The sequence below is a fragment of the Saimiri boliviensis genome, chromosome 16 (genome assembly GCF_048565385.1).
Source record: "Saimiri boliviensis isolate mSaiBol1 chromosome 16, mSaiBol1.pri, whole genome shotgun sequence".
In the NCBI taxonomy this organism is placed as follows: Eukaryota; Metazoa; Chordata; class Mammalia; order Primates; family Cebidae; genus Saimiri; species Saimiri boliviensis.
Window position 1 is genome coordinate 68,253,679 of NC_133464.1, and position 121,896 is coordinate 68,375,574.

A 121,896-nucleotide genomic window follows, 5' to 3' on the forward strand; every position below is an offset into this window, starting at 1 on the left:
ATTTTTCCCATGAGAGACTTTGCAGGGCAATTTCAAGGCATAGCAAGGAAATATATTTTTGGGTTAAATATTTGTTTCATGTTTCATAAAGTTGTGCCAGAGTCAGGTTGAAAAGTAAGTCATGATACATAGGGCCAATAAAACCTATCTGATGAGAATTTATGGTTTGTAGGGCATGACTCCCTAGACCCCTTAGGTAGGAATTTGGGCAAGATAAAAAAAAATCAGAGCTTAGTCCTCAGGTGGAAGAACTAGAAGTGGGGCTTCCAACTTACAGACATATTCAAATATTTTTCGGATTGGCAATTGGTTGAAAGAGTTATTATCTAAGGACCCAGAATCAATAGAAAGGAATGTCTGGGTTATGTTAAGAGGTTGTTGGAGCCAAGGTTTTATCATGCAGATGATGCCTCCAGGTAGCAGGCTTCAAAGAGAGAACATTGTAAATGTTTCTTAGAAGACTTAAAGAGTTGGCTGGGCACAGTGGCTCACACCTTCAATGCCAGCATTTTGGGAGGCTGAGGCAGGTGGATCACCTGAGGTCAGGAGTTCAAGACCAGCCTGGCCAACATGCTGAAACCCCATCTCTACTAAAAACATTAAAAATCACCTGGGCATGGTGGCGGGTGCCTATAATTCCAGCTACTCAGGAGGCTGAGGCAAGAGAATTGCTTGAAGCTGGGAGGCAGAAGTTGCAGTGAGCTGAGATCGTGCCATTGCACTTCAACCTGGGCAACAAGAACAAAACTTCATCTCAAAAAAAAAAAAAAAAAAAGAAAAGAAAAGACTTAAAGAGTCTGTTCTATCAGTAATTCCAACAAGGAGGAGGAGAAGGAAGGCATAACAAGGCATCTCCCCCTTCCCATCATGGCCGGAAACTAGTCTTTCAGGCTAACTTTGGAATGCCCTTGGCAGAGAGGAGGGGTTCATTCAGATGGCTGGAAGGCCTTAGAATTTTATTTTTTATTACAGGGACTAAGAGTGAATGCAGCTATATTGCCTTTTGGTAAAGATGGCTCACTAGTTCTTCATCTATGTTCTTATCCTATCAAATGAGAATGGACTGAGGGGAGGCACTTGCTAGACTTGCCTGCAATCTAGACCAGTGCAGTGGCCGATTCTAAAGTCCCTTGCAAAGGTGGAAAAGTTTGGGTATTAGTGGAGAGAAGAAGGAATAGTGAGGCAGGGTCTGGAGGCATGGAACATAAGGCCAATTCACAATTCAGCTGTTAACAGGAAATATCCTCTCCACAGGGCGTAGGCCAAAAATGACTTTGTAACTTTATTTCATCTTCTCCATTTACATGGGGCATGCTCCAAGTAACCAATGGAATCCTCTAGTGGGTATTTAAACTCACAAAAACTCTGTTATAGGGCCTTTGAGCCCCTGTGCTCAGGCCTGCTCCCACACTATGAAATGTACTTTCATTTTCAATAAAACCCTTCATTCCCTCCTTGCTTTGTTTGTGCAATTTGTCCAATTCTTTGTTCAAGATGCCAAGAACCTGGACACTCCCCACTGATGGTTAAAGGAATGAATAAATGGGTTATACATTGAGGGGTAATGTTACATTAACATCTTGAAAGAGGCTTGGAGCATCTCAGGAACCTGACAAGACGGAATGGAAGTTTGCAGACCTGAGTGGCCTCACTGTGACAGACATTCACAAATATAATGAACTGGACTAGTTATTAATAATTAAATGGGATTCTAGTAATAGAGCAGTATCTTTTGAGTTGTATATCCTTTTGACGTAAGAGACTTGTGAGTGGACTGTAGTACTGTGAAATACATATTTGGTCTTTGACCCAGTTTCCTATCATATGACTCCTAAAATCCTTAGAATCTCCAAAGTGATATCTGTTGTATGCTAATGAGTTGACTGATGGCTGGCAGCCCCTAAGTAACTTTAACTTTAGGATGAGAGCTGGTCACCAGAAAGACCAAGGTAGGTTTAGGGTTGGGACTTTCAGCCCCACTCCCTAACATTCAGGGAAGGGAGAGGGGCTGAAGGCTAATTTGGTCACCAATGGCCAAAGCTTAAATCAGTCATGCCTATGTAATGAAGCCTCCCTTTTGGAGGTTTGGAGAGCTTTTGAAGAGCTGAGCATGTGGAGGTTTCTGGAGGGTGATGCTTCAGGAGAGGGCATAAAAGCTTCATGCCCCTTCCCCATACCTTGCCCTATGCATCATTTGTATATTCTTTGTAATATCCTTTATAATAAACTGGTGTTGTAACCACCTGATGGGTTCTTCCTGCCTGCCGTCCAAAAAAGACTATGCCATTGCAGTAAAGAAAGACTTTGGCAGGTCATGGTGACTCATGCCTGTAATCCCAGCACTTTCGGAGGCCGAGGTCAGCAGATAATTTGAGCTCAGCAGTTCAAGACCAGTCTGGGCAACATGGTGGAAACACCATCTCTACTAAAATACCAAAAAAAAAAAAAAAAAAAAAAAAAAAAAAGCTGGGCATGGTGGCATACACCTGTAACCCCAACTACTCAGGAGGCTGAGGTGGGAGAACAGCTTGAGCCTGGGGGCAGAGACTGCAGTGAGCCAAGACTGCACCACTGTACTCCAGTCTGGTGACAGAGAGAAGGAGATCCTGTCATGAAAAAAAAAAAAAAAAAGAGTTTAATTGATGTGGGGCCAGCCACACCACATGGAAGACAGAGTTATTACTCAAATCAATCTCATTAAAGGCTCATAGGTTAAGGGTTTTCCAAAGTTAGGTAGAGGGAAGGGGTGGGAGTGGTTATGCTGCAGATTGGTTGGGGCAGAGATGAAATCATAAGGAGTTGAAGCTGTCCTCTTGCACTGAGTAGCTTCTGGGTGGGTCCAGGTAGGGCCATAGGTGTCAGACATGCAAAAAACCTCAAAAGAGGCCAAGCGTGGTGGCTCACACCTGTAATCCCAGCACTTTGGGAGGCCAAGACAGGCAGATCACAAGATCAGGAGTTCAATGCCAGCCTGATCAAGCTGGTGAAACCCCATCTCTACTAAAAATATAAAAATCAGCTGTGGCTGGGCACGGTGGCTCATGCCTGTAATCCCAGCACTTTGGGAGCCCCAGGTGGGCAGATCACAAGGTCAAGAGATAGAGAACATCCTGGCCAAAATGGTAAAACCCTGTCTCTTACTAAAAATACAAAAATTAGCTGGGCATAGTGGTGCACACCTGTGGTCCCAACTACTCGGGAAGCTGAGGCAGGAGAATCTCTTGAACACAGGAGTACAGAGGTTGCAGTGAGCCGTGATCGTGCCACTGCACTCCAGCCTGGATGACACAGCGAGACTCCGTCTCAAAAAAAAAAAAAAAAAAATTAACTGGGTTTGGTGGCAGGTACCTGTAATCCCAGCTACTCAAGAGGCTGAGGCAGGAGAATCACTTAAACCCAGGAGGTAGAGGTTGCAGTGAGCAGAGACCACACCATTGTACTCCAACCTGGGCAACAAAGGGAGACTCTATCTCAAAAAACAAAACAAAACAAAACCTGAAAAGATATCTCAAAAGGCCAATAGGTTCTACAATAGTGATGTTGTCTTCAGGACCTTTGGAATAATGGCTGGCAATCATTTGTCTACACCTTAACAGAATTCAGGCTCCTTTCCACCCCCTTGCCTGGTGGTCTCTCATTGCTTTACAAAAGCAGCTGAGTTTGGGGAAAGTTTCATTATCATTGAAACTATAAACTAAATGTCTTCCAAAGCTAGCTTGGCAGCTTGAAAGTTAAAGGCAAGAGAGGGGTTGGCTAGATCAGATCGCCTCCACTGTCATGATTTTCTCACTGTTATAACTTTTGGAAACGTGATTTCAGTCAGTATAAAAAGAAAAGAACTAAACTAAAATAGACGACAGCTGGAATGATATTAGCTTTCCTCACCATTGAGCCCCCAGCACTTAGCAGAGTGCTTGGCACATGGTAGTATTTAATAAGAACTGATTTGGCCAGGTGTGGTGCTCACACCTCTAATCCCAGCACTTTGGGAGGCCAAGGCAGGCAGATCACTTGAGGTCAAGAGTTCAAGATCAGCCTGGCCAACATGCGGAAACCCCCATCTCTACCAAAAATACAAAAATCAGCCAGGCGTGCTGGCGCGTGCCTGTAATCCCAGCTACTTGGGAGGCTGAGGCGCAAGAATCGCTTGAACCCAGGAGGTGGAGGTTGCATTGAGCTGAGATCAAGGCCACTGTACTCCAGCCTGGGCGACAGAATATAACACCTTCTTAAAAAAAAAAAAGAACTGATTTGATGAAAAGAATTTTAGTGATTTACAATCTAGGTAGAGGATTAGTGTCAAGAAAAATTATTAAAGACTTTGAAACGGGTGAATTATGAGGTGTCCTGTCATGTAAACTGCCTTTAAGCCATTTTACAACTCCTATAAGTTGTGGAAAACTGATAATAATGCAAATGATTCTTGTCCATAGAAATGCAAATTGTGTACAATGGAGGGGCAAGTGATTATGGTCTTGAAGTTGTTCATCTTTTAACCCTTTTCCCATTTAGGAAAAAACAAAGTGCCAATAACGCTCATTTAATTTGACATAAATACACTCTGAGCCTGAAGCAAATCTAACTGATTTTCTTTCTTTTTTTTTTTTTTTTTTTTTTTGAGACTGAGCCTTGCTCTGTTGCCAGGCTTAATCTTGGCTCACTGAAACCTCTGCCTCCCGTGTTCAAGCAATTCTCCTGCCTCAGCCTCCTGGGTAGGTGGGACTACAGGCGCATGCCACCATGCCCAGCTAATTTTTTGTATTTTTAGTAGAGACAGGGTTTCACCATGTTGGCTAGGATGGTCTCGATCTCTTGACCTTGTGATCTGCCCGCCTTGGCTTCACGAAGTGCTGGGATTACTGGCGTGAGCCACCACACCCAGCCTAATCTGACTGATTTTTGATGGGAAAATAAAACACAAAAACTGTTCTTAGGCTAGGTGCAGTGGCTCACACCTGCAATGCCAGCACTTTGGGAGGCCAAGGTGGGTGGATCACCTGAGGTCAGAAGATTGAGAACAGCCTGGACAACACGGTGAAACCCTGTCTATACTAAAAATACAAAAATTAGCTGAGCATTGTGGCGCGCAGCTGTAATCCCAGCTACTCGGGAGTCTGAGGTAGGAGGATCGTTTGAACCCAGGAGGCAGAGGTTGTAGTGAGCCGAAATTGCGCCATTGCACTCAGCCTGGCAACAGAGCAAAAACTCCGTCTCAAAAAAAAAAGTGTTCTTGGAGTTATTTCTAAACAGAACTAACATTAGAATTGTCTGAATCATCAGAATCAACTAATTTGGAAAAACATGATTCGTCAAATGAATCTTTGGCAACAACTGTTCCAGAACGAAGTTAACATCATGCATAGGAATGTTATGTTTTCTAGGATCTGACATTTTCAGCAATCAAGAATTACTATATTTTGTAAATGGAAGTACCACTACTAAAAACAGAATGCTATAACAAAATGATGTCTTGTTTCCAAAGTTGGTATACTAGAGTGGCACGAAAATAATAATAGGCCGGACATGGAGGCTCATGCCTGTAATCCCAGCACTTTGGGAGGCCAAGGCAGGCAGATCACTTGAGGTCAGGAGCTCCAGATGACTCGGACCAACATGGTGAAACCCTGTCCCTACTAATAATAGAAAAATTAGTCAGGCACAGTGGTGCACACCTGTTACCCCAGCTACTTGGGAGGCTGAGGCACAAGAATCACTTGAAAACGGGCAACGGTGTTAAACTGTGTCTCAAAAAATAATAATAGTAGTAATAATAAAATCAAGATATTTTGTGGCAAAGCTATCTCTGGGTAAACAAACATTGCAGCCACAAGCACCCTCAGCAAATATTCTCAGGGGAAACAGGAAAGGGTTTCAACAAATTTGTTTCAGAATTCCTTATGGTGTGCTTACTTGTCTCAGCATTTTCTTTAACTGGTAATAACATCTACTGGTTTCCTGATTTATTAATAAATTAATCATTTTGGCATGTTCAGCTTTATATTTGTACAAGGGTTGCAACTTTATCTTTTAAAAACATGCTTTAGCAGTATGAACAAAAAAAATAGGTTTGAAAGTATGTTTTCAGGAAATAGACCATCCTCTTGAGCTGAAACATGAGGATCTTGGAGGATGTCATCAAAGTCGCTTCACAGTGTTAACAATTCGGGACAGAAATATAGTTATAATTAACCATTAATCCAGCAGCACTTTGGCCTACTTCCTTGTAAGCAAAAGTCACATAGCACCAGATATTGCACATTTGTTTGTATCCCCATTGCTCCTGTGAATGTAAAATAAATCTTGGGGCCCCAAAATCACTAAGCTAAAGGGCAACGTCAAGCTGGGAACTGCTTAGAGGAAATCTACCTCCCACCCAGTCTGTTGAAAATTACCCCACTGCTTACTGAGATAAATGTATATCTGATTGCCTTCTTCGGAGAGGCTAATCAGAAACTCAAAAGAATGCAACCTTTGTCTCTTACCTACCTATGACCTGAAAACGCCCCCCTCGCCTCCAGTTGGCCCACCTTTGCTTCAAGTTGTCCCACTTTACCAGACCAGACCAATGTTTATCTTACGTGTGTTGATTGATGTCTCATGGCTCCCTAAAATGTGTAAAACCACATCATGCTCTGACCACCTTGGGCACTTGTCCAGACCTCCTGAGGCTGTGTTACAGGCATGCATACTCAACCTTGGCAAAAGAAACTTTTAAATTAACTGAGACCTGTCTCAGATATTTGGGGTTCACATTTTGGTAACCACGGAGGGATTCTGAGTGAAGATGCCTCTGATATTTGACAAATTTCCTGTTCGTGCTTGGTACCAGCATAAGCTAATTTTATTGGCTCAAATCAACAGGACAATTTGCTGATGTCTGGAAGCATCCCCACCAGAAAATTCCTGTCTCCCCAAATTTGGTCAAGATCTAAAGTTTATTTTGCTGTACAATTATCCCCCGCCTTTTTTTGTTCGTTTGTTTTATTTTTTGTTTTTGGCATTTTGCTTGCTTCCTACAAGGAAGGCAAAATTTTCTGCTTCCATGACAATGAAAGGTAAGTAAATCCTTTACGTAGTTTGAGCTTGAACCCAGCAGGGAAGATGAGTTGGAGTGTTTTTCTTGCTTCTAGGATGGTAGAAGGTAGTCTTTAGCCTGAGACCCATCCCTGGGAATTGGGATTTTGTCTTGACTGAAGTTTAACAATAAGCTGGTCTTGATTCCTTCTTACCATTAGAGTGCCCCGTGATCATATTGTGTGTTTGTTGTTGTTGTTTTTGCTTGTTCCCGTCTTTCTCCCACCAGATTTGACCAGCTCTACCTGACGTGGTCAAATCTGAGTAAGAATTCTAAGTAATGGGCAACAAAGCCTCTCTGATTTGGCTAAAATTCCTCACAGCTGCAAAAGAGGAAAAACAAAAACCAAAAAATCATCCACTCGGTTTCTGTGTTTGCTTCCTATCTTCACGAAACAAATGTTCTTTCATTTACCTCCTTCCCCCATTGCTATCTGCAGTACCAAAAAATCTAAAGAAGGCTTCTAATGACTTGAACTTCTTTAAATAATTCAGAACAAAGGCACCACTCACCCTTTTTGGGGATGTTCTGTGTTCTTTGTGGAGTTTCAAGAGTCACGAGGAGATTGTTCTTAGATCTAAAAGCTCTCTTTTTCTGTATTACATGACTGATGTCTTTGGCTTTGGAGGTACCAGAGATTACCTCGTACTGTGAGAGGATTTGACCTTGGCATACGTAATGGCAGATAAGCGCTACAAACTTTGGGGTGGCTGAGCATAGTTTACATGAAGTGGGTTTTATTTTTGTTCTCTCATAGGAAGTTGTTGTTTAAGGATCCAGATTCTAGTTCAGAGCTGTATTCTAAAGGATCTTCTCTATTGCTTTCTCTCCCCTAGTTGATCTCCATTCAGCTTGTTTATGAGCATTCGCATGAGGAAATGAACAGTTGTTTTCATAGGTTAATGGGAGATTGAGTTTTCTCAGTTCCAAAGAGAAAGGGCATTTGCTCCTTCCAATAGAAGGACACCCCTGGGTGACCAGGGGCCTCGTGGAAGTGTGGGGGGGGGGTCACCCCAGACACTTTTTAGAGATTTTGAGTTTTGAATTGCAAATAAGATTTTTCAGAGCTTTTGGGATTTCAGAATTGCAGATCATTGTAATGTCAACTTCATCTCCCTGAGGAGTTTGGGGCTGGGGTTTTTAAGGGTTTTGGAATGGGCCGAAGTTTGAGCAGGTGTGGTGGCTTATGCCTGTAAACCCAGCACTTTGGGAGGCTGAGGCAGGTTAATCACTCAAGCCCAGGAGTTCAAGACTAGCCTGGGCAACATGGTGAAATCCCTTCTCTACAAAATTAAAAATAAAATTATTTTAAGACTAAAATAAAAATTGGAAATCTTAGAAATTGTTTCAGAAAGCAAGCTTTTAAATTTAATTTTTTTTTTTTTTTTTTTTTTTTTTTTTTTTTTTTTTTTTTTTGCAACAGTGTCTCACTCTTATCACCCAGGCTGGAATGCAGTGCAGTAGTGTGATATCACAGCTCACTATGGCCTTGACCTCCCCGGCTGAAGTGATCTTCCCATCTCTGCCTCCCAAGTAGCTGGGGGGTCACAGGCATGCATAACCACATGAGTCTAATTTTTTTATCTGTAGGGATAAAGTCTTGTCGTGTCGCCCAGGCTGATCTCAACTCCTGAGTTCAAGCAGTCTTCCTGCCTTGGCTCCCTAAAGTGCTGGGATTACAGGTGTGAGCCACAGTGTCTGGCTTCTGATCACCTTTATGCTTTAGCAAAGTTCTCATTTTTCCTTTTAAAAATAACAAAGCAAAGTCAATATAATAGCTGATAAGCAAAGTTTCTCTTTATAGAGGTTCTAACTAATCAATGAAGAAGGAGTAATAAAATTTCACCATTTTGCCACACCTAGTGAAAAAAATGGATCTAGGCAATTAAAAGCTTCTAATATCTTAAAAGACACTACTTTTAAGAGACTCCCATAAGCAAAGTCCACATAACTACAGAGCATAACCACAGCTATGAAGTAGTTTGCCAAAAACAATTTAAACCTGAATCTGATCAAGTTTCTAGACCAGTTTACAGGAGATACAGGGAACAAAGGACACATGATATACTGCAAGTCTAGAAAAATCCTAACTCTGTAAAACTCCTCAGAGCTAAGGATCCAGTTTCATCAACAAACACATTTCAAGGCAAAAAAAGAAGGGAAGGAGAATCTAAAGATTAAAATAAACCAACAGTATAACAACCAATTGCAATGTATGTACTTTATTTGAATCCTGATATGAACAAGCAAAATGTCACAAAAAAGAGAAAAAAATCTGACACACGGAAATTTGAACACTGACCAGATATTAGATAATATTAAAAAGCTTTTCTTTTCTTAAGAGACAAGGTCCCACTATCTTTTTTCTGTTTTGTTTTGTTTTGGTTTTGGTTTTGATTTTCTCTGTCACCCAGGCTGGAGTGCAGTGGCGTGAGAGCTCACTGCAGCCTCCACTTCCCAGGTTCAAATGATCCTTGTATCTCAGCCTCCTGAGTAGCTGGGATTACAGGCACGCGCCACCACGCTCGGCTAATTTTTGTATTTTTAGCAAAGATGGAGTTTCACCATGTTGACTAGGCTGGTTTCAAACTCCTGGCTTCAAGCAATCCACATGCCTCGGCCTCCCAAAGTGCTGGGATTACTGGTGTTAACCACCATGCCCAGCCCTTGAAATTTTTGTAATAAATGAAAAAAGAAAAAGATATACATCTAGATTCACACACATATACACAAAATACAGATTTCATTGTATTTCTCAATGTAGACTTTAAATTGGAAAACAGTTTAATGCTTATAAAGGGTATTTGAAGGTCAAGCACAGTGGCTCACACCTATAATCCCAACACTTTGGAAAGCCAAGGTGGGCAGCTCACTTGAGGTCCGCAGTTTGAGACCAGCCTGGCTAACAGGGTGAAACCCCATCGCTACTAAAAATACAAAAATTAGCCGGGCGTGGTGGTGGACACCTGTAATCCCAGCTACTGGGGAGGCTGAGGCAGGAGAACACGGGAGGCAGAGGTTGCTGTGAGTTGGGTTTGTGCCACCATACTCCAGCCTGGACAACAGAGTGAAAGCCTGTCTTAAAAAAAAGAAAGAAAGAAAGAAAGAAAGAAAGAAAGAAAGAAAGAAAGAAAGAAAGAAAGAAAGAAAGAAAGAAAAAGAGAGAGTCTTTTCTTTCAGTAATTCCAAAAAGGAGGAATTGCACTCCTGCCTGGGCAACAGAGTAAGACCACTATCTTTAAAAAAAAAGATATTGGTTTCTGTGACATGGGTCCATGGAAGAAAAAAAAAAGATATTGGAAGACCACTGCAAAGGAAAAATGATATCTTGAAATGTGAAAGAATTTACATTTCAAAAAAAGAATTTCTTGAAATGTAAATTTGAGAATGTACAACTGAAAACATATAAAGGATTTAAAAACATATTTATTTAGAATGATATCTGGAGATAAAATTACTAAGAAGTTGTAGGAGACAACATTAAATGACCTTGTTAAAATAGAGCTGACTTCAACCTAGCCTAATACTAGTTTAGGGGAAAAAAGAGAGTCTTCAGGATTAATTAGTTTTTGCCCTGCTTTTGTTTTTCTTTTTCCTTTTTTTTTTAACTACCAAAATTGTTTTATTTTGTCATTGACAAGGACAACACTGCAATTGTATCATTATTTTGTTTAGTTTCTTAAATAGTACTTAAGTATGCATTAAAAATATCTGTTTACATTTTTAAAATGTGACGCATTGAAGAAGACCTCTGTAAACATGATCCCTTCTCAATAGATTTTCCTGCTTTGTCTCATATGTAAACATCTTAATCTACAAAGTCATAAATGATACTATATCAACTCTTATGGCCTGGAAGTATATACAAATTTTGGAGTTTGACAAAAGTGTTCTTCATGATTTTGTAAATAACACATAGTATTTGTAGTGTTTATCATCAATCCAATGACTTTTCACAAATTCTTACTGTCTCTTCAACCTGTTCTACCAGTGAAAGACCTTCCAGTTCACTTGGTAAAGATGGCAGGCATTTAAAAAGTCAAAATGATACAACTCTAGATTTAAACTAAATAGCAGAGAAGGTTTCTATTTAAATATTACTAAATCTTATTAAAACCACTTCAGCTTGTCTGAAAAACAAAAAATGCTACTAGAGTGAATGCTTGCACAATCATTTAAATGTTACCTTAAAAAAAATCTAAAATTTAAGAAATCATAAAATCAGATTAAATCCATATTAGTTTTGCAAAAAAAACTGCACGGAGATTCTGTTATAGGAAGAGAATCAATACTATTCTGCATTTTCTAAAATTTATTTTTGAATATTTACTTGGATGAGTTAAAATTTTAAGGGCAAAAATAATGACACATAAAATAATTCTGAAAAGCCATATTTATAATCCTTGATATCAAGATGTTAAGAAGGTCAAAAGAAAAAGCGCCATACTTATGATTCCTAATATAGAACATTTGACTGTTAAGTTTTGTTTAATGACTAGAAATCCTTATTTCTTCAAAAAATAGCAAATATCTTTTGAAACACATCACCCATCTAATAATGTATTACCCATTCCAGATTTATTAGGTAAGCACTCAAATTACTTTTATGTGATAAAAATAACAGGAATTTTGCATATTTGCTATGTTTCATGTCACACACTATTTTTTTAAGCCTCCATTTATAGTATAAAATTTTAAGAAAACATTCTCGACTACATTCTCATTAGATATAAATGATTCAAATTACAAATAATACTAACCTAAGCATTGTCATTACTTTTTAAATCCAAGTTTCTAAAAGTTTAATTTTTTACTCAATACAAAAATGACCTGGTTCACACCACTAGCTGCCCAACAAACTGTTTAAAAAACTATTCTTTGTTAAAGAGCAGATTACAAGAAATGTTTTTCATGCTCTTATTTTAAAAAAACAAGATTCTGAAACACATAATTAATCTAAATCAAAATTCCCAAATAGTGGCTGAAATCCTGTCAACTTTCAGCCAAATACAATATAAATCCAGCTATAATACATAAACAATTCAAAATTAAAGTTATAATGGAAATGTCAACAAAGTCATAACTACTATGCATTACTACCGATGGGTTCCCCTATACTTCAACCAGGCACAGCAGATGTGCACATCTGATAGACTGCTGAGAAAATTAAAGCTATCAGAGTTATGAATAAGGAATACATAAATATGAGCATAGCAATGCCAAAGCATTAGAACCACGGGTAAGATGTGATAGAAACACATCTGATAGTTCTCTCTGCAAGCCACTTCCCATTGATTTATAAAGCTATGGCTTTATCATTCTTTCAAAAAGGAAATTTTTCTACACTGCTGCATGCAGTAATTTCACTGTACATTCTAGACTGCAATGCAATCTTCAAATCCTCTTGCAGAGCTTGACATATCTCATCAGAATTTCTCCAGAAAGTCAGCTTGTCGTATTTTCAGCAGCCTTAATTCAAATGCAATTTTTCTTGTCCCATTCCATTTTCATATTAATTTTGGAAGTCCTCCTCCAATATACAGTGAAACACGTATTTTCACCTTTAGTGCTTCAGTTGCCTTGTGAAGCTCCTTAATAACCAATGATAAAGCTTAATTCCTTGTTCACAAAGCTGTACACAAATAGAGTTTCCATATCTAAGCTAGTATTCAAAATTCTTGAAATCTCAAGCAGAGCGTGTGGCACAGATTGAACACGCCTAATCCCAAAATCTGAAGAGTGAAATGCTCCAAAATCCGAAACTTTTTAAGCACCCACATGACATCACAGTGGAAAATTCCACACCTCATATGCTGGATCAAAGTCAAAATGCAGGTGCAAAACACAGTTTATTCAGCATCCCGTCCATGGTCTCCCGAACTGCGTTCAGACTCCTGCCCCTGCTACTCACCATGGCTGAGGCTGAGGGAGGCCTGTTTTTCTTTTAAAGTAGAAAAAGATAGATTGACTTTTCAAGGCCTCTTAGAAGTCCCTGACTCTGAAAATTATTTGAGAAGAATCTATTTTAAATAGTGCCAGAAGGTGGCGTATTTCCCAGCATTTGTTTCAAGCTGAGAAAAATCAGAGCCAGTGATGAATATATGAAAATAAGAAATGGCTACCTTTTATTTCTCTCTTTCCCTTTCTTTCTTTCTCTTTCCTTCCTTCCTTCCTTCTTTCCTTCCTTCCCTCCTTCCTTCCCTCCCTCACTTCCTCCCTCCTTCCTTCCTTCCTTCCTTTCTTCCCTCCCTCACTTCCTCCCTCCTTCCTTCCTTCCTTCTCTCTCTCTTTCTTTCTTTTTTGAGACAGGGTCTCACTCTGTCACCCAGGCTGGAGTGCAGAGGTACGATCATGGCTAACTGCAGCCTAGAGCTCCCAGGCTCAAGTGATCCTCCCACCTCAGCCTCCCGAATAGCTGGGACTACAGGCACATGCCACCATACCTGGCCAATTTTTGTATTTTTTGAAGAGACAGGGTCCTGGACTCAAGTGATAGGCCCACCTCAGCTTCCCAAAGTGCTGGAATTACAACTGCTACAGTGCCCAGCCTGCCTTTTCTTGTTTCTAAGAATACAAGTAGAAAAATCTTTGTCATTTCCTTTTCTCCTCAGCGGGAGTTTGAATTTTATATTAAATAGCTAAAGGATTCCTAATTTTACTTTTTTTATAGTAAAATTTGTCTGATTAAAATTCCAACCCATTGCCAATCTTCACATCATGGGATGTCTCAAGAGCTGTGGTCAAGCATCTAAACCCCAGGGGACCAGAAAGCCACGTGCATCTTCATAGTGTGCTACCAGTCATAGGATGTCATGGCTTGTGTGCTTGGATTTTATGTTGCTTCAGTGCTTCTCAAAATTTCCCAGATGGGACCAGAGATTTCAACTTAGCCCGGAACCAGTATCTACAGCCACCCTGTCTGGCTCCCCAGAGAATGTCCGGGGTTGTGAAAGACCTGGTTCTCTGCTTCTCTGCACGTGGTTTTCTGGTCCCCTGGGGTTTAGGTGCTTTCTGGTCCCCTGGGGATTAGATGCTTGACCACAGCTCTTGAGACATCCCATGATGTGAAGACTGGCAATGGGTTGGAATTTTAATCAGATATATTTTACTATGAAAAAAGTAAAATTAGGAATTCTTTGGCTCTTTAACACAAAATTCAAACTCTCACTAAGGAGAAAAAGAAATGACAAAGATTTGTATGGAATTTGCATATTCTCCCCATATCTGCGTGGATTTTCTCCAGGTACTCCAGTTTCCTCCCACATTCCAAAAATGTGTATGTGAGCTGAACTGGCATGTCCACATGGTCCCAGTGTGAGTGAGCGTGGGTTGTGAGTGTGAGTGCGCCCTGACATGGATGGTGGCCTGTCCAGGGTGGGTTCGTGCCTTGTGTCCTGAGCTGCCAGGGGAGGCTCCTACCACTCACTACACTGAACTGGAATAATTGGGGAATTAATTATCTTACTCGTTGTTATTGGTCTTTCTTAAATGTGTGTGTGGCTTACATTTATTTCAGAGTTTAGTATTAGAAGTGTTTGATCTTTATTTAATAGTTTGGTGATATTTTTGTGACCAGAAATATGCCATAGGAACTTAACTCTTGTTCATTTCAATTAGCCTATGGTAAAGTTAGTTTACTTATACATCCTTTTGCTTAAAGTGGCAGTTTCCAAGAATCTGTTGACGACATTAAGTGAAGACTTACTATCTCAATAAATTTCAACATATGTGTCTTAGTCAGCTTGGGCTGCCATAACAATAAAACACAGACTGGGTCAGGCATGGTAGCTCACATCTGTAATCCCAGGATTTTAGGAGGCTGGGAGTTTGAGACCAGCCTAGTCAACATAGTGAGACCCCATCTTCATAAAAAAAAAAAAAAAAAAAAAGGACTGGGTGGCCTAAACAACAGAAATTTGTTTCTCAGCCTCTTGGGAGGCCGGGAAGTCTGAGATCAAGGCGGCAACAAGGTAGGTTTCAGTCAGATATCTCTACTCTTGGCTTGTAGGTGGCCACTATCTCACAATGTACTCACATAACCTCTTCTTTATTTGAGCAGGGAGAGTGAGCAAGATCTCTGGTATCGCTTTTTAGGAAGGCGGTAATCCTATTCTGTCAGAGCTCTACCCTTATGACTTCATGTAATCTTAACCATGTTAAAGGCCCTGTGTCTGATAGAGTCCCATGTATTGGAGGGGTTAAGGCTTTGATATATGAATTTTTAAAATAAATATTAGTAATATGAACATGATTATGAATATAAACAATTCAGTCCATAGCCCTAAGACTAATTTTTTAAGGAGAATAAAGCTATGTATATATATTTTACTTAAGTTATATAACTCAATACACAAATCAAAATAAAGAATTAAAGAACATTTTAGATAATTTAGGAGAATGACTTAATGTAGATCCTTTGGAACTTTTCCCTTACTGGAACATAAGTTCCATGTGGGCAAAGGTTTTTGTCTTTTCTATTCATTGCTAAATTCTCATTCCTAGAACAGTGAATAGCTCATAACTGATGTTCAGTATTTATTGAATACATGATTGAATGTTGTCTCTCCTTTTTTGGAGCAAGGAGGCCCTGTATCAGCGCTTAGGAGCCACAGATCATTAAGACAGATTGCCTTAATTGAACCTTGGCTCTATCACTTACTGTTTTTTACCTTGAACAAGTTACTTTAGCTCTCTGTGCCCTAATTTTCTCCTCCACAAAATGAACATTTTAAGGTTGCACGAATTAAATGAATTAATAGAGTAAAACCATTTAGAACAGTATTTAATACTTAGTACACAGAAGTAGGTACCTCGAAGTTGGTTATAAATGTTAGATATTATTTTGCATGTATAGCTAATTCTCCTTTCTATGTATGTGATTATAATCCAAGAAACTATTCTGTAAAGTCAGTAATATGGGACACTTTTTGCCTTTTCTTTCAGGAAAAAAAATTGAGGCATGGAGATAGAAAGACTGTAAATGTGATAGCCAACTGCTGGGTCCCACTGGATTAGTCAAAGTAGGACAATATGCTTGCATTTTCCTGCAATTGTTTACTAACTGGAGTTTTCATTCTTCACTTAATCAGTCGTTCGTAAGCTATGAATCTAGATTGAGCCCCTACATTCCCTATGTGCAAGCAACATAAAAATCTCTAACGTGCAAATGTAAAATCACCTAATTTTTGGATCCTGTTATTATTATTATTTTGAGACGGAGTTTCCCCCTTGTTGCCCAGGCAGGAGTGCAATGGCGCCATCACCACTCACTGCAACCTCCGCCTCCCGGGTTCAAGCGATTCTCCTACCTCAGCCTCCCTAATAGCTAGGATTACGGGCGCCTGCCACCATGCCCAGCTAATTTTTACTAGAGAGGGTTTTCTCCATGTTGGTCAGGTTGGTCTCAAACTTCTGACCTCAGGTGATCCACCTGCCTTGGCCTCCCAAGCTGGGTTTACAGGTTTGAGCCACCGCGCCCGGCCCTGTTACTACTTTTAAAATACAAATTTGGCCGGGCACGGTGGCTCACGCCTGTAAACCCAGCACTTTGGGAGGCCAAGGCGAGTGGATCACGAGGTCAAGAGATCGAAACCATCCTCGGCAACATGGTGAAACCCTGGTCTCTTCTAAAAATACAAAAATTAGCTGGGCGTGGTGGCACATACCTGTAGTTCCAGCTACTCCGGAGGCTGAAGCAGGAGAATTGCTTGAACCCGGGCAGTGAGCTGAGATCGTACTACTGCACCACAGCTGGCAACAGAGCAAGACTCTGTCTCAAAAAAAAAAAAAAAAAAAAAATTATACTCTCCTTTAGTCATTAGGTATTTTCTGAAGCAATAGAAGCTGAAAATATAGAAACTACACCCAGAATCGTCTAAATTTTTGGATGATGAAAAAAAGAGTTTTTTTTTTTAAATCAGACAACAGTGCTTTAGGGGCTTCTAATATATATTTTAATTGTAATTTCACATGCAATATGTTGTAAATCTTGATCGCTTAATCAGAATCGTAGAGAATCTCTCTTCTAGGTTTGCAGTTAACTGTGAAAACCAAAAGCTTCACCTTTGGCTGGGTAGTGGGTGTAGGGGTTGGAGGCTGCCGCAAGGTAAACTACGACTCCCAGGAGTCTTTGGTGGTCGCTCCTGAAAGCTGTAGTTTATTCCTACCTAGGCCCCTCCCTCCTTCCCTCCCACCATCTGCACCCACGCTCTGGGCTCGCGATTTGGATACGTATGGCGCGAGGGCGGTAGTCTCATGACAATTTCATGCTCGCTTTTTTCGTTTTTCTCATTTAGTTCAGTTATGTCTTTTTAGTCCACTGTTACGCATGCTCGAGGACTACTCCTCCGGAGAGCGGTAGTGGCGGGGGAGGAGCTGGGAGCATGTGTTAACCCGGAAGAAGTGAACCAGGAAGTGAACCTGCTCTCGGCTTTGGCGGGCTGAAATGTGGTGGGTCTCGGAAGACTCCGGCCTCAGTAAAGAAAGCTAACTTCCATTCTTCTTTTTCTTAGGTACTTTTTTCCTGATCTTCCCCGCCGCCTCCCGTATTGCCTCTTTATGGAATCACTCCATATACTGAGTTACACAGCATGGTTTGCCGGTGCTGCTGCCCCGCGGGCTGTCACTTCTGACCTGCCGACGCTCAGAACACTCCCTAAAGCATCAGAGTAATACTGTTACTGTGATCGGTACTGGCGGAGCCGTGCTGTTCTCAGGTGTAGTTAATCTTGGAGAGTAAACATCTTGGGCTTTTTTTTTCTTTAATGTTAAGATTCATGACCTTGAAAGTTATTCATTCTACTATTGTTCCTAAAATGGAAATTTTAGCAATAAGTATTCGTAGAGACATGTATTTATTAGTCTTTATTCTGCCTGTTAGCAAGTGGACACACTTTCTCTAATAAGCTTGAAACATCGAGGCGATGGAGTGTAATGTTTGTGACAGCTGGCCATTGGTGCTTTCTTCCACATTTCTTTTAATAATGTGATGCAGTATCCTAAAATCTATCAGTAGAACCCTGGAAACTTTGAATATTTTAAAGACCATTCTGAATATTTTATTTCCTAGGTGATAATGCTAAGTTAACATACTTACAGTGATCAAATGACCTAATGTATCTATGCACCTCCTAGCATAGTAGGATCACTGGAGACAGTAAAGGTTGATTTTGATAAATTTTGACCCTTCTTTTTTGCTCAGGCTGGCCTTGAACTCCTGGGCTCAAGGGATCCTCCTGCCTCAGTCTCCTGGGTAGCTGGGACAATAGGTGCATGCTACTCTTCGTGGCTTGGCCCTTATTTCAACTTTGAACCTCGAGGTTTTAGGGGCAAAGTGTTTTTCTTGGAACACTATATTTTCTCTTTCTTAGTAAGACCATTGTGTACTTTTGTTAGCTCTTGATTATCTCTGTTGGAAGGGAGGAGAACAGAAAATTATTATACACAGCCAATTTCACATAACGTGTAATTTTTTTTTTTTTTTTTTTTTTTTTTGAGACAGAGTTTCACTCTTGTTACCCAGGCTGGAGTGCAATGGCGTGATCTCGGCTCACCGCAACCTCCGCCTCCTGGGTTCAGGCAATTCTCCTGCCTCAGCCTCCTGAGTAGCTGGGATTACAGGCACGCGCCACCATGCCCAGCTAATTTTTTGTATTTTTAGTAGAGATGGGGTTTCACCATGTTGACCGGGATGGTCTCGATCTCTTGACCTCGTGATCCACCCGCCTCGGCCCCCAAAGTGCTGGGATTACAACATGTAATTTTTTAAACTAATCTTTTTTTTTTCTGATTATGAATGTAATCAATGCTATATGTGCAGGAGACTTGGAAAACACCTAAAAGTAGAAAAAATCGCAAGCAAAATGTATTCATAATCTCACAACTAGAAATCATTTTATTAACATTTTGGTATGTTTCCTTTATTATTATTATTATTTTTTTTCAAATTTCAAAGGAAGGGCTAATTTTAATCATGTTAATAACTAACTCAAAAATACAATCTTTTTTATTAAGGAATCCTAATGACTGAGGTAGATGATGCTGTTATCAGTTATTGAAGTAATTTGGTTTAAGATACGAAAATGATGAAACCGAGGGAAAGAAAGCACTGTTTTGAAATTATCTTCTTTTAAATTTAGATGGATAATTAAGAATGCTTCCAATTTAAGGTTCTAAGCACAAAATCCAGATATGTCATGTTATAGACTTGCTTCCTGAAGATGAAATCAGCAGTCGATGGAAAGAATCCACACACTTAAACAGCAAATCACAAATGGTGGTCTCCATGAAGCCAGTAGCTTTGCATTTGATATTTCTACCTAGGCTCATTTCCAATTGTTCAGGATTTGGATTCCTGAAGGCTTCTTCAGCATTTAAGTAATTCTTTGTTGGCTGAAGGGGCTGGGACTGTTTCTCCACACACAAACTGATCTTTGTCATAAATCACTTTTATAATGAGAGAGCAGCTAGGACACGTTGCCACGTCTTCCCCATTCTCCAAATCTTCCCTGGTGATAGAGAAGTTATCTCCACATGGGCAGGGTTAGAAATACGTCTCCGAGTCCTCGTCATATTGGAAGTCCTTGATTTCGACCTCGTCGTGAAATACTGCCATGGTCAGCGGAGATCGGCAAGGGGTGATGCTCCGGCAGTCCGAAAGCAGCTTCGAGGGTGAACTTCGCCGGAGCCGCCCAGGGCTAGGCATCATCACCTATTATTATTTTTTTTAAAGATGGGGTTTCACCATGTTGGCCAGGCTGATCTGGAACTCCTGATCTCAAGTGATCCACCCACCTCTGCCTCCCAAAGTGTTAGGATTACAGGCGTGAGCCACTGCGCCCAGCAGTATGTTTCTTTTCTTTCTTCTTCTTTTTTTTATTTTTGAGATGGAGTCTTGCTTTGTCACCTATGCTGGAGTGCAGTGGTGTGATTTTGGCTCACTGCAACCTCCACCTCCCAGGTTCAAGCAATTCTCCGGCCTTAGCTTCCCAAGTAGGTGGGACTACAGGCATGTGCCACTACAGGCACGTGCCATCAAGCCTGGCTAATTTTTTTCAGTATTTTTATTAGACAGGATTTTCCCATGTTGCCAGGATGGTCTTGAACTCCTGACCTCAGATGATCCACTTGCCTTGGACTCCTAAAGTGCTAGGATTACAGGTGTGAGCCACTGTGCCCGGCACATTTTAGTATGTTTCTTATTTAACTTTCTTTATAAAAAATACTTTATGTGCTTTTTTTGTAACATGTATTCCACATTTTGTAGAATAGTTTTTTTTTTTTTTTTTTTTTTTTTGAGACGGAGTTTCGCTCTTGTTACCCAGGCTGGAGTGCAATGGCGCGATCTCGGCTCACCGCAACCTCCGCCTCCTGGGCTCAGGCAATTCTCCTGTCTCAGCCTCCTAAATCGCTGGGATTACAGGCACGCGCCACCACGCCCAGCTAGTTTTTATTTTTAGTGGAGACGGGGTTTCACCATGTTGACCAGGATGGTCTCGATCTCTCGACCTCGTGATCCACCCGCCTCAGCCTCCCAAAGTGCTGGGATTACAGGCTTGAGCCACCGCGCCCGGCCTGTAGAATAGTTTTTAAATGTAATTGAGATTCTACTTTGTCCCTTGCTTTTTTCACTTAATATAATTGTCACCACTGTCTGCTTTTCACCAGCCCTACTTTCTTAGTCTGTTAATACTTGAACTGTTCTTCCTTTAGGATCTCAAATGAAAGGGAAGCACTTTTGAAAAGTGCTGAGTCCTGAAAAGACAGCTTATATTCTAATACCAGCTCTGTCTATGCAGCCAACTAAATAGATTAAGTTACTTGACTTCCTTGGACATCTAGATCCTTAAAATTAAAGAATTATACAAGATAATAATAATATTTTCTTCAAACTTTAGAAAGTGACTCTTTGAACCACCTTAAGGTTGTATGTTTTCACTGCTGTCAAGAGCTTGTTTATACACTCAATTCTAGATTCTGGATACTTTCTAGAAACTAACAGATTTAACTCATTCGGTTGATGTATTTGTTAGTTGTACTCCTACTCATATGCTTTAGTTAATTACATATGTTGAGCAGGTAGGAAGCAGTGCTGTTTTTATTTTTATTTATTTTTATTTATTTATTTATTTATTTTTGAGACAGAGTTTCACTGTGTCGCCAGGCTGGAGTGCAATCTCAGCTCACTGCAATCTCCGCCTCCCAGGTTCAAGTGATTCTTCTGCCTCAGCCTCCCTAGTAGCTGGGATTACAGGCATGTGCCACGACACTCAGCTAATTTTTGTATTTTGAGCAGAGACAGGGTTTCATCATGTTGGCCAGGATGTGTTTTTATTTATTTTAATACATTATTCATACATTTGAAGAATTATTTTCTTTTTGTAGGCAGTTGGATTTTAAGACTGGAGCTGGCTGAGACAGTAAATGAAACAAGATTTCATGATTTTCCTTCCAGCTTTATTATGCATGTATTTTTACAGCTGACTTTTTAAAAGTCTGTGTTTATCGTATTTCAGATGCTGAGATGAATCGACACCTGTGTGTTTGGCTTTTTAGACATCCATCTCTTAATGGTTACCTCCAATGTCACATCCAGCTCCATTCTCATCAATTTGGACAGATACATCTTGATACAAGGAGGCAGGTTTTTAGACAAAACGGGAATTGCATTCATCATCATCTGCTAAGTAGGAATTGGTCCAGGAGATATTGTCATCAATACACCAAGATGCTCTGGAAGCATAAAGCACTACAGAAATATATGGAGCACCTGAACAAGGAGTACCAAACACTTGAGCAAAGTCTGCAGCATATCTCTGTGAATGAAGAGAACCGAAGGTCCTTGAACAGAAGGCGTGCTGAGTTGGCACCTCTTGCAGCCATTTACCAAGAAATTCAGGAGGCTAAACAAGCCATTGAAGAATTAGAATCAATGTGTAAAAGTAAGTAAAAGATACATATGTGTCCTACGGAAGAGCTATGAGAAAAAACCACATACTTATATATGTGCGTGTAAGTACAGGTTTGATTTTCTAAGTTCAAGCTTTATTGAACTTAGTCTTTGTTTTGTTTTGTTTTCCACTGAAACAGGGTCTCGCTTGTTGCCCAGGCAGGAGTACGGTGACTCATTCGTAGCTCACTGTAACCTCTAAGTCCTGGCCTCCCATCTCAGCCTCCTGAGTAGCTAGGACTGCTGTGCCAGGGCCTTCCAAGGCCACGTGATTATAGCCACTGAGCCACTGAGGCTGCCCTGAACTCAGTCTTTCATAAAACCTACAGGTAATAAGCTCAACACTTGGAAAGAACAGGACTCTGTACATACTTTATCTACTAAAGACCAACTATTCTACGTAACTGGGCTCCTCGTGGTACTTGCCATGGTCTTAGGGTCTGCAAGACAAAATGTTGGCCTTTTCAGAAACTTTATTTTATTGAGCAGACCTTTATTGAACACTGTAGCTACATGCTACAGCTACACATACAGTTCCTACCCCATCAACGGGCTCCTATGATCTAGTGTGAGAAATTTATTTAAGTGTTGTTTATAATGTGAGACCTGCTGTACCAGAGGAAGGCACAGGGTTTCATGGGAGCAAAGAGGAAAGCTTCCTGGAGGAGACTGCGCGTTAGTGGAGCCATGAAGGAAGGAAGCTTTATATTTCTTTTTTCTTTTTCTTTTCTTTTCTTTTTTTTTTTTTATAGGCAGAGTCTCACTCTCTCACCCAAGCTGAGTGCAGTGGTACAATCTTGGCTCACTGCAACCTCTGCCTCCCGGGGTCAAGTGATTCTCCTACCTCAGCTTCCCCAGTAGCTGGGACTATAGAAGCACGCCACCACGCCCAGCTAATTTTTGTATTTTTAGTAGAGATGGGGTTTCACCATGTTGGCCACACTGGTCTCAAACTCCTGACCTCAGGTGATCTGCCCAGCTTGGCCTCCCAAAGTGCTGGGATTACAGGCATGAGCACCACACCCAGCCTAAGAAGCTTTATATTTCATGTTGTAAATTTTGAATTTATTCTTTAATGTTTACTCCAATTGTAGTTTTAGATTACTTGGAATTTGTATGTTTAATGGCTGGAAATATTTGCCAGGACAAACAGCTAACAGATTTCTTAGAACCCTAGAATTATTTGTAGTTATTATCATCAAATAATAAGCCTAAGTGTCTTTATTATTACTTTAAGCACCAAACAAAGCATCTCCACACAGACAAGACCCCCATTCTCCAGAAGGTTATACACTACCAACCAGGTGTTGAAAACAATCAGTTCTACCTATTTTTCAAATCTAGAACCTTCTAAAATTGAATATGTTTATACATGGGTTGCCATGCTAGGATTTCAAGGTGGAAATATCCAAATACTGTTTCTAGATTTCTTGTAGTAGTTTAATTAAAGTGATTTTTTTTTTCTAGGAATCTGGTAAGGTTAACTCAGTTATTAATTTAGTCATTTATTCAGCTAGCATCTGCTGGAGGCTTACTAAGAGCCAGGCATTGTTGTAGGAAGCAAAGAGTAAGCCCTGAGGAGCTTACCAATCCTATGGGTGTGAAGTGCTATCTTATTGTGGTTTTGATTTGCATTTTCCTGAAGATTAATGATGTTGAGCATCTTTTCTGGTGCTTTTTGGCCATTTGTATATCATGTTGGCGGAAATGACTGTTCAGTTCCTTTGTCAGTTTTTAAATTGAATTGTCTTTTTATTATTGAGCTGTAAGTAGTCTTTATATTCTAGATAAAAGTCCATAATCAGATACATGATTTGCAAAACTTTCCCATTCTGTGGTTTTTCCCTTTGTCTTTGATAAAGGGAAGCATGATATTTTTAAATTTTGATGATGTACAATTTATCTTTTTTTCTCGTTGCTTGAGTTTTGGGAGTCATATCTAAGAAAATCGCCTAATCTAAGGTCACAAAGATTTACATCTGTGTTTTCTTTTTTACTTTTTTTTTTTCTTTTTTTTGAGACGGAGTTTCGCTCTTGTTACCCAGGCTGGAGTGCAATGGCGTGATCTCGGCTCACTGCAACCTCCGCCTCCTGGGTTCAGGCAATTCTCCTGCCTCAGCCTCCTGAGTAGCTGGGATTACAGGCACGAGCCACCATGCCCAGCTAATTTTTTGTGTTTTTAGTAGAGACTGGGTTTCACCATGTTGACCAGGATGGTCTCGATCTCTCGACCTCGTGATCGACCCGCCTCGGCCTCCCAAAGTGCTGGGATTACAGGCTTGAGCCACCACGCCCGGCTTACCTCTGTGTTTTCTTAAAAGAGTTACGTATTTTTAATTTTTACCCCATGCATTTAGGTCTTTGATCTATTTGAGTTATATTTTTATATGGCATGTTTATTTTTTATCTTTTTTTTTTTTTAAGGGATGGGGCCTCACCATGTTGCCCAAGTTGGACTCAAACTCCGGGGCTCAAACAATCCTTCAGCCTCAGCCTCCTGAGTAGCTGGGACTACGAGCTATGCTTCATCTTAGTTTTTTATTTTAGTATTTTTATTTTGAGACAGAGTCTCACCCTGTTGCCCACACTGGAGTGCAATGGTGTGATCTTGGCTCACTGCAAACTCTGCCTCTTGGGTTCAAGGGATTCTCCTGCCTCAGCTTCCCGAGTAGCCAGGACTACAGGCATGCTCCACCACACCCAGCCGATTTTTCTAATTTTAGTGCACATGGGGTTTCACCCCATGTTGGTCAGGCTGGTCTCAAACTCCTGACCTCATGATCCACCCACCTCAGCCTCCCAAAGTGCTGGGATTACAGGCAGGAGCCGCCGCGCCCGGCTTTAGTATTTCTTAATACTGCTATTGCCTCGACATTTTTTCTTTTATGAAAAATTTCCAAAATTTTTACACAGAAGTTGAGAGAAAAATTCATTGAACTAACCTGTGATTCAACATTTATCCAGATTTGCTATTAACTTTTAGTTTCTAGATTTTCTCCTGTCCCTCATCTTGTCTCATTAAGCCTTAGAGGTAATATGTGATGTACAGGCCAGTCACTGTTGTACCTATAAAGTCCTGAATGTTTAAAGCCTTATAGTTTTCTACCTTCTACTGATGGTACCACAGTCTTTTACATAGGTTTAATGCCACACAAATTTGTAATTAATTAGCTTTGAGAAGATTGCTTGTACATAGTAAGAGTTTACTAAATGCATTCTAATTAAATTGGCATAACTTCTTTCAGCCTTGGTGGTATCATGAATAACAGTAGATTGGATTACATCATTTCTTTTTTTTTTTTTTTTTGAGACGGAGTTTCGCTCTTGTTACCCAGGCTGGAGTGCAATGGCGCGATCTCGGCTCACCGCAACCTCCGCCTCCTGGGTTCAGGCAATTCTCCTGCCTCAGCCTCCTGAGTAGCTGGGATTACAGGCACGCACCACCATGCCCAGCTAGTTTTTTGTATTTTTAGTAGAGACGGGGTTTCGCCATGTTGACCAGGATGGTCTTGATCTCTCGACCTCGTGATCCACCCACCTCGGCCTCCCAAAGTGCTGGGATTACAGGCTTGAGCCACCGCGCCCGGCCGGATTACATCATTTCTAAAGGCTCTACTAGCTCTACAATTCTTCTATAATAATAATGCTACATTTACAAAGTCCTCTTATGTGCTAGGCACTAAGCTCAGTGCTTTACAAATATCTCATTTGAATGCTCAGGTAACCTTATGAGTAGTATATATTATTATTCCCCCTCCCCCTTTTCTTTGTTTTGTTGTTGTTGTTGTTGTTTTGATTTTGTTTTGAGACAGAGTCTCACTCTGTTGCCCAGAATGGAGTGCAGTGGTGTGATCTTGGCTCACTGCAACCTTTGCCTCCTGGGTTCAATTGATTCTCCTGCCTCAGCCTCCCGAGCAGCTGGGACTACAGGTGCACGCCACCATGTCCAGCTAATTTTTGTACTTTTAATAGAGATGGGGTTTCAGCATATTGGCCAGGCTGGTCTCAAACTCCTGACCTCATGATCCACCCACCTCAGCCTCCTGAAGTGCTGGGATCAGGTGTGAGCTACTGCGTCTGGCCTCTTTGTTTTTATTTTATTTTTTTAGAGACAGAGTCTTGCTCTGTGGCCCAGGCTGGAATGCAGTAGCATAATCATAGTTCAATTTAACCTCAAACTCCTGGAATCCAGCAATCCTCCAACCTCAGCTTCCTAAGCAGCTAGGACTACATGTGTGTGCAACCATTCCCAGGTATTTTTTTTATTTTCAGTAGAGACGAGGTCTCACTATGTTGTCCAGCCTGTATTTTCCCTCATTTTATAGATTTCATAGATGAGGAGACTGAAAGGTTCAATTTGCAAAAGTCACACAGCCAATGAGGGCAGGAGCAAGGATTTAAACCTAAGCAATGAGATTCCAAAGCCTCTGCTCTTATCTCTGCTCAGTGGATGATTCAAAGTCCAGTAAGGTCTGCCTCTGTGATGTCTCTTGCATGAGTCCCCTTCTTTCCTTCCACTGATTTATATCTACATTACATCTCAGACTTAGCTGATTGCAGTCAATTCCTAACTTGTAGTCTGACCTCTAGGCTTTCCCAGTCTAAGTGCAATCTTGTTCATGTTATTCACCTGTCCCATTGCCTATAAGTAGAGGTTTCTTGATTTGGCATTTGAAAGCCCCTGCAGAGAGACCCCGGCCTCTCAGTGTACTGTGTTAATTCGCTTTTCATATTCTGCCTTCTAACCAAAATAGACAACTTGCCATTCTCTGGATATTTTGATGCTGTCCCATGTCTGTATCTTTGCTCACATTGTTAACATACCCATTTCACCTTGTTAAAAGTCAGTCCTCTTACAAAGTTTGGCTTGGATGTCATACTTCGACTTCAGTACCCTTTGCAAAACAAGTATGATTGCCTTTCTCTGTTTTGTATATGATCCTTTATGTAATTGTCTTAGCCTAAGCCCCTAACCCCATTGTCTCTTCCTCAAGGTCAGGTCCTGTGTCTTACTCATTTTTAAATCTCAGCACCAAACATGGGGTATAATAGGTTCTCAAATCTTTGTTGATATAATGAAATTGAATTAGACAGGATTCTACAGGTTTACGGCAAATAATAAGAGACCACAAAAATAATTTTATATGATTGCAAATCAGAAGATTTTTCTGATACCTTTGAACCAGCAGGTATCTGTAATGTCAGCCTGGTTTCCATTTGTGACATATATGCACAATGTGGTACCAGTGGTGGCATTAAAATTCTACAACAGATGATCCATAATTAGAATTAGTTCAGACGATGCCTTAGCCAGGAAGCCCTCCTTAAGTGCTGAAGTCTGGTTTAGTCCCCTTCATTTATGCCCCCATGGCACACAGGCACTGTCCTTTCACATATTGTAATCATGTATATGTGTTTGCCACCAGACTGGGCCACTTGAGGCCTGAAGCCATGTTTTTTTCTTCCTTGTCTCCCCAGCAACTAGCAGTATCTAGCAAAATGTTAAATGTTGAAAGCTTGAATGAAGCACAGAATCCCACTAGACCCTAATGACTTTCATGATTAGAGAATAAAAGAGTCTTCTCTTTGTAATTATGATTCTTCATTTCTATTTTCTTTATAATTATTGTTAAGAGTCAGAATTTTTTACCTCGATTTGCAGCAATGGCCACTGACGAAGTTTCCAGGCCTCTACAGCAGTGGAGTCAAAGGTCATGAGATCTATCATCCTTGGTCAATAACTAGATCATTGTTATCTTGTTTTGCTAGAGTTCCATGATTTAACTTTCTGCTTTGGAAATAATAGAAAAAGGCCCATTTTTCCCACAAAGGACAGGTTACAAAAGTGTATGTTTTGTCTGACACACATGATATGTATTTTATTTTGTTTTTTGAGACAGAGTCTTTCTCTGTCACCCAGGCTGGAGTGCAGTGGTGCAATATTGGCTCACTGCAACCTCTGCCTCCCAGGTTCAAGCAATTCTCCTGCCTCAGCCTCCTGAGTAGCTGGGAGTACAGGGGTGTACCACCAAGCCTGTATAATTTTTATATTTTTAGTAGAGATGGGGTTTCACCACATTGGCCAGGCTGGTCTTAAACTTCTGACCTCAAGTGATCCCCCTGCCTTGGCCTCCCAAAGTGCTGGGATTATAGGCATGAGCCACCGTACCTGGCCATGCTCTGTGTTTTAAAATACTGTGCTAAGCTAGGCACAGTGGCACGTGCCTGTAATCTCAGTTACTTGGGAAGCTGGAGCAGGAAGATCGCTTGAGTCCAGGAGTTTGAGGCTGTAGTGCGCCATGATCACATCTGTATAGCTACTGCACATCAGCCTGCACAACATAGTGCGTCCTTATCTCTCTTTAAAAAAAAAAAAGGTGAACTGAGTATGTACAAGAGATTTTAAGAATTCTTATTTCTGACTACTCTTGGATAATACGGAAGTTCTAGCTGTGCTGGACCATGTCACAGTGTGCTGAGTTACAGCTGCCACCTTTAGACAAGAAGTGCTCACTCCAGTTTGCTCCAAAACTTACCTTATTTGGGTGTATATTTAATTAGCTATCCCTTTCTATACCTGTTTGATTAATCACCAATTTACATAATTATAGACATTCAAATAATGAGCCTTGTAAATATGGGTTTTGGCATTAAGCATATTTTTGTCACTACTATTAATAGATTTGGGTTTATATTTAATTAGCTAGTCCTTTTTTAAACCTATTTGATTAGTCACTGATTTATATAGCCATTCAAATAATGAGCTTTGTAAATGTGGGTTTCTATATTAAGCATATTTTTTGCCACTTCTCTTAATAGATTGATTTGTTTGGATATTAAATCCTTTAAGCTATTTTACCTTTTAAATAAACACAAGCTTTTGGAGGGCATGATTATACTGCTTTTCACATTAAGTTTTTTGGAAATGCTTAGCAAATACTTGTTAATTGACATTCTCCAGCTATTATAAATGTTCCTTTGTATATAATCCCTTGCCTTTAAAACTGAAATAAAACTTAGTAGCCAAAGAGGAACATGCTACCTGGGAGTTTCTCTGTAAGGATTTAAAAACGTTAACATTATTTCTGTTGCTGGTTTTTAGGCCTAAATAGACAAGATGAAAAGCAGTTACAAGAACTTGCACTGGAAGAAAGGCAAACCATTGATCAAAAAATCAACGTGTTGTACAGTGAGGTAGGTTTTTAGAGGGAGGCTAATTTCAGTACTGTTACATAAAGGAGTACTGTTTTTGTTAGACTCTGCTTTGGTGCTCAAGGTGCTCTCCAAACACTTTTAAGTGTTCTTTTGTGATACGGGATCAAGCTGGTCTTCTATAATTTACTGCAGAATTAGAATGAAGAAATTATGATATCAAATTAAAAAACAGAGACTCCCAGGGTAAAAAAAAAAAAAAAAAAAATTTCAGAGTTGAGTCTATTAACTTGTTAGGTAAGAGAATACATGCTGGTAAAGAAATTTAGTTCACCACAGGGAAGAGTCAGAGGGTTTTAAGTGTGAGAAGAGGAAGAGTTCATGGTGACTGTTAATTAAGGATTGGAAATCTGCACTCTGGATGGAATGGAATGAATCCAAAGGTGTAGAGATAGTTGGTTAACACACATCTTTAGTTAGGTCTAGCAGGGGTGTGACATACCGGAGCCTCTCAGGGTTCATGATACTGTATCAGCACCGGCTGATATCTCCTAGACATGGAAAGGGAAGATTTCCCTTCAATAGTGGTCTGTTTTCCTTCTTGCTCAATGGATGGTTTGTCTACAAAGACAATGAAGAACTCACTACTGTATACTGTGTCTCCCTCTGTCATATTTGCCATCCTCCTACCTTCAGTCTGTCTTGCTTTGGGAATCCAAGAGAGGGACTTTTTGAAAAGTTAAGGGGGAGGTTAGTGGGCTATCAGTTATTTTTATTACGAATTGAACCAGTTAAGCAAGGGCAGAAGATGTTTGACTCTTAGTCTGATATTATCTCCCACAGACTGTCATTTCTAGCAGAGATGGAGTATTTCAGAAATTGGCAGTAGGGAGAGTCATGACATGTGGGTACTTTTAGTTTGATTTGAAAAACCTTTTAGCAATAATGAAATTACTTCCCTTTTCTTCCTAAGAGGAAAGTTGCTGACTTTCTTTATTAGGAAGCCCCTTTTTTTTTCTGGTCACAGCTGAGAATCTCAATTTGAGCCTTATCTTGGGAGTCTTCGACATAGTCTTTAATTAGAGTGACTCTGCTGAGAAGGCACAGCATGGCATGGTGTCTGCCGTCAATTATGGCAGGAGATAATATGAAATCATTTCTCAAAGTGAATACTTTCAAAGCCTTGCTTCATTCATTAGATGAAAGAAGCTACTGTTCAGAACTAATTAGAAAAGCCAAAATCTGAAGAAAATTGAATGGAACACCCTGGACTTTGATCTGAACTTCTGCATTCTAGAAAATTAAGATAATCTGATAACAGTGTAGAAAACAGACTGACAAGTAACTCCATTGTTAACATGAATTGATCATCTATTTTAGGCCTAATTAGTTCTACTTATTATAACATTTTTGGAATACCCACATTGGGATACTATATGATTTTGCCAATTACTGAATTTTTTCAATGTTTTGGGGGCCTTTATTTAAATTCAAGTAATAATAGTATACCAGGGAAAATATACACACAAATGCTGATTTTTATTCCAGCTTTTCCAGAGCCTTGTGCCAAAGGAGAAATATGACAAAAATGATGTAATTTTAGAGGTGACATCTGGAAGAACTACTGGAGGTCAGTAAATTTATTATTTAAATGATCTAAAAAGTCCTTTAATTTTACATTTATTTGATAATACTGACTTTAAAAGTCCATTTAATGTATTTAAATTTGGAAATAGTGATTCTTTATTTCCTAAAGGACTTAGTCTTAAGGATGGGTTTCAGAAATTTGTTCTGACTAAATATTTTTTCTTTTTTTTTTTTGAGACGGAGTTTCGCTCTTGTTACCCAGGCTGGAGTGCAATGGCGCGATCTCGGCTCACCGCAACCTCCGCCTCCTGGGTTCAGGCAATTCTCCTGCCTCAGCCTCCTGAGTAGCTGGGATTACAGGCACGTGCCACCATGCCCAGCTAATTTTTTGTATTTTTTTAGTAGAGACGGGGTTTCACCATGTTGACCAGGATGGTCTCGATCTCTCGACCTTGTGATCCACCCGCCTCGGCCTCCCAAAGTGCTGGGATTACAAGCTTGAGCCACCGCGCCCGGCCTCTGACTAAATATTTTTTGTATTTTCTTTTAGGTGACATCTGCCAACAATTTACCCGCGAAATATTTGACATGTACCAGAATTATTCGTGCTATAAACACTGGCAATTTGAACTTCTGAATTATACACCAGCAGATTATGGTAGGCATATTGAGGATTTTGTCCATAGGAAATACTAAAAATTATTTTACCTCTGGTCTTGATTAGAGCCATATTGTCTCATTTTTTGAAACTTTTGGTGTGTATCTACTAAACACTGTGACATAGGCTTACTATTATATTAGAGTTGTTAGCTGGAAGAAGAGAGTGGGAAGGAAGGAAGCATTTGCCTAGGAAGAAATATGTGAATTAGAGAAAATTCCCCTGAGGAATTTAGATACCTGTCTTGCCTCAAAATCATTTTTCTCTGTTATTGAAAGCAAAGGTATATTCAGGTTTTTACTTTTAAGTAACTTTATTATTTATAAAATATAATAAGAAAGTATTACTAATTAGATTAAGTGGCTAATGTATTTGATTTTATGAGAATGCAGAAAAAGTTAATCATTTGTCTTTATTTTCAAGAAACTTCTATTTGGGCCAATAAAAATTTATACAACGGCTGGGCACGATTGCTCATGCCTCCCCACTTATGGGAGGCTGAGGTGGGTGGATCATCTGAAGTCAGGAGTTCAAGACCAGTCTGGCCAACATGGCGAAACCCTGTCTCTACTAAAAACATAAAAATTAACCAGGTGTGGTGGCACATACTTGTAGTCCCAACTACTCAGGAGGCTGAATCAGGAAAATCACTTGAACCCGGGAGGCAAAGCTTGTAGTGCGCCTAGATCACGCCCCTGCACTCCAGTCTGGGCAACAGTTTGAGACTGTCTCAAAAAAAAAATGTATAAAACATAGACATCTTTACCTTTAAATACTCAAGCATATTGATTCAAAACGTGATAATAATTCTTTCATTTTCCCTTTCTTTTAATCCACCTGAAAGTTTTCCTCTGCTTGGTTACACAGTGATACATCATAGTAGACAGAGGCGTCATCAGTAATAAACCACAAACTATCAAAGTCGGAAGAGAGGAATAATGTAAGTTGAGCAGTAGAGGGAAATGAGAACCAGCATACGGCATAAGGAAGTTGTACTTGGTACAGATTTCAGATACAACCCATGATCAGGAAAGGGGATTATCAGTGAGGGCAGAGGGCAGGAACAAGCTGAGCAGCAGCATGGTGGTGGGAGAGGTCTTGGTGTGTGGGGAGGCCAGTTTACCCATAGCTTTTCAGGGAAGTAATCTCTGAAGTAGGTTTGAATGGGTAGATTTTGAAAAGCTTTGATTGATGGGCCATAGGAAGCTGTTGAAAATTGTATTGATAAGAATATGATTTAATAAAATATGTATTTTAAGGAGATTATTTTGACAACAGTGTGATGGATGGAAAAGGCTAGATTTAGTACAAACTGCGAAGAGGTTATTAGATTAATCCAGATATGACTAAGAGTTAGAATTTGGAGGAGGATTGTATTTCAGAGACCTTCACAGGATGAATAGGCATAATTTGCTAAGTAAGTAGATGTGAGGGGGCTGTTGCTTATCCAGTATGTCTTGTGTGCACAACTTCACACCCTTGTGAGACAGGTATTACTAAGCTCATTTTACAGATGAGGATCTAGGCTCAGAGAGTAAGTAACTAATCCAAGATCACACAATAAGTAATGGCAATCATAGGATTAAATTTTAGTCTGTCTGATCCAGAGCTGCACTACATCCCATTAGTCTATTCTGACACAAAGGAGATGAGCCACAGGGATGCTAATCTTTCTAGCTGAGAAGACTGTGATACTCATTCATGCCATTAAATGGAATTGAAGTTGGAAAGCAGAAGTCATTTGGGAAGAATAATGAGGAATGGTTTTTGAATTACTAAGTTTGAGGTTATAGTGAGCATCCACTTAGAAATATTCAGTAAATAAGCCGGGTGCAATGGCTCATGCCTGTAATCCCAGCACTTTAGAAAACCAAGGCAAGTGGATCACCTGAGGTCAGGAGTTTGTGACCAGCCTGGCCAACGTGGTGAAACCGTCTCTACTAAAAATACAAAAATTATTTGGGCGTGGGGGCGCACATCTGTAATCCCAGCCAAATATTTTGGTATGTTTCCTATTGTTGCATCACTAGCTCCTATAATTAATTAATTAAATGTTAATAAGTTTCCTTTTATATTTTAATACATTTACATTGGGAAACTGTAGTTTTGTGCATACTTTATGTTTTCCCTTCTTCTTCAGAGGTCCTTGTTCTCCCATGCTTTATGTTCTCCAGGCTCTGTGCTCATATGTAGGCCTTAGATTAAGGTCATTTGGGATCCTGATCTGTTTCAAAGGAGAATTCATTAATATTTCTGGATTGTTGTCCCCCTAGGTGGACTACATCATGCAGCTGCCCGAATTTCTGGTGACAGCGTCTATAAGCATTTGAAGTATGAGGGTGGGATTCACCGAGTTCAGCGCATCCCTGAAGTGGGCCTGTCCTCAAGGATGCAGCGTATTCACACAGGAACGATGTCGGTTATTATCCTTCCTCAACCAGATGAGGTAACCTCAGCAGAGGCATGGGAAACTCACTCCATATCAACGGGTATTGTGCTGGGAAGCCTCAGCTTCCAGGAAAATCTGTTTTTTGTTTGTTTATTTGTTTGAGATGGAGTCTTGCTGTATAGCCCAGGCTGGAGTATAGTGGCACGATCTCGGCTCACTGCAACCTCCACCTCCCTGGTTCAAGCAATTCTCCTGCCTCAGCCTCCTGAGTAGCTGGGATTATAGGCGCACACCACAATGCCTGGCTAATTTTTTTTGTATTTTTAGTAGAGACAGAGTATCACTATGTTGGCCAGACTGGTCTCGAACTCCTGACCTCAGGCAATCTACCCACCTCAGCCTCCCAAAGTGCTGAGATTACAGGTGTGAGCCATCCCACCCGGCCGAAAATCTGTTCTTTTCATGGCTGGATTGGACTTTATAGTCTCTAATGGGAAATCTTTAACTCTCCCCCAGGCAAAGTTGCCCCTCTTATCTTGATCAAGCTGTTTTGTTTGCTTTTAAATAGAAGTCACTTCTTTTCAAAAAATGCTCATTTAATGTTGTTGCCTATGTTTTATCTTAAGAAAAAAAATGAATTCCACAGATAATATTTCAAGGTCAATGGTATAATATCAGTATGGGGACCATAAATCTTTTTAGTTGAATACAACCATCTGCTCTGTATTTTTCTTTTCCCTTTTTTTTTTAAACATACAGAAAATTGAAAGAATATCACAATGCAAATTCTATAAGCTTCACTTGAGGTTGGTTGTTTACATTTTCTCACATTTGCTTGATTCCCGTATATATGTGTGTATATATCTCTTTAAATGAACTATAAAGGATACAGCAGACACCATGAGACTTTACCTTCCAAATCTCTCACATACATCTCCTGAGGCACTCTCTGATATAAGCACATTACCATTACCTATGAAAACTAACCATAATTGTGTAATATTATCTAATCTCTAGTACATTTAAGAGTTTCCCTAATCAGCCCAAAAGTATTTTTATAGCTATTTATTTACCTATTTTTGGAGGCAGGGTCTTGCTATGTTACTCAGGCTGAACTTAAACTCCTGGCTCAAGGTGATCCTACTGCCTTAACCTCCTGAGTAGCTAGGACTACAGGCATGCCACTGTACCTGGGCATTGTGATTTTTTTTTTTTAACCAAGATCCTGTCAAGTTTCACACATTGCAATTAGTTGCTATATTTCTTTAAGTTTGGAACAGTCTCCTAACTTTTTTTTTTTTTTTAATTACATTGACTTTTTGAAAAGTCTAGACTACTGGTCTTGAAGAATGTCCCACATTTTGGATTCCTCTGATGGTTCTTCATGGTACTCTTTAACTTGTTCCTTTATCCTCTGTATGTTGAAAGTTATATCTACATGTTCCATTCCATGCAGGTTACACATTTTGAGTGAGAATACTTTATAGGTGCAGTTATAGTCATGTTGCATCTTATCAGGAGGCATATAATGCTAGCTTGTCCCACTTTTAGTGTGCCTTAGTTTTAGTAGTTACTGAACATGTGACCACAGAAATATTTCCATTGTAAAAGTATATTTCTCCCTTTGCAATTACTAAGTAATTTCTAGGGTACATATATCCTGTTCCCAATTACCTTTCATCCATGGTTTTAACATCCATTGGTGATCCTTGCCTGAATCAGTTCTTTACTTTGGGGTTGCAAGATGGTGATTTTCTAATTCTGTCATTCCTTCCACGTTTACAAACTGGCATTCTTCTGTGGAGAACTTTCCTCCCTACTACCTTCTCACCTCCTAGCCCACACTTTCTTGTGTTCTTTCTCTAGTATATGATTTCATTATACTTATATCAAGTTTCACCTATTAACCTCATTATAGACTCATGGATTGATGTTTTAATTCACTTATTTATAGTTCCTAGTCTTCTTTATGTTCAAATAGTCCCAGATTTGGTCTATAGTAGCCTTTTTAGGGCATCCCTTTTGTCCTTTTGAAATGATACCATCGTTCTTTGAGTGCATCTGTGCTTTCTGATATAGTTAGATACCCAGGCCCATCTTGTACTATCCTGCCTCAGACTTAGAATCAGCCTGGTTCATTTTAGAGGGGAGTGTATCCAGAAATCAAGATCTAGATAGTAGGTATGTTTATTATTGTTAGTGCTGTTACTTTTAGACTCTTTGAGTGGATATAGCCAGGAAATACATGTTTTGAAATCATAGCTTCATATTGTTACTACCAATTCAAATTTAACATTTCAGAAATTTTTTTCACCTCTCAACTTACTGCATTTTATATTTACATCTCTCCAATATAAAACTTATTTTCTAATCACTTTAATATGTTTACTTGGTTTATTATATACTATATATAAAATAGTTCCAAAATTATAATATTAACATTACTAATAAACTACTGAGTAATGTTTACGATTTTTGTCTTTAGAATATATTCTACCAAGAATGCATAGTCAGGCTGGGTGCAGTAGCTCATGCCTGTAATCCTAGCACTTTGGGATGCCGAGGCAGACAGGATCATTTGAGGTCAGGAGTTCGAGACCAGCCTGGCCAACACAATGAAACCCTGTCTCTACTAAAAATACAAAAAATTAGCCAAGGGTGGTGCCACATGCCTGTAGTCCCCCCTACTTGGGAGGCTGAGGCAGGAGAATTGCTTAAGCCCGGGAGGCAGAGGTTGCAGTGAGCCGAGATCACACCATTGCACTCCAGCCTGGTAACAGAGTAGATTCTGTTTCAAAAAAAGGAATGCATAGTCAGAGCACTATGCTCAAAGACCATCTGAAATAATCTTTTTCTGTATAGTTACGTTATCATTATGATAACTATTTTGGTTCATTTATTTCTGTTTTTATCTCATTTTAGGATTTGATTTTTCTTTTCTCTCTCCCCTCTTTTTTTTTTTAAGATGGAGTCATGCTCTGTTGCCCAGGTTGGAATGCAGTGGTGGGATCTCGGCTCACTGCAGCCTCCACCTCCTGGGTTCAAGTGATTCTCCTGCCTCAGCCTCCTGAGTAGCTGGGATTGCAGATGTGTGCCACCATGCCCAGCTTATTTTTGAATTTTTAGTAGAGATGGGGTTTCACCATGTTTCACCATGTCACTGGCCCACGCCTGTAATTCCAGCACTTTGGGAGGCTGAGGCAGGCAGATCACTTGAGCTCAGGAGTTCAAGACTGGCCTAAGCAACATGGCAAAACCTCCTTTCTATAAAAAATACAAAAATTAGTTGGGCATTGTGGCACACAGCTATAGTCTCAGCTACTCAAAAGGCTGAGGTGGGAAAACTGCTTGAGCCTAGGAGGCAGAGATTGCAGTGAGCCGAGATCAGGCCACTGCACTCTAGCCTGGGTGACAGAGTAAGACTCCGTCTCCAAAAAAAAAAAAAAAAAGGAAACAAAAACAGGGTAAGTGGGAGGAGCGGGGTAGAAGAAATAAGGTTGGAAGCAAGATAACTCCATGGTTTTGACTTTTGAGCCATGTGAATATTTACATATGAAAATAAAATTAAGTAAAAGAGAAAAGAAAGGCTGAGCATGATATGGCTCACGCCCATAATCCCAGCAATTTGGTAGGCTGGGTGGGTGGATCATGAGGTCAGGAGTTCAAGACCAGCCTGACCAAAATGGTGAAACTACTAAAAATGGTGTATCTCTACTAAAGATACAAACAATTATCTGGGCGTGGTGGCAGATGCCTGAAATCCCAGCTACTCAGGAGGCTGTGGCAAGAGAATCGCTTGAAATCAGGAGGTAGAGCTTGTAGTGAGCCGACATCGCATCCCTGCACTCCAGCCTGGGCGACAGGGTGAGACTCCATCTCAAAAAACAAAACAAAATAAAATAAAATAAAATAAAATACTTCATCTGCCCTAAGTCACATCTGTACCCAGAGTTCCCCAAAAGTCATTAGATCATTTCTGTAACATTTGGCAGAATTATCAAGTATGATATCCACACATTTTCTACGTAACTACTTAATATACTGTAGCTACATAAAATGGTAGGTTACTCTTACCTCTTCAGTATTTATTTAAGTCTTAAGGTAGCCGACTCATATATTTTAACAAAAGCCATATAATCTTTTTCTTCACTATGTAGCAGTCATTTGAGAGGAAACATACAAAAAAAAAACCAGTCAGCTAAACAGTATGGTAGATTCCAACCTTGACCCTGTCACTACTTTTCAAAGAGAAAAGTCACACTTGCTTTCTGTCATTCATACTAATCAATGATGAATGTGGAATAAAATGTTAGCTCTCCCCATAAAAATAGCATATTTGTTGTAGGCTGGGCACAGGGGTCCATGCCTGTCATCCCAGTACTTTGGGAGGCCGAGGTGGGTGGATCACTTGAGGTCAGGAGTTCCAGACCAGCCTGGCTAACAAAGTGAAACTCCATCTTTACTAAAAATACAAAAATTAGCTGGGCGTGGTGGCATAGGCCTGTAATCCCACCTACTCGGGAGGCTGAGGCAGGAGAATTGCTTGAACATGGGAGGCAGAGGTTACGGTGAATTCTGAGATCATGCCACTGCATTCCAGCCTGGGCAACAAAGCAAGACTCTGTCTCAAAAAAAAAAAAAAGCATATTTGTTAACTATGTGTGTGTGTGTGTGTGTGTGTGTGTGTGTGTGTGTAATATATGTAAGTTTCCACAGGCTGCTGTAACAAATTACCGCAAACTTAGTGGCTTTATATAGCAGTAACTTATTCTTTCACTGTTCTAGCAGCCAGAAGTCTAAAATCAAGGTGTCAGCAGGGTTGTGCCTCTCTGAAGGCTGTGGGGAGAATCCTCCCTTGTATCTTCCAGCTTCTGGTTGCTCCAGGTACTGCTCGGCTTGAAACTATACCACTCTCCAAATTCACGTCGTCTTCTTTACTGTCTTCTCTAATTAGTTTCTTATAAGAACACTTGTCATTGGATTTAGGGCCTATTCTGATAATCCAGGACAATCCCATCTTAATTACATATGCAAAGACCCTTTTTCCAAATACGGTTCCATGAGTTAGAACATGAATATATCTTTTTGGGAGCCACCTTTCAATCCACTAATAAACATACACATACATGAATAAAGTTGATTTTCATTATTCCTAATAGTTATGTTCTGTAAAGTTACAGCAAACACTGATTTATAGATAGTGAACCACTTGGGAGTAATGGTTCAGTATTTGCTAAATCAGTGTTAGGAACAGCTGGGTGTGGTGGCACACGCCTGTTGTCCAAGCTACTCAGGAGGTTGAAGCAGGAAAACTGCTTAAGCCCAGGAGTTCAAGGTAGCAGTGAGCTATGATTGTACCATTGCACTCCAGCTTGGGCAACAGTGAGACCCTGTCTCAAAAAAAAAAAAAAAAAAAAAAAAAAAAAAAAAATTAGCTAAGTCCATACACACATGCACATACACACAAACACATACTGAGCTCATTATTATAATCTTATATTCTAAAAATAACCCATCCTGGTAGATTCTCTCAACTTTACAATAGAGAAAACAAGGCTCATGAGTGTCAAGTGACTTGCCTGGTGCAGCTCCACTAACAGGTGCTAGAGTTCAGATTCAAACCCGGTCCAACTGGCCCCAGAGCCAGAGCACTGCTCTGCTCTGCCCCATACACCTCCGTTCTCTGGTCGTCTCTGTGGGAAAGCTGCAATAAGAAGGCAGAGTGTCACCTTGTCCTACTTCAGCTGGTAGTAGGCAAGTGTGAAGCAGTTCATATTTTTCACTGCTCTATGCCTGTCTGCAAATGACTGTGGATGTGCTTTGGGTATTGATTTGAGAATACAAACAAATTTTAGTGAGTAGGCAAATTTGCAAATAGACATTCTGACAATAGTGAGAATCAATATATAGTGTGTATTTTATATATTTTTGGTTTTTTTTTTCTTTTTTCTTTTTTTTTAATATGGGGTTTCACCATGTTGGTCGGGCCAGTCTTGAACTCCCGACCTCAGTTGATCCGCCCGCCTTGGCCTCCAAAGTGCTTGGATTACAGACGTGAGCCACCACACCCAGCTGGGTTTTTTTTTTTTTTTAACATTTACTTTCGGATGATGAATAATGAAGCTTTTGAAAGACTGCAAACTCAGTGATCTCATAACATCCTAAATCAGTGCTTAAAAATGGCATCCCAGGGCCAGGCAGGGTGGCTTCTATCTGTAATCTCAGCATTCAGGAAGTCCAAGGTGGGAGAATCACTTGAGACTAGGAGTTCAGGACCAGCGTGGGAAACATAGCAAGACCCCATCAGTACAAGAAATTTTTAAAATTAACCTGGCATGGTGGTTTGCACCTATAGTCCTAGCTACTCAGAAGGCTGAGATAGGAGGATCACTTGAGCCCAGGAGTTTGAGGTTACGGTGAGCTATGATTGTGCTACTACACTCCAGCCTAGGCAACAGAGGGAGACCCTGTCTCAAACAAACAAAATAGCATCCTATTGGAATGGGGAGTTTATTGCCCTATAGTTGTTATTAGTTGCTTCTCTTAGTCTAACAGCTATGACTTATCTTAAAACAGTACAGTTTGTTCAAAAAATCTCAGAATCAATTTTGTATTAAGGAATTCCTGGAGTGCAGAATTATGCCATGCCTTCTATTCTAGGTAGATGTGAAATTGGACCCCAAGGATTTGCGAATAGATACATTTCGAGCCAGAGGAGCAGGAGGGCAGCATGTTAATACAACTGATAGTGCCGTCAGACTTGTCCACATCCCCACAGGTGAGCAAGTTCTTTGGCTTTGTACTTTTAACCATTTTTCCTATCTTACTCAGCATTTGGAAGGAAATCGTCCTATGTGAGTATCTGGTTCCCTGCACAGCTCTTTAAAAATGTCACTGGAGTTGTGGATCAGAATGTCTATTGTGTTCACATTCCCCTTCTGTTTGGAAAGATTTCCTTTCTGAAAAGATGCAGACGGTGAGCAGACCTATTCAGGGAAGCTCGCAGGTATGCTGGACAGGAGTGAGCAACCAGAGGTGCCTCTGCCTGAATACAAATGAAACACAGAAGTAGCCTTGGATGGGCCACTGCCGTGGATCTTCTGCCACCTGTAGCTTGATGGCTAACTCCATTAGGCTTTGCTGCACTAATGCTTTTATTTTGAATATTGGTAATTCTGGCATACTCAGGTAGTTTTGTGGTTTGTAATGTGATTTTAAATATTCCTACCGTTTTTCAGATTAAACACTTTTTTAACTTCTGAATTTTTCTTTTTAAAATTAATTTTTACATTTCATGTATATTATTTTAAAAGTCTAATGGCAAAATCCAATAACAAAAAAATGAGCAGCCCTCTAGACTTGTTCCCACCTTCCTCCTACTTCCTCTACCCTCAATTCCCATTTCCTAGAGATAACCACTTTAAATTCTTATAGCTCACTTCTCCAGCTACAAAAAAAACAAACAAACCTCTTTTAGTTATTTCTCCTGGTAATTGCCTCAGTATTTCTAAATAATAGGCAAATAGTGCTCTTCTGACCAACTATAAAGATTACATATTTACGTCTTAATGTGGTAGATGAGAATTTTACCCCTCTTATATCCCCTTTCCTCTTTCAAATATTTATCTTTTGGCAAAATTAATCTTCACTGTTTTCATATAATGAACAGATAGTGTTTGATGCTTGAGCCCATTAGTATACAGTCCTGTGATTTCATTTCCTAGAGTTAATAATTACCTCACTGATTTTCCATTTTCTTTGACTCTTGAGTGTGCCTACCTCTTCCAAAAGCTGTGTAAAATCAAGTCACTCCGGTGCTTTCTGGAGACTCTCTGACAGAGCCCTCTATCATCTTGCTGCAGTGTAGACCAGCTGCTCTCCGGGGCACTGGACAGGGGTTGTCCTGGTCACCAGCAGTTGGGAAGTTCCCTTCATCTCTGTTCTGTGTTGGATCCTCCCGTTTCTTGGGTTCAGTATCATCTTTTCTCTTTGTTACGCTGTCATTTTAACAAAGCTCATCTTTAAGTGGCTTCCTGAGAAAAGATTTGTGACATGTAAATATTACAAGGCTTTGTAGATCTGAAAACAGCATTTCCCCTCCCCACCAGAAACTACTTCAAGGAAAAAAATAGCTTAACTCTAACTTCACACTTCATTGATCATTTGTTGGAAATCATTTCCCCTTAGAATAGTGAAAATCCTTTTCATTTCTCATATTTGTTGCTTTCGGTTTAGAGACTCATGCCTTTCAGCTCTGAAATACTTTCCTAGTAATTTCTTACATAATATTTTCTTTGTTCTTCCTTGGATTTCTATTAGTTAGATGTTAGACCTCTGAATTTATCATTTTTTTTTTCTCATGCTGTCTGTCACTTTGTTTTTTAGTTCTTTCTCCTACCCTTTTTCTGATTTAAAAAAAAATTATTTTTTTTTAACTTTGAGTGCCCTTTCTTGTTCTCAAACGAATTTTTTCATAGCATTTTTTCTTATTTTTTGATACTGATTTCTCTTTTTTATTGCTCAAGGATATTAATTTTCATTTCCCTGAAGTGCTCTTCTGCTTTCTGCAGTGTCTCTGTTTCCTCTGAGTTTATTTTTGTTTCATTCTTACTTTTCTTCTTTTTTCTTTTTGAGACAAGATCTCAGTCTGTTGCCCAGGCTGGAGTACAGTGGTGTGATCACAGCTCACTGCAGCTGTGACTTTCCCAGGCTCAGGTGATCCTCCTACCTCAGCACCACTCCCCGCCCCGCTTCCTATTAGCTGGAACTATAGGCGCTTGCCACTACGCCTAGCTAATTTTTGGATTTTTTTCTTGGTAGGTACCAAGTTTCTCCACATTGCCCAAGCTGGTCTCCAGTTCCTGGGCTCAAGCGATCTGCCTGCCTCAGCATCTCAAATGTTGGGATTACAGACATGAGCCACTGCACTCAGCCCATTCTTACTTTCATGCTAGAAATGTCTAGGAATTCTTGGCTGTCTATACATATTTAAGAGTCAGGTTCTAAAAGCTTGGAGTGTACTTAACCACATACCCACTACTGAGTTCCACTGTAGGGTAGTTAGAGGATTAATCAGCTTTTTATTAGGATCCCCCAGATGTCTATGTCTGTAGATCTTTTCTCTTGTGAGTTTGTTTTCTCCTGAGAAGGATCTTCCAGGATACAGCTGAGAGTAAGGTCAAGATCTCACCATTCAATAGTAGCCTTTTACTTAATCCTCTTGTCTTCAGGCCCATGCTCCACACTTGCCCTCCCTTATACCTAGTCCCAAGTCTAGAACTTTCCTGATTTAATTATCCAGAAATATACCTCCTGCCTTCTGCAGATTGAGGGAGGAGACTTGAGGATCTATTTGTTATTACAGACTTTCTGTATTTAGCCCCAGCTTCTCAAGCCTGACTTCTAAATACCTGGTGTCTCTATTTCTGAGCCTTTCTGGCACTTAGCAGGGCAAATTGGCCAGTTTCTGGTCAGCATCTCCCTCTACAGGGAAGTAAGTCTCATATTCCTTACATCTGCTAAGTCATTTACCATTCTTCCATCCACTTTCTGTCTTTATAGATGATGTTTGGGCATATATACATGACCTAGTTTTATTTCAGATGGAGTTTGTGTTACTGTTCCTTGTTCTTGTTGTAGTATGATTTTAAAAAGGTGGGGGCAGCCACAGTGGCTCACACCTGTAATCCTAGCACTTTGGGAGGTCAAGGCAGGCGGATCCCCTGAGGTTAGGACTTTGAGATTAGCCTGGCCAAAATGGTGAAACCCACCTCTACTAAAAATACAAAAAAATTAGCCAGGTGTTGTGGTGCATGCCTGTAGTCCCAACTACTCAGGAGGCTGAGGCAGGAGCATCACTTGAACTCAGGAGGCGGAGTTGCACTCCAGCCTGGGCAAAAAGAGTGAAACTCCTCAAAAAAAAAGAAAAGAAACCATCTTGAAGTCAGACATCATTTTTAAATTTTAAATTCATTTTCAGCTTATTATGATTGCTTATGTTGTGTATTATATGAAAAGCTGAAACAACCTAAATATCCAAAAAGAAGATAATTTCATGTTTTCTCTTAAGTTTTCTTTGATTTTTATTCCATTGGAAACTGTAAAAAAAAAAAAAAAAGAATATATGCATGAGCAAAACAAAATAAAACATCCATAATAATAACCCAGAACCATTGTTGGCATGTATCTTTGGTATACATCCTTTCAAATTCTTTTCTATACATATAAAAATACGTCATTTTTTTCCCTCAAAATTAGGTTATGCTTTTTTTTTTCTTAGATGGAGTCTAGCTCTGTCACCCAGGCTGGCGTGCAGTGGTGCACCCTCTGCCTTCCGTGTTCAAGCGATTCTGCATCAGCCTCACAAGCAGCTGGGACTACAGGCATGTGCTACCATAGCCAGCTAATTTTTGTCTTTTTAGTGGAGACTGGGTTTTACCGTGTTGGCCAGGCTGGTCTCAAACTTCTGACCTTAAGTGATACACCCACCTCAGCCTCCCATAGTGCTGGAATTATAGGCATGAGCCACCGTGCCCAACCTGAGGTTACGCTTTTTGTAACTTGCCATAGTTTACTTCAATAATCCTTAAATTGTTGGATACTTAATGTGTTTCACCTAAACCCTGTACTGTTGGATATCATTCTATATTATATGCAGTCCAGAACATTAATACGTGGCTTAAGATGAATTAAAAATTAAAATGAGTAAAAAATAGGTTAAAAGGTACTCAAAATTCTGACAAAATAAACCAGAATGCTCTAAAACATATTAAAGGGTTGTAAAACCACCCTGTGTAGCCATAAATTGCTGACTTTACAAAAAGTGGCTTACAGAGAGTAGAACTATGGTTATTAGAGGCTAGGAAGGGCAAGGGGGAGGGGAGGATAGAGATAGGTTGGGTACAGGATACAGAATTACAGCTGGATAGGAAGCATTCGTTCTGGTGTTCTGCAGCACTATAGCACCAATATGGTTAATTGTAGGGAGTCCTTGAGCCCCACACATTGGGTGCCAGAACATAGGGATCCATGAGCCGCATGTTGGGCACCAGAATGTAGGGAACCAGCCCTACATCACCCATGGGTACCCTGAGTTCGGTGGCAACAGAGGAATGAGAAAAAGATTAAGAGAGGCAGTGGGACCAGGGGGCCATCACTTATTACTGGAGGCAGTGAAGGCCCTGAGCTCTGATCATCCACGCTGTTTACTGATTACTGACAACAGGTCAGCTGACAAGAAGAGGAATGTGGAGGAAAGTTGATGAAAGCCCAGCCATCTTAAAATGGAAATGTTCATATTCTTTTGGGTAGTACAAAAAGGATACAAGATTCAAGGAAACTCCAGAAAAATACCTGCAAGATAGGGGCCAGTCAGTGCCCCCAGCCCAGCCAGATGGCTGCAGTAAAATAGTCAAGAAGTGAGTTTAAACTAGCAGAGGTGAAACCTCAGTGCCCTACTAAAAGTATTAGCAGGTAGAGACTATAGCTTATTTAGACAGGGAGAAAACATAGTTCAGAGAATAGAATGTTACAGAAATTTCTTTAAATCTCCAGCAAAATATTTACCACTGTATTGGTGCAGATTGGCTATATTAATGGGGTTTTTGGTTTTTAGTTTTTGTGATGCAATCCCTTTCTCCTCTAATTTACTGAGGAGCGGGATTAGACACGGACCTTCTGAGTGATAGCTGCAAAGTTAAGAACAACACAGCCTCAAGAAGTGATCAGTTTAGAGCTGGATTTGGGCCAGGAACTGGACTACACAGTGGGCCAAACCCATCCAAATGCAGAAGCTGGCCAGCCAAATCTTGTGTGTGGTTAGATGTGTTGATTAGCTGCACCCCTGCTTACTTAGACTATGCAGAACAACTTAGATATTTAGAACTCAGACAACTCAGAAACATCCCCTGTAAACTCTTCTTTTTAAAAGCTCTGAGTAGCATCCTTCCATTGGCTTCTTTCTCTAAAGGTATTTTTAAAACCTCAGCTCTGATATATTTGTGATTGAAAGGGGAAAAGGCGAGTTCTTCTTGAATTGGACAGAGAATAGAGCAGTGCAACGTAGGGAGTAGCACTAATTTGCTGTTTGTTGAGCTGCAGAAATGCTTGGATGAGCTAGGAGGAAGAGGCCAGGCTCGGGGACTGAAAGACAGGTAACCATCTGCAGATGCTGCCACTTTCTGGGTGCTCATACGGAGCATCTCATTTACACATCAGAATCCAAAGAGCCAGCTACAGCTATCATCATGACCCAGCTAGTTTCTGAAGTGTGCTAAACCTAAAATGTTTTTATCTTTTGTGATCTTTTCCTGATTAACCTGTTAGATTTAAACTGTTCCTTAGTTCTATCTTAATTTGGTCTGTGGAACCTACAGTTTACCTTCTGATCCCTGTTATTTTTCAGGACTAGTAGTAGAATGCCAACAAGAAAGATCACAGATAAGAAATAAACAAATAGCTTTGAGTGTGCTGAGAGCTAGACTCTACCAGCAGATCATCGAGAAAAACAAGCGTCAGCAACACAGCACTAGAAAACTGCAGGTAAGATGTACTTGGTGTAATAATTTAATGACTATTTTTTCAAAAAGTCATCATTTTCTTTAGAGAATGCAGTATTTGTTCTTGCTTAAATGGGAACATTTTGGAGCATAGAGAAATGTGCTCCTTCGTCAGTAAGCAGTAACTCAATGCAAATGGACTGATGGATTATGACTAAACCTGGGCATACCAGTTTGCAGATTAGAAAATGTAAGATGTCGAAAATTATTTCCTAGCTGTTTCCCTCTTGATGTTTGTATCATTACTGTCTTAAGAGGAAAATGGTTTAAAAGACACAATAATTATTTGAGAGTTAAGAACATTTTAAATTTTTAAAATTAAAAACCATGCTCGTATTGTAATTATGTGAGATCAAATACAAATGATACTGCAAAAAACTGGGAACAGTGATTGCTACTGAAGGAAATTAAGGACAAGGGGTAGAAAGGACATTTATGTTTCTTTATATATCATTTGGTACTTTTTGAATTTTGTACAAGATACATGATATAGTGTTACTTATTCAAATAGATAAATAGATGAATTCTAAGCAAACTGAATAAATGTCATTATTTTAAGTAAACAAAATATATAATTTACTTTTTTTAAAAAAAGAAAAACAAAACAGAGTCTCATTCTGTCACCAGGCTGGAGTGCAGTGGCACTTTCCCTGCTCACTGCAACCTCCGCCTCCCAAGTTCAAGCGATTCTCCTGCCTCAGCCTCCTGAGTAGCTGGGACTACAGACGTGACCCATCATGCCCAGCTAATTTTTGTATTTTCAGTAGAGACAAGGTTTCACCATGTTGGCCAGGATGGTCTCGATCTCTTGACCTTGTGATCTGCCCACCTCTGCCTCCCAAAATGCTGGGATTACAGGCGTGAGTCACCGCTCCTGGCCAAATTCTTTTTTTTTTTTTTTTTTTAAGATGGAGTCTCATTCGGTCACTCAGGCTATAGTGCAGTGGCATGATCTTGGCTCACTGCAGCCTCTGCCTCCCAGGTTCAAGCAGTTCTTCTGCCTCAGCCTCACAAGTAGCTGGGACTACAGGCACTTGCCATCACACCAGGCTAACTTTTTTTTTTGAGATGAAGTCTCACTTTGTCACCCAGGCTGGTGTGCAGTGGCACAATCTCAGCTCACTGCAACCTCTGCCTCCTGGGTTCAAGCGATTCTTGTGCCTCAGCCTCCCAAGTAGCTGGGATTACAGGTGTGTGCCACCACACCTGGCTATGCTACAGTAATTTAAAGTTGGAAGATTTTGTGGCCTTTTAGGATAATGAATTATTTAAACCTAAGCATTACGTATACTTTTCATCTAGATGTGTCCTAGCTTTTTCACACTTTTGTGTTTCTAGCCTTCTTTACCTATGTGCTAACTTGCAGGTAGTAAAAGTGACAGGATAGATAATATTAACACTATTAGTGGTAATCCCAGATTATAGGGCATCATCAGTGTATTCACTTGCAGATAGGAATGCTCATTTATAAACCAAAACTTATTTTTGTTTTTAACAAGCAAACAGTATACCCTGAGTACACATCATTACTTCATGGCAAATAAGTGATAACATAAATACTATGAACTCTGCCACATTTGAATTTTAAAAAGACATTTGGATTTATTTGCTTTTTAACATTTTGGCCCTAGAGGTTCCACAAAGTAATAATTTTATTTTTATTTTTTGAGACAGATTCTTGCTCTGTCACCCAGGCTAGAGTAGGTTGGCATGATCTTGGCTCACTGCAGTCTCTGCCTCCCGGGTTCAAGTGATTCTTGTGCCTCAGCCTCCTGAGTGGCTGGGATTACAGACATGTACCCCCATGCCTGGCTCATTTTTGTATTTTCAGTAGAGATGGGATTTTGCCATGTTGGCCAGGCTGGCGTCGAATTCCTGGCCTCATGTGATCTGCTTACCTCAAACTCCTAAAGTGCTGGGATTTACAGGCATTAGCCACTGCACCCAGCCCACAAAGTAATTTTTAAAATAGGTATTCAGGATTGGCTTTATGCAAATTGTTCATGTGTGTCTTCTTTGGTAGTCTGATTGACCAGCCAAAAAGACATCACTGCCTGCCGAATAACTTATCCACCTACCTGAAATTTTAATAGGGATTTGTAAGGCTTAGAAGTTTTTTTGTTTTGTTTTGTTTTTTCTTTTTTTTTTTTTTTTGAGACGGAGTTTCGCTCTTGTTACCCAGGCTGGAGTCCAATGGCGCAATCTTGGCTCACTGCAACCTCCGCCTCCTGGGTTCAGGCAATTCTTCTGCCTCAGCCTCCTGAGTAGCTGGGATTACAGGCATGCGCCACCATGCCCAGCTAATTTTTTTGTATTTTTAGTAGAGACGGGGTTTCACCATGTTGACCAGGATGGTCTCGATCTCTTGACCTCGTGATCCACCCGCCTCAGCCTCCCAAAGTGCTGGGATTACAGGCTTGAGCCACCGCGCCCAGCAGAAGTTTTTTCTTCAACCAATAGTTACACTTGGCTTTTATACAGAAGGCATTATGCCAGATTCTCAACCCTGGCTCCACTGATCACCTAATGAGTTTTTGCAGATGCCCAGGCCCCACCCCAGAAATTCTGATGTAACTGATCTGGAGTGAGGTCTTGGCCATGAATATGATGGTTTGGGATAGTGGTTTCCAAGCCTGACTGATTGTCAGAAGAGATGATCTGGGATTTTCAAAATACATAATTCTAATCTATTATATCTGAGGTTGGGCTTAGAAATCCATAATTTTAAAAAATTCTTCTAGTGGTCAGGAGTTTAGTTTCATATCACTTGCCTTAGGGTTTAAGATGGTAAGTTACAGAAATGTCTTTTTTTTCGAGATGGAGTCTTGCTCTGTCTCCCAGGCTGGAGTGCAGTGGCATGATATTGGCTCACGGCAACCTCCACCTCCCAGGTTCAAGCAATTCTCCTGCCTCAGCCTCCCAAGTAGCTGGGACTACAGGTGCATGCCACCACGCCTGGCTAATTTTTTGTATTTTGAGTAGAGACGAGGTTTCACTGTGTTAGCCAGCATGGTCTCTATCTACTGACCTCATAATCTGCACTCCTCAGCCTCCCAAAGTGCTGGGATGACAGGTGTGAGCAACCAGCAGACATGTCTTCTTTTATTTTAATAAATGAAAGCAATTGAGGCAGAGTGTTGGGTATATCAGGGATTAGGGAGGTGGAGGAGATGAGCAGACTAAGAAGAATGCGAATAACTGTAGCATGATACAAACTGTGGTGCACCATGAAGAAGATTCTAAGTTCAACAGGTTTCAGAGGAAGAAGAAAACATATTTCAATTGCTGGGTCCAGAAAGGCAGAGATGGTAGGAGAGTGTTAGGGAAGGGCATCTCTTGAGATGATGTTTTATAGCAGAGATAACAGACACACGCATGATATAGTCTTACTAATGGCATTATAGAGATTTCACATAATTTTCAGAAATAACATTTGGAAGATTTGCCACATTACAAAGTACCTTGAATGCTGAGTTGAGTTGTGTCTGCTCAGTAGACAAGAAGGAACCAAAGAAAATTCATCAGAAAACTATACTGTAGGAAGACTAAGTAAGTAGGGCAGCACAATGTGAGCAGAAAACTGGGAGATTAATCAAGAGGTTTTTGCAAAATTGCAGGTGAAAGTAATGAGTCCATGAGTGATAGTAGAAATGGAAAGGGCAGGATATAATAAGAGACCCATGAAACCAATTGGAAATGGGCAGTTAGAGAATAGGATGAATTGAAGATGGTTTCTCCCCCTGCATGCATCTGTATCAAAGCCTGGCATAGTAAACTCAAACCCACAAAATGTTTGACAAATTGCAGAATGTCAGAATTTTCTACTTGGATAAAAGGGAATACACGGTGCTGTCATTTGTGGAAACCAGGAGGAAGAACTTATTGGAGTGGAAAGATGATTAATGTGATTTTAAATATTTGGAATTTGAAATAGCAAAGAAACATTCCTTCTTATTCTATAACTGAGCTCTACAAGCCTGTAGTATTAAACGTTAAGTTCTGCCCATTCTTATTCTTTGCCATTTTGTATCTATGACTTTTAGAACATATCTAAATGGTTGAAATAGTCATTTACCAAGTGCGTTTTCCATTGTAATGAAGATATTTATAAAGGTAAAATGTAAATTGCTTTTTGTTACGGCACAGGTGGGAACAAGAGCCCAGTCAGAGCGAATTCGGACATATAATTTCACCCAGGATAGAGTCACTGACCACAGGATAGCGTATGAAGTTCGTGATATTAAGGTAATATTTGTGTACCTTTGATTTCAGAAGAAGATTAGTCGAAGTCTAGAACCTATATGTAGATATTACCAAGTATATCTAAAATGTTACAAAGTAATTTAAATCATCAAGCCACTCTAAAATTTACAAACATTTTTATTAGTTTGCTGGTTAAAAAATTAATGATCTTAATGCCATTTTGAAACAATGATCTTTTCTAAATTCCAAATTCTTCATTATGCACTCACAATATATGAACATATATTCAGTTTGCATATATACATGCATATTGGTTTTCTATTGCCAGGTAACAAATTACCAGAAATATAGCAATTAGAGCAGTACCTATGATTAAAGTATTATCTTGGCTGGGTGCTGTGGCTCAAGCCTGAGGTGGGCAGATCACCTGAGGTCAGGAGTTCAAGACCAGCCTGACCAACGTGAAGAAACCCCATCTCTACTAAAAATACAAAATTAGCCAGATGTGGTGGCACATTCCTATAATCTCAGCTACTCAGGAGGCTGAGGCAGGAGAATCACTTGAACCCAGGAGGCAGAGGTTGCGGTGAGCCAAGTTTGAGCTATTGCACTCCAGCCTGAGCAACAAGAGTGAAACTCCATCTCAAAACAAAAGTATTATAATTTCTGTAGGTCAGAAATCCAGGCACAACTGAGCTTAGTTATCTTCTCAGGATCTCACAAGGCTGAAATCAAGGCTTGGCCAGGCTGCATACTCTTCTGGAGTTCGGAGCCCTCTTCCAAGGTTATGTGGTTGCCAGCAGAATGCCATTGTCTTGAACTGTAGGACTGAAGCCCCCATTCCTTTGCTGGCAGTCATCTAGAGGCTGCTTTTCAGCACCTAAATACTGCTGGAAGTTGCTTCCCAGTGGCTCCCTCCAGAGACTTTCTCCCACTTTGAATCTCTTCTTGCAGGAATGGCTTGGGCCTTTTAAAGGGCTCACCTGTTTAGGTCAAGCTCACCTGGATAATGTTCATTTTGATTAACTCAAAGTTAACTGCTTAGTCACCTAGATACTAGAATGATACTCCATCATTTTCACAGGTTCTGTCTGCACTGAGAGGGAGTTATTCACGGTGTGTACACCAGGGGGCATCTTAGTATTCTCCCTACCACAATGTGTCTGCATTAGATTGAGGTGTTACAGTTAGGCTGTTGGGGAAAAGACTCTGTCAAGATTATTCAAACATTAACCTACCTAAATAGCATCTAGCAAAGACCACTGACGTAAATATATTAATGATGAAGTGCAGAAAAATGTCTGTTTTGCTGCCTCTGAAGGAGGTGAACTGGTCCCATAAAGGACTATGTGGAAAAGGCAGCAGACAGAAAGCTTTGATCCTTTTCCTTGGTGCCGTGTGATATCTAAGGCTTCTTTACTTGACTGTCCCATTCTGAACTCAAAATTAAAGTCCTGGTTTTACAAGGGAAATGCCTGTGTTGTTCATATGTTTGTAAATTTCCGTATGTTTTTCATGCTATTTTTAATTCTATTCCTTTTACTGCTATGGAATGTCTTCTTTCCTTCCAATAGACTAGTTAGTGATTATTAGAGCTTATCAGTGTTATTTTCCTTATTACTTCTGAGTTTTGCATGCCAGTTTGGTTAGTCATTTATTATTATTTAGGCCAAAGTCAGATATTTTATAACTACAGAAGCCAGTTAGTTACCTTGCTTTTGTTTCACAACCCAATACTATAGTATGCACCTAAGGGCCCATCTGAAAGAGATTACTGGTCACGAGAATGTGGCTGTCTCCCAGAAAATTGTCACCGCTACCAGAAAAACAACTGAAAGAACATGGTGTAATTAGAACAATATGGCCAAACATGTTTGGTTAATACTGTATGTTTCCTGAGGAAAGGGAACTTTGCAAATATTTTCCTCCTTTTCGACATGGCTACTATTTTCCTTGCAAGATAGCCATATCCTGCTGAGGAGACAGCATACAGAATATTTACAACATAAAACATACAGAAATTCTTGTCCTGGAATGGTCAGGGGAGGCTTCCTCTAAGCCACGTCCAGAGGAGTTGGCAAAAAGCAGTATGCACATTAATGCACAAAATGCTTGTGGAACAAAATGCTAGAGGAATGGAGACCTGTCAGTCTTTTTCCTTTGGGAAATAACATAACGTGAGTGAAAAGGGTAGAATTTTCAGGACAAGAATTAAGCCATTTTTTAGGGTACAATTCAGCAACAAACCAGTTCTCGCAAAGACGGTTTGAGAGCCTAGAATGGTATTGTCATAAAAGCCAACCAATGGAGTATTAAAGAGAGGGAGGTGGTCAATTTCAAAAGTCCATTTAGATCTCTTCATTTTGTTGTCTCCAGGGTTGTTAGAAAAATCCAAATCTCGAAGAGATAGCATGGGGAGAAATGACAGATACAGGTGAGGGGAAGGAAGGCAGCAAACCACATTGCCATGTGTGTACCTATGCAACAATCTTGCATGTTCTTCACATGTACCCCAAAACCTAAAATGCAATAAAAAAAAAAGAAAAGAAAAATCCAAATCTCAGAAGATTTATTTTAAAATAAAATGCTAACTTAACTCTTACTACAGAGTGGGGATCTTCCCAAGTTAGCAATCATGTTCATTATATTGTAGAACACCAGTAATCCTTTATTGTTATTAAATAATAACTGCAAAGAAATGAAATAAACATTAAAGTCTTTGCTTGTATTTCTAATTATCAGGTTTCATTATAGCTCTCTCTTTTACCAGGAATTTGTATGTGGTGGGAAGGGCCTGGATCAGCTAATTCAGAAACTGCTTCAATCAGCAGATGAAGAAGCCATTGTTGAACTTTTGGATGAAAACCTTAAATCAGCAAAATAAATACTGACTTATTATTTATGATTATATAAATGAAATGGACCTATATCAAGAGACAGACTGAAGTATGGAAATCTATGAATATTTATAAATTACAGCTATAAGAATACATTTTGCATAAATATATATTTTTTAATGAATCAAAGTCACATTTCCTGACCTAACGATTTATTTTAGGTTTCTTGTAAAGTACAATCCAACTCATCAAGTAGAAAACAAGCATGCATCATCGAAAAGAGAAATAAAGTATTGACAATTGATTGTGTGATTTAGGACAGGTCACTTGTTCTCGTTATATGCCTTTCTTCCCCATCCATCTATGAATTAATTTAAACGTATTTTTCAGCTGGGCATGGTAGCTCACGCCTGTAATCCCAGCACTTTGGGAGGCTGAGGCAGGGGATCATGAGGTCAGGAGTTTGAGACCAGCCTGGCCAACATGGTGAAACCTTATCTCTACTAAAAATACAAAAATTAGCCAGGCATAGTGGCATACGCTTATAATCCCAGCTACTCTAGAGGGTGAGTCAAGAGAATCGCTTGAACCCAGGTGAGCAGAGAACATGCCATTGCACTCCAGTCTGGCAAGAGAGCAAGACTATGTCTCAAAAAATATATATATATTTTTTTATCTACTACTTCAGGAATATATGGTAAAATTTAGTGATATATGATCTATACACTAACTTATAAACCTCTTATTTAAAGACAAAGTACTTTGGCCTACAGTGGTGGCTTATGCCTGTAATCCCAGTGCTTTGAAAGGCCAAAGGGGGATGATCTCTTCAGGCAAGAATTCAAGACCAGGGCAAAATAAACCCCAAGTCTACAAAAAAAAAATTCAAAACATAAAGAAAAAACATAATACTGTTAATCATGTTAAAGTTAAGACTTAGACTGCAACTTTTAAGTAAAATTTATGAAGAATATGAGTCACTCAATAACAATGAGCATCTAGGTAGAGACTGTAAAGCTCTTTGATTGCTATATGAATTTTATGCTGTACAAAAAATATGCTGATATTTTAGATAGACTCTCTGCTTGACTTCTATTTTTTTTTCCTCCTGGCAAGCTGGAGTAAAAAAGTTATTGTTTGCTGGCTTAAGTTAATAACCACTAACAGACATGGTGTAATATGAGTAATACACTGAGATCAGTTTTGTGCAGCATTATATAAAATCCAGACCTTACCTTAAAGAGCTTCCAGTTGACTGAATGATTTAAAAATGTAAATCACCTATTAATACAAAGTGGCATGATATATTTAGTAATTGTTCTGAAGAAGTTGGAAGTTAAAAATGAGGAATGGCCGGGCACAGTGGCTCACACCTGTAATCCCAACACTTTGGGAGGCTGAGGCAGGCAGATCACCTGAGGTCAGGAGTGCAAGACCAGCCTGGTCAGCCCATGGTGAAACTCTGTCTCTATGAAAATACAAAAATTAGCTGGGCATGGTGGCACACGCCTGTAGTCCCAACTACTCGGGAGGCTGAGGCAGGAGAATCACTTAAACCCAGGAGGTGGAGATTGCAGTGAGGAGAGATCACGCCATTGCATTCCAGCCTGGGTGACAGAGCAAGCCTCCATCTAAAAAAAAAAAGAAATTACTATTTTAGATACTCCTCAGAGAACAATTTATATGCCAAGAAAGACTAGCTAGAGTTTTAAGGCCAATGGAATTATTTGAATGTAAACATGAGAGAGAAATGTTTTCCCTAATTTTTATTTTGAAAATATTCAAGCATAAAAAAGAAAAATTCAGGCATAATGAAAAGTCTTTAAAATAAATTATTTAATCTTTTAGAGACAAGGTGTCATTCTGTTGCCCAGGCTGGTGTGCAGAGGCAAGATCATAGCTCACTGCAGCCTTGAATTCCTGGGCTCAAGCAGTCCTCCCACCTTAGCCTCCAAAGTAGCTGGGACTGCAGACATGCACCACATGCCCAGATAATTTTTTTATTTGTTGTAGAGATGGGTTGTTGCTATGTTACCCAGACTGGTCTTGAACTCCTGGCCTTAGTGATCCTCTGGCCTCAGCCTTTCAAAGTAGTGGGATCACACATGTGAGCCTTTGTGCTCAGCCACAATAATTTTTAAGAAATAGTTCAATCAGGAGAGGGCTGAGCAAGATGGCTGAACATAAAAACCTTCACAATCGTCCCCCAATGCAGGAACACTGATTTAACATCTTTATACACACAAAAAAAGCAACTTCAAAAGAACCAGAAATCAGGTGAGCAATCAGAGTACCTGGTTTTAACTTCGTATCACTGAAGGAAGGTAGGAAAAATAGTCTTGAATTGGTAACACTGCCCCTCCCCCATTCCCCTAGCAGTAGCAGGTGTTGTGCCCTTGAGAGAGGGAAAGTACAGTGGTTGTGGGATCCTGCATTGAACTCAAGTGTTGCCCAGTCACAGCAGAAAGCAAAACTGAGTTAAACTCAGCAGATGCCAATCCATCCACAGAAGGAGCATCTCTATCAGCCATAGTCAGAGGGGAATTGCCCATCCCAGTGGTCAGAACTTGAATTTCAACAAGCCTCAACTCTGTGGGCCAAAGTGTTCTAAGGTCCTAAATAAACCTGAAAGGCAGTCTAGACCACAGGGACTGCAATTCCTAGGTAAGTCCTTGTTCCGTGCTGAGTGCAGAGCCAGTGGACATGGGACACTAGTTGGGGTGGCTAAGGAAGTGCTTGTGCAACCCCTCCCACAACCCCAGGCAGTGCAGCTCACAGCAACAAAAGTGACTCCTTCCTTCTGCTTGAGGAGAGGAGAGGAAAGAGTAAGGATTTTGTCTTGCATCTTGGATACCAGCTGAACCACAATAGGACAGGGCACCTGGCAGAATTGTGAGGCCCCCATCCTAGGCCCTAGCTCCCAGACAACATTTCTAGACACACCCTGGGCCAACAGGGACCCCTCTGCCTAAAGGAAGTACCCAGTCTTGCAGGTTTCATCACCTGCTGACTAAGGAGCCCATGGGCCCTGAGTAACCAATAGCAATGCACAGGCAGTATGCTGTGGGCCTTGGGTAAGACTCAGACGTGCCAGCTTCAGGTATCAGCTTGGCCACAGTGGTGTAGGGTACCAAAGGGCTCTTGGGGTTCCCAGGTCCAGACTCTTGGATACCATTTTTGGACCTGCTCTGTGCCAGAGTTCACTACCCTGAAGGGTGAGTCCCAGGCCTGGCAACATTCACCACAGCTGGCTGAAGATCCCTTGGGCCTCAAGTGAACATTGGTGGTCAGACAGAACTCACCATGGGTCAGTGGTGGCAGTGGCCACAGGGAGAGGCTCCTCTGCTTGTGGAAAGGGGAGGGAAGAATGGGAAGGATTTTGTCTTGTGGTTTGGGTGCCAGCCTAGTCACAGGAGAGTAAGACATATTTCTAAGGTTGTTACTCCAATCCCTGGCTCCCAGATAGCATCTCTGGACCTGCCTGGGGCTGGGAGAACTCACCACCCTGAAGAAAAGGACACAAACCTAGTTGGCTTCAACATCTGCTTATTGTAGAGGCATAAGGCCTTGCACAAACATAGGCAGTAGCCAGGTGGTGGTTATAATGGGTTTTGGGCAAAACCCAGTGCTATGCTGGTTTCATGTCTGCCCCAGGGCAGTTGCACTTATGGTGGCCACATGGGTGTTTGTATCACCTCACCCCCAGTTCTAGGTGGCTCAGCACAGAGAGACTCTGGGAAAAAATAAGAGAACAAGAGTTTCTGCCTGGTAATCCAGAGAATTCTTCCTAATCTTATCCAAGACCACCAAGGTGGGACCTCTACAAGTCTGGAAGAACCACAGCATTAGTGAGCTTGGGGCCCTAGTCTTTCTATATACCTGGGAAGCCTTCTTAAGAAAGGCAGGCACAGATTGCAAAGACTAGAATAAATTCCTAACTCTTTATTGCCCATACAAACATCTACAAGCATCAACACCAGCCAGGAAAACATCACCTCACTAAATAAGGCACCAGGGACCGATTCAGAAGAAACATTTTCAGGTAGAATTCAAAATAGTTGTTTTCAGGAAACTCAAAGAAATTGAGATAACATTGAGAAGGATTTCAGAATTCTATGAGATAAACTTAACAAAGAGATTGAAATAACTAAAAAGAATCAAGCAGAAATTCTAGAGTCAAAAAATGCAACTGACATACTGAAGAATGCATCAGAGTTCAGTCCCTCAATAGCAGAACTGGGCAAGCAGAAAGAATTAGTGAGGGTGATGACAGCCTATTAGAAAATACACAGAGGAGCACTGTGGCTCACGCCTGTAAACCCAGCACTTTGGGAGGCCGAGGTGGGTGGATCACCTCAGCCGTCAGGAGTGCATGACCAGACTGACCAACATGGTGAAATACTGTCTCTACTAAAAATACAAAAATTAGCCAGGTGTGGTGGTGCATGCCTGTAATCCCAGGTACTTGGGAGGCTGAGGCAAGATAATCACTTGAACCCAGGAGACAGAGGTTGCAGTGAGCTGAGATCACGCCACTGCACTCCAGCCTGAGCAACAAGTGAAAGTCCATCTCTCACACACACAAAGAAAAAAAAATACATATAGGAGATCAAAAAAGAATCAGAAAGAATGAAGCACACCTACAAGATCTAGAAAATAGCCTGAAAATAGCAAATTTGTGATTGGCCTTGAGGAGGCAGATAAAGAGATTGGGTAGAAGCTTTCTTCAAATGGATAATATCACAGAACTTCCCAAACCTAAAGAAAGATATCAATATTCAAGTACAAAAAGGCTATAGAATGACATGCCAATCTAACCCAAAGAAGACTACCTCAAGATATTAATCAAACTTCCAAAGCTCAAGGATAACGAAAGGATCCTAATAGCAGCAAGAGAAAAGAAACAACATACAATGGAGCTCCAATATGTCTGGAAGCAGACTTTGCAGTGGAAAGTTTACAGACCAGAGAGAGAGTGGCATGACATATATAAAGTGCTGAAGGAAAAAACTTTTACTCTAGAATAATATATCCAGCAAAAATATCCTTTAAGCATGAAGGAAAAATAAAGACAGAAAAAGCTGAGGGATTTCATCAACACCAGACCCGTCCTTAAAAAAGAAAGAAAGAAAGAAAAGCTAAAGGGAGTCCTTCAATCTGAAAGAAAAGGAGGTTAATGAGAAACCAGAAATCATCTGAGGGTATAAATCTCACTGGTAATAGTAAGCACATAAGAAAACACAGAATATTATAAAACTGTAATTGTGGGTTGTCAATTACTCTTAAGTAGAAAGACTAAATGATGAAGCAATCAAAAATAGTAACTACAACATTTCAAGACAGTGCATAAGACATAAAGAGAAACAAACAAAAAAAAGTTAAAAAGTGAAGGAAGACAGGAAGGAAGTAAAGGAAAAAGGGGAAGACCACAAAACAGCCAGACAACAAATCACAAAATGGCAGAAGTAAGTCTTTATTATTAATAACAACATTAAATGTAAATGGCCTAAACTGCGACAAAAAGACATAGAGTGTCAGAATGGATGAAAAAATAAGATCCAATTATCTGTTGCCTACAAGAAGCAGTTTTCACCTATAAAGATACATACAGACTAAAAATAAATGGATGGGAAAGGATATTCCATGCCAATGGAAACAAAGAGCATGAATAGCTATAGTTATATCAGACAAAATAGATTTCAAGAAAAAAACTATAAGAAGAGACAAAGAAGGTTATTATATAATGATAAAGGGGTCAATTCAGCAAGAGGACATGATGATTATAAATATAGATGCATCTGACACTGGAAGCACCCAGACATATAAAGCAAATATTATCTGCTGGAGATGGTGGCTCACACCTGTAATCCTAGCACGTTGGGAGACCAAGGCAGGAGGATCACTTGAGCCCAGGATTTCAAGAACAGCCCAGGCAATATAGCAAGACCCTGTCTCTACAAAGAAAAAAAAATTAAGAGAAATAGACATCAGTACAATACTAGCAGGAGGCTTTAAGTATTAGACACCCAGCTTTAAGTATTAGACAGATCTTCCAGAAAGAAAACCAACAAACATCAGACATAATTCTTCAGTATGTCAGTTGCAGTTTTCAAGTCTAGAGTTTCTGCTTGATTCATTTAGAAACAAATGGAACTAATAAATATTTACAGAGCTTTTCATACAATGGCTGAAGAATAGACATTCTTTTCCTCAGCATATGGATCATTCTTTAGGATAGACCATATGTTAGGTCACAAAACAAGTCTTAAAACATTTTTTAAAAAGTGAAATAAAATCAAGCATCTTCTCTTACCTCCGTGGAATAAAACTGGAAATCAATAATGAGGAATTTTGGAAACCATACAAATACATAGAAATTAAACAATATGCTCCCGAATGACCAATGAGTCAATGAAGAAATTAAGAAAGTAATTGAAAAATTTCTTGAAACAAATGATAATGGAAACACAACATTCCAAAACCTACGGGATACAGTGAAAACAGTACAAGGAGGGAAATTTATAGCTACAAGTACCTACACTATAATAAAAGAAAAACTTCACATAAATAAATTAGTGGTGCATTTTAAAGAACTAGAAAAGCAAGAGCAAACCAAACCCAAAATTAGTAGAATAAAAGAAATAATAAAGATTAGAGCACAAATAAATGATATTGAAATGAAGAAAACAATACAAAAGATCAATGAAATGAAATGCTGGTTTCTTGAAAAGATAAAATTGACAAACCTTTAGCCAGACTCAGACAAAAGAGAGAAGACCCAGGTAAATAAAATCAGAGATTAAAAACATGATATTACAATGGATACTGCAGAAATTCAAAAGATCATTACTGGCTACTATTAACAACCATATACCAATAAATTGGAAAATCTAGAGGAAATGGATAAATTCATAGACATATATAACCTACCAAGATTGAACCATGAAAAAATCCAAAACCTGGACAGACCAATAACAAGTAACAAGATCAAAGCTGTAAAAAAAGAAAAAAAAGTCTCCCAGCAAAGAAAAGCTTGGGGCTTGATGGCTTCACTGCTGAATTCTACCAAACATTTAAATATTTAAAGAATGGACACCAATCCTATTCAAACAATTCTGAAAAAATAGAGGAGGAGGGAATACTTCCAAACTCATTCTATGAGGCCAGTATTACCTTCATAACAAAATTAGACAAAGACACTTAAAAAAAAATACAAGCCAATATCCCTGATGAATATTGATGCAAACATCCTCAACAAAATGCTAACAAACTGAATTCAGCAACACATTTTTTAAAAAATCATTCATCATGACCAAATGAGATTTGTCCCAGGGATTCAAGGATGGTTCAACATATGCAAATCAACCAATGCACTACATCATATTAACAGAATGGAGGACAAAATACATGATCATTTCAATTGATGCTGAAAAAGCATTTGATAAAACTCAACATCCCTTCATGTTTAAAAAAACACCCTCAGAAAACTGGGTACAGAAGGAACATGATCTCAACATAATAAAAACCATGTATGACAGCCCCACAGCTAGTATCACACTCAATGAGGAAAAACTGGAAGTCTTTCCTTTAAGATCTGGAGCACAACAAGGATGTCCACTATCACCACTTGTATTCAACCTATTACTGGAAGTCCTGGATAGAGCAATTAGACAAGAGAAGGAAATAAGGGGCATCCAAATTAGAAAGGCAGAAGGCAAACTGTCCTTGTTTGCAAATATGATCTTATATATGGAAAAATCTAGACTCCACCAAAAAATTATTAGAACTGATAAATTCAGTAAAGTTGTAGGATACAAAATCAGTAGCATTTTTTTTTTCTATTTCTGTGAAGAATACCACCAGTGAACAATCTGAAAAAGACATCAAGAAAGTAATCCCATTTATAACATCTACAAATAAAATATCTTGGAATTAACCAAAGCAGTGAAAGATCTCTATAATGAGAGCCATAAAACACTGATGAAAGAAATTGAAGAGGACACGAAAAAAATGGAAACGTATTCCATGTTCATGGACTGGAAGAATAAATATTGTTAAAATGGCCATACTACCCAAAGCAATCTAAAGATTCAATGCAATCCTTATCACAATACCAGATATTCTTCACAGAAATAGAAAAAGCAATTCTAAAAATTATACAGAACTACAAAAGACCTAGAATAGCCAAACTACTACTGACAGTCAAAAAATTAAAAGATTATTTTTTAAAGTGTGACTCTCACTTTGTGATGCATAATGGCAATTAGGGGCACTTGGGTTGGAGTTGGGGAAGTGGAGCCTCTGGAATGCTGGTAATGTTCTATTTCTTGACTTGAGCAGAGATTACACAGGTGTATTTATTTTGCGATAATTCATTGCATTTACAACTTTGATTTATCCTATTTTCTGTGTGTATATGTATGCTATATTTCATATACATTCTTTCTTTATTTTTATTTTTTTGGACAGGGTCTTGCTTTGTTGCCCAGGCAGGAGTGCAGTGGCATGATCCCAACTCACTGCAATCTTCATCTCCTGAACTCAAGTAATCCTCCCACCTCAGCCTCCTGAGTAGCTGGAATTACAGGCCCGTGCCACCGTGTCCAGATAGTGTATGCTATACTTCAATACAAGTTTTTAAATAACACAATTAAAAGTTAGAGGCTGAGGTGGGATAATTACTTGAGTTCAGGAATTTGAGACCAGCCTGGGCAACATAATGAGACCCTATCTCTTAAAAAAAAAAAAGAAAAAAAAAAAAAAAGGTATCAGCCTGGGCTCAGTGACTCATACCTGTAATACTTTGGGAGGCAGAGGCAGGCAGATCACGATGTCAGGAATTCGAGACCAGCCTGGCCAATATGGTGAAACCCCGTCTCTACTAAAAATACAAAAATTAGCCAAGTGAAGTGACATGCTCTTGTAGTCCCTGCTACTCAGGAGGCTGAGGCAGAAGAATCGCTTGAACCCGGGAGGCGAGGTTGCAGTGAGACAAGATTGCACCACTGCTAGCCTGGGCAACAGAGCGGGACTTCATCTCAAAAAAAAAAAAAGGGTATATAACAGGTTTGAAACAAAGTTAGCTGCCACGAAATAATGTGGAACAGAAGTCATACCCTAAGGCAGCCCACTCACTATACCCTCCAACTGAGGTAGGGGAGAGTGGATCCATAAAAACTCTCACAGCAGCCGGGCGCGGTGGCTCAAGCCTGTAATCCCAGCACTTTGGGAGGCCGAGGCGGGTGGATCACGAGGTCGAGAGATCGAGGCCATCCTGGTCAACATGGTGAAACCCCGTCTCTACTAAAAATACAAAAAATTAGCTGGGCATGGTGGCACGTGCCTGTAATCCCAGCGACTTAGGAGGCTGAGACAGGAGAATTGCCTGAGCCCAGGAGGCGGAGGTTGCGGTGAGCCGAGATCGCGCCATTGCACTCCAGCCTGGGTAACAGGAGCGAAACTCCGTCTCAAAAAAAAAAAAAAAAAAAAAAAAACAACTCTCACAGCAGCCAATGACTAAAGGCAGTGTGGAGTTCTATTAGTCCATTTTCTGTTGCACATACCAGAATATCTGTAATTGGGTAACATAAAGAAAAGGAATTTGGCCTGGCACAGTGGCTCACGCCTGTAATCCCAGCACTTTGGGAGGCCGAGACAGGTAGATCACTCGAGGCCAGGAATTCGAGACCAGCCTGGTCACCATTATGACATCTCTACTAAAAGTGCAAAAAATTAACTGGGTGTGGTGGTACATGCCTGTAAACCCAGCTGCTCAGGAGGCTGAGGCAGGAGAATCACTTGAACCCTTGAGGTGGAGGTTGCAGTGAGCCGCGATCATGCCACTACACTCCAGCGTGGGTGACAAAGCAAGGCTGTCTCAAAACAACAACAGCAAAAAGGAATGTATTTCTTACATTTCTGGAAGCTGAGAAATCCAAGGTTAAGGGGCCACATTTGGTGAGGTGGATAGTTTGCAGAATCCCGAGGCAGTACAAGGTATCACATGGTGAGAGGGAGTTGAGCCTGCTAGCTCAAGTCTCTCCTATAAAGCCACCAGTTCCTTTCCCAAGATAACTCATTAATCCATTAGCCTATGATTCCATTAATCCATTAACTTAACCCATTAATCCATAAATACATTAATCCTTTCATGACGGCAGGGCCTTTGTGATTAAATTACCTATTAAAGGCCCCACCTCTCAATATTGCCACATTGGGGATTATGTTTCACCATTTTTGGAGGGGACAGTCAAACCATAACAGAAATCATTTTCAATATAGAAATAAAGGAGTGAACAGTTTGAAGACTCCACTTAAAAATCAAAGTAAAAACAATACTGATGGACCCAGGCTGCAGAGCTGGCAGTGCTTGACAGCCTACCTGATGCTGAGTTGGGTGGGGTACAGCATAGGGAGCGATAGCTGAGTGAGGTAGGAGAAGGGAGTCGCATTATCACTTACGAATGGAACTGAAGCCTAAACTCTGAGGTGAGTTGGTGATGTGTTTTCATGGGCCTCTTTATGAAGCAAAGTGTGTAAAACTTGCCATCAAGGACCATCAAGTGAAATACTTATATATTACAGTGGTTAGGATGAAAATTGGGATTAATGGGTTCCAAAAAGTCAGAGTACTCAGGTACATGAACACCAAACTGCAGAAACAGGGAACTTCAAGAAGTAAATCAGGAACAAAATTCACAGGGAAGAAGGAGAGGGGCCGCCCCAGCAAAAAGACATCTGGTCTGTAAGGGAAAAATGTTGAAATCACGTGGAAGTAGGAATGGAGCAATACCAATGAGATACCTCAGCCTCCTCAGAAGAGCCCCAGTAGATGCTTCTGTTGAAAACATTCATTAACAGAATTGAAGTTAAAGATTTCTGAAGAACTAAAACCATGTTTTGCTGATGAATGAGATGTAATAACCAAACAAAAACAGCTTTTATCTTCCTGCCAGGAAGAATATGGATTCTATTGTAGAGGATTATGTAAATTACAAGACTTGAGGGACCACAGATAATAAGGAGTATGTTATTAATACAGTTGTGCCAGAAATGAAAAATACTTGAATAGAACGTTAAGCACTCATATACTTAAAAAATTTGAAAGACTGCAGCCTGCTGAAATCCTTGAAGATTACTCAGAGGCACTCAAGTTCCAGGTATATGGAACACCAGATCTGTAGATATAATTTGAATAAATTGGACTATTTAACAGTATAAATAACAGTAGCCTTTGCTTTATGACTAAACTATCTTCATAATAACTTCCCGGTAAAGAATTCTGCAATTATATTTAATGCCAGCAATTATGAAGTGGCTGTTTCTGAGAAGATACTTACAGTACATAAAATGCACAGATCTGAAGAGTACAGTTCATTGAGTTTCACAATTACATTCACCCGTGTAACCACCAGGTCAGTCTAAAAGAAAACATTTGCATCAGCCCTAGACATTTCCTCATGTTCCTTTCTAGTCGGTCTAGTAAGTTGCCACCTCCCCACTACCCCTTACCCAAGAGAGGAAGCCTCTATTCATCAAAGCTTATTTTCAGTGTTCTGGAACTTCACACAAATCATCAGTACCCTGTGTACTTCTTTTGTTCAACATAAAATTTTTGAGAATCATCCACATTATTACATATGTCAGAGGTTCTTTCTTATTTCTGAGTACTCTTACGCTATAGGAATATGCTGACATGGTTTGGCTGTGTCCTCACTCATATCTCATCTTGAATTGTAGCTCTCATAATTCCCACATGTTATAGGAGGGACCCAGTGGGAGATAATTGAATCATGGGGTGGTTTCCTCTATACTATTCTTGTGGTAGTGAATAAATCTCACGAGATCTGAGAGTTTTATAAAGGGTTTTCCCTTTTTGCTTGGCCCAGTATTTTTTCTCATTCTCTCTTACCTGCTGCCATGTAAAATATGCCTTTCCCCTTCTGCCATGATTGTGAAGCCTCCCCAGCCATGTGGAACTGTGAGTCCATTAAACCTCTTTTTCTCTATAAATTACCCAGTCTCAGATGTCTTTATCAGCTGCATGAAAATGAACTAATACATATGCTACAATTTTTTTCATTCTCCTGTCCTGTTGATGTATATTTGGATTGTTCCTACTTTTTGGATACTATGGATAAAGCTATTGTTAACCAGTATACTGTTTTTTTTTTTTTTTTTTTGGTTGTTTTTTTTTTTTTTTTGAGACGGAGTTTCGCTCTTGTTACCCAGGCTGGAGTGCAATGGCGCAATCTCGGCTCACCGCAACCTCCGCCTCCTGGGCTCAGGCAATTCTCCTGCCTCAGCCTCCTGAGTAGCTGGGATTGCAGGCACGCGCCACCATGCCCAGCTACTTTTTTGTATTTTTAGTAGAGACGGGGTTTCACCATGTTGACCAGGATGGTCTCGATCTCTTGACCTCGTGATCCACCCGCCTCGGCCTCCCAAAGTGCTGGGATTACAGGCTTGAGCCACCGCGCCCGGCCTTAACCAGTATACTGTTTAGTGGCCTAAGTGAATTTCTACTCTACCTTAACTCTACTTATCTTTAAAAAACAGAATGCCTGAGATCAGAAGTTTCCCACTGTGACAAAACTGGCAAAAACTGGTGGGATCCAAGATGTCAGCTCACTTGACCACTGAAGCACCTGTAACTTCATTATGATCTCATCTCTATGTTAAATGACACTCCTGCCAGCTGCATGACAGTTGACAATTACCATGATAATGACCAGAATAAACCATAAAAGGACAAAAAGTAATGTGGCACTCCGGTTTCCAAGTTCTTCACACACGCCCAGAAAAAACACGAATATTCCTCTCCTTGCTTTTTCTTTTTTGAGACGAAGTCTCACTGTTGCCCAGGCTGGAGTGCAGTGATGGGATCTGGGCTCACTGCAACTTCCACCTCCCAGATTCAAGTGATTCTTCTGCCTCAGCTTCCTGAGTAGCTGGGATTACAGGCGCCCACCACCACATCTGGCAATATTTTTGTATTTTAGTAGAGTAGAGATGGGGTTTCACCATGTTCCCCAGGCTGGTATGGAACTCCTGGGCTCAAGCAATCTGCCCGCCTCAGCCTCCCAAAGTGCTGGGATAACAGGTGTGAGCCACTGGACCCAGCCGCACGCCTTGCTTTTAATATCTATCCCCTTCATCAAAGATGCCCTATATCTGTAACTTCCCGGCTCCTAAGAGCTGAGAAATTGATTTGTGACCCACGCTCCTGCTTCTCAATTCCATGGTCATGGAATAAAACCTGCACTGCCTGATGCTCACTTTCAGTTTCGAGTCTTGGCTTCATGACCTAGAACAGGGAAAAACTCCATCTTCAAGGGACCAGCTTTGTCATTAACATTATTATGAAGATACACAAGTGTTTTTGTGGACATATGTTTTCATTTCCCTTGAGCAACTGCCTGGGAGTGAAAGTACAGGGCGTTTAAAAGAAACTACAAAAGTTTTCTAATGTGGGCATATACTAAGTACCAGCTCAGTCGGGAAACCCCCACCCAGGCAGTGCTGAAGGCAATGAGAGGCAGACATCCAGATAGAACAGTAGAGTGGATCTGTCCGTGGGGCCAACATCCTGAAAGCCTCAGGGGCTGACAGCATTCCAGGCTGAAGGCCCGGAGAAGATTCTCATCCACGTGTTTATTCTCTCTTAAACAAGTGATTCTCATTGATAAACAGGTGTTCTGTATTTACTCATAACTCAAAAATATACCAAGTAGGCAGCTGTTATCCACCTACCACTAATTACAAACTAAAAGGTATCTTCCACAGAGGAGCCATGAGGCCCGGGTAAACTTAATGTTTCTCAACAGGTATGCCAATTTATATTCCTGTTATTAGCACATGAGAGTTCAATGGCTCTGTATCTCCACCAATGTATAGTATCACTGATGTTTTTAAGTTTAGCCATTCTAGTGGGTATTCAGTGTTTTCTCATTGTGAGTTTAATTTGCATTGGCCACGAGGTATACATATGACCAATATTTTTTTCCCAGTCTATGGTTTATCTTTTATTGTTTTCACTGCCTTTCCATAGGCCACAGCTTATAATTTTGTTGAAATTCACTGTCTTTTTTTATGATCTGTGTTTTTTGTGTCCCAAGAAAACTTTGCCAACTCCAAAACTATAGTCTTCTGTTTTCTTTTTGAAGCTTTATAGTTTCCACTTTGCCATTTTGTATTAAGAGAAATTTTGAATTAATTTTTTGCTTATGATGTAAGTTAGGGGCAAGGGCGAATTTTTGTCTTACATTCTTGATCCAGTTGTTCCAATACCATTTGTTGAAAAGAATTTTCTTTCTTCATTGAATTGCATTGGCATCGTGCTGTATTTCTAAAATGTTAAATTTAATTCCTCAGTTGCACTAGGCACATTCCATGTACTCAAGAGCTACATGTGTCTTCTGGCTACTGTATCAGTCAGCACAGATACAAAATATTTCCAAGTTTTGTGGAACAGCCCTTAGCTCTAGACCTTAGGGAACAGTGCCTAATAAATATTTTCAATTCTGTGACAGATAATCTAAACCAAATAATGCAGTAAGGGCAGATATAAGGAAGGTAAAAATCAGTCACTGATCTTTTATGAGGTACCTAGGGAGGTCAAACTCACAGAGACGAAGAGTAGAATGGCAGTTGCCAGAAGTGGGAGACTATAGAGTTACTGTTTAATCGGTACAGAGCTTCAGTTTTGTGATAGTTGCAAAACCGTGTGAATATAGTTAATGCTAAAGAACTATACACTGAAATTTTTTAAATGGTAAATTTAGTGTTTTACCAATATTTTAAGAAGTTTTTTTAAAATGGCCGTTCCTGAGCTGGGCATGTGGCTCACGCCTGTAATTGCAGCAACTTGGAGGCTCAGGCGGGAAGAGAGCTTGCCACCAAGATTTCCAGACCAGGCTGGGCAACATAGTGAGACCACATCTATAATTTTTAAAAAAATTAACTGGGTGTGGTGGCCTGGATCTATAGTCCTAGTTACTTGGGAGGCTGAGGCAGAAGTATTGCTTGAGCCCAGGAGTACGACGCTGCAGTGAGCTATTATGGCGCCACTGCACTCCAAGCTGGGTGACAGAGCAAGACCCCATCTCAAAAGAAAATAAAAAAGGCTTTTTTCCCCAGCTGATGTTCACTGCAAGTGAGGAAACAATTGGTGTTACTGGCAACGACTGACTTAATTCTCTATGGTGTAACTGAGGGATATCTAACATGTCTTTTTATTTACAGAGGAGATATTGGAGCCCAGAGGCTGACTTAATGTGTCTACCCTAGAACACTTCCAGCGGACACTCTTCAGCTAAGAGAAAAACAATTTGAAAGTTATTCTCTTGTAATGTGTTATCCACAAATGCATTGTAATACTGATGATTTTCTTTATTTGCTTATGGTAACATAACAAACTAGTACCAGGAGCAGTCACTGTTTTTTAAATGAAAGTTATCTTTAAAAGTCTATCTGTTGCCAGTACAGGGTGCCCAAGCTCTTGGTGTTTTGAACAAAGAATTGGACAAAACACATAAACAAAGCAAGGATAGAATGAAACAACAAAAGCAGAGATTTATTGAAAATGAAAGTACACTCCATTGGGGCTCAAGGACCCTGTCACGGAATTTCTGGAGGTTTAAATACCCTCTAGAGGATTCCATTGGTTACTTGGTGTACACCCTACGTAAATGAAGAGAATGAAGTAAAGTTACAGTCATTTACTTGGCATACACCCTATGGAGAGGATATTTCCTGTTATAGCTGAAGTGTGAATCGGCCTTATATGTTCCCTGCCTCCAGACCCTATTTTCCTGCCTCAAATCTCTAATCCTTGGTTTTGATGATTTAGCTGTTGATCAATGCATATATAAAATAGTTTTGTAAAGCACCGACTATACTGTATATTAATTCAAGGAATGTCAGGGCATGTATGAATGATGAAGTCTGAGAATCATGTGCTTTTGTACAGAACAAAGTCTGTTTGTTGAAATATTTTGATTTAAAATTCTCCCTAAAACTCCTTTATTAAAGTAATTGCAGAATCTGTTAACTGATTTGTAGAATGGCAGTGAAAGAGGCTGTATTAGACAATTTGAAAACACTTATATTTGGAGCTTAATGAAAATACTCTTAATCCCCAGAGATGAAATACTAGTGAGAGCAGCAAATCATCTATTTGTATATGCCCAATTTGCATATTTGAGGCCATCTATTAATACTGTTCTTTAGGAACTCAACTTAGTCATCTATGACATCCTTGTTAAATGAGACCAATATATATCATTTAATATTGAAAATATTAATACTCTTCAGAACCTCTCAAAAAAAATTAAAATTAAAAACTGGAAGTTTGTAACATTTTGCAGTTAAAAAAGAATACTTGGTTTCAAATTAGTGGGTGTCTCACTTATCATAAATTATAAAAGAGAATAACAATTATTTACTACATTCTAGGCACGGGGTAGTGATTTATTGATTTTTCTTCTAATAAAAAAATACACGTATCTAAGCATCCTATGTAACGTATCATTCAACCCCACAAAACCCTATGAAATATTGGCAGGGTGCAGTGGCTCACGCCTGTAATCCCAGCACTTTGAGAGGCCGGAGGAGGAGGATCATTTGAGCCCCCAGGAGTTCGAGACCAGCCTGGCAACAATAGTGAGACCTCGTTCTTCACCATCAAATCCAGGAGTATTAATTTCTACTTCTGTTAGAGCAGTCAACAGAAAAGAAAAGCTCGCGATATTACACAAACTACTACTCCCAACATGCAAAGCGGTTTCTTTCCTCGGTCTTGGCCTGGCCGTCCGAGAGCCCCCAGCAGGCCTCGGAGCGCGAAAGGAAACCCGGGAACGGTAGTTCTCCTGGGCGCCTAGCGGAATCGCCAGCGCGGCAGTGGGGCTTCCGCGGCTCCAAGCCAGCGGGTCCTGTGAGGGCGAGCGGAGGCGGAGAAAGGGCGCGGAAGTGAGAGAGGGTGAGTCAGCCACTGTCTACGCGATAAAGGGAGGCCTCACCGCGGGGAAGGGCAGAATTCAGTAGTAAGGTCCGTGCCGCAGTCTGTTCCAGGAAGCGGCTTGTCTTAGCGTCAGCGAGGGAAGGGTGAGGAGGAGCCAGAGCCGGGTCCCGCAGCGGTTCTCGCCTTCAGCGCCCGTCGCCATCTCCACCATGCAGTCCCGGGAGGACGCCCCGCGCTCTCGCCGCCTCGCCAGTCCCCGCGGTGGGAGGCGGCCCAAGAGGATTTCCAAGCCCTCGGTTTCGGCCTTTTTCACGGGTCCAGAGGAACTAAAGGACACGGCCCATTCTGCCGCCCTGCTGGCACAGCTCAAGTCTTTCTACGATGCGCGGCTGCTGTGTGATGTGACCATCGAGGTGGTGACGCCTGGCAGCGGGCCTGGCACGGGTCGCCTCTTTTCCTGCAACCGCAACGTGCTAGCGGCTGCGTGTCCCTACTTCAAGAGCATGTTCACAGGTGGCATGTACGAGAGCCAGCAGGCCAGCGTGACCATCCACGATGTGGACGCCGAGTCCTTCGAGGTGCTGGTCGATTACTGCTACACGGGTCGTGTGTCTCTCAGTGAGGCCAACGTGCAGCGCCTGTACGCGGCCTCTGACATGCTACAGCTGGAGTATGTGCGGGAAGCCTGTGCCTCCTTCTTAGCCCGACGTCTTGACCTGACGAACTGCACTGCCATCCTCAAGTTTGCAGACGCCTTTGACCATCACAAGCTGCGATCTCAGGCCCAGTCCTATATAGCTCACAACTTCAAGCAGCTCAGCCGAATGGGTTCGATTCGGGAGGAGACTCTAGCAGATCTGACCCTGGCCCAGCTGTTGGCTGTCCTGCGCCTGGATAGTCTGGACATAGAGAGTGAGCGGACAGTGTGCCACGTAGCAGTGCAGTGGCTGGAGGCTGCTCCCAAAGAGCGGGGTCCCAGTGCTGCAGAAGTCTTCAAGTGCGTGCGCTGGATGCACTTCACTGAAGAAGATCAGGACTACTTAGAAGGGCTGCTGACCAAGCCCATAGTGAAGAAGTACTGCCTGGACATTATTGAAGGGGCCCTGCAGATGCGCTATGGTGACCTGTTGTACAAGTCTCTGATGCCAGTGCCAAACAGCAGCAGCAGCAGCAGCAGCAACTCTGTCGTACCTGCAGCAGAAAATCCACCTCAGAGGCTGGGTATGTGTGCCAAGGAGATGGTGATCTTCTTTGGACACCCCAGAGATCCCTTTCTCTGCTATGACCCTTACTCAGGGGACATTTACACAATGCCATCACCTTTAACCAGCTTTGCTCACACGAAGACTATCACCTCCTCAGCTGTCTGTGTCTCTCCAGACCATGACATCTACCTAGCTGCCCAGCCCAGGAAAGACCTCTGGGTGTATAAACCAGCTCAGAATAGTTGGCAGCAACTTGCAGATCGCTTGCTGTGTCGCGAGGGCATGGATGTGGCATATCTCAATGGCTACATCTACATTTTGGGGGGACGAGACCCTATTACCGGAGTTAAATTGAAGGAAGTGGAATGTTACAGTGTTCAGAGAAACCAGTGGGCACTGGTGGCTCCTGTCCCTCATTCCTTCTATTCCTTTGAACTCATAGTGGTTCAGAACTATCTTTATGCTGTCAACAGTAAGCGCATGCTCTGCTATGATCCTAGCCACAATATGTGGCTAAACTGTGCTTCTCTTAAACGCAGTGACTTTCAGGAAGCATGTGTCTTCAATGATGAAATCTATTGTATCTGTGACATCCCAGTCATGAAGGTCTACAACCCAGCTAGGGGAGAATGGAGGCGGATTAGTAATATTCCTTTGGATTCAGAAACCCACAACTACCAGATTGTCAATCATGACCAAAAGTTGCTGCTCATCACTTCTACAACCCCACAATGGAAAAAGAACCGAGTGACAGTGTATGAGTATGATACTAGGGAAGATCAGTGGATTAATATAGGGACCATGTTAGGCCTTTTGCAGTTTGACTCTGGCTTTATTTGCCTTTGTGCTCGAGTTTATCCTTCCTGCCTTGAACCTGGTCAGAGTTTCATTACTGAGGAAGATGATGCACGGAGTGAGTCTAGTACTGAATGGGACTTAGATGGATTCAGTGAACTGGACTCTGAGTCAGGAAGTTCAAGTTCTTTTTCAGATGATGAAGTCTGGGTGCAAGTAGCACCTCAGCGAAATGCACAGGATCAGCAGGGTTCTTTGTAAATAGTATTTTGAGACACTAAGATGTTTCTACTGCTAGGGAATGTATGTTAAAAAGATATCCTTTCTTTTTCTTGGAAAAAAATAGTTGATTACGACCACAAATTTGGTTTAGAAAGGGTAATATTTTGAAATACTACAGGGTTTAAACAGTCCATGAAATCAAACTGTTTAATAATTTACTGCACTAAAAGTCCAAAATTAAAATATGCATACAAGAACTATATAATTGATTGGGATGCTTGGTAGGTTTTTTTCTGGTTTAGATATTCATTCCACAGTGGATTGCTTTGATTAGTGTGCTTTTTTTTTTTTATTAATTCAGTCTTCTGTTAATTTTTAAGTTTTCTTTAGTGCCACAAAGAATTTATCTTCTAAATTTGTATAGTAGAAAACTGGACTAGGAATTGTTTATGGGGTTTTGAAGGATGAGTACTTTCCTTCAAAATAATGAAAGTAGTAGATTTTCAAAATCTTACACTAGTCAGTTCTGTATATTCTAAGTTAAAAATAGTTTGTAAAATTATTTTGGTTTTCTTCTACAAAGAAAAAAATTGGATATATATATATGTTAAGGTTACTGAATAGTGATTTCATTTTGATAATGTGCAGAATGGCCTCACAAGCTCACAGAAAGTTAAAAAAAAAAAATCAGAATTCCACACCCTTCTAAACCAAACCAAAACAAAAGGTAACTTGCTTTTTACATTTGTATTTTTAATCTATGCCCAATACTGCTTTATTGAGTCAGAGGAACAATTCCTGAACATATAATTGGGTAGTGTAAATTTTTACACATTGGTCATGGTTTGTCTTAAAATGTTTATTTGCCTCCGTAAAATATTTTGGCTGTATAGGTTTGGTGTTTGTCCTAAAGGATTCTTCAACAGAAAGTGATTTATTCTTTACTGTTTTTGTGAGGTAGTATGGTTTAGAACATATGTATAAGCTAAAAACAGTATTTTACTCAGATCAGTAGTTATCGTGTCTATCAGCTATAAAAAAAAAATCAAGTGCCAGCAAAGAACTTTAAAACTTTAAGCTGTGTATTATAGAACTGTTTTGTGTAGCATTGGAATATTGTCCATTTTGTAAGTCACTGTAAATGTTCTTAATTATCAGCTTGAAAGTATTTTTGTATGAAAAGTTGACACTGAACAACCTAAATGGATGATGGCATTTGGGGCCAGTAGTGGAAGTATGTTTCCTCTAAAATATTTCCCTCAACAGTGGTACATGGTTTTTTTATTTTGAGATTTGTACATGTTCTGTGTTTCTCTGTGAACCATGTTTCAGTCTCTTTGTCACCATATGTAAGGGAAAGTCCATAAATATAAACTAAATTGCACAAAACTGACATTGTTAATTACAGGAAATATAGGTGCTTCCCTTTTGAAGGTTTATTAATACATATGGTTGTCACAATACATATATATGATAAATGGTGTACATATATAGATGTTTATGTTGTATAAATTTTTCTATATCCAATTAGAATTATCTTCCTGATTCTTTATTCAATAACATGCTAATTCCTCTTCTATGTTTATTCTCTAGTGACAGAATGCTAACTTTTCTTACAGCCTGGCAGAGGACAGTCTGGTCTAGGATGGGGAACTGAATTTTTGAATGAATAAAAAGGAAAGAGAAAGTATAAAGAAACAAAACAAAGCACAATAATGTTTCTCAGTCATTTTGATTGGCCATTTGAACGATCTACAAGACCTTCCTGTTTATTTCTAGTGAAGTAATATGCCTGCCCTAGCAGTATATGTTTCTTCAAAAGGGTAAACATGCTTTAGTGACCTAAGAATAAATTTTGTTCATTTGACATCAGGGATGTTATAAGTACTACACTAATACAAAGCTATTTCTCAACTGTGTTATTTTTGAGCTAAATTTTTCCTCACCATTAACTTCTTGTTGGTAGCTTTTTGTTTTGTGAAAACTGAGAGATGGCAATGCCTATCTCAACCAGATTATCCATCTGCAGAATCAAAGTATGCAACTGATAAACACAAGACAAATGCTCCAATTTGCCTTTCTCAACCTTTGAATTAAAGCCTAACCTACATAGTGGGAATGACTTGGTTTACAGTGAGGTTTTCTTTGGAAGGGATTTTGGTTTTGTGATATATTTGTGAATTAAGGAGTAGATGTTAGCCATTATTTCATAGATAAGTTATTTGTACATGGTTAGTTATAAATAAAACTGGTACTAGAACCCAGGTTTCCTGACTTTCTGATTCAGTGGTTCTGCTAAATGTATAAAATTCTTGCTGTGCAGTCAACTAGCAGTGTTGAAATATCTTCATGACAAGAACTCTTTTGTAAGTTTTCCAATTAATTAGTACATCATTTAACAAATGCTCACTATAATGTCATTTGTAGGACTGCCATTGGTAAGATTTAGTTCTATTTCATATGCTTTTAAATTCAAACAATAAGTAATTGTTTTCAAAAAAGTAAAATAGACTAATTGAGCAAATAACTTGTTTAAATTTAGTTTTAGGATTTAGTTTAAGTTATAATAGCCCCTTCATGTCTCCTCTAGTTGAGCAGTGTTTTTCTGTTTTGGTGCCTGGATCTTAATAGAGAATATGATGAAAACTTTTGGCCCATTCTTCAGGAAAATGCTTATGTTCATATTTTCATAATTTTAAGGGTATAATTACATTTCTGAAGTTCATCCACACACCTAGGGTAAAAAACTCTTGTGACAAGCTCTCAAGAACATATCTACAAAAAGAAATAAGCATTTTTCACAAGACACATAGCTCAAATGTTTGTAGGGTCAAAGAGTAATCCCCAAAATCAAGCTAAAGAAATAATAAGGCCAGGCGCGGTGGCTCAAGCCTGTAATCCCAGCACTTTGGGAGGCCGAGGTGGGTGGATCACAAGGTCAAGAGATTGAGACCATCTGGTCAACATGGTGAAACCCTGTCTCTACCAAAAATACAAAAAATTAGCTAGGCATGGTGGCACGTGCCTGTAATCCCAGCTACTCAGGAGGCTGAGGCAGGAGAATTGCCTGAACCCAGGAGGCGGAGGTTGCGGTGAGCCGAGATCGCGCCATTGCACTCCAGCCTGGGTAACAAGAGCGAAACTCCGTCTCAAAAAAAAAAAAAAAAAAAAAAAAAAAAAAAAAAAAAGAAATAATACACATTCACCATCTGAAAGAAATGAGAAAATTAGTACCTCAGAACAAAGGCAAAGTTGACATTTCTGAAATTCAAGTTTCCTCATGATTAATGCAAGAATGAGTAATGAAACAAACTATTCAAAGGACGAAGTGCACTAATGTATATGAAACCTTTGAATCTTAATACAAATGTAAGTGATAATGACTACTGCCCAAGAAGACTGTGTATATATTAGGATTTAAAGAAAAATATGTGGTTCAGATGTTTGCTGACATCATGGCTCTTTATTATAAATATATCTAAGTAGCAAAAGTTCATTGTCTCTTCATAAATAGGAAAACAAGTGGTTGGAAAAGTGCGTGTACCTAAAAGGGATCTATAGTCAGTGTAGTAAAAAATACAATCAATTTGTTACCCCCTGCTCATTAAACCAGGAACCAGTGCTTTGTCTGATGTCATTTCTACCATTTGTGCTGAAGTGAAAAACTACAAAACACAATTAATGAATTGTAAAACAAAAATTATTCTATTAAATTTGTTTTATTGTTCGTAATTGGAAATGTAAAAAATTTTCAGCCTTATATCAGTCCCCTAAACACTAAAAAAAAGTTGACTGGTCTTTGAAATCCAAAAATCTGATAGCCAGAATGTAAATATCCTCTCATCAAATCTCTGCTTCCCATATCTATTTGAAACTTCAACAGTTTCCTCTTTACAACTAATTTTAAAAGAATATTTGTTATGGCAAACATAACAAGCAATCCCAAGAGAATGAATTGATAATCTATTTGAGAACCATAGAGTGAATTAAGTATATACAAACCAATTTTTAAATGAAAACAACAAAAAGGTACTGTTCAGAGAAGTTGCCAAATTTTAGAGGAGTACCTTATAGGCAATAGGTTTTAAGCGCTTTTCTTAACTGGGCTATTTTGTCACCTAGACCTTTGCCAACAGCTTCTGTTTCTCACTTTACCCTTGTGGACTCAACATGGTCCAAGACACAGAGCCAGGTATGGAACAGATAGTGCTGCATATTTTTGCCTCCATATCTGAGACCTTTTCTCCTACTCTGTGGGGAGTCTCTCCAATGGAGTTCTTTTACACTGTCATTGCCAAAACAATTTTGGCTACTTGGACCCGCCATACCTTAATCAAGAATATAATTTTAGGGACAAATTATTTGTTAATTTTGGGGAACCTAGCAAATAGCAGTGGTTGTCACTTCAAGGCACAGCCTGATCCAGAGTGTCAATGTCTTTAAGGCTTTCTCAGTACAGAGACTATATCATAAGACGAGGTTCTCTCTCACTTTATGCATTAGTTAGCACATAAGTTGGTTGTATGTAAGAGAGACCTCATAGATCTTTAAATGGGTTTCTCATATAAAAGTCCAGTCTTTTATGCGGATCCTGATCTACAAACTCATCTGAGACCCAGGCTTGTTTTTCTTCCTATTCTACTGCCCTTGGGGTGTTACCCTGTTTCACATGGTCCAAGGTGGTTTACCCTCCTGTCCACATTCCAGCCATCAGGATGGGAGGGATGGGAGGGCACAAGCCTGTCCTATAAGGGGAATTATACATGTCACTTCTAGTCACATGACTTTGGCCAGATCTTAACTACATGGCCACACCTAGCTACAGAGAAGAGGTAGTCTTTATTCTGTCAACATATACCCAGTTAAAATTCAGTGGTTCCTTCTTGAAGAATGCTGAGAAAGAACATTGGATACAAACAGCAATCTCTACTACATCATCTGTCAGGCTAGATTTTTATCACCTGACAGCTAAAATGACTGCCAGGAATTCCAAGACCTGCAGTATACCAACTTAGAAACCCCTATGGTATGCTTCTCTATATTAATAATTTGAATATTAATTATTTTTAAAACCCAGTGGAAAGCGGCAATATTTTATGAGATCTCTGGCAGAAAATTCCCTGTGGGTTCTAGGACTCTGAATAGCCAAGTCTGATCACTTGTAATAGATAAAGTTGGAAAATGTTGAGGAAGACCAATAGGTAAGCAAATAACCTCAATAAAGGTTCTAGTTCCTATTGTGGCAGATTCTACAGAGACAGTAGAGTTGCAGAGGTGGGACTGTTCAGAGTACAGCATATATTTTGATGTAACCTGATCCTAGAATGGAAGGGGAAGCTTGACATAAGAACAAGCTGGAAAAGCTGGTAGGCATCAGCTCTTGAAGGTCTTACATGACGTTGAAGAGTTTGACTTTTTGCTTTTTTTGCATACAATGTGAATTCATTGAGAATTTTAAAACAGGGATTTGACAAAATTGGATGTTTTATTGAGACCCTTCTGAATGTATTAACAGTGCAAGACTGTGCCAGCAAGAAGACATTCAAAGGGGGGATGTTGTTGTAGTCCAGACACTGACATACTGTGGTTCTCAACAGGGGCAATTTATGAGGACAGAACAGTTAAGTCAGTTAAATTGATCTGAACCTATAATTGTATGTTTGGAGATAAAGGAAGAGAAGGGAGCTTTAAGGAGTATAAGAAAGGAAGGCCTATAAGTGATTTCTCAAGTTTCTTGCTTGGATGTTGTGTTAGAGTATAGGCCAAACTTCCGTATCAAAGAGGTCCTGGAATGTAAGGTAGAAACTTTTTTTGTATACATTCAATCTGCCCCATGGGGTTGTTCATGGGCCCAGGTTCTCCGATCATTTATCCTCCCAACTCCCATTCAGTTGTCTGTCCTCATGGGCAAAGCACATTCACTGGACCTGTATCTGTTTCCAGCCTGTGAAAAAGGGGAAAGAGGAAATGGAAGGCAAAAATCTTTTCATTTTAAAGGACTTTTATATCACTTTTGCTATTTTTTTATTGGGGAGAACTTTAATCATATCACCATGCTCAGTTGCAAGATGAACTGGGAAATATTGTCACTAAATGGATAGCTATGTGCCTAGCTAAAACTCAGGGAGCTCTATTAATAGGTATTAATTAATATATTTTAATATAAACAGGTCCAGTTTTCTGTATTCAAATGCAGGTAGTTTACAACATCATGCAGGCATTATTATTATCATGGCCATTTCAGATCTCCCTACAATTCTCCTTCCAGATTAAATTCACAGCCAAAAGTTAAATTTCATTTCATGCCAAATAATGATTTTATAATAAACAAATGTGCCCCTGCATACCTTTAACACACAGAGAGACATGAACACTCCTCATATCTTTGCTATTAAGTTATATTTCAGTCTAGTATTCCTAGGAGTAGCAGAAATTAAGCCTCCAGGTGCCCAGGGTTTTCTCCCTTTTTCCAATTTTTTTTCCAATCCCCTTGCCTTCTCCTCTGGTAACCTTCTAGCTTAGCCTTCTCACTTATCCTATATCCCAGAAGCTCTATTAACTAAAATAGAGGAGAATGGATGAGGGTACAGTTAGCAATTTCCGTCACAGTTGACTAAATGGATGGTGCTGCTGTTTAAAGGATTTGGGAACACAGGAGTCTAGATTTGGAAATATTAGTTGATGTATTTGCTGTCCCATATCACAGGCCTTTGGCCCACCTCTGATTTAAGCTGCAGCTATGACAGAAGGGAAGGGTTGATATAGATGGAGATGAGTTCCTGAGTATGGCTTTGGACTTCAGGTAGCTTATACCTCTGTTTTCTTTCCTTTAATTAGAATGCTAGATTTTCTGCTGAAAGGGGACCCCCATGGGCAAGGGTGCTTGAGGAGAGGGTGAACCTACTAATTGGTAAGCTTCCTGAGATCAGGAAATAGGGTCTACTTCACCTTAATAGCTCTCATAACACCAATCAAAGAACCTTGAACAGAGCTGAAAAAACATTTAAGACTAGAAGTGTTACTATAAAATAGAACTGCTCATATTTTAGATCTTAACAATATAAGATACATATAATGTAAATTTATGTTTTTACATAATTCTTAAGTGGCTTGAATTTCTGTATATTGCGCTTCATCATAAGTTGATCTTGATTTTTTGTCAGTTAGAATCATAGAGTATTAGAGTCCAGTTTTCTTTCTTTCTTTTTTTTCCTTTTTTAATTGAGACAGGGTCTCACTCTGATGCCCAGGCTGGTGTCTAGTGGTGTGATTACAGGTTACTGCAGCCTCAACCTCCCTAGTAGAGACCAGCTTTCTTATATAAACCCAAGGAACGTTAATTTACTAAGACTTATATTGCTAGTTGATAAAACTGGAATTGGAATTTGGTTTCCTATCTCTTAAATGAAGGTACTTTCTAGTACACACTCTTGCCTGCTGAGTAGCACTACCTTAAACTTAGGACTCAGAAAGTAAAAAATCACTTTTTTTTTTTTTGTATTTTTTGTAGAGACAGGATTTTACCATGTTGCCCAGTCTGGTCTCCAACTCAAGGGATCAGCCTGCCTCAGCCTCCCAAAGTGCTGGGATTACAGGCATGAGCCACAGCCTATTGTTCTGCTTGAGATTTATTTGGTCTTCTAATCTAGTCTTGATGCAACTTAGGGCATGTGGTCTGGAATTTCTGGACTCCTCATTCAGAACTCTGAATCAAGAGAGGGCCTGACTAAAAGTCATCTTAAAACAATGGAGAAAAAGTATTAAAAATTGACTAATTGAAAATAAAACCCAACCAAACCCTTCGGTGGTAAGTTTTTAAATATTAAAACACAGTATTAATTTTAGTATAATATTATGCTTGTATTTTAGTATTCTATTTAGTATTTATATTATTTTTAGTATTTTATTTTTACCATGTCAATTCAGATACAGTGATCTCAATGAGAGCATTTAGCTAATTTAATAAATATTGAATTATTTTTATATTTAAATTCACAGTTATGATATAAATGTATCAAGGTAATAATAAGGTGTACTTTCCCAAATACTACCTATGTTCTGCGTATTCACTGAATAAGAATTGAATGAATGTTTAAGGAGCAATAAAATCATTTCTAAATCTGAACAATTTGTACAGTATTACAGTAAAAATGTAAAGATATCATGTCATATTTATTTGAAAGTGCAATCTAAATTTTTCAAAAGCCTTAGTGGGTTTACTATCATAAGATATTGAATTACAGCTGGAATCAACCTTAAACTTACCATGCTGATAATAATGCCTGAGATCTGTGAAATATCAAAGACTTAATATCTGTGTAGCCAGTTTACAATTTTCTAAGAACTCAGGTCCTTTCTTTTTCCCATGTCAGCTCTGTTTGCCAATGTTAAAGAAGGGAGAAATGTTGGGAGGCTGAGACGGGTGGATGGCCTGAGGTCAGGAGTTTCAGATCAGCCTGGGCAACACAGTGAAACCCTGTCACTACTAAAATACAAAAAATTAGCTGGGTGTGGCAGCGTGGCTACACAGGAGGCTGAGGCAGGAGAACTGTTTGAACCCAGGAGGAGGAGGTTGCAGTGAGTTGAGATCATGCCACTGCACTCCAGCCTGGGTGACAGAGAGACTCCGTCTCAAAAAAAAAAAAAAAAGAAGGGAGAAATGACAGAAAACTGGAATCAGCCAACTGAACAGCTTGTTAGGAAACCCAGAAGATTTGGAGAAAGGGGAGTCATAGCTTATATTTAAAATGAGATCCATGGAAGTGAGGCTTTAATGGATTTCACATCTTTTTGACGAACACATAATAATAATATATCTAAAATGAGAATTCCTCTAAATACATGAAATCCTCAAATCTTACTATAGATAAAACATTTTATCAACATAGGTTTTCATTTTGCCTTGAAAGTAAGCATGACAAAATTAAGTGGAAGTCTTTGAAATAGCATGCTGAGGACACATTTTATGAGTAGTACCTTGAAATTTCTTCAGATTAAATAAGATATTAGATACCAGAATATGCCATTTGTAGTGTATGGTGGTTTATGCCTATAATCCCAGCACTTTGGGAGGCCTAGGCAGAATTGCTTGAGGCCAGGCGTTCAAGATAAGCGTCAGCAACATAGTGAGACCCTGCCTATACAAAATTTTAAAAAAAAATTTTTTTTTTTTTTGAGACGGAGGCTCACTCTATCACCAGGCTGGAGTGCAGTGGCGCAATCCTGTCTCATTCTAACTTCCGTTTTCTGGTTTCAAGGAATTCTCCTGCCTCAACCTCCCGAGTAGCTGGGACTACAGGCACGTACCACCACACCCGGCTAATTTTTTTGTATTTTTGGTAGAGACGGGGATTCACCATGTTGGCCAGGATGGTCTCGATTTCTTGACCTCATGATCTGCCCACCTCCGCCTCCCAAAGTGCTGGGATTACAGGCGTGAGACACCGCGCCTGGGCAATAAACATTTTTTAAAAAATTAGGTGTGGGCCGGGCGCGGTGGCTCACGCCTGTAATCCCAGCACTTTGGGAGTCCAAGGCAGGCGGATCACGAGGTCAAGAGATCGAGACCATCCTGGCCAACCTGGTGAAACCCCCTGTCTCTACTAAAAAGACAAAAAAATTAGCTGGGCGTGGTGGCTCGCATCTGTGGTCCCAGCTACTCGGGAGGCTGAGGCAGGAGAATTGCTTGAACCCGGGAGGCGGAGGTTGCAGTGAGCCGAGGTCGCACCACTGCACTCCAGCCTGGCGTCTGGTGATGCAGTGAGACTCTATCTCAAAAAAAAAAAAAAAAAAATTAGGTGTGGTTGTGCATGCCTGTTATCCTAGCTACTTGGGAGGCTGAAGAGAGGATCACTTGAGCCCATGAGTTTAAGGCTACAATGAGCTTTGATCATGCCATTGCACTCCTGCCTGAGTAACAGAGTGAGGCCCTGTCTTTAAAATATATCTATATATCGATATGATTTTTCATTTTTAGTTATATGAGGGATGAGAAATACACCATATTCAGTTTTAACTCAATTCTACCATGTTCCAAGCATCTTGGTGGAGCTTTGTCTAGTTTAGCTTATTGCAGAGTCATTCATGCCTACACTTGTGGAAACACCCATGGTTCTGCAATTCTAAATGAATCACATATATGAAATTTCATGTTTTAGGAAGGGGTACCTCACAAAAATTAGGCTACACAGCGTTTTCTGTGCCTGAATCCTTTTTGCAGTGGTATACGAAGTAATCTACTTATCTGCCCCTCTATTGAAGCTCAGCTCATTAGCCATAATAATCTATTCAAAATTTAGTTGCTTTCCCAGTTCTTGTGCTGTCTTTATCTTAACCAGGGTATCCTAGTATTAATATATTCAAGATATATTTACAGTATCATTTTGGGTATTTGTAAAAACCCCAAAAGAGCTGCCAGAGAATATTTTGAATAATTGCTTCTCTCAACTATGTAATATAATTTTCCTTATATAATTTCCATTATGATATTTCTTTTTTTAAAAAAAATTGAGATTATTTTAAGTTCACATGTAGTTCAAGAAATAATACAGAGAGATCCCATATATCCTTCACTTGTTTTTCCCAATGGTAACATCTTGCACAACTATAGTAAAATATCACAAACAAGAAAATGACATTGATACAAATCATTAAAATTCACATTTTACCACTTATACATACATGCATTTGGTGTGTGCATATTTAATTCTATGAAGTTTATTAACATGTAGATTCATGAGACCATCAGCACAGTCAAGATATAGAAATAGTTCTATCACAAATATCCCTCGTGCCATGCTTCTTTTTTCTTAGACAGGGTTTCACTCTTGTTGCCCAGTCCGGAGTGCAATGGTACAATCTCGGCTCACCACAACCTCCGCCTCCAGGATTCAGGCAATTTTCTGGTCTCAGCCTCCCGGATTGCTGGGATTACAGGCATGTGCCACCACACCTGGCTAACTGTGTACTTTTAGTAGAGACAAGATTTCTCCATGTTGGTCAGGCTGATCTCAAATTCCTGACCTCAGGTGATCTGCCCACCTCAGCCTCCCAAAGTGCTGAAATTACAGGCATGAGCCACCATACCCAGTCAGTGCCATGCTTTTATTGCCAAGGGCTTTTCTCTCCTCATCTCCCTGGTCAACCCCTAATCTGATTTTCATCTCTATTTTTGTCACTTTAAATTTGTTATATAGGCTGGGCATAGTGACTCATGCCTGTAATCCCAGAGCTTTGGAAGGTTGAGGCAGGAGGATCACATATGGTCAGGAGTTCCAAATCAGCCTGGACAACATAGTAAGACCCCATCTGTACAAAAAATTTTAAAAATTAGCCAGGTATGGCCAGGTACAGTGGCTCATTCCTGTAATCCCAGCACTTTGGAAGGCCAAGGTGGGCAGATCACGAGGTCAAGAGTTCAAGGCCATCCTGGCCAACATGGTGAAACCCCAACTCTACTAAAAATACAAAAATTAGCTGGACATGGTGGTACGTGCCTGTAGTACTCAACTACACGGGAGGCTGAGGCAGGAGAATCACTTGAACCCAGGAGGTGGAGGTTGCAGTGAGCTAAGATTGCACCACTGCACTCCAGCCTAGTGACAGAGCGAGACTCCATCTCAAAAAAAAAAAAAAAAATAGCCAAATGTGGTGGCATGTGCCTGTAGGTCTAGCTACTTGGGAGGTTGAGGCAGGATTGCTTGAGCCCAGGAGTTTGAGGTTACAGTGAGCTATGATTGCACTGCTGCACTCCACTCTGGGTGACAGAGCAAGACCCTGTCTCAAAGAAAAAAAGTCATATTAATGGAATCATATGTATGTAACCTTTTGAGATCATGTTTTCACTCAGCATAATTCTTTTGAGATTTATCCAAGTTATCAGTATATCAGTAGACATTCCGAATGGTACAGTAATATCCCACCAAAAATCTGCTCCTCCATACAAGCAATGAGAACATTAGCAAAAACTGTTGACATAAACTTATTAGAATTGTGGAAATTAATTAAAGGCTTGCCACATTCCAAGGAATGTTTATCTACGAAAAACAGCTGAATCTCAGTAAGAACAGAAAGTCTGTGGTGTTTTAACTTGCTCTAATCCTATACACCTCTCCCCAGCTCCATGGAAGCCTTGAAATTCAACAGCTTCACATCTATAGTAGCTGTGGAAACCAGAGCTTAGCAGCCACTGAAGAGAAAAGAACAGATTTGAAGCCCAAAAAGGCCCATTCCCAGAGAATTGTCACTAGATGACTTAACAGTTCACTGAAAATTCCCATAATCAGGACTTTTAAAATCTGACCTGTTTCAGAGTACACTTTATGTAAACAGCTTGATGTACAGGGCATTTATTTTTTAAACAACAATCACTAGTACAACAAAAGAAAAAAATAGATAAATTAGATTTAACCAAAATTAAACTTTTGTGCTTCAAATGATAACAACAACCTATATAATGTGAGTGAAAAAAAAAGTAAAAAAGTAACTCACACACTGGGAGAAAATATTTGTAAATCATATAGCTGATAAGCGACATGTCTAGAATATGTAAAGAAGTGATACAATTCAACAATAAAAAGACCACCCAACTGAAAAATTGAGAAAAGATTTGAACAGACATTCGTTCAAACAAGATAGAAAAACGACCAATAAGGACATGAAAAGATACTCAACACATTAGGGAAATGCAAATGAAACCACAATGAAATAACCACTCTATACATTCTTGGATGCTACAATAAAAAACAAAAGCAGATCCTTTTGTAGTTGATAAGCATGGTAACTGGGGTTTCACGCATTAGTGCCTTCCTCAAGCCTTGTTACCACCTCATTGGAACATTACCCCTTTGACACGAAAATTCAAAAAAGATGAAAGCAAGGATGCCAATGATATGGAAAAAACGGAAATTCTCATACCTGTTGGTAGGAGTGTAAAATGGTACAGCTGCTCTGGAATACAGTTTTTTTTTTCTTTTTTTAGACAGACTTTTGCTCTTGTTGCCCAGGCTGGAGTGCAATGGCATGATCTCCGCTCACCACAATCTCTGCCTCCAGGGTTCAAGCAATTCTCCTGCCTCAGCCTCCAGAGTAGCTGGGATTACAGGCATGCGCCACCACGACGGAGTAATTTTGTATTTTTAGTAGAGACGGGGTTTCTCCATGTTGATCAGGCTGGTCTCGAACTCCCAACCTCAGGTGATCCACCTGCCTCGGCCTCCCAAAGTGCTGGAATGACAGGCATAAGCCGCCACACCTGACAAGAAAACAGTTTTGTGTTCCTCAGAAAGTTAACAGAGATACCATATGACCCAGCAATTCCACTCTAGGTATATAACCAGGAGAATTGGAAACATGTGCAGAAAAACCTGGTATACCAATGTTCACAGAAGCATTATTCATAACTGACAAAAGGGAGAAAAAAACTGAATGCTCATCAACTGACAAATAGATTGAGCCAAAGGTCAAAATCAATGCAATGGAATCTTATTTGTCCATAAAAAAATAGAGTTCTGAGGCATGCTATAACATAGATGATTCTTGGGCATATTACGTTAAGTGAAAGAAGCCAGAAACAGAAGGAAACATATTGTATAATTCCATTTATATGAAAGATCCAGAATCAGCAAATCCAGAGAGACAGAGAATAGATTAGGGATTGCTGAGGTCTGGGGAGCAAACATATGAACAATAAGGTGGAAATGGGGAGTAACTGCTGATAGATATGGAGTTTCTTTTGGGGGTGATGACAGTGTTTTGGAATTACTGGTGATTTTTGCACATCTATCTAAATAGTGTTTGTACTGTCAGTGTTCAAAAAACAAATGAACTGTAAGCTTTAAAAAGACGAACTTTATGGTATGTGAATTATATTTCAATAAAGCTTTTTTTTTGTTGTTCATTTCCTTTTTATTGCCAGAGTATTCCACAGTATGTACATAACACAGTTTATTTAATCGTTCATCCATTGAAGGACATTCGGTTTTATTTGCTTGTTTCCAGTTTTTTACTATTAGGAATAAAGTTGAAATAAAACAATACTTTTTTTTTTTCTTTGAGACAGGGTCTTGCTCTGTCACCCAGGCTGGAGTGCAGTAGCGCAATCTCAGCTCACTGCAACTCTGCCACCCAGGTTCAAACGATTCTCCTGCCTCAGCCTCCCAAGTAGCTGGGACTACAAGCATGTGCCACCACACTCGACTAATTTTTGTATTTTTAGTAGAGATGGGGTTTGGCCATGTTGGGCAGGCTGGTCTCAAACTCCTGGCCTCAGGTGATCCATCTGCCTTGGCTTCCCAAAGTGCTGGAATTACAGATGTGAACCCACCATGCCCAGCCCAAAACTATTTTTAAAACACACAAACAACTCTTATTTCCCTCCTAATTCAAGAATTCTGGGAATTTACATGTTAAACTCTTCTAGTGAAAAATGATCATGCTTCAGTTAGAAGTTTCTTCCCTTAAATTATTTTTACTCATAAAGACTGTAAGACTCCATTCTTTTTTTTCTTCACATTACTAGAACTCATATAGAATTAAAGGAAAGATTTACGACATGACCATATCCCATACTGGAGCAACCCTTCTCTGCTTGTCCAGTATCAGAGACCATTGCTTTCTCCCCTGAAGGGCCTTTCTCACATGCTGAAATTATTCAGTTTATCTTTTTTTTTTTTTTAACTCTATTATCAGTCTTCTCCATGAGATTGTTCACTCCATCACATAACGGACCACATCTGTTTCACCTAGCATAGTCCCAGGCATGGAGTCGATGCTCATGAAAGAAAGAAATGAATGTATTTGGTTCTTATTTGAATTCATATGACAAACACTTGCGTCTATGGCTCTCATCATTTAGTGAGTTATCCAGCTTTCTAGGAAAGCTGTTATTACACTATTGTTTTTCTGGTTGTTATAGCAACCCACTGGCCTCCAAAACTACAAATTAATTCTGATGTGTTCATTTTTTCAGACAACTAAACAGTATTTTCAATTATGAAATAATACTGTTATAAATCATGTTTCTTACACTTTAGAGGGACATAAAAAGGTTTTCTCCTTATCTTTTATGAAGATGGCAAAGAAACAGCAATGCAACAAATCTATTTGAACCAATAAATGCTAAGGAACAAAACCAAAGCAGTAGGACACATATATTCACTCTCAACTCTTTTTTTTCTTTTAAATTCTCTAAACTTTCCATAAGCATCTGTAAACTTGACTGGGTTTTTCTGTCCAAGTTGTTAGGGAAGTTTTGAAAGGTGATTGTTGCACAACAAAGAACTCCGAAGAGCTCTGTTACAGTCTAAGTATTTCCTCTCTTTTTCCTCATTGCCGGTTGCTTAAATTTCATGTCAAATTAGCAAATGATAATAGTACAAAAATTGAGATTTCTACAGAAAAGGTCCAGTATAAGGCACTTTCCCAACTTTTCCCACGTCCCATCCCCTCACATTACAGAAACTGAGAAGAATTTTATCCAACTGGATTAGTTATTCTAAGGGTTACTTGTAGATCACACTGCATTTTCTCTTCCGTAGGTTTTGGTCACAAGCACTACTAAGAGTCATGTTCCATGTCCTATCTTGGAATATGCCAGCTCCAAGAAATACCCTATGATAAGTACTTCACTACACCTTCCCCTATGCAGTTCTGAGTTTGTTTCCCATAAACAGGGTTGTGATACCCACCAGTTAACAGTCCTATTACCTAATCTAAAAAAAGGTTACGTGCGTTTGGCTTTGACATTATAAAAGCAATATATACTTCAGTACATTCAGCCATCTTCACAAATATATAATGAGGATGCTGTCAAGAGAACAGTAAGAAAGGGCATTACAGAGTGTAGTGTCCACATTGCAGATTTTCAGATGGGCATGGTGGTGTACACCCGTAATTGCCGCTACTTGAGAGGCTGAGGTGGGAGGATCACATAAGCCCAGAAGTTCAAGTCCAGCCTGGGCAACATAGTGAGACCCTGTTTCCAAAAATAAGATTTCAGACTTTAGTGTCAAACTCCCGCTGTATTTTAATTTATGCATTTGTAAGACCTTCATTTTAATCTTCTAAAAGTCTCCATGCTATTTATTTATGTATATATGTAATTTATGTATTTTTGCTTATTGTGAACCTGTCTTAGGACTTTTCTTTTAAATAAATACTGAATGCTGTGCAACACTAAGTCATGTATCAAACCTTTGAGACAGTTAAACCTAGGTATCTGCCTATTGTTAAAAATTCAAGATGAAAAAAAATATTGATTATGGCCCAATGAAATGGAAGATTTGCCAGGAGAGAATCAAGTGTCCAGCCACAGATGTCTGCTAACAATTTCCTGGTAGAGTTACCACAGTCCAGGTTTAGTTCTCTACTTTAGAAGTTTGGATATTCAGTTATTGCTATACCTTGATGACGTTTGGGTACTGAATCAGATTAACTGAATCAGTAAGACTCAAATACACAAGGCCAGTCACGGTGGCAAGAGAGAAGCAACTCATCACATAAAAGGGATTCTTCAATGCAATTCACAGCCAATTTGTTACTAAAAACCATATAAGCCGGGCGCGGTGGCTCAAGCCTGTAATCCCAGCACTTTGGGAGGCTGAGGCGGGTGGATCACGAGGTCAGGAGATCGAGACCATCCTGGTCGACACGGTGAAACCCCATCTCTACTAAAAATACAAAAAATTAGCTGGGCATGGTGGTGCATGCCTGTAATCCCAGCTACTCAGGAGGCTGAGGCAGGAGAATTGCCTGAACCCAGGAGGCGGAGGTTGCGGTGAGCCGAGATCGTGCCATTGCACTCCAGCCTGGGTAACAAGAGCGAAACTCCGTCTCAAAAAAACAAACAAACAAACAAACAAACAAACAAACAAAAAAAAACCATATAGGCCACAAGGCCGTAGAGTAAGTAAAGTACTGAAAGAAAAAAATCCTGTTACCCAAAAATTTTATTTCTCAAAAACTTTCCTTCAAAAGTAGGGAGAAATTAAGACATTCCCAGACAAAAATGGAAGGAGTTTGTGTGCTATTACACTTGCCCTATAAGAAGTGTTGGCCAAAAGCAGTGGTTCATGTCTGTAATCCCAGAACTTTGGAAGACCAAGATGGGTGGATCACAAGGTTATGAGATTGAGACCATCCTGGCCAACGGTGAAACCCTGTCTCTACTAAAAATACAAAAATTAGCTGGGCATGGTGGCATGTACCTGTAGTCCCAGCTACTCAGGAGGCTGAGGCAGGAGAATTGCTTGAACCCTAGAGGCGGAGGTTGCAGTGAGCCAAGATTGTGCCAATTCATTCTAGTCTGGCAACAGAACAAGACTCCCATCTCAAAAAAAAGAGATTCAAATATACAAAAAATATGATACTGATATATTTATTAACTTACAATTATAAAATATAACCTTCATATCATTAGCTAGATACTGGTGATCCCTAATTAGCACATGTTTTGTGGTCTAATTTTCATGAGAGAGATGAATTACTGTCAGAAGCTTGCTTGGTGGACATGGACTCAGAGTTCACAGAGCAAGCTGATGATCTTAATGACCATTGTCAAGGTGGTATGAGAGGCAGGTTCATTTGACTTCACTATAGGGGGAGACCCAAATGGACAGTTTTTCTGAACAGAGCCAGATCTAAATGTCCTTAATTGCATGGCCAAGTTTTTCCTAGGCTTCAGTGCTGGAGCTCTTCCTGCTCTCCTCTGGTTGCTACACACTTTCTTTTACCTTTTTTTTCTTTGCATTATTTCTGTGGTTACATCATTTCTTCAATTAGATTTATATAAAGTTATAAAGTAGAGCCCATTTTGCCTTTTCAAGATTACATATCCCAGGTAGGCACAGTGGCTCTTGCCTGCAATCCCAGCATTTTAGGATGCCAAGGCAGAATGATTACATGAGGCCAGGAGTACAAGACCAGCCTGGGCAACACAGCAGACCCCATGTCTACAACAAAACTTAAAATAAGCTGGGCGTGTTGGTGCCTGCCTATAGCCCAATTACTCTGGAGGTTCAGGTAGAAGGATCTCTTGATCCCAGGAGGTGGAAGTTACAGTGAGCTATGACTATACTACTGTACTCCAGTTTGGGCAACAGAGCAAGACTCTGTCTCTAGAAGAAAAAAAAAAGATTACATATCTGCTCTGACTTGTATTTATTTTCTTTTTAAATTAATTATTTAAAGGTTGTCATATATATTCCAATGTTTAGTTTTGTGTGTGTATTTGGTGGGGATCTGCATGTGCCTCTGGCCTCCATGTACTACTGTATCTTTAAACTGTCAGCATATTATTAACTATGTATCACGGATGTATACGTCTAAGTACTGTTCATTTTTATGAAATGACAGCGTACAGAGAGCACAGGAAAAGATATTTATGACATGTTATGGTGAATTTCATAAATTTGAGGATGATCAGCTATGTTATTTTTGTTATAAATGCAATGAAATATTGAACATAATCTCTACTATAATATATATTACTTTGAAGATTTCATTTCGTTCAGTATTTCTCAAAGGCTCTTAAGCTTCAGATGAAGATATTTTATTTAGAAAAAGAACTCAAGGAAAACAGGTATGTGAGGCATTGCACAAACCTGAACAATTCAGTAATGGATTCTGTCCTGTGCCTCCCATAACTGGAACATGTAATTATTGAATGATTAACTAATATGCTCAGCTCTATATTAAATGGAAATCCTAAAACACACTGTTGGTAGAAAAGTATAAACCAAAATTACTATTTGTGTAGAAATGCAGTAATTGTGCAAATTTCAGCAAAATATATTTTCAGGGATCTTAGTTTCATTAAAATAATATTAAGATAGCATATAATATAATGTTTAGCATAAACTGGATGATCAAAAATATTAGTGTCTCTTAATATTACAAAAAAAGTCCAACATATAACACAATGTATCAGTCACACCAAGCACCAAGAAAGTCACAACTTGAATGACAAGACAATCAACTGATACCAATACAGATGAATCAGGTATTGGAATTATTTGACAAGTACTTCAAAACAGCCTTCATAAAAATGCTTCAATAGCCTATTAAAAATTTTCTGGAAATGATGGGGAAAAAAAGTGAAAAATCCCAGCAAATAAATTGAAGTGATAAAAAAGAACTAAGCGGAAACTATAAAGCTGAAAAATAGAGCTGGGTGTGGTGGCATGCACCTGTAGTCCTAGCTACTTAGGAGGCTGATGCAGGAGGATCATTTTAACCCAGGAGTTTGAAGCTGTAGTGCACTATAATCATGCCTGTGACTAGCCACTGCACTCCAGCCTGGAAAACATAGTGAAACCTCAACTCTAAAACCAAAACAGAAAAACAGAAATAAAATAGCAATAATAGAATGGACAAAACAGAGAATAGCATCAGAGTCCTTCAGGACAGATCAGTGGAATTCACTCAAATTGAACAACAGAGAGAAACACAGACTGAGGAAAAAATGAACAGAGGCTCAGGGACTTGCAGGATAATAACAAAATAGCCAACGTTTACATCACCTAAGTTCCATGAGAGTTGTCGTGGCAGAGAATGAAACTAAAAGAGTAATTGAAAAATCACTGCTGAAACTTCCCAAATTTGTTGAAAAACACAAAACTGCAGATTCAAGAATCTGAGCAAATCCCAACAGGTTGAACCTAAAGAAATCCATTCCAAGACACATCAAAATTAACTTCTTAAAATCTAAGTGCAAAATTAAGCAGTTAAACTTCTTAAAACAAAGAAAAAATCCTTAAAAGCAGCCAGAGAAAAATGACGGATTATTTGTAAGATAACACCTATTTGAATGACAGTCAATTTCTCATCTGAAACCACAGAGAACAGAAGGAAGTGGCACAGCATCTTTTTTTTTTTTTTTTTTTTTTGAGACGGAGTTTCGCTCTTGTTACCCAGGCTGGAGTGCAATGGCGCGATCTCGGCTCACCGCAACCTCCGCCTCCTGGGCTCAGGCAATTCTCCTGCCTCAGCCTCCTGAGTAGCTGGGATTACAGGCACGTGCCACCATGCCCAGCTAATTTTTTGTATCTTTAATAGAGACGGGGTTTCACCATGTTGACCAGGATGGTCTCGATCTCTCGACCTCGTGATCCACCCACCTCAGCCTCCCAAAGTGCTGGGATTACAGGCTTGAGCCACCGCGCCCGGCTAGCATCTTTTTTTTAAGAGTGGGTCTCACTCTGTCACTTAGACTGGAGTGAAGTGGCCCAATCATGCCTCACTGAAGCCTCCAACTTCTTGGCTCAAGTGATCCTCCCACCTCAGCTTCATGAGTAGCTGGGACAACAGGTGAGCACCACCATGCCCGGCTAAGTTTCCCTCCCCCTGGACCCGAGACAAGATCTTGCTGTGTTGCACAGGCTGGCCTTAAATTCCTGGCCTCAAATGGTTTTCCCACCTTGGGCTGTGGAGTCACTGGGATTACAGAAGTGAGCCACCTTGCCCAGCTGGTACAGCATTTTTTAATTGCTAAAATAAAAGAACTTTCCACTGCAAAGTTCACACCTAGCAAAATTATTCTCTAGGAATGAAGGGGAAGTAAAGACATTCTCAGATGAATGAAAAATAAAACAATTTGTTGCCTGCAGACTTATCCTTAAAGATTGGCTACAGAAAGTTCTTTAAATAGAAAACAAATGGTAAAATATATCAGAAGATTAGGAAGGAAAAAGGAATAGCAGAATGAGGGAAATACATTAAAATACACATGTTAAAGTGTGTAGTTGTAACCATGCATGGACTATATAGACATTCAACAATATGTACTTACAAGTTGCACTATTGCAAAATGGGCGTACTATCTCAGTACTTGCACACTACTTTTTTTTGTACTGCTGGTACTATACCAGAAAATATATATATATATTTTTTTTTGAGACGGAGTTTCGCTCTTGTTGCCCAGGCTGGATTGCCTTGGCGCGATTTTGGCTCACCACCACCTCTGCCTCCTGGGTTGAAGCGATTCTTCTGCCTCAGCCTCCCGAGTAGTTGGAATTACACGCATGTGCAACCACACCTGGCTAATTTTGTATTTTTAGTAGAGACGGGGTTTCTCCCAGGTGTGAGTCACCGCGCCCAGCCAAAGATTTTTCTTTTTAATTGTTACTTACTTTTTAAACTTTGTTTAGCCACTTGAAGAAAATTTGCTTATGGTACAACTTGCCCCAAAGCCATTTCAAGTTGTATATTTGTTTTCCAATTTTAAAAATTGCAATTAAAAAAAAGAAACAAAAATTATAACATCATCTGATACTCAAGATAGTGATGATTAAAAGCGGAAAGGCAAAGGGTTTCCACACTTCACTCAAAATGGTAAAACCTAAGAATAGACTCTGTTAAGTCACAACGTATATTTTAACACCAGAGCAACCACTACAAGCCAAAGAGATACACTAAAGAAAACTACAAATAAATCAAGCTGCATGCCCAAAAATGTTCAAGTAACCCCAGAGAAGGCAAGAAAAGAGAAAAAGAAGAGCAAGAATCAGAAGAAACAAGAGAAAATAATGAAATGAGAGATGTAAGTGCTAGCAGTTACCTTAAATGCAAATGGTCCAAATACACAAATCAAAGATATGGGTAAGCAGGCAGGGCGCAGTGGCTCACGTCTGTAATCCCAACACTTTGGGAGGCCAAGGTAGGCGGATCACTTGAGGTCAGGCGTTTGAGACCAGCCTGGGCAACACGGCAAAACCCCGTCTCTACTACAAATACAAAAATTAGCCAGTCATGGTGGTGTGTGCCTATAATCCTAGCTACTTGGGAGGCTGATGCAGGAGAATCACTTGAACACAGGAAGCGGAGGTTGCCATGAGCCAAAGTCGTGCTATTATACTCCAGCCTAAAAATGACAAGTGAGACTCCATCTCAAAAAACAAAAACAAAAACAAAAACAACAACAACAACCAAACACAAGATACAGGTAAACAGAGTGGACAAAAACAATAACCAACTTGTATTCTGTTTATAAGAAACTAAATTCAAATTCAATTATAGAGTTTGGTTAAAAGAAACATGGAAAAAGATGTATTATGCAAATATTAATGTTTTAAAATAAGAGTGACTACATTAGTATCTGAAATAGTGAATTTAAAAGCAAAAAAAAAAAAAGCTACTAGATGACTGAGAGAGATAATACATGTTAATGAAAAGTTCAACTGACAAGGAAGACATAGTGATTTCAAATGTGTATAAACCAAAAAGCAGAGCCTTAAAATGCAAAACTGATAGAGTTAAAAGGAAAAACAGACAATGCTACAATTATTATTGGAAAACTCAACAGGATCTCACAGCAACTGACAAAGCTACTAGACAGTAAATCAGCAACGATATAGAAGATCTGACTAATATAATCAACTAGTCATGGAGTGACATATCACTCCACCCAATAAGCAGAGAACACTTTTTTAAAAATATTGTTCATTAGAGGATTCATCAAGAAAGACCATGTCCTGAACCATATAACAATCTCAACAAATGTAAAGTAAATCAAAGTATATGTAGCATATTTTCTGACAATATTGGAATCAAACAGGTAATCAATAACAAAGACAATAGGAAACTCTCTAAACACCCAGAAATTGAACAACACACATTTTGAACCATTACTGGGACAAAGAGAAAAATCTCAAGTTAAAAACAGAACTGAAGCAATATGAAAATACAACATACCAAAATATGTTGGATACAACTAAAGGATTTTTGAGAGCAAAACTGTAGCATTAAATGTTTATATTAAACATGAAAGAAGGACTTAAGTCAATCTAAGCTCCTACCATCAGGCACTAGAGAAAGCAGAGGAAAATAAACCCAAAGCAATCAAAAAGAAGGAAGTCAGGCATGGTGGCTCGTAACTGTTATCCCAGCACTTTGGAAAGCCAAGGCAAGGAGGATCACTTGAGCCAGGATTTCAAGACCAGCTTGGGCAACATAGCAAGATCTCATCTCTACAAAACATTTTCAAAATTAGTCAGGCATGGTGGTGTGTCCTGTAGTCCCAGCTACTCTGAGGCAGGAGAATTGCTTGAGCCCAGGAGTTCGAGACTACAGTGAGCTATGACTGCACCACTGCACTCCAGCCTGGGTGACAGAGTGAGCGTCTCTCTTTCTAAAAAAAAAAAAAAAAAAAAAATAGAGATCAGAACAGTAATTAATGAAATTAGAAATAAGAAATAGCAGAGGAGAAAAATTTAGTGAAATAAAAGACTTTCTTTTTCAAATTAATAAAATTTATAAACGTCTTTAAAGAATCCAAACATTAAGGGAAAATAGATATTGCCAATATGAGGAATAAAACACGGGATGTCACTTCATATACTGTAGCCACTAAGATAATAAGAAAATGTTACACAAACTTTTACACTCTAAAACAGTTTATTTTACTGAAAACTTACAAGTAATGAATGCTTTAGAGGAATCACAAATACAACCAAGATGAACTAGATAATGTGGATGGCCCTATATTAACCATTAAATAAACAATTTGTTTTTAAACAGCTCCTAAAAAAGAAATCTCAGGCCCAGATGGTTTCACTGGAAAATTCTACCAAACATTTATAGAGATAACAACACATTTTCACCATCTTTTTCCAGAAAAAAGAGAGAATACTCCCCAATTCATTTTGTGAGGCTAGTATCACACAAATATCAAAACTAGTACAAAAAAATTAAAACAACAACAAAGAAACAAAAAAACTACATAACAATAACTTTCATGAACATAGATGCAAAAGTCCTCCACAACATATAAGCAAACTGAATACAATAATAAACATATTATGCACTATGACTGTCTTAATTCAGGCTGCTATAAAAGAATATCAAATGCTGGGTGACGCAAAGAACAAACATTTATTTCTCATAGTTCTGGAGGTTGGGAAATTCAAGAATAGAGAGATAGAAGTTCCAGTGTCTGGGGAAGGCAGTCTTCCAGGTTTACAGATCACCCTCTTCCCATTGTATCCTCACATGGGAGGAAACATGAGAGAGATATAATCTCTCTTTTAAGGGCCCTATAAACTCTCTTATAAGGGCCTTATTCCCATTCGTGAAGGCTCCACTCTCATGACCTCCCAAAGGTCCTGCCTCCTAACACTAAGGAATTAGAATTTCAGCATATGAATTTTGAGGGGACACAAACATGCACTTCATAGCATTGCCCAATAGGTATTTATGCCAGGTATACAAGGCTAGTTCATTTTAAAAATCAATGTAATCCATCCGATCAACAGCTAAAAAAAAAAAAAAAAAAAAGTCATATGATCCTATCAATTGACACAGATAAAGCAAGTGTCAAATTCCAACACACATTCATTTCTTTTTTTTTTTTAAGATGGAGTCTCACTCTGTCGCCGAGGCTGGAGTGCAGTGGTGCAATCTTGGCTCACTGCAACCTCCACCTCCCCAGTACAAGCGATTCTCCTGCCTCAGCCTCCCGAGTTGCTGGGATTACAGGTGCCCGCCACCACACCCGGATAATTTTCGTATTTTAAGTAGAGAAGGGGTTTCAACATATTGGTCAGGCTAATCTTGAACTCCTGACTTCATGATCCACCTACCTCAACCTCCCACAGTGCTGGGATTACAGGCATGAACCACCTTGACCGGCCTCATTCATGGTTTTTAAAAAAAGGCGAGGTGCTGGCCAGGTGCAGTGGCTCACACCTGTAATCCCAGCATTTTGGGAGGCCAAAATGAGTGGATCACTTGAGGTCAGGAGTTTGAGACCAGCCTGCCAAACATGGTGAAACCCCAACTTTACTAAAAATACAAAAATTAGCTAGGTGTGGTGGCATGTGCCTGTAGTTCCAGCTACTCAGGAGGCTAAGGTAGGATAACTGCTTGAACTGGGGAGGCAGATGTTACAGTGAGCCAAGATCACACCACTGCACTCCAACCTGAGAAACAGAGTGAGACTCTGTCAAAAAAAAAAAAAAAAAAAAAGGTGGATGGGGGGTGGGCATGGTGGCTCATGTCTGCAATCCCAATAATTTGGGAGGCCAAGACAGGAAGATCACTTGAGGCCAGTAGTTTATGACAAGCCTGAGCAATATAGTGAGGCTCTGCCTCAATATTTAAACAAAATTTTTAAATCTCTAGGAGCTACATTATTAAATGTCCCTCCACTGAAGCAACGGTTAAGTGAGGAAAATGACTGAATAAACTTTTTTAGAACTCTGTAATCTCATCAAAATCTTATCACATTGAGGGGAGTGCTTAATAAAGAATAAGCCTGCTAAATTTTATTAAGAAAATGTTTGAGTTCTTGGTTACCCACCTACCATTTCCATTCCCAGCTTGGCAGTGGCTAGGGGGTGGCAGTCTGATATTCTGGTGCATGCTGCTGATGCTAGAGAGCCAATACAAACCTGTTCTTAAAAAAAATTGCACTATGCAATTTGACATGCCTGGAAGCTCCTTGAGCAATCAGTATAAAGGCTGACCTTTGTTTTGCCCCCATTAGGCTATAGCACCTTTCCAGGAAGAATGTGAAAAAAGCCTTTCACTGTTCATGTCTCCTATGTTCTCCTGCGACAAGAGAGGGCAAATAGGGCAAAGCCTGAGAAGAACCAAAGGTTGGTAAAGAGTAGGCTATGATGAAAGATTCTTGAGGTAATAAGAGCTTTGAAACACTACCGCGTGTACCAGTGAAAACGGAATTTAACACACATGCCTAGAACCAGTTGCTTGCTCAGAAAAGACCAGAGACAACTCTGGGCTTGCACTGTTGGCTAATCTTTAGGCTCCATGCAAGCAGGAGGTGAAGGCTAAGGCAGAGTTGGGGGACAACTTTGCTTAATATCAAAGGAGTACTCACACTTACAGGCGACCTGCAAGAGACTTTTTTTTTTTTTTCTTTTTCTTTGGTTCCAGGCATTTAAGGAAATCTCTGTCAAGACACTTGGTTAACAACTGAGATAACAAAATACAGACTTCAGTGAGCACACACTATAAAGAATACAGTCTTTGTTAAAATAGTTTGGAAACGTCACTAAACAAGATGACTGCAGGCTTCAACAATGAACAACAACAAACTATGGGGAAGGTGAAAATTCTGATTTCCAGAGTTAACACATTATACTATTCAAAATGTCCAATTTTCAACAAAAAAATTATAAGACATACAAGAAACAAAAAAGTATGGTCCACTCACTTGTAGACTATGACATAAACCATTTCTGAGGACTTTAAATCAGTTGTCTTAATTATGCTCAGAGTTAAAGGAAACCATAGACAAAGGTTTAAAGGAGACTGGGAAAACAACACATTAACAAAATGGGAATGTTAATAAAAATAGAGAAAATTTTAAAATGGAACCAAATAAAAATTCTGGAGCTGAAAAGTACAATAACTGAGTCTGGGCATGGAGGCTCACGTCTGTAATCTCAGCACTTTGGGAGGCTGAGGCAGGCAGATCAACCTGAGGTCAGGAGTTCAAGACCAGCCTGGCCAACATGGTAAGACCCCATTTCTACTAAAAACACAAAAAGAGTACCTGCGTATGGTGGCATGTGCCTGTGATCCCAGCTACTCAGGAGGCTGAGGCAGGAGAATCACTTAAACCAGGAGGCAGAGGTTGCAGTGAGCCAAGATCGTGCCACAGCACTCCAAAGCACTCCCAACCTGGGTGTCAGAGTGAGACTCTGTCTCAAAAAAAAAAAAAAAAAAAAAAAAAAAGGGTAATAACTGAAATTAAACTATCACTAGAGAGTTTCAGTGGCAGATTTGAGAAAAAAGCTCAGCAAACCAAAGATAGCACTATTGAAATGACCTATTCTGAGGATCAGAAAGCAAAAGAATGAAGAAAAAAATTAACTGAGTCAAAGAGATCTCATGGAATACCAACATCCTCTTTATGGTAGTTTCAAAAGAGAAGACATAGAGAGAAAAGGAGAGAAATAATATTTGAGGAAATAATGACCAGAAACTCTCCAATGTTGATGAAATACATGAATGTATGCATCCAAGAAGTTTAACAAACTTCAAGTAGGACAAACTCAAAACGTCTCACACTGAGACACTCTCAAACTGTTGAAAATAAAAGACAAAGTTAATCTTGTTTTTTGTTTTTTTTTTTAATTCAAGTCTTGCTCTGTTGACCAGGCTGAAGTGCAGTGGAGCAAGCTCAGCTCACTGCAACCTCTGCCTCCCAGGTTCAAGCAATTCTCCTGACTCAGCCTCCCAAGAAGCTGGGACTACAGGCATCTGCCACCACACCCAGCTAATTTTTGTATTTTTAGTAGAGACAAGATTTCACCATGTTGGCCAGGCTGGTCTCGAATTCCTGACCTTGTGATCCACCCACCTTGGCCTCCCAAAGTGCAGGGATTACAGGCGTGAGCCACTGTGCCCGGTCAACAAAGTGAATCTTGAAAGTAGCAAAAGAGAAGCAATTCATCACATAAAAGGGATTTTTCAATACAATTAACAGCCAATTTGTCGTTAAAAACCATATAGGCCAGAAGGCAGTAGAATAAGTACTGAAAGAAAAAAATCCCGTCACCCAAAAATCTTACTTCTCAAAAACTTTCCTTCAAAAAGTAAGGAGAAATTAAGACATTCCCAGACAAAAAATGGAAGGAGTTTGTTGCTAGTAGACTTGTCCTGTAAGAAATGTTAAAGGGAGTCCTATAGGCTGAAATGAAAGAATGCTAAGCAGTAACATGAAAACATATGACAAAATCAAGAACTCCAATATAGGTAGCTACATAGGTCAGTATTATTGTATTTTTGGTATACGGTCTTCATTCTGTTTCCTATATATATATATATTTTTAATTTCTTTCTTTCCTTTTTTTTCTTTTCTTTTCTTTTTTTTTTTTTTTTTTTGAGACAGGTTCTTAATCTGTCAGCCAGGCTGGAGTGAAGTGGCATGATGACAGCTCACTGCAGCCTTGAACACCTAAGCTCAGTGGTCCTCTGACCTCAGCCTCCCAAGGAGCTGGGACTACAGGTACACAACACCGCATCCTGCTAACTTTTTAATTTTTTTGTAGAGATGGGGATCTTGCTATATTGCCCAGGCTGGACTTGAACTCCTGGCCTCAAGTGATTCTCCTGCTTTGGCCTCCCAAGTTACTGAGATTGCAGGTGTGAGCCTCTGAACCCAGGCCTATTGTTTCCTATGTTATTCAAGAGACAAATGTAGAAAACAATTATAAAGTAAGCTAATGGGCACACAAAGTATAAAAGATGCAATGCGTGTTGGGGCGCAGTGGCTCATGCCTGTAATTCCAGCATTTTGGGAGGCTGAGGTGGGTGGATCACCTGAGGTTGGGAGTTTGAGACCAGCCTGATCAACATGGAGAAACCCTGTCTCTACTAAAAATACAAATATAAGCCGGGCATGGTGGCACATTCCTGTAATCCCAGCTACTTGGGAGGCTGAGGCAGGAGAATCGTTTAAACCCGGGAGGTGAAGGTTGTGGTGAGCCAAGATCACACCATTGCATTCCAGCCTGGGTAACGAGAGGGAAATTCCATCGCAAAAAAAAAAAAAAAAAACGATGTCATTTGTGACAATAACAAAGCTGTATAGGATAGATTTTTTTTTTTGTATTCTACTAAAACTTAATTGATATCAATTCAAACTGAATTTTTATATATTTAGGATGTTTTTTGTAATCTGAGCTCAGAGTACTCACAAAAAATAAAATATATACAAAAAGATACTGAGAAAGGAATCAGAATGGTACACTTCATTTGACCCAGCAATCCCATTACTGGGTATATATCCAAAGAATTATAAATTGTTCTATTACAAGGACACATGCACACATATGTTCACTGCAGCCCTGTTTACAATAGCAAAGACTTGGAACCAACCCAAATACCCATTGATGATAGACTGGACAGGGAAAATGTGGCATATATACACCATGGAATACTATGCAGCCATAAAAAACGATGGGTTCATGTCCTTTGTAGGGACATGGATGAACCTGGAAACCATCATTCTCAGCAAACTGACACAAGAACAGAAAACCAAACAGCACGTGTTCTCACTCATAGGCAGGTATTGAACAATGAGAACACATGGACCCAGGGAGGGGATTAGTATCTAGGGCTAGTGATATAATTCTTAGCCCTAACACTGAAAATACATGCCAAAAAATGCAAAGATTGATAAATTTGACCTTATCAAAATTTTAAAGTTTGTTCTGTGAAAGTTCATGCATAGAGAATGAAAAGACAAGTTACAGATGGGGGAATATTTTAAAATCACATATCTGACAAAGAATTAATATGTAAAATACATAAAGAACTCTCAAGACTCAACAATTAGACAAACAATCCAATTGATACAGAATTTTTGTTCCTTAGTTCAGCTAAAACTGGGTTCTTGTCACATGACCAGGAAAAATTAGGCACATGGACACATTGAAAGGTGGGGGAAGCAGAATGTACTGGACAAAAAGGAAAAAGAAAAAAAAAAAACTCAGCAAAGTGAGAGGGAGTCTTGCCAACAGCCTCCCACGTCACAGACTGGATAACAGGCCACCACACATGAGCTGAAGAGGCCAGGCTTTTCCTCACTGCACAGGGCATGAATTTCCTGTGGCTCCAAGCCATCATCTCAGTGCACAGGCAAGTCCACTGGGCATTCCTACACAAAACCCTGTCATGTGCATATATAGAGTAAAAATTTTTCCCTGTCACTTATGTTTTCCTTTTGTATCAGTGTCTTTTGATGAGAAGATTTTAGTTCTGATGAAATTCAGTTTGTCAGTTTTTTTTCTCTTATGATTAATGGTTTATTGGTTTGTTTCCTACAGAATCTTTGCTTACCCTAAAGTCACACACATAGTTTTCTTGTTACCTTTTAGAAGCTTCATAGTTTTAGCTTTTCTGTTCAGTAGCTGTTTGGGTTTCAAGCCATGTTTTTCCTCTGCTCACATACCACAACAACAATCACCAACACAGAAGAAAACTTCTGTGACCAAATGTGTGGAGGTTTTTCCCACACACCAAGCAGCACACACCAGCTAGGTGTCCTCCAATTCAATTCTGACACTGTCTATCCGGAGATAGTGTGACATCCCACACGTTGAGGCAGTCCTCAAGACTGCCCACTGCCTGTTCCCATCCACCCATCTCTGGTCACAAGTTCAGGCCTCTGAACTTCTTATATATTTATTTATTTACTTACTTATTTATTTTTGAGACAGAGTCTTGCTCTGTTGACAGGCTGGAGTGCAGTGGCGTGATCTTGGCTCACTGCAACCTTCGCTTCCCTGGTTCAAGTAATTCTCCTGCCTCAGCCTCCTGAGTAACTGGAACTACAGGCACGCACCACTATACCAGGCTAATTTTTGTATTTTTTTAGTAGAGACGGGTTTCACCGTGTTGGCCAGGATGTTCTTGATCTCTTGACCTCATGACCAACCCGCCTCAGCCTCCCAAAGTGCTGGGATTAAGGTGTGAGCCACCGTGCCTGGCCCTTATTTATTTATTTATTTATTTGAGACAGAGTCTTACTCTGTCGCCCAGGCTGGAGTACAGTGGTGCGATCTTGGCTCACTGCAACTCCCACCACCCAGGTTCCAGCGATTCTCATACCTCAGCCTGGGATTACTCAGGATCTGGGATTACTGGCCTGCATTACCATGCCCAGCTAATTTTTTATATTTGTAGCAGAGATGGGGTTTCGCTATGTTGGCCAGGCCGGTCTTGAACTCTTGGCCTCAAGTGACCTGCTCACCTCAGCCTCCCAAAGCGCTGGGATTACAGGTGTAAGCCACTGTGCCCAGCCTGGAACAGATCAGCTTCAAGTTGAGGTTCCCACGACCCCCCTTTGGGTTTGGTTAATTTGCTGGAGCAGTACACAAAACTAAGATAAACATTTACTGGTTCATTATAAATGATATCACAAAGGATACATATGAAGAGACACACAGAGCAAGGTGTACAAGGGAAGGAGCATGGAGTTTCCATGCCCTCTCTAGGCAGAACACTCTCTAGGAAATTCCATGTGTTCAGCTATCCGGAAGCTCTCTGAACCCAGTCCTCTTGGGTATTTATGGAAGCCTCATGACATCACCATTTCTTCCCCCAGAGAACAGAGCAAGATTCTTTCTGGAATGAAGGTCTTATGACCTACAACCAGAAAGGTGATGGAAAATGAGAGTCCTGCTTTGGGGCAGGTGAAAGGAGAGTAAGAGAAAGTCAGAGAGATTGTTTCCTGAGGCCTGCCCCTGAGGCCTAACACACCGAAGATTGTGAACAAAAACTGTAACAAGGGCTATGGAAGTTATGAACCAGGACCGTGGATGAAAACATACATATGTATCATAACACCACAGTACTAATATTTACCTTGAATTAATTTTTGCATATGGTATAAGGCAGGTATTATCAACCAAACAAGCAAATAAATTGATTTTATTCAGGCTATTGCAATAGGGAGAGCACCCCACATTCAAAGATTAGGGTGCTTGGCAAAATGCTTTTACCTTATACTTTATAGGGAGGAGTAGACTTGTTTTAAATGGAATGATTTATAGTTGGGATTGTTTTTGTAAACAGAGGACATCTCAGTCAGCTGCACAAAAAATATTTATCTTTCTGTCTAGCTAGTTTGGGGTTTTGGGGGGCATGTGGTGGACTAATAGCTCTAGTTTCAGCTAATGATTCATGAGATAAATAACAGGAAGTGGGAGATTTGTGTCTGGTCTTGCCAGCAGGTTCAGTCAAAAATGGAAAGGTTGTGTTTGACCTTTTCACAGGCAAACAAGGTAGGGAGGTCATCAGTGAGTCTTACGGTAGGCATGAGAAAAAGTGGACAGAAAGTCCTCTACATCATTTGGGAAGGATGGTTTATTGTATAAGCCATTTCCCAGAGCACAAAAGAGTAGGGAGATTTAGGAAAACACAACTTTGTCGAATTTCTTAACACCATGATCTTGATCTCCATGGGTAAAGTCAGTTCAGACTGAAATTCTGTCTGGGAAGTCAGTTGGAAGCAGAGTTACCCTTTGGTCTACCAGATCATGATATATTGTTGAAAAATTTGTGAAGAAAAATGGCTGTGTAGCAGCACTTAAGACTAGGCATAATGTACTGCCCAACTGCAAGGTATATAAGACTACAATCAGGAAAATAATTCCTGTATTAGGCCATTCTTTCATTGCTATAAAGAAATACCTGAGAATGGGTAATTTATAAAGAAAAGAGGCTAAATTGGCTCAGAGTCTGCAGGCTTTACAGGAAGCATGGTACTAGTATCTGCTTGGTTTCTGGGAAAGCCTCAGGAAGCTTACAATCATGATGGAAGGGGAAGTGGGAGCAGGCATGTCACATGGTGAAAGCAGAAGCTAGAGAGAGGATGGGTGGGTGAGATACCACATAATTTTAAACAATCAAATCTTGTGGGAACTCAAACTGGGAGCTCACTTATCACCAAGGGGACAGATGGCACACATCATTCAAGAGGGATCTGCCACCACGATCCAAACACCTCACAGCAGGCCCCACCTCCAACACTGGGGATCACACTTTAACATGAGATTTAGGTGAGGACAAATAACCAAACTATGTCAATTAGTAATGTTTGTAATACAGCTCAAAACCAGGATCTTCTATTTCTAAATCTTGTGTAGGAGAACACGTCTCAGGGTCTTTGAATCTACCTCAGAAAGCCAACTAGCCTTTTCCTTGAGTTTAGTAACTAAGCATTCACATATCCTGTTGTGTTTATTCGAGTGCAACAAGAGATTTTGGCTATGGCACAGATATCTCCCTGTCTTAGAAGGAAACTGAAAGTTGTAGGATTAGGCATGACAACTTGAGTCTGTGCGTTTAAGCTTATTTGCTGTGCTTCCAGGGCCAAAGTGGTATAATTTTCTCCTTCTACAAAGGTAAAGGAGAGGCTTGAACTATCTTTTTTTTTTTTTTCAACTACCCTTTTTAAATGTATTAGTGCCATAGTGGGTGTGAAGGGCCCTCACGGTGCACATGAAAAGAGTCATTGATATCCCTAGAAAGTTTTCCCCAATTCCCTGTAGTTGCCTCAATTTGGAGGTAATTCCAGAAGGACATACCATTGACAGATGGGATAGTGGTTTTAAATATTTTGAAGTCCCAGACAATCAGTCCAAATACCCTTGGGGAAGGCATGAAAAGTGGTACAGGGGAACAGTTGGAGTTTGAGGTATAGTAATTATTAGCAATTACTGGGATTAACAACTGGGTGGATCCCTCAGGAGAGCAGAGTCTTTGTGTGGAACTGAACACAGTTTCTAAGGCTGGTTAGGGTGGTGGAAGAGAAAATGGTGGTTATTAGGGATAAAAGTGCTCCTACATTTTTTCCTACACTTGATCCTGAGAAAGTGGAGTCATTGAGTTAGGAAATTTCAAGAGACTCATTAATCAGGTTAAGAATTAAGTTTCATTTAGTACATGCTGAGAAATTGGGGATAACAGAAGAGTCAAGCACCAAGAGGCCTGAGACTCTGGGCAGGCTGAGTTCCTTAGAGATTTAGGCTAGTTTGAATTTAAGAGTACCAATGGCCTGCTTGTTTCATTTTTCCAGAGGACTGGTAAGGAGATTGCCGTTTTTGTAACAGTGGAAGTACTTGTTGAAGATCCTGAATAACCTTAGTACTGAAGGGAGTTCCTCCACTGGAGATAGAGATCCCCAAGAGGGGAAAATTCTTTCTGGAGCTTAACTTCAGTGGTGATAGTAGCTTGTTTACAGAGAAAAGCTTTTAAACACGCTGAAAACATGCCAACTATGGTTAGAATGTATTTGTACCCATGAGATTTTGAGAGCTGAATATATTTTCCAATGAAAACTAGGACCACAGAGTTGGCTCTTATCCCTACCCCACTTTACATGTTGACTAGGATCGTGTTTCTGGCAGATGGGGCAAGTTGAAGTTACCTGCTCAATATTAGGACATCCCTAACAATGTTTGTAGAGGAGATCTGTAAGATTTTCTTTGCCATAATGTGTAATCTCATGGAGGCTGCAGAATAAATTCTGGGTAAGGGACCAAGAGATATCAAACAGTTGTCTGGGTGTCTCCAAGACCCACCTGAGTTGATAAAACTATTAGCTTGTTTCTTTTTCACTTTTTCAGCCTCAGGTGCTGGCAGTTGTTATGTCTCAAATTTCTTAAGAGTTTCTGTCTTTAGAATAGGTTGAGCAGGCCGGGCACGGTGGCTCAAGCCTGTAATCCCAGCACTTTGGGAAGCCGAGGTGGGTGGATCACGAGGTCAAGAGATCGAGACCATCCCGGTCAACATGGTGAAACCCTGTCTCTACTAAAAATACTAAAAATTAGCTGGGCATGGTGGCACGTGCCTGTAATCCCAGCTACTCAGGAGGCTGAGGCAGGAGAATTGCCTGAACCCAGGAGGCGGAGGTTGTGGTGAGCCGAGATCGCGCCATTGCACTCCAGCCTGGGTAACAAGAGCGAAACTCCATCTCAAAAAAAAAAAAAAAAGAATAGGTTGAGCAAGGGGAAGTATACAAGTGATTCAGGAGGTGTTTTCTTGAGAAGCAGCAACCTTAGCATATTTTCAGCCAGTTAAGTTTCCTTTAGCTTTGTCAGTCCAGCTACTAGTGTGAGATTTGATTTTTGAGAATAGCTAATTGCTTGGATAGCTGTAAAGACTTAAATACACTAGTGACTTGGGTTCTGATGGGTACTTCTCCGTTGTCATAAAACTTTCATTCCATAGCATACCAAAATCATGTACAATTCCAAAAGTAAACTGGCTGTCTGTATAAATGTTAGTTCCCTTATCTTGTGCTAACATAAAAGTTTGAGTGAGCGCTTAAGAGTTCAATGATTTGGGCCAAATTAACATAGGTGGAGATTTCAGCTTCATAGGCTGTTGAAAATCTGCAATAGTGTATTCTGCTTAAAATTCCCCATTTGTACTCCTGGGGTAAGAACCATCTACAAAGAACAAGTTCTCTGAGAGGAGTTCTGGTGATATCGGGGTGAGGAAATGTAGGAGACTGGGTGATGGTGACACAGTCACAAGGTTGTCTTTCAGAGGGAATGGGAAGAAGAGAGGCTTGTTTTGACTATGGTGGACAGCGATGTGAGAGGAAGACAGTGGCAGGGTTTCACAGGAAGTGAGTCGAGAAGTGGAAACGTGTTTGGTGTTTTCAGTAATTGTTAACGTCTGAACTGCATGGGGTACATAAAGGTTGAGTGAATGACTCAAAATGAAGCCGGCTCTGATGGAGCAGCAACTTCATACAAGCAAGGGGAGAAATGCTTGCACCATTGGGTCTAAAAGGATGCTAAATTACTCACCAGGCCTCTGGCTTCCATTGTATTTTGTAGTGAGGACCCCCTAAAGTATGTCTTTTCTTTTGGGTAAAAAGGGGAAAGGGGAACTGAATATTGGAGAGTGGGAGAAGAGGCTGGAGAGGACTTCAGGTTTTGAAATGCAGATATGGACGAAAAGTCTCAAAGTCAGGCGATTGGAGGTGAATTCCTTTTAGTTATGGCAAGTAAGGACAGGCAGTTGTGGATAAGCCAGGGATCTAATTCAGCAGCAACAGCCAACCAATCCTACAAACTCTGAGTTCTCTCTTGGTATCAGGGAGAGGCATAGTGAGTAAAAAAAAAAAAAAAAAAAAAAAAAATCACATCTAACGGATGCATACACTAATACAAAATGTTAATAAGGGAACTGCGAAGTGGGAAGAGATATATAGAACTTCCCGGTCCCTTCTGCTCAATTTTTCTGTAAACCTAAGAATCAAACCTACTAATTAAAACACACACACACCCCTAAAAGGGATTTTCTGCTGCAAGGTTTTCTGTTTTCGGGGGTTGTTTTTCGTTTTCCTACAGGCTCATAATTTCAAATTAGTGGTGCTTCATTTTTTTTTTTTTATAAAGGTTGGAAGAAAACTTAAAACTTATAGAACCTTTACAATCTAAGAAGTGACTATTCTACAAACCAACAAATATTAACAGCGTCCTATAACCAACTCATTTAATCTTCACACAATCCTATGAAATACTACTGTTCCCACATTTCACAAAAGAAGAAGAAACAGTTCAGACAGAAGTCAAACAATACATACTAGAACGAGGCGACTACTTTGGATTCCAGAACCAGATTTCCAAACCACAAAATCGAACCTAGGAAGATTGGCGCTCTCGAGTGTCGTCAATAAAATAAGGACCATCAGAGAAGAATCGCGATATTACACAAACTACTATTCCCAACATGCAAAGCGGTGTCTTACCCTCAGTCTCGGCCCGGGGGTCCTAGAGCCCCAGCAGCCCTTGGGGCGCAAAAGGCATCCTGGGAGCGGTAGTTCTCCTGGGCGCCTAGTGTTGTCGCCCACGCGGCGATAGCAGCTTCTGCGGCTCCAAGCCAGCGGTTCCTGTGAAGGCGAGCAGAGGCGGAGAAAGGACGCGGGAGTGAGAGAGGGTGAGTCAGCCACTGTCTAAACGATAGAGGGAGGCGGCTCCTTGGGGTTGGGCTGAATTCAGTAAATGGGCTCGTGCTCCGGTTTCTTCGGACACGCTGCTACCTTAGCGTCAGCGAGGGAAGGGTGAGGAGGAGCCAGAGCCGGGTCCCGCAGCGGTTCTCGCCTTCAGCGCCCGTCGCCATCTCCACCATGCAGTCCCGGGAGGACGCCCCGCGCTCTCGCCGCCTCGCCAGTCCCCGCGGTGGGAAGCGGCCCAAGAAGATTCACATACCCACAGTTTCGGCCTTTTTCACGGGTCCAGAGGAACTAAAGGACACGGCCCATTCTGCCGCCCTGCTGGCACAGCTCAAGTCCTTCTATGACGCGCGGCTGCTGTGTGATGTGACCATCGAGGTGGTGACGCCTGGCAGCGGGCCTGGCACGGGTCGCCTGTTCCCCTGCAACCGCAACGTGCTAGCGGCTGCGTGTCCCTACTTCAAGAGCATGTTCACAGGTGGCATGTACGAGAGCCAGCAGGCCAGTGTGACCATCCACGATGTGGACGCCGAGTCCTTCGAGGTGCTGGTCGATTACTGCTACACGGGTCGTGTGTCTCTCAGTGAGGCCAACGTGGAGCGCCTGTACGCGGCCTCTGACATGCTACAGCTGGAGTATGTGCGGGAAGCCTGTGCCTCCTTCTTAGCCCGACGTCTGGAGCTGACCAACTGCACTGCCATCCTCAAGTTTGCAGACGCCTTTGGCCATCGCAAGCTGCGATCTCAGGCCCAGTCCTATATAGCTCACAACTTCAAGCAGCTCAGTCACATGGGTTCGATTCGGGAGGAGACTCTAGCAGATCTGACCCTGGCCCAGCTGTTGGCTGTCCTGCGCCTGGATAATCTGGACGTGGAGAGTGAGCAGACAGTGTGCCACGTAGCAGTGCAGTGGCTGGAGGCTGCTCCCAAAGAGCGGGGTCCCAGTGCTGCAGAAGTCTTCAAGTGCGTGCGCTGGATGCACTTCACTGAAGAAGATCAGGACTACTTAGAAGGGCTGCTGACCAAGCCCATAGTGAAGAAGTACTGCCTGGACGTTATTGAAGGGGCCCTGCAGATGCGCTATGGTGACTTGTTGTACAAGTCTCTGATGCCAGTGCCAAACAGCAGCAGCAGCAGCAGCAGCAGCAGCAGCAGCAACAACAACAACTCTGTCGTACCTGCAGCAGAAAATCCACCTCAGAGGCTGGGTATGTGTGCCAAGGAGATGCTGATCTTCTTTGGACACCCCAGAGATCCCTTTCTTTGCTGTGATCCGTACTCGGGGGACCTTTACAAAGTGCCCTCACCTTTGACCTGTCTTGCTCACACTAGGACTGTCACTACCTTAGCTGTCTGTATCTCTCCAGAGCACGACATCTACCTAGCTGCCCAGCCCAGGACAGATCTCTGGGTGTATAAACCAGGTCAGAATAGTTGGCACCAACTTGCAGATCGTATGCTGTGTCGTGAGGGCATGGATGTAGCATACCTCAATGGCTACATTTACATTTTGGGGGGGCGAGACCCTATTACTGGAGTTAAATTGAAGGAAGTAGAATGCTACAATGTTAAGAGAAACCAGTGGGCACTGGTGGCTCCACTGCCCCATTCGTTTTTATCCTTTGACCTATTGGTAATTCGGGACTATCTCTATGCTCTCAACAGTAAGCGCATGTTCTGTTATGATCCTAGCCATAATATGTGGCTGAAGTGCGTTTCTCTGAAGCGCAATGACTTTCAGGAAGCGTGTGTCTTCAATGAGGAGATCTATTGTATCTGTGACATCCCAGTCATGAAGGTCTACAACCCAGTTAGGGCAGAATGGAGACAAATGAATAATATTCCCTTGGTGTCAGAGACCAATAACTACCGGATTATCAAGCATGGCCAAAAATTGTTGCTCGTCACCTCTCGCACCCCACAATGGAAAAAGAACCGGGTGACTGTGTATGAATATGATATTAGGGGAGACCAATGGATTAATATAGGTACCACACTGGGCCTCTTGCAGTTTGATTCTAACTTTTTTTGCCTCTCTGCTCGTGTTTATCCTTCCTGCCTTGAACCTGGTCAGAGTTTCCTCACTGAAGAAGAAGAAATACCAAGTGAATCTAGCACTGAATGGGACTTAGGTGGATTCAGTGAGCCAGAGTCTGAGTCAGGAAGTTCAAGTTCTATTTCTGATGATGATTTTTGGGTGCGTGTGGCACCTCAGTGAAATGCACAGGATCAGCAGGGTTTGTTGTAACTGAATTGAAACACTAAGTTGTTTTTACTGTTTTGGAATATATCTTAAATATCCTTTTTGTTCCCAAAGGGGAGAAAAAGTTGATTAGCTGGTTTGGTTTAGAAAAAATAATGTTTGAAATATGAGGGTAATTTAATACTACAAATTTTAACACTCAAAGCAACCTTTTAATAATTTTCTCTGCGGAGAATCCAGTGTTTATTTATTTAGTAAGTTTATGTTTTATAAAACTAATTTAGTCTTTTGATAAATTTTACATTTTGTTTATTGCCATAAGCACTGTGGCAGTAACTTTTGAATTTTAATTTTTATAATAGAAAAAGGATTACGAATTGCTAGGCAGTGTTTTGAAAGCATATCTTTTTCTTCAGAACAATGTAGATTTCCAAAATGGTTAACCTAAAGGGTCTTTATAAAATATAAGTTAAACATAGTTTGGGAAGTTTTAGTTTTGTTTTCTTCTATGAAGAAAAAAGTGCAGGCCAGGCGCAGTGGCTCACGCCTGTAATCCTAGTACTTTGGGAGGCCTAGGTGGGTGGATCACTTGAGGTCAGGAGTTCAAGACCAGCCTGGTCAATATAGTGAAACCCCATCTCTACTAAAAATACAAAAAAAAAAAAAAAGAATTAGCCAGACGTGGTGGCATGTGCCTGTAATCCTAGCTACTTGGGAGGCTGAGGCAGGAGAATTTCTGGAACCTGGGAGGTGGAGGCTGCAGTGAGCCAAGATTGGGCCACTGCACTCCCACCTGGGCGACAGAGCAAAACTGTCTCAAAAAAAAAAAAAAAAAGAAAGCATATGTGTATTAGGGTGACTAAATGGTGACTTCATTTATAATAATACAGAGAATAACTATAAGCTCACTGACAGTAAAGACAAACAACAAACTAGGATTCCACTGTTTGAAAAGAAGTTTCATTGTAATTTTGGAATTTAGAATGTATATTTGCAAAGTGACCAATTTTCATCTAAAAAAGTATATGCTAGTTGTGTCACCAAATCATCTAAAAACTTAAAGAAAAAAAGTAACTTGCTTTGTGGGTTTGTATTGTTGCTCTAAAGCTGATACATGCTTCATTGAATCAGAGGAGTAATCCTCTTTTCCACTGAACATGTATAAATTTCACTGGATTGTATACATTTTTATCTGTTGCCTTAAAAAATTATGTGATTCTCAATATGTTTTACCTGCACAGTTTTGGTGTTCATCTTAGAGAATTCTACAGCAGAAGTGATATTTCTTTACTGTTTTGTGAGGTAATACTGATACTGAAAATATATATAAGCTAAAAACAGTACTTCATTGATATCAGTAGTCATTGTGTTAACTATAAAGTCAAGTGCCAGCAAAGACCTTTAAAACTGTAAAGTTGTGTATAGAACTGTTTTGTGTTGCATGGAAATATTCTGTCAGCTTTTTGAAGTCACTAAGTGTTCTTGATTATCAGCTTGAAGGTATTTTTGTATTACAAGTTGACAGTTGCTGGGTATAGTGGCTCATCCCTATAATCCTAGCAATTCAGGGGGCTGAAGTTGGGAGGATTGCTTGAGCCCAGGAATTTGAGACCAGCCTGGGCAACACAGCAGGACCCCATCTCCACAAAAGTGAAAAAACTATATCTGACCGTGATGGCTCAAGTCTGTAGTCCCAGCTACTTGGAAGGATCACTTGAATGTAGGATCAACTGAGTCTAGGAGTTCGGGGCTGTAGTGAGGTGTGATCTGCAGCTGTAGTCATAGCTCTCCACAGCTATGATCATAGCTCACTGCAGCTGGCAGCCATGATCATGCCTCTGCACTCCAGCCTGGGCAACAGAACGAGACCACATCTTTTAGAAAAACAAAGTTGATAGTTAAAGAACATAAGTGGATGATGGCATTTGAGGCCGCTAGTGAAAGTATGTTTTCTCTAAAATATTTCTCTAATAGTGATATAAATGGCTATTTTATTATGATGTTTGTATGTGTTTTGTATTTCTCTGTAAACCATGCTCCAGTGTTTGTTTTTCTGTGACCGTATTGTAAGAGAAAGTCCAGGAACAGAGACTAAATCCCACGAAACTGACATTGTTAAACATACTAAAACAAAAGTACTCAATCTCTGGAAGATTTAATATATGATGGTTGACATGATACATGTACATGATAAGTGACCAGATGCTTATGGTCTACATTTTCCCTTATGCTGTTAGTATTACCTTCCTTAGTCTTTGTTCATTAACATGCTAATTCCTCTTCGGTGTTTATTTTCTACTGACAGAATGCTAACATTTCTTACACCCTGGCAGAAGGGAGAGGAATGTGCTTTGGGGTGGGTAACTAAATTTTTGAGTGAAATATCATAAGATGAAAATGAAAAGAGGGAGACACAAAAAGAGTCATAACAAAAAACAATTGGGTTTTTTTAGCCATTTTAACTGGCTGTTTAAATAGTCTACAAGACATTCATGTTTAACATTACTTTTAGTGAAATGAAATGTGCTATACTAGTATATGCTTTAAAAGGGAAATGTGCTTTAGTGGCTTAAGGCTAAATTTTGGTCATTTGACATCAGGGATGTCATAAGTATTGCACTTAATACATGCCTATTTCTCATCAGTGTTATTTTTCGTGCCAGCGTTTTCTTCTCCATTATCTTGTTGATTGCTTTTTGTTCTCTGAGGTTGAAACATGACAGTGCTTATCTCAGCCAGATTACCCACCTGCAGAATTAAGGAAAGCAATTTATGTATGAAAGAAATTCTCAAATTCGTCATTCTCAACATTTGAATTAAAGCTAGACTAAATAATAATATATCGTGGGAATGATTTTGGTTTTGTGATATTTTTGTGAATTAAGGAATAGATGTTAACCATTATTTTATAGGAAAGTGATTTGTATGTGGTTAATTACAAATAAAACTGGTACCAGAACTTATGCTTCCTGATTATTTACTTCAGTGATTCCACTAAATGTATAAAACTTTTGCATGTGCAGTGAATCAGGGGTCCCAAGTCCTGAGGCTGCGGACCCGTACCTGTCTGTGACCTGCTAGGAACTGGGTTCACACAGGGAGCTGCAGGCAAGTTAAGCACTAGCTCTCCCTCCTATTAGATCAGCAGTGGCATTAGATTCTTATAGGATCGTGAACTCTATTGTGAACTGTGTGTGTAGAGGATCTATGTTGCATGTTCCTAATGAGAATCTAATTAATGCCTGATGATCTGAGGTGGACCGGTTTCATCTTGAAACTATCCCCATACGCCTAGTTGTGGAAACTCGTCCCTGGTGCCAAAAAGGTTGGGGATCACTGCAGTGAATGATACACCTAGCAGTGCGGAAATCCCTTTTTGACAGGAAAACATACTCGTCTAGTTTTCTGATTAATCCACACATCTTTTAGCAATTCTTAATACAATGTCATTTGTAGGACTACCATCTGTAAGATTTAGAATGATGGTAGATAATTAAGAGATTAATTATCTTTTGTATTTATGTCCCTGTAGTCTGAAAAGCTGAGAACCCAAATTATTGCAAATTCTTTTGAATATAAATGATAAGTAGTATTAGGGTTTTCAAAAGGATAAAATAGAAATAAATTTAGCCACTAACTTGTCTAAATATGGATTAAAGATTAAAATTAAGTTATAATAGCTCTTTTTCATTTTTAATTGAGCAGAGATTTCTTTAATTTTTGTATCTTGCTGAGAATCTGAGGAAAGCTTTTGATCCATTCCCAAGCAAAAGGCACATAATTTATAATTTCAAGGATGTTTCACATTTCTGAAGCTTATCAGACCCAAGGTAAGAGCACTTGTAATAGGATCTCTCTTGCCATACCTGCTTAAAAACGTCAACACCCCTTTCATTATTCTAAATAATCTGAGTTTTTGTTGTTGTTGTTGTTATTTTTAATAGAGATAGGGTCTTTATTAGTCTGTTCTCACAGCGCTAATAAAGGCATACCCAAGACTGGGTAATTTATAAGGAAAAGCAGGTTTAATGGACTCAGAGTTCCAGGTGGCTGGGGAGGCCTCACAATCATGGTGGAAGGTGAAAGAGGAACAGGCCAGGAAAGGTGACTTACACCTGTAATCCCAGCACTTTGGGCGGCCAAGGTAGGCGGATCACCTGAGATCAGGAGTTCGATATCAGCCTGGCCAACATGGCAAAACCCTGTTTCTACTTGAAAAATACAAAAATTCTTCCTCTTTCTCTTTCTTCCTCTTCTTTACTCTTTTTCTTATTATTCTTTTTTTTTTTTTTTTTTTTTTTGAGACGGAGTTTCGCTGTTGTTACCCAGGCTGGAGTGCAATGGCACAATCTCGGCTCACCGCAACCTCCGCCTCCCAGGTTCAGGCAATTTTCCTGAAAAAAAAAAAAAAGAAAAAAGAAAAATACAAAAATTAGCTAGGCATGGTGACAGGCACCTGTAGTCCCAGCTACTCTGGAGGCTGAGGCAGGAGAATCACTCGAATCCAGGAGGCAGAGGTTGCAGTGAGTTGAGATCATGCCACTGCACTCCAGCCTAGGTGACGGAGTGAGACTCCATCTCAAAAAAAAAAAAAAAAAAAAAAAAAGGTCACACCTTTCATGGCAACAGGCAAGAGAAAGCATGTGCAGAGGAACTCCCCTTTATAAAACTGTCAGATCTCATGAGACTTATTCACTCATGATTCAGTTACTCCCACTGAGCCCCTCCCATGACATATGGGAATTATGGGATCTACAATTTGAGATTCAGGTGGGGACACAGACAAACCATATTAGAGTCTCATTATGTTGCCTAGGCTAGAGTGCAGTGGCACAATCATAGCTCACTGTAAACTCGAACTCCTGGGCTCAAGCCATCCTCCCACCTTAGCCTCCTGAGTAGCTAGGACTACAGACACATACCAACATGACCAGCTCATTTTTTTGTTGTTATTTAAATAATAAACTCATGGCCTCAAGTTTTATTCTCCTGCCTCAGCCTCCCAAAGTGCTGGAATTACATGTATAAGCCACCAAGTCCAGCCTTATCCCAACTAAGGCTTTATTATTTAGTCATTTATTTTATTTTTATTGAGACAGAATCTTGCTCTATTTCCCAGGCTGGAATGTGGTGGTGCGATCTCAGCTCACTGCACACTCCACCTCCCAGGTTCAAGTGACTCTCCTGCTTCAGCCTCTTGAGTAGCTGGGATTACAGGTGCCGGCCACTATACCCAGCTAATTTTTGTATTTTTAGTAGAGGTGGGGTTTCACCATGTTGGCCAGGCTGGTCTCTTTTATCCATGTAAGGTCTTCCACAGTTACATCCCAAGTCTGCATTAAGATTTCAGAGGCTAGCTTTCCCCAGAGTAAACTTAAAGCATTTCTCAGGCAGAAACAGAATCAGCTGTGAAGATGTATGAAGATCCAGCAACTACAAGGCAAATCCAATCAACCAGGGATGGTAGGATGCTATTTGACTACCTGGCGGGCCAGCATGGCTTTAGGCAGGGATATTTAGATATGCTGTACAGATAGGCAAAATTCCAATGTGAGTGTGAAAATTAATCAGGAGCAGTAGAATATATATTTTTAGAGTGTTGATGAATTATTAATTTACAGATTAGCTGTGTTTTGCTTCACTTGCTAGTGCATTGAAGGTTCCAGCAACAGATAGGTAATAATTCTGTGAGTTCCCCACTCCAGTCTCTTCAGCAGAGAACATGGCTCACTCACTGGTCTCTGTTTTCTTCAGTTACCCCAAAGGTCACAATAATATTGTTAATCTCTTCCTTTACCAATCACAGTATCTTAATGCAATTCAGACAATGTGTCCACACATTCCTCACTATTTGACTACAGCAATTATAACAAACAAGGCTGTTTGAAAACTTCAGCAGGTGCACTAAAAGATCTAGTCAGTTATTCAACAGGAGTTTTACACATATAAAGACCCAATTACAGAATTTGTGGAATGCTTGTGTGTTAACTTTGACTTTGATGGGGCTCAGAAAAAGCTGAGGGAATGTGAATCAGTGTTCGTGAGTGACTTCTTGGTAGCTTGTCTTGAGGATTTCACTGAAAATACCCATCTCTTCATATTTGAGACTTTCTGTTACAGCTACCAATATATCAGCATTAACATATTGGCAGATAAACTGAACATGACTCCAGAAGAAACTGAAAGGTGGGCTGTAAATTTGATTAGACATGCAAGACTGGATGCCTAGATTGATTCTAACTTAGGCCATGTGGTTATGGGTAATAATGCAGTCTCACCCTATCAGTAAGTGATTGAAAAGACCAAAAACCTTTCTTTTAGAAGCCAGATGTTGGCCATGAATATTGAGAAGAAAATCAGAATAGCAGGTCACAGGCTTCTAACTGGGCAACTCAAGAGTCTGCCTTCTACTGAAAAACTGTAAAGATGAAAACACTATGGGCCAGGTACAGTGGCTCACGCCTGTAATCCCAGCACTTTGGGAGACCAAGGCAAATGGATCACCTGAGGTCAGGAGTTCAAGACCAGCCTGGCCAACATGGTGAAACCCCATCTCTACTAAAAATACAAAAATTAGCTGGGCATGGTGGTGGGTGCCTGTAATCTCAGCTACTTGGGAGGCAGAGGCAGGAGAATTGCTTGAACGCAGGAGGCGGAGGTTGCAGTGAGCCGAAATCATGCCATTGCACTCCAGCCTAGGTGATGAGAGCAAGACTCCATCTTAAAACATACATAAATGAAAGAAAAAAACTATAAAACTATTGTATAAAGAGTGATGTACATTTTAGAAACAAGATATTGAGTATAAATTTTGAAGAACTGGAATAAATTGGCTATGATTCATTTGAAAAAAAATTAGCCAGGTGTGGTGGCACATGCCTATGGTCCCAGCTACCTGGAAGGCTGTGGTGGGAGGATTGCTGGAATCCTGGAGGTCAAGGCTACAGTGAGCTGTTATCATGCCACTGTACTCCAGCCCGGGTGACAGAGCAAGACCCTGTCTCATAAAAAACAACAGAAAAAAACCCTAGTCAGTATTGAGTCACCTTTTTCCAATGAAGTCAAACTTTTACATTCTTGCCTCCAAAGCTAAAATTGCTTCTTGGAACTGCTATGTCTTAATCAGGAATATTCTTTGGGGGCAAACTAATCCTTAATTCTTAGAAAACTAACCAAATCAGATTTGTGTAAGTAGGGCAAAAATGTTCTTCCAAAACGAATATGCCTTAAAGAAAGAGCCAGGAATCTCAATTATAAGCAACAGAACCTTAATTTTTTATATAATCTCAAGAAAATGAAATAGGATTTTTTTGCCTATCATGACAAGAAAATCTAGCAACGGCACTCATTTCAAACAGCCTAATCCAGAGTCTCAATGTTTACAGGGCTTTCTTTATACAGAGAATATATCATGGGACAATGTTTTCTCTCACTTTATGCATTAGTTAGCACATAGGTTGGTCATACGTAATAGAGACCCTATAATTCTTTTCTTTTCTCTTTTTTTAGAGACAGGGTCTCTTTCTGTCACCCAGGTTGGAGTGCAGTGGCATGATCATAGCTCACTGCAGCCTCGATCGCTTGGACCCAAGTGACCCTCCTAACTCAACCTTCCGTGTAGCTGGGCCCACAGGCATGCACCACCATGCCTGGCTAATTTTTTTTTTAGTAAAGACAAGGTCTCACTATGTTGCCCAGGCTGAGACTCCCTAGTTCTTTAAATAAGCTCCTTATATAAAAGTCCAATCTCTTATGTGGAGCCTAATCTACAAAGTCATCTGAGACCCAGGCATTTCTGTCTTCCTGTTCTGCTATCCTTACTTAGGGTGTTGCCCAGACCATATGGTCCAAGGTAGGCCATCCTCATGTCCACATTCCAGCCATCAACAAAGAAAGGGAAGGGGAGGGCATGACTCTCCCTGTGAGGGAAATTGTGCATATTGCTTCTGGTGCATGGAACTACCCAGATCTTAACTACATGGCCACATCTAGCTGCAGGGATGCCTGGGAGAGGTATTTCTCTATTCTGGATCAGCATGTATCTAGGTAGAATTTAGCCATTCCTTCTTGTAGGACAGGAGAGAAAGCCTATTCCATTTTAAAATTTTTTATCTTTTTTTTTTTTTTTAATAGAGATAAGGTCTCCATGTATTGCCTAGGCTCATCTCAAACTCCTGGGCACAAATGATCCTCTCACCTCAGCCTGTTAAAGTGCTGGGACTATAGGTGTGAGCAACCAGGCCTGGCCTAAAGGCTATTAGTTTAAATAGCAATCTGTACTGCACCATCCATAAGGTTACATTTTATCACATGACAGCCAGAATGATTGCCAGGACTCTCAAGACCCATATCACACCAGCTTAGAAACCCTAGTTGGAAAAGAAACTATTTTGTGTTAGTGAGTTCTCAACCTTGGAGAAGATGGCCAGGCTGAGGACACACTTTTTCATAAGCAGCTCTGGTCCCTGAGAATGTGGGGGACATCAGCTTGTGTGCAATGAAAAGCATTCATTGGAGATGCAGGTCCTGTATGGCTGGAGTGGCAAAAGCAGCGCTTGAACTTGGGCCTCCAAAGGCACCCTTGGTTCTAGGAGGGACTGGGTCAGCCAGGGTGCTTGTAGTTGGCTATCCAAGCCTGGAGGTGGCTGTATGGTGCACCAGAGGAAGTGCTGAGCTCCTCCAGACCGTGGTGGCAAGAGGAGCGTGAGAGTGAAGGGTCAGTCAAGGGTAAGGAAACAGAGGCTCTCCACCAGGCCTAAGCTTGAGTGATTGGAGAACACCCATCCCAGGGGTTTCTGCAACACACATAACATGGTTAGCCCTCACACCCCAGAAACACTCACTCAAGGAGCTCCCTGGCTCCTGCTGCTGCTTGGTACAGAAAAGGAAAGGGCACATAATCTTGGTTTCTTTTTCGTGTTTTCTTTTTCTTTTTTTTTTTTTAGACATGTCTCGCTCTGTTGCCCAGGCTGGGGTGCAGTGGCAGAATCTTGGCTTATTGCAACCTCTGCCTCCCAGGCTCAGGTGATCCTCCCACCTCAGCCTCCTGAGTAGCTGGGACTACAGACATGCACCACCATGCCTGGCTAATTTTTGGATTTTTAGTAGAGACCAGGTTTGCCATGTTGCCCAGCTGGCCTTAAACTCCTGGGTTCAAGCAATCTAATTGCTTTAGCCTCCAAACATGCTGGGATTATAGGCATGAGCCACCATGTCTGGCCCCAACTTGTTTTGATTAAATAAAGCTTCATATTCTGAATTCTGGTACCATAGATCCTGAGCCAAATTCATGTCTTGGCATTGTATCTTGGAATGTTCCAACTTCCTAAGTGGAAAGAAAAAAGCACTGAGAAATAACTGTGTAATCAATGGCAGTATTAATTATCTTAGCAAATGTTGCTTCTGTTAAGAAAACAGATATCAGAATTTTAGGTTAATATTGAAAACTAGAAATGTCTTAGCACTTACTAGGCTGGCTAGCAGCATTCCAGCATTTTCTGTGCCTGAATCATCTTTGCAGTGCTGTATGAATATCTCCCCCTTTGCTGAAGTTCAGACCATTAGCCACAATAGCTTATTCAAAGCTTAGTTTCTTGCCCATTTATTGTACTAATTTCAGGTTAATTATGGTTTAGTCAATATATACATATAGTATCATTTTTTGTGTTTGTGAAAACTTCAAAACACCTTTCAGAAAACCTTTTAGATAGTTACTTCTGTCAAGTATGTGATTCCATTCTGTTCATTTTTACTAATCTCTCATAAACTTAAAGATACTGGGCCCAGTGGCTCATGTCTGTAATCCCAGGACTATGGGAGGCTGAGGTAGTTGAATGGCTTGAGCCCAGGAGTTTGAGACCAACCTGGACAACTTGGTAAAACCCTATCTCTACAAAATATAGGAAAATTAACCAGGTATGGTGGCATGTGCCTGTGATCCCAGCTACTCGGGAGGCTGAGGTGGGAGGATCACTTAGCCTAGAAGGTCAAGGCTCTAATGAGAGCCGTGATTACGCCACTGCACTTCAGCCTGGGTGACAGAGTGAGACCCTTTCTCAAAAAACAAAGAGTAGGGCCAGGCACTATGGCTCACGGCTGTAAATCCCAGCACTTTGGGAGGCTGAAGTGGATGGATCACCTGAGGTGGGGAGGTCAAGACCAGCCGGACCAACATGGTAAAACTCTGTCTTAACTAAAAATACAAAAATTAGCTGGGTTTGGTGGTACAAACCTGTAGTCCCAGTTTAGTTTAAAATTAAAAACTTAAAATTTTTAATTTAAACTTAAAAGTTTCTAACTTAAAGTTAAAAACTTAAAGACTTTTTTTTTTTTTTTTTTTTTTTTTGAGACGGAGTTTCACTCTTGTTACCCAGGCTGGAGTGCAATGACGCGATCTCGGCTCACCGCAACCTCCGCCTCCTGGTTCAGGCAATTCTCCTGCCTCAGCCTCCTGAGTAGCTGGGATTACAGGCACGCGCCACCATACCCAGCTAATTTTTTGTATTTTTAGTAGAGACGGGGTTTCACCATGTTGACCAGGATGGTCTCGATCTCTTGACCTCGTGATCCACCCGCCTCGGCCTCCCAAAGTGCTGGGATTACAGGCTTGAGCCACCGCGCCCGGCCCTTTTTTTTTTTTTAATGGAGTTTTGCTGATGTCACCGAGGCTGG

At 40.2% G+C, this 121,896-nt stretch overlaps 3 protein-coding genes, 1 long non-coding RNA gene and 3 pseudogenes across 9 annotated transcripts; 5 read left to right on the plus strand and 2 right to left on the minus strand.

Moving 5' to 3' along the window:
• The first annotated feature begins 17,285 nt into the window (after positions 1-17,285).
• Positions 17,286-68,715, plus strand: MTRF1 (mitochondrial translation release factor 1). Of its 6 annotated transcripts, none has more exons than XM_074387794.1 (10): positions 17,292-17,792; positions 21,589-22,014; positions 29,125-29,216; positions 30,723-30,804; positions 31,312-31,419; positions 33,693-33,865; positions 40,469-40,586; positions 46,212-46,348; positions 50,512-50,610; positions 51,282-53,316. In XM_074387794.1, the coding sequence occupies exons 2-10, from the start codon at positions 21,597-21,599 to the stop codon at positions 51,429-51,431; spliced, it is 1,377 nt and encodes a 458-aa protein (XP_074243895.1). In that variant the 5' UTR covers positions 17,292-17,792; positions 21,589-21,596; the 3' UTR covers positions 51,432-53,316. The 6 variants fall into 6 exon arrangements, with proteins under 6 accessions (XP_074243899.1, XP_074243895.1, XP_074243896.1 ...); XM_074387795.1 differs by having other exon boundaries at positions 17,292-17,586; XM_074387797.1 differs by lacking the exon at positions 51,282-53,316 and adding an exon at positions 68,649-68,715 and having other exon boundaries at positions 17,295-17,790.
• LOC141581648 (diphthamide biosynthesis protein 3-like) lies at positions 17,714-21,593 on the minus strand (annotated as a pseudogene).
• On the minus strand, positions 39,388-108,782 carry LOC141581649 (uncharacterized). The gene is made up of 4 exons (XR_012514417.1): positions 108,655-108,782; positions 85,503-85,839; positions 41,588-41,841; positions 39,388-39,512 (listed from the first exon to the last, which is right to left on the minus strand). It is a non-coding gene; the product is annotated as an uncharacterized LOC141581649 (long non-coding RNA).
• On the plus strand, positions 70,211-74,847 carry KBTBD7 (kelch repeat and BTB domain containing 7). Its single transcript, XM_003934390.4, has one exon. The coding sequence runs from the start codon at positions 70,575-70,577 to the stop codon at positions 72,624-72,626; it is 2,052 nt and encodes a 683-aa protein (XP_003934439.2). The 5' UTR covers positions 70,211-70,574; the 3' UTR covers positions 72,627-74,847.
• LOC120365858 (small nucleolar RNA U13) lies at positions 85,341-85,438 on the plus strand (annotated as a pseudogene).
• Positions 108,783-108,886: 104 nt separating the features above from the next.
• Positions 108,887-112,064, plus strand: KBTBD6 (kelch repeat and BTB domain containing 6). Its single transcript, XM_003934391.4, has one exon. It carries the CDS (start codon positions 109,198-109,200, stop codon positions 111,238-111,240), a length of 2,043 nt encoding a protein of 680 aa, XP_003934440.2. The 5' UTR covers positions 108,887-109,197; the 3' UTR covers positions 111,241-112,064.
• A 2,202-nt stretch (positions 112,065-114,266) lies between these two features.
• LOC141581647 (eukaryotic translation initiation factor 3 subunit E pseudogene) lies at positions 114,267-121,434 on the plus strand (annotated as a pseudogene).
• Positions 121,435-121,896: the final 462 nt, after the last annotated feature.

What these genes read in the sequence shown, in the direction of transcription:
- KBTBD7 (XM_003934390.4), top strand. Translation starts at nt 70,575, where the DNA reads ATGCAGTCCCGGGAGGACGCCCCGCGCTCTCGCCGCCTCGCCAGTCCC.
- MTRF1 (XM_074387794.1), top strand. Translation starts at nt 21,597, where the DNA reads ATGAATCGACACCTGTGTGTTTGGCTTTTTAGACATCCATCTCTTAAT. An exon ending in TCAACGTGTTGTACAGTGAG is followed by an intron (nt 29,217 to 30,722) that starts GTAGGTTTTTAG and finishes TTTTTATTCCAG; the next exon opens with CTTTTCCAGAGCCTTGTGCC. An exon ending in ATGAAGTTCGTGATATTAAG is followed by an intron (nt 50,611 to 51,281) that starts GTAATATTTGTG and finishes TTATCTTCTCAG; the next exon opens with GATCTCACAAGGCTGAAATC.
- KBTBD6 (XM_003934391.4), top strand. Translation starts at nt 109,198, where the DNA reads ATGCAGTCCCGGGAGGACGCCCCGCGCTCTCGCCGCCTCGCCAGTCCC.